The sequence below is a fragment of the Dermacentor albipictus genome, chromosome 2, assembly GCF_038994185.2.
Source record: "Dermacentor albipictus isolate Rhodes 1998 colony chromosome 2, USDA_Dalb.pri_finalv2, whole genome shotgun sequence".
NCBI classification, from domain to species: domain Eukaryota; kingdom Metazoa; phylum Arthropoda; class Arachnida; order Ixodida; family Ixodidae; genus Dermacentor; species Dermacentor albipictus.
In genome coordinates this window covers 153,141,865-153,286,043 of record NC_091822.1, presented here as the reverse complement: position 1 = coordinate 153,286,043, position 144,179 = coordinate 153,141,865, and the positions used below count along the sequence as shown (strand labels likewise).

At 47.1% G+C, this 144,179-nt stretch overlaps 3 protein-coding genes and 3 pseudogenes across 6 annotated transcripts; 5 read left to right on the top strand and 1 right to left on the bottom strand.

Annotated features, from left to right (window-relative positions):
* The first annotated feature begins 35,345 nt into the window (after nucleotides 1-35,345).
* On the top strand, nucleotides 35,346-103,649 carry l(2)gl (LLGL domain-containing protein l(2)gl). Of its 4 annotated transcripts, none has more exons than XM_065429265.1 (23): nucleotides 35,346-35,364; nucleotides 40,142-40,240; nucleotides 51,714-51,811; nucleotides 53,262-53,343; nucleotides 54,098-54,210; nucleotides 54,558-54,698; nucleotides 60,356-60,512; nucleotides 61,596-61,719; nucleotides 62,384-62,438; nucleotides 63,439-63,593; nucleotides 65,558-65,775; nucleotides 68,498-68,728; nucleotides 72,597-72,749; nucleotides 73,786-73,961; nucleotides 74,371-74,459; nucleotides 74,870-75,017; nucleotides 77,568-77,764; nucleotides 79,569-79,685; nucleotides 85,833-85,984; nucleotides 88,120-88,346; nucleotides 94,448-94,864; nucleotides 96,494-96,703; nucleotides 100,427-103,649. In XM_065429265.1, exons 2-23 carry the CDS (start codon nucleotides 40,157-40,159, stop codon nucleotides 100,443-100,445), a joined length of 3,363 nt encoding a protein of 1,120 aa, XP_065285337.1. In that variant the 5' UTR covers nucleotides 35,346-35,364; nucleotides 40,142-40,156; the 3' UTR covers nucleotides 100,446-103,649. The 4 variants fall into 4 exon arrangements, with proteins under 4 accessions (XP_065285337.1, XP_065285336.1, XP_070390211.1 ...); XM_065429264.1 differs by having other exon boundaries at nucleotides 35,354-35,481; XM_070534110.1 differs by lacking the exon at nucleotides 100,427-103,649 and having other exon boundaries at nucleotides 35,354-35,481; nucleotides 96,494-96,707.
* LOC135899872 (uncharacterized) lies at nucleotides 56,443-58,396 on the top strand. The gene has a single exon (XM_065429267.2). It carries the CDS (start codon nucleotides 56,443-56,445, stop codon nucleotides 58,303-58,305), a length of 1,863 nt encoding a protein of 620 aa, XP_065285339.2. The 3' UTR covers nucleotides 58,306-58,396.
* A 5,268-nt stretch (nucleotides 103,650-108,917) lies between the features above and the next one.
* Nucleotides 108,918-109,803, bottom strand: LOC135899869 (protein D1-like). Its single transcript, XM_065429263.1, has one exon. It carries the CDS (start codon nucleotides 109,733-109,735, stop codon nucleotides 109,082-109,084), a length of 654 nt encoding a protein of 217 aa, XP_065285335.1. The 5' UTR covers nucleotides 109,736-109,803; the 3' UTR covers nucleotides 108,918-109,081.
* A 13,269-nt stretch (nucleotides 109,804-123,072) lies between these two features.
* Nucleotides 123,073-124,533, top strand: LOC135899916 (probable ATP-dependent RNA helicase DDX5 pseudogene; annotated as a pseudogene).
* A 2,446-nt stretch (nucleotides 124,534-126,979) lies between these two features.
* LOC135899892 (probable ATP-dependent RNA helicase DDX5 pseudogene) lies at nucleotides 126,980-128,119 on the top strand (annotated as a pseudogene).
* A 7,502-nt stretch (nucleotides 128,120-135,621) lies between these two features.
* On the top strand, nucleotides 135,622-137,175 carry LOC135899890 (probable ATP-dependent RNA helicase DDX5 pseudogene; annotated as a pseudogene).
* Nucleotides 137,176-144,179: the final 7,004 nt, after the last annotated feature.

Here is a 144,179-nt window from a genome sequence, read left to right as displayed (position 1 = left end):
CCCTCTTAAGTGCGAACTCCTCTCAGGAGTTCAAAGAACAACTCTGAGAAAGACGCCACGCCACGCCTTCGTAGTTTCTCCGGACGAGTTCCCGCCGCTGAGGAGTAATGCGCGCATCGTTCCCGGTGTCCCTCTATACGTGACTATACACGGTAGTATCGGGCTACGTCGGGCCTCGTTACAGGTAACAGCGTAGCAGGCCACGGGACGATTGCCAAAACGTCGCAGTTGTCCTGCGACCACGTGATCAACCTCTCTGCGTCGTGACGTCGCGGCACGCGCAGCTCCCGGGAGACGAAACCAAAACTGGTTCGTGAAAAAGCTATTATAGTAAATTATTTAGGACCCTGGATCCTAAGGGAAGGGAAGCGTAGCAGGGGGCGGCAGAAAGTTAGGTGGGCGGATGAGATTAAGAAGTTTGCAGGGATGGCATGGCCACAATTAGTACATGACCGGGGTTGTTGGAAAAATATGGGAGAGGCCTTTGCCCTGCAGTGGGCGTAACCAGGCTGATGATGCTGCTGCTGCTGCTGCTGCTGCTGCTGCTGCTGCTGCTGCTGCTGCTGATGATGATGATGATTTAGGACCCTCCAAAGCAAGCCAATATAAATGGGGGAGGGGGGAGGAATTTCGAGGTCGATACAACCATCATTTACCCTATTGAAACCTAGCGTATGCTATTACAATTATTCCGTATATGTTTCCGTATAACGCTTTCTTTCTCTTTCTTTCTTTATTGCATTATTTAAGACAATACACAGACTGTCTTAGGGGACACGGCTGAAGGAGAACACTTGTCTGACTAGGCCGTGCCACCCGTACAGTGGCAGCAATATGGCAGTGGCAGGCTTTCAGCAGAGCACACATGAAATTAAAGTAGTATACACATTTTCCGCCACTTACGGAATTTATATGAATTCCGCATAAATTCCGTAAAACTTCCGTGAGAATCATACGGAAATGTAGGAATGCATACGAAACGTTTCAATAGGAAATTAATGCACAAAGAAAACCAAAAGAAAAGAACTAAACTTCGAAAACGTCGTATCAGCTGTCCTCTCGAAATCCAACGCCACAGCCAGCAGAATTAAGCAGGACAGGCCGCTTATTACCCGGCAAATGCGGTACACGGAGAGAGAGAGAGAGAGAGAGAGCGCATGCGCACCGCGTGCGGACTCGTACGTGTCGTCAGCTGGCGACGCCGGCGCATGTAGGGACGCGTCGCCGACTCGCCTGCGTGCGTGTGTGTACAGGGTCTGCGCTGGGCTGCGGGGAATCGGCGAGTACAGCGGCAACGCGCGGGCGTGCACGCGGACTTCCCGAAACCGCGGCGCCGTTCGCCGCGCAGCGGCTGCTCGCCACTTGCACGACACTTCGTTGGAAACGGGTTTCGCGTGCCGGCCGACTTGCTGCTAATACCGTGCAGCACCGTCCAAATCTGTACGGTGGGTTTCACAACCGATGAGGGGGTTGGGGATTGCGCGCGTTCAGCTTGGTCCCACATGCCTGTCCGTCTCCCATCATAGGGGCAATTCTCCAGTAAGTGAATAGCGGGAATGACAAAGGTAACACAGTTGTTCAAGTTTTGTATCAGTTTCAACATCGTCCAAATCCATACGGTATGTTTCACAGCCAATGATCGGGGTGGGGGTTTCGCGCATACATCTTGGTCCCACACGCCTGTCCGTCTCCCGTTAGGGGCAATTCTCCGGTCAGTGAACAGCGGGAGTGACAAAGCGACAAAGGTAACGAGTTGCTCAAGTTGTTGTGTCAGTTTCCCTGAAACATTCTTTGGAATTCTGCTATACATGAGCCACACGCTGTAACGAAAAATAACACAAGCCGTTATCATGCGTCACCTTGTATCTCATCTTGTCGCTAACCTATACCAGCCTCTATTACGCTACTAAGCAGCACTTCTAGCCGCGTTGTAGATTATACCAGCGCAACAAGCAGCTCCTGCGGGAATCCGCAACTTAGGTGGTGCTCAGAAGGTGACGCCCACGACATGCTTCTGGCTCTGCAATTGGTACTGTGCGCTTCGAGATTAGTTTCCGCTACTCGGAGGCAGCCGTCGCTGGGGCTGGAATTTAGCAACGTGGTACTTTCAAGTAGATGACAATTTATCGTCCTTAGTGCAACAGGGATAAACAGCAGGAGAACAAGGAACCCTGAGCCCGGAGAAAACGTTTATAGAAAAGCTGGAACGCGATCGACTGAACCTCCGGTTGAAGTCGATAAAGAAACAACGTCTTTATGAGCAGGTTGGGGGTTTGACATGCCAAAGCCACGATCGGGTTTTGAGGCACGACGTTGTGGGGAAAAATCGTCTGTTCGGCAGTCATTACAGTAACGGGCTTCCGTGCTAAGGTCCTCTTTCCGGATCCGGCCGCCGGATAATTGTATTGTCTTATTTAATCTAAAAAAACTGGCAGTATCGCCTAGGGCGAACCATTGACAGTGATAGCACGGTGCTTTCACTCCGCGTATATATATATATACAACAACCCGGTCATGTACCAACAACCCCGGTCATGTACTAATTATGGCCATGCCGTCCCTGCAAACTTCTCAATGTCATCCAGCCACCTAACTTTCTGCCGCCCCCTGCTACGCTCCCTTCCCTTGGGATCGAGTCCTATAACCTCCTACATATATATATATATATATATATATATATATATATATATATATATATATATATATATATATATATATATATACGCGATTTGCAACATGTTGCCGCGACGCAGCACGCAAGCCGACCATACCACTGCTGCGCAGAAGGAACAGCGCCCTGGTAGCTACCAGGTTTCTCACCACGCTGCCGGCGTCGTGAGGAGCGCGCCACCAGTGGCGTTGCAGGCATATCGCGCATCGATGGCGCACGATATGTGACAGACGGGAAACCGCGAGAGTTGGTCGGTAGCTAGTGAAACTATTGGGCAACGCTACCCTCGACGTTCGCTGCCAAAGCTTTCCCCTCAAACCAGTTACACAGCAGCCCGGCAGGAACGCTAACGTGCGTGCGCGGTGCGCATGCGCTCGTGCCGGCAGCGGAAGGCAAGACGCGACACTCGTTCCGTCACCCGAGGCGACTGAGCGTATATAGCGTCGTGTTTGCATACCCCTCCAGCGCGAACGCACGGCAACGGCGACGCCTGGAGCGTCTACGTTATTGCTGTCGCAGTATACTATAAGCATATGTTTAAGCGATAGCTTTAAGGGCCCCGTTGCACAGAAAATCCGGCGCTGACCGTGCGTTGACCATGCGTTGACCGTGCATTGACCGTGCATTGACCGTGCATTGACCGTGCATTGACCGTGAGCGAATGTGTTCTACAGATAACAGCAGGGGGCTCGCCGCGTTTCTGCCAACCACAAAGCGGCGCCCGCCGCTCGGTTCCTTGAAGCACCACCAGATGGTGCTCGCCTCGGCGAATTCGCGGCAGCGGTGGCGCCATCCGCGCGGGGGGAGAGTACAACAAAGAAAAAGACGCAGAAAGCTCGTTTTCGTGCACGGCGTTCGCCGCAAGCGTTCCCCGGTAAAGATTACGGTTGCATAAGCTGCAGTTGCCGGGACGCGTGAGAAGCAGTCAGAGGAACCCTTGAATGCTATCGCGTTCTACCATAGGTTCAACTGTTAAAGGCAAAGCTTAAGTGCCACTCAAGTTTATTACCTCACAAACTAAAGAGTTCCAGCATTTCTTTCTCTATGGTTCCAGCAAGGAAATGCCAGAGGAGGTCCCAGCGAAAGTGTATAACGATGGATGGTATAACGCTCGAACGTATGCATGCTATCTTGGGCCACCACAGTAGTTGCTCAAGTTGCATTGCAATGTTTGGTCAAATTATTTCTTCAGAGAAGGAAAGAAACACGAATCCTGCCAAAAATTCAAAGCTTGCACTCTCCTGGGCGTATAGACGTTAACATTTAATGATTGCAATGCAAACTAATGCAAAAAAACAAGGTGTTTTTCAGCTAAAATTGCATTTGAACTTGCGAAATCTGCTGGACAACATGACAGCTAATGCTGCGAACACAGGTCGGTGACAACATAAGAATTCAGCACAAGCTACATAAAAAAAAGAAAGCCTGCACACCTGCCTTTCACCTCCGAAACCGAGCCGAGCCAGCTGAAATCCGCTCACAGCTCAATGACCTTGATCTGCTAATATAAATACCAGGCTGATTGGAAAATAAAACCTCGTTGTTTCAAGCTAAAATGTTACCTATTTTCTGAGAGCTGACATCAAGACTGGCCATAAAATTTGCCCCGGCGTTCGTTTCACCCTAAAACTGGTGACACAATTAGGACATATCCGTGGGCGCGATACGGCTGTTTTTTAAAGCGGGAGAATCATTTGACGTCACGTAAATAAGCGAACCTAACTGGCTGTCGCAAGGACGTGTGCCTACTGGCAAATAACTTTTCTTGTCATATATGCAAATTTTGTTTGAGTTGAACAGCGTACGTTAAGGCCTTTTCTTTGTTAGCTTGTTAGCAGCTTATAGAAAATTTATATAACAGCTGTCATTGTGAAACATGTATTGGTGAAGGCTTAGCAGTGCAGGAAATGTTACCAAGATAACCATTCGTACTGTTCGTTCGCAAACGGTACGTTGGTAGAGCATACGTGTTATATATACGGGCGTATTCAGTTAAGCTTAACTTATAGGGCGACCTTTGTCCACCATGCTTAAGAAAACGTTACCTCGATCGGGAAGAGACGCATACGTGATAACGGGTTTGTGGATCGGCAAGTTCGAAATATGGGTTGTTTTGGCAAAGTAATAAATAAAAGTTACCTTGCGAATCTCGACTATAGGTTACCATGGCTAATATTATTCCCAAAACTTTAGCAAAGGTCACCTTGGTAAACGCGTAACATGAAATCTTGGTTTCTGGATTTGGATGACGAAATAACAAAGACTTGCCAAAGAGACGCAGAAATGTTATTTTGCCGACAGTGTCTAGATAGCATGCTAACGAGAAACACTTTCATCAAGCCTCTAGTACAAAGGATAGAGCTGCAAAGGAGCATCATGCTATACTATCCGGTGGTTGGATGGATGGATGGATGGATGGATGGATGGATGGATGGATGGATGGATGGATGGATGGATGGATGGATGGATGGATGGATGGATGGATGGATGGATGGATGGATGGATGGATGCAAAACTTTAATAAGGTCCTGAGGTACGCGACTCAGCGCGCTGCGGGCCGCTCCCACGTTGGGACAGTCAGATTATATATTTTTTTTCCTTCCGCAAAACTTGCGAATTTCCGCAGAATTCATTTGCCTTAGTGCGCTAGCTTTTGTTTACTTTCACATAAATATACGCGACTGCGAGTTTGTGCCCTTCGATGCTAATATAGTAAATGTGTAGCAAAGTACCGCATGAGGGTCAACTTTGTAACCATGACTAAGTAACTATTTATTTATTTATTTATCGCCACCTCAAGGGTCCTATCAAAGGGACGTTAGATGAGGGGTGGACATGAAAAAAAAACAAAAGAAAAGGGCCGGAGACGATGGCAGTGACGTCTTTGTCTATCGTAACCCTTACATACAGCGCCTTGCGGTAAAGGTTATCTCGGTAACAGTGTAACGCGCCGCTACAGACAGGCGAACACGGATCTCTTTAACTCGGCTCAGCTGCACGCTTTCGCAAAACTGCGCGCACATATATTCAAAGGGAGCGCGCGTTTGTAAAGCGCGAGCCTTTCGCGAGAAAGGTCGATCGAGGGTTACGCCGCAGCGGTGCCTTCGCCCGCGGCTTCGTGGAAATGCAGGTGCGCGCATCGCATGCTTTGAACGGGCCTGACTCGCCCAGGAGCGGACCGCCGTCGGCGTGCGTGCATCGCGCAATAACCTTATTGTGTGCCCATGTGGTTCTCTGTCGTAACTGTTTACTGTTGTTGTTTTCTTGATGGACCATTAATATGAAAAGCGTCATGTACCCACTCCTGCCCTGGCTACCAAAAGGCGGCCGGCAGTATTGAATAAAAAAAATGGCTGTGGCTTAGCTAAGGTTAAGCCCAGGATGAGAAGCATACTAGCCTTTATTTTAGTTGTTGAACCACTGTTTAGCCTGGTGAACTGCTGTTGCTCGGCTATATTTGGTTCGGCTAGACGAAGAAACGACACATGCAGGCGAGCGCACGAGCTGAGACCCGGCTATGTAGCTACGCGGCCGCAAGCGAGCGCACGAGTTGAGCCTCCGCTTTTGCAGCTGTTACGACGCCATACGGTAGCTACGCGGCCGCGCGCGTCGCAGCAAGGAAGAGCGTGGTTGTGCGGCTAGTATGCTTCGCATAAAAATAAAAATACAATGGGAGCCGGCTCGCGCTGGACTGGCAGCCGCCGCCTCCGCCGCGCGGGGTCGAGAAACTGGCTCCGTTATCGCCGCGCCGCTGACGCGTCCGAATGCGAGTTCGATCGCTCTGAAGCCGGACGGAACTTTTGTTGTTTCTTTCTCACGCGACGAGAAGCGCGTTGCACCGATCGGTGGCAACGCTATACGCGCGCGTGCGGGATGTGCATGTGTGCGCGCAGTTGGAATTTTAGTTCCGTTCTGGGAATTACTCATCAGCTGTGCGTTAGACAAAAGAAACGCGGATAGCGAAGAAACGCGCCGCGTCCACCGCTACGGAGGCGACGACGTCTGGAGCCACGGATTGCGTGTGTGGAAGCAAGCGGCGTGCAAACGCTCTCGTGCAAAAGGTGTCCGTGGAAGCGCGCCTCGGTATAGCGTTGAAGAGGTCGCAGCAGCTCAAGCTTATAGGGACACTAAAGGGAAACAATAAATCAGTTTACACGAACGCAGCATTGTTTGAGAACCCTGCAGGCACTCATTAAAAAAAAAATAGTTTGATTATTAGATGAGAAAATGAAGGTCCAAGTATCAGTATTTGAATTTCGCGCCGAAACCCCGGCGCCGGTACGTCAACGTCACGTCAGGGATTCCAAAGTATTTTTTCGCATTTGGGCCGCGTTGGCTGAATAAAGGTTCCCGAAACTTGCCATGCTTAATATTTGGTTCCTTTAGAACACAATGTAGTCAATCTGTACCGCTATGTATAATTAGTAGGCCCTAGAACATGCAATCAAAATCCAAGACGTCACAGCCTCCAGGTACGGGAACTTAAGTAGGCGTCGCCACCCGTATTTCGCTCTTGCGCGTTTTCTGGCTTACCAAACGTCTTATCGTTGTAAGAGTGGTGTTTTTGGTGTTATAGAACGGTAATTTACTGATGCAGAAGAAATCATTTTTCACTTTAGTGTCCCTTTAACATGAACTGCGGCTAACTAATAAGTCATTAATGTATACATCGCCATTGTACGCGTGGTGTAAGGCACGTTTACGCGGGAAGTAGAATAAATGCTGAAGTAAAGAAATTGTAATACCGTTTAGAACAACGAGATGACGACCGTGCACATGTTAATGCGCGTTGCACTCCATCTTGTTTTTTTTTTTAGCTAGAGCGCAGCTCTTAGGCGCCCATTCCTGCGACGAGCATCGGCGTTTCCCGTTGTGACCGAGCGAACGAACCCAGCGAAGGATGAAAGCGAACGCGGAACGCAGCGGGAGATGAAAGACGGCGACGAGGGAAGCGGAGGAAGAGGGCACGGCGAAAGCTTCAGAAGTAAAACCCCTTAAACTGCGTAAAGTAGCAACACTCTCTTCCTCCGCCTTCTCTCCTCTTCGTTTCTCCTCTCTTTCCCGCTCCCTCCTCGACCGTGGCGCCGCCTAAAGTGCTCGAGCGTAGCAACGGCGCCAACATGCGCTCCTCGCCACTCCGTAGACGCTTCTCGAGCAAAAATGGCGCTGATGCACGGCGCGAGGGACCACGTGATGCTATTAGACCAGTAGCGACGCGGCGTCGGCCAGAGCGCGCGAGAAGGAGGCGGCATTCTTCAAAGCGTGGCACTACTTTACGAAAGTTTAAGGGCCTTTATTGAGAAGAAAAGCGCAGTGCGGCGACGATGACTGGGAGGTGGCGCCAGAGTAGCGCGCGTCGTCTGTACGGAAACAAAGCGCTGCATGAGCGGAGATCTGTCTGCGGCGGCCACTGTGAATCGCGCCCGCGCGTCACCCACGCGCCGCCTCTCGACATCTCTCGATTAGCGAGGCAGTCGCGCCTCGCATCACTCCGTTTGCAACGTGCCGCACAAGCCACATTGTCCGCGCCAGCCAATATATCGCTAAGTGAAAACGCGTATATAGCTGTGCTTAAATTTCGCATTAGGGAACGTCGTAATCGTCGATAATTTTTTCCATTCTTTTTTTTTACAAGTTAACTCGTAAGAGATTACGCAAAGCATTTGCCCTTAATAGAAAGTCGGGACGAATAGGCCGAACTGGGTGTGAGGGCTGTAGTTTGCTTTCGCGAAAATAGACGTCAATTTGTTCTGTAGACTGTTGTGTCGTCACAGGCAACTATTAACGCCTGTTACGGGCGTTCCAGTTACTATACCGCAAGCAGAGAAGAAAATGCAGGCTGCAGCATCAACACGCCAAGCTATAGCACGCAATGTTATACCTCTGTGGCTACGCCAAGGAAAGTTGTTTTTTACAAGAAACAAAAATGCGTTGTTGTTGTTGTTGTCGTCGTCATCGTCGTCGTTGTTTATTTCTTTCACTTGTTTTCTCCGCGTGGATGGGAATGTTGTCTTCAATACACGACAGTGGCATTGAAACAAAACACGGATTTTCCACGTTAGCAGAGCGTATACCCGTCGGTAATGAGAACCGACTTGAAAAGCGATCTCTTTGAGCTTTGCCTTCGGGTTTAATGAGGACGTATGTGCGCGAGAGTGTCCGAGCAGTCGCGATGTCGAATGTCCCAAACTACGATAAATCATCCTGCCGCCGCAAGCCTGACTTCTCTTTGCAAGTACGTAGGTTAGGGCGTGTTGGCGTGTTGCGACAGCAACGCTTCTTCTACATGGTCGAGAATAACCGTAATGCCGCTCTTATCACGGCACCACTTGACGTCTGGAGACCGGAGTGATATCTGGAGCTGCACGCATGCCAACGAAAATAAAACGTCGCGCATCTGGCGATGTGCGCGGAGGGGTTGTCGAAAATGTATGCGTCAGCGAACGTCGCGAAACACGATAAGCGATTCTTTTTTTCGTCGTATTAGCCCGGGCGTCACGTCTAGATGAGCAAGTTTCCTTTGGCCATTGTATGGACGATTGGCCAGTAATCGAACGAATTATTCAAAGTGAGGAGCGCAAATAAACTCTTAGGACTGATACGACGGAAGCGATGCGGAAAGGCGAAATTCCGTGATAGTATAATGCCCCTGTCAGCAAGTGCAAGACAAGAACAATTAGAGACCTTGGTCCTGCAGTGGGCATAAAGAGATGATTATGATGACGACGACGACGATGACACCAGCAATAAGGAAATACATCGGCAATCATTAACTGAAAAACGCAGGAGAGAAAAGGAAATATGGGGATCCAAATGCATGCACCTGTTGGAATCTGATATGAAGAGAAGCTTTTGTAAAGCGAATAATTAAGTGTCATAAAACAAGATACGATGCGTACAATTGTCTTTATCATCATCCTGCGCAACGTGCAATCTGATGCAATGTTTATGCACCACACTTGTCGCAAGTTTAACGTCATTCAACGTTTATGTTTATCCACCTCACGGTTCGCAGGTCATTATAAAAGCAAGGAGCAGTTTCCATGCGAATCCACGTGGTCACAACGTACGACTCTCGTCGACGGAATCAGCCTCTCGTACAATTGAGCACTCTCGGAGGAAACGATCCTGGGATCACGGCCTACGCAGCCTTGCACGCGAAATGCCATAAAAGCCTTTCTGCGCTCCTTGAAGGCTATTGGAATGTACGAACGCCTGTCACAACGGACACTCGTCTGCGAATGTGTTCGCAATGGCCGACGCTTTCTTATTTTTCTTCCCTTTCCTTCTTTTATATTCTTTCGCGCTCCGCAAATGTAGGGTAGCCGACCGGGTACACCCTTGGTTAACTTGACCCCCCCCCCCCCCCCACATTTCCCTCGTCATTTCTCTATCTCTCTTTGTCGAGGGAAGAATTGTGGGGAGAGGGGTGCACTGAGACAGATGTACGGCGCTGAATACAGTAGGCACCGTTGACTGTCATTCGCCAGTCTTATTCCCATGTCTTTGGGTCTTAGCGGAAATCGACGCGACAGCACATTCTCTATGAATGATGTCCAAAACATGCAGGCGATGACGTGTTTACGGTTCCGAAATTGCTCCCGATGCAAACAGCCCGCAGAAGCATCGCCTTCAAGATCTGTTTCTGTTATTCCGAAGCAGCGATCTCTGGGCGCTTTGGTTTGGGCAGCTCCTATTCGACAGGGCAACAGCACACGCGGTCCGCAAAGTCTGGGAGGGTTCGCAAGGAGAACTGCGCTTGAAAAATTACCTAGTTAATCGCCGTGCCGTCATCTTCGTCATCGGGTCAGTTGTACGCGTACAGTTCGTTTCTTTTTATTTTTTTAAAGGGCAACGTACTCCGGCGATTTTTCGATAGCCACTGATATTAATAGAATTTTTAATATATATTCTCTTGGCTATGGTTTTGGGCTGCTGAGCACGAGGTCGCGGGATCGAATCCCGGCCACGGCGGCCGCATTTCGATGGGGGCGAAATGCGAAAACACCCGTGTGCTTAGATTTAGGTGCACGTTAAAGAACCCCAGGTAGTCAAAATTTCCGGAGTCCTCCACTACGGCGTGCCTCATAATCAGAAAGTGGTTTTGGCACGTAAAACCCCAAATATTATAATATATATTCTCTTTTGCATTCTGATTAACTGAGCCTAACTATATGGCTGTAAGTCATTCAGTTTTCCTGAAAATGAATTTTAAAGCTTGGTTACGTTCCCGACTCATGACTTTCTACTGGCCACTCTATGTGTGTGACGTCAGACTCTACACCACCGCTGTCGCTGAAATCGTCGCTTAAATCACTGCTGCCTAGTTTGGAAACCCTGTAAAAGCTCCCTGTGTCGTCGGGAGACGTCATCAGTTTCGCTTCTTTATAGTTAGCGCCCCGTGTACTGCGTGTTTAGCACGGTTTCCGCGCGTTTACATTGTGGTAGTGTAGGGTCTGACGTCACTGACTCTTCATGACGTCAGACGAAGCAGGTATCCGTTTCGGTTTCGGCATCTCGTTTATCGGTTATTTAAAATTATTGGTAAGTTTCTAAGCAGATTGAACCACCCTACCGGTGACAAGACTGTCAATGACATTTGAAAACGACAATATCCTAATATGGCTAAAGGAACGCCGGAGTTGCCCTTTAACGAGCAGGCCGCTTAGCTGGGAGCCGGCGGCGCTGGCTGTTCTTTGGGCAGGACCATTGTTCGCCGTCGAAGCTGAGCCCACGCGTCCTCTCTGTTGTGCTCGACGGGCAGAATGCCAGAAGCGTCGCAATTTACGGAGGGCGGGACCACAGGCATCCTCTGTACGGGCGGGGCCCCCCTCACGGCACGTGAAACGGGCTACGAAGAGTTGTGCAAGAACTGCGATCGGATCACTGACACCGCCTGGGCGCACATAGTTTCGCCGGCAAAGTGGTTGGGCACAGTGCACATAGCGCACACTGTAGTCGAGGTTACGACGAAGAACAGGAGCTTGGTGGGTCGTGCAGTGGCGCAGAACAGATATACGAGGTGGTTCGTTAGAGAGATAGAAGGAATGCCGAAGGAATGAGAGAGAATGCAGATCATTAGTTGGGGATATGACATCAGGAAATTTGCACTCATAGCATGAGGTCGACCGACGCGTGCAGAGCAGGGGCAACTGAAGATACCATTGAAAGACAACGTCGGAGCAACGCAAATTGTATGGGCGAAAGGAAGGAGTAATGCACACACAAAGGCTCCTCGCGCGCCTTCTTTTCACCCATGTATTCTGGGTGTAACGTTGAACCAACTATGTATGTCGGTTCTATGTTGAGGTGCTGTTTATGACGACTCTCTCAACTGGTGACACACACACAAAACACACACACACACACACACACACACACACACACACACACACACACACACACACACACACACACACACACACACACACACACACACACACACACACACACACACACACACACACACGCACACACACACACACGCACAGTATCTTCAACTATGCATTATCAAACCAGCAGTCGAGAGAGCAGTTCATTTACAAAGACACCAGTTATCTTGTAAAAAAAAACAAAAAAAACGGAGGCATCCAATTTTACCCCTTTACGACTTTCATGAGCTATATACGTGGATAATGCCACATAAGCTTGCTCGCAGCACTAATTTATGCACTAGTAATCCAGTCTTGAGAAAGCCACTATCAACCCTGGCATCGCTACGCAAGGATTAAGGCCTTCCGTATCTGCGACGGTTGGCCAAGCCGCTTAAAATTCTTCGCCAGCCTCTTGGCTGCGCAACCCTTCCTCAATAGTGGAGCCTTAGCGGAATAAACCTTCCTCACTGGCCGTTTGCGAAATATCAGCAGCTTGACATTGATGCAATAATTTCTTCACTTTAATCCATCAGAAACCGTGGTGCATATGTTTTAGGAGGAGGGGGGAGTGGGTGGGAAGGTCGATGTCCAGCTTACGGAGGCGAAAGGGCTCGTTACTTACCAATATGATTAGCTCGGCTTCACAAGAGACGCACTAGGTCGAGGAAGCGTACTAGGTCATATGCCTTCTCCTCCAAGACAACGTTGAATTTTTAAAATGTCTATTCTAATTTGTTCAAAACATCGTCTTGATCGACGAGCTCTAGCCTACATACACGAACGGCAGAACCTTTGTTTCACCTCTATATACATACCACAATCATATATCTTCTTGCCCTTCTTTTTTTTTCTGCCCTCCTCCTCCTATAAGGCGCTTCTGTCCCCGATCCCCTTCCGTATGCCGAGGCGCATGTAGGCGCCTACATACCACACGAGTATGTACGCCGGCATGGTAGGGTCCAATCTTTCGAGTCCTCTGCAGCGATTATCCGAATGGTCCCAGCGCTTTTCTGTCGATTTTCGGATGATCGACAATTGAGAGATGGCAGCGGGGCGCCCGCTCCTGAAAAACGAATTGCACGCAGTGGCCCTGGTTCTTTGGTAGGGTCCAAACGTTGGACCCTACCATGAAGTTTAGGCTACCACCAAAAAATTCAACGCAGCTGTGCCAGCCTCCTGCACAGACTCAGGCCGGGGGTGGCGTTTACGCGGGGGCAAGTGCAGCTCATGCGACGCACCGAGTGTTCGGACTGCGAGCTGTGCAATGCTAATGAGGTCATGCGCTGTGTGACTGCTCTCAGCACGTGGAAGAGCGACAAGAGTTGAAACATTACGCGTCTCGACAGCCCGCCGCTCTCCGATAGCGTTGTTTAGAGGAAGCTTTAGGCTCGGGTGCTCCTATATAAATACCTGTAAAAGGAGAATCCGTTTTTCTCGGCAACCACTGCGCCAAATTTGTTGAGGTTTGTTGCGTTTGAAGGAAAAACCTAAAGTCTAGTGACTCTTGGTTTCTAACTTTTTATTTAGGTCGTCAATCTTTTGTTAAGATTTGGTAAAAATCTAAAATTCACAGAGAACGAGACGATCAAGTTTACAACTCTGTAACTCGGCAACGAAAAATGATAACACAATCCTGTGAATTGCATCTGATAGTAAATCTAAAGCGGACAAAACTGATGTGTTACACATGAATCTAAAAAAAATTAAGTAATATGGAAATGCGGCTTTAGTAGAACCTTTGTAAGCAACGTAACAAATTTGCGTAACATATAAAATGACGTATCGAATTTGTCCGCTTTCAATGTTCTCGTGGATTCCGCTTACAGAATCGCGATATCAATTCTTGATGCAGAGCTATTAATTTGTAAACTTCGTGCTTCTATTTCTTTCTAATTTTCAAAATTTTGAAAATTCTTTTAACAAAATCCAGGCCCCAAATCGAAATTCTGCTTTCAACAGTGAGTAGAATTTAACTTTCTCCCTCAAATGCAACAAATTTCATTAAAATCGGTCCAAAGGTTATCTCAGAAAAACTGTTTTGCATTTTACATGTATTCGAATAGGCCGCGTCGGAGTTTGGCCGGAGCTAAAGCTTCCCTTGGCCAGGCGGTAAATTGAGTTTTAAGGCTATCCAGGCCTTACTTTAGTTTTTAAGCAGCACGGGCCTGGACTGTAGGCTCTGAGCAGACAAAATTGCTTGCTTTTATGTTTTACATCCTCCTTCTCTCGTCTTCGTCACCCATCATGCCCTTCGTACCTCCCTCTTTCTTTTCCCCTTCCCCTTCCCCGAGCACAGAGTAGTTGGCTAGAGGAATGCACCTCAGGCCGACCTCTCTGAATTTCGTTAAATATCTATCTTTTTCTCGCCATAGTGACGTAAAAAGGACTTCGCAACAACTACGCCATACTGCATAGTTAGGTTAGTCAAAGCTCGTCCCTTACGACCCATTCGACCTATTCGACTTATTCCAGCGGTTACATTTAAACGCTGCTGTCACCCATACTTTTCAATGGATACAACGTCCCCCAAATTGTCTCACCCGCCGTGGCTGTTCAGCAGCTATGGTGTTAGGCTGCTGAGCACGAGGTCGCGGGATCGTATCCCGGCCACGGTTGCCGCATTTCGGTGGGGGGCGAAAAGCGTAAACACCCGTACACTTAGATTTAGGTGCACGTTAAAGAACCCCAGGTGGTCGAAATTGCCGGAGTCCTCCACTACGGCTTGCCTCATAATCAGAAAGTGGTTTTGGCACGTAAAACCCCATAATTAAATTTTTTTTAATTGTCTCCTTCCAAGTGACGCAAGCAGATGTTTGCCGCCTAATGTGAACTTGTCCAGAAAGCGGAGAGCTGCCGTCTGTTTCCGCAAAGCCGGCCTCCGCTACAGTGCCACGTCTGGCCGTGATCGCTTGGTAAAGGACCTCGAATACCACAGAACATTGCTCGAATTCACACACGACACAAGCCTTCCCACACAACTACACAGAGCGCGTACAAAAATAAAGCGGCTTATTGCAAGCCTTCATCGAAGTAAAAAGAAAATTCATACTGTTTGATTAACCTTTTGAGCAGTCTCACGTACGGTTTAATTTAGCTCGCGGTTGGACCATGAATTTTCACCCCAGTATTTGAAATACATCTCGTACATAAACTATATAACATGCTACACTTATCGAACGGCCCCCTGCCACGGCGCCAGAGCAAATCTACATGGACCCGCAGACAGCTTCAAGAAACAAAATTAAACGAACATTCTTTAGTAAAGCCGAATAGATGCGTTGCTCTAGCATGATCGAACGAGACGGGGATCACCGTTTCAAAATATTTAAGACGCAACTAGAGCAACGAATACTTATTTGCGCAGTACAAGCTCCTTGTATCCCGAGCTAAAAAGTTTTCCATCAGCATGTACAGCGCGTGCTTTCTAATTCGGAGATGTTGAAATAATCAGTCTTCGAAGCCTGTGCGTGTAAACAACGAGACAAAGGAAAGAATGAATTCACTTTACTAAATGTAAACGTGTTCACGTATAATATTGTTTCTCACTTTTCCTCAAATTGGTTCACCTTGAAACAGTTACTCGTTTTGAGCGCAGGTGCATGTGAAAACAAAAGTGTTGGACGAGACCGGCGGGTATGGGCTGCAGCTGGTCTTTATCCGTGTTCTTCCACTCATTCCGCGAGGCTCGATTAATTAACACCTTCAACTAGCGGTCCCCTCCCTGTATACCTGCCCTCTGCGCCAAGTTATGATGGCTGCGTGACACACCTACCTCCTCCAAGCTGCCTATTATACCCACCGCTACATATGCATAAACCATTAACTATATACGCAAGCGATAAACCCATTTACTCATTAGGGAAAACATTAAAAAGAAAGTCTGTTCTATAGACCCTACGAGTCGCAACATAATGAGCATATATATATGCAGCGACGAAAGCGACCGAGAAAAGAAAACAAAGCGACTTATTATCGATCTAAGAAATCCAGGCGAGACTGGAGAGGCGACGAAAGGCGGGAAATAAACGCGCTATGTAACTGGACGGCCACCTCGAGGTCCTGGAGTGCCGCTAAATACGAGTATGAAAGGCTGCAGATTCGATCCCTCTTTTCTCGTCATCTTCTTGGAATTATTGCGTTTTTTTTCTTACGTTGTTGTTGCTTTTCAATAGATGTGTTACAAAGGAAGGCAGAGTTCTTAACGCAAAAATTTCGGGTAAGAATTATTATTATTATTATTATTATTATTATTATTATTATTATTATTATTATTTGTTGCTGTAGTTACTGTCACCGCATACGGCTAAGCAGTGATACCTCGTCCCTTGCCAATTTCGACGTCCATACACACACGACCGGGTCTTCAGTATCTTCGCGTCTCTCACGTCCTGATTCTTCAATTTCTTATATATCGAGTGGCGTCGCTGACCGACGTCGGGGACTGATCGGCGTCGGCGAGCCTCTTCCTTCTTTCCTTCCTTCCTCTCTCCTACCTTACCCCTTTCTTCCGGTTTATGGGCAAGCAAATCAGGTGCGTGTCTGCTTTAAGTCACTTGACTTTCTTTTTCCGGCGAAGTAACAACACTTGTCACAACACAAATCTATCTATCTATCTATCTATCTATCTATCTATCTATCTATCTATCTATCTATCTATCTATCTATCTATCTATCTATCTATCTATCTATCTATCTATCTATCTATCTATCTATCTATCTATCTATCTATCTATCTATCTATCTATCTATCTATCTAACCATGCCTAAGAACAGACCGCGTCCTTACAGCCTTATTTTCATAAGCCGCCCGCCTTCCTTTTGGAAGTTCTGCAACAGGCGCAATTAAACACCTCCGACGGGTGATCTATGCGCCGGGCGGCGGGGGAAAGGAGGATTTGGGCGCGGGCGCTTAATTAAGGGCGTCTTCGTATGCACACACACACGCGCAGGCGTCGCGTCGGGCCGCATTAAAGGCGCCCGTTATCAAGTCCCCGAAGTGGGGCGTGTGCTTGTGTGCGCACGGCGGTGTCAGTCGGGAGAGAACGGCGGGCCGAACTTCGGTGTGTACGTTGCGGAGGTTGGCACGCTTAATTAGAGCGAGCCTCGCCCTTACGCCCGTACGCATTATACTATACCCGCCGCCGACGCCACAAAGCCCGCGCTCTATGCCCGCTGCTCTGCGTTGTACGTGTACACACAGCAGTACTCCGACGGCAACCACTATGCGGTCTGCTCTGTCTGGCTGGCGTGCAGAAAAAAAAAGAAGAAAGAAGTCACGCTGGCGAAACGCGAGACAGGGAGCTGGAAACTCGCCTCGCGTCGTTTTACACGCGTTCCGGAGGCATGCATGGCTGTATAGCGCTGGGCGACAAAACGGACGTGATGTGCGTGCGTGCGTGCGCGTGCTTGCGCATAAACTTTACGCTACCTACGAGTGGTGCGAGCGGCCATTACTCACCGTGAATAGGCGTCTCGTCTGTCGCTATAGGTTCTGTCGATGTCACTGCGGCAGCGCGGTGACGGTGGCCTGGGGAAAAACAGAAAACGTCCAGTTCTCAACTGACGACTGCATGACGCAGCTCAAAGCACGACGGTCGGATATGACTCGGCAGCTACGTACTACAGTTGACTGACGAAGAAGAGAACGAGAAGGAGAATTACGGAAGAACCCGTCTCGCGTTGACTGTCGGCGGTAATGTGATCGGAATTCAAGCAATGTAGTGACACAGCGGTGGCTCAATTAAAATCTCTGGCGGACTTCCGTCGCTTTGGCTATGTACGCAATATACACGCCACTCGCTTGCCAAGGTTGCTCGGGAGCGACCTGACGACGAGCAACCTGACGTCATGAGCAACCGTGACGACGACTGCACGACGGCGACGCAGTGACGGTGATGGAATGACGAACAAGGAATGGCATCAATCGAAGAACAAAGGATATGTAAAGACGATGGCATGGTGACAATAAAGTGACGAATTTGAAGCGATGACGCTGGTAGAACAACGCTGGCGTGACGACGACGGAACGAGGACCGTGGGACGACGATGGCGTGACGGCGACGGTTATGACGACAACCGGATGACCAAGTTGGAGTGAAGACGATGGCTCGACGGTATGGCGACGGAAGTGTCGTATACTGGCGCCGCCGCTATCAGTGCGTGATCGACGAAAGACAGGAGACGACTGTAGTCCTAAACGCCAGCAAGGGGAAAGAGCCCCGTCTTTATTTCCGCAGCCGTTTAAGTAGAACCAGCGTGACGTCAGTGACACGTGGTTCCATACATGCGTCAGGCGCAATGACTCGGCGCGCCCTGCGGGAGCGTGCTTTCAGCCGCAGAGAAATACATTCTAGCACAGGATGCGTGACACCGACTGTGAGACAACGACGTAGTGACAATGAATGGATCACAACGGAGGCATGACGACAGGATGACGAAAAATGAATGACGTCAATAGAACGACGAAGGCGGTATGACGACAGTAGGATGACGTTAGTGAAGCGATGACGATAGCAAAATGACAGCGTTATGACCACCGCATGACGAGGGTCGGGTGACGAAGGAAGAATGACGACGGATGAACGGCCACGACAACATACCGAAGACGGTATGAACAGGCAAAAATGAACAAATCTCGCTCGATGATGCGAACATTCGTTGCCACAACCCTGGCGTTATGAACGCCGTCAGAGAGAACGCTTCGTGCCGCATCTCGCTGCAACATGTGTCCCAAACTTCAGATTACGCGACCTCCAACAGCGGCGCCAGGGAAGACAGCACGCACGAAGCCACCAGCCATCTCCTCTCGCCCAACCTTTGCACCCGCCGCAGATGACCTCCAAGATAGGGCGCGCGGGCCGCTTATATGCGCTCAGCCGTACAGACAGCCACACACAGCCACGACCGGCCTAGCGGAGACGACCGCGCTTGATCACGTGACCTCCAACGTTGCGGTGTGCTCCAGAAGACGGCGTGCATCGAGCTACCATCCTTCTCGGCTCGCCCTCGCACCCTTTCCCTCGCACCTACAGCGTGCCGGGCGCGGGACACTAGGGGTGCGATCTTGTACGCGTTCCAAAATAGAACGGAGGTGGTTCGTTCCACCAAGCCAAATACGATTTGTCAATTTGAACCGTGCCGAACGCCATGACGTCAATTGCGGCGTGATATCTGCTATCAATCGTTCCGTGTCGTCTGCTATCGGATGAACGGAACGGAACATACCGCCTATTTCGTGACGTAAAGAACGAACCGCCTCCGTTCTATTTTGGAACGCGTACAAGATCGCACCTCAGGGCGACGGCTACGGCGAAAATTCGCCTGTAGCACTCGCCGCGGCCTGGAGTGTCCATATAATTCAGTAACGCAGCGTTTTGGGCGTGTTGGTATGACATGATGAGGCTTACAGCGCACGAAAGGACGAGAGACGTGGTACACGCAGGCGCTGACTTACGCACTGACTTACAGCAGTGTTTATTTCGAGTAAGAGAACAACATATATAGGTAACATCAGGAACCAGCCTCGACCCATCACTGAAACTTAGATTACCAGCAATCCTTTCACAACGTGACGCAACACTGCTGTGTCGGCTGTGGGTAGGAGTTGCATTCACCAACTCCGACAGCTATCGTATTGGAATGGCGGACTCACCAATGTTCGCTAAGTGCAAGTGTGAAGAGACCATCAGTCATCTTCTGTGCCACTGTTCTCGCTTTGATAATCAACGTCAGACTCTCCAGTGTGCCTTGAATAGACTGGATGACAGGCCATTTACAGAAGCAAAGATCTTGGGAGCCTGGCCTCACAGTTCATTAGCCCAGAAAGCAGTTCGAGCGCTTTTTCACTACCTGAAGGCAACAGACTTGAGTGCCCGACTATAGACATCCTACACCTAACTTAGTGCATCTGAAAGTGCGATACAGGCTCATGTTTTCTCTCTCTCTCCCTCCCTTCCCCTCCCCACGTGTAGGGTAGCAAATTGGACTCAGTCTGGTTAACCTCCCTGCCTTTCCTTCTTCCCTTCTCTCTCTCTCCCTCGTCGCAAATGCGCAGTTTGCGAGACTCACCTATGTTTACGCAGATAGGATAACTCTTTAGACGAAAGAGCGATTGATGATTCTGAATTGCTATCGCAATAAAAGAAAATTACGACGAAACTCTATCTGCTTTCATCTTATTTTATTTTTTTGCGTTTGGTTTGCCACGCGGCACAACGTCACAATGGAACTAACGTAATGCATTTGTGTTCTGCTGGGAGAGCCTCCAGCCCACATCCTTAGGTAGGAATCCCGGTCCGCCGAGTCTGGCTAGGAATAACAAAATTATGCTGATCTCACGCACGGTGGGAATAGATCGGTGTATGCGAAGCTTTCATGAGTTACAGCATGGCAAAATGGCGCACAATGACAAGAGACGCGCTGCCAATTTCAGTACGAGCGCGGCCCTCAGTCACCTATGGTGGAACTAGCATGCCAATCAAGCGGAACAGTTATTCATCATAAAAGATATCGACACAACGTGCTCGACCTTGCAGAAACACGCCCCACGGCCACACGGTGAGAGACGCGCAGCGTGTTTGGGCAACGAACTCATCCCGTACCATCCGTCTTCATCGTCGGATAAAAAATGCCGCTCGCTCACTTTTATTGCGATAGCAATTATATGGACACTCCAGGCGCATTTCTGCCGTCGCCGTCGGCGTCGCCGTGATGTTCCGTATAAAGTCCAACGTCGATAAAACCGTTGCCGCCCGCCGTATGCTGTGTGTGCGAGTGAAAGTGTGTGAGGGTAGAGCCGGCGAACGCGGTTCAATCTCGCGTGCGCGAGCGAGGAACGCGGCCTGGATGCGTGCCCTGGGGACGTATTCTGAAACGTTCGCCGCGGCGAACTTTTCGCACTGGCCACGCCTCCGCCGTTGCGGCGCGCGCTGAATGGCTGCTTTGACAAAACCGGAAATTCACTTGCGCCACCTGAATTTCCGGTTTTGTCAAAGCAGCCATTCAGCGCGCGCCGCTACGGCGGAGGCGTGGCCAGTGCGAAAAGTTCGCCGCGGCGAACGTTTCAGAATACGTCCCCTGTCCTGTGGCGCGCGAGGCAGGGGGGGTCAGACGAGGAATCAAGCGTATTTCCTTTCTTTAGATCACTATCATCATCAGACGCGGGAGGAGGGGCGTGCTTCTCCGGTGGCTGCTAGGGTACCTCGATGTCCATACAGTTTCTCACTATAACACCTAGAGGGTAATCTGGCGCCACCGTCTATGGGAGTTTCTGAAGGGAGCACCGTGCCGTCATGGGAATGACGGTATATGTGTCTGCGAGGCTCGTGTTGGCTGGTGTTGTAAGAGGCTTCGTCTAAAACGTGGATATGGCTACGCAAATAACGCGTTCTCAAAGCGAAATCTTCATAAAATGTTTCCATTCACGCATATTACATCTTTACTCACCCACGATGCATGACCAAGCGAAGAAAAGCAAGAACAGACGACCAACTGTTTCAAAGCGAGCGCGAACCTTGTCGTCTGTCCTCCAACTTTAGCGGCCTGCTGATACTTTTTACGTAACATGTAGTCGTACACACAATAACAAGTTCTCATAGTTAGACAAAACATGTTTTCGCGTAATAATAAAGCTAAAACAGCTTTTCACGTGCTGTTCTGGTAGAAAATGAATCATTGTGACAGACGGAACGGTACTTGCCAAGCGCGTCTTCAAGGTGTCCTGTCTCTACGAGAACGATGCCAATCCGAATCCACAATATACCGGCATTCCCACGCATACCACAGCGTAGCAGCGCCGGATTTCCCTCTAGGTAATGTAGTGAGAAACTCTATGTCGATGTCCTCGTCGCCCGCCGCTCCGTAATGAGTGGACACAACCGCGGCGTCTACTGTGGCGTTGGCCAGCCGAATGGCAAACACCGTAGTAGGCGCCTTTGGCAGACGCCGTAGAGACGCGTTACCGCCGCTTATGTGTCTTGAAAGCGACGATCCGCGACGTGGCCAAATTACGCGCCCGCGGGGGCCTCATCTTCAAAGCGATCTGCGGTGCTTGCAGAGTGTGCGCAGTGCGGGTAGCTTCGTACGCGCTGTGCTGTCGACGTTTCGTTCGCATTGAAGCGAGAGATGCATGGAGGTCAGTTCGCCTTGCTGCTGCCGCGATTACTCACTCCAGAATTTTCACGACGAGTTCCCGCGCTCATCGAGCGAGATGCGTTCATGTTTATCTGTGCGCGCGTGACACCTTGCTGGTTGATTTAGTTAAAACACGTTGGCGGACTAGTTGGTTTGAATCTATAACAGAATGTGTAAGAGCGATTGAACAACGAACTAGAAAGAAGCAGATGCACGAATACAGCGCTTTTGTGTCTGTTTCCTTCTACGTTCTCGTTGAGTTACGCTTACATATTCTATCATTGTTAATTTAGTTAGTAGGCGAATGTTTACAGGCTTATACGGTCGATAAAGCTGCTATCCTTACTTAATTGGCACAGCTATCCACTAATCTGCTATCGCAATCGGTGCTTCGCCTTTCGGGTGGAACTGCGAATTTTTTCAATGATTCAATGATACGTAAAAACGCCTCAAAGCGCTGACATGAACGAGAGAAATGCTTAACGGTGTTTTATTCAGCTTTTCAGTCGTGCGCTACGTGGCCTAATGGCTACAGAGCATCGGGCTTCTGTGCTGTGGGTACCGAGCTTGAAATCCTCTGCCGGAAACGTAATATTTCACTGTACAAACTGAGGCAAGGTTTCCGTCAGTTGTGGAAGCGTGGCGCGTTGGGTTCAGCGAGCATCTTCGCAGTCGACAGCGGTTAGACTACATTTCTAACGTGCCGTGTGAGACCTTCGGCTTGTTGTTTCGGATCTCGCGAGCAGCGTTGTCTTGGACTGGTCGAAAGAGAGCGCGCCCCTTCATTGGGCTGGCTTTTAGAGCGCAGCTCTTTAGTGCCCGTTCCTGCGTTTCGTGTCGCCGGTGAGCCTCGCCGTCGGCCTCGCCGTAACCAAGGTCATCATCGGCGCGCTGCTCTAGGCGCGCGTGCTCCTGCTGCCATCTCTCGCACGCGGATTGATTAATGGTGGTTAAGATGATGTAAGCCTAATTTCTGTTGACATATATTAAATTAATTAAGTGTGATCAAGATAATATTCGTATACTCAAGATTATTTAATTTTACATTAATATTGCCCAATAAGATGAGTTCCGACTAATTATAGTACACCAATAAGGTCAGTGCAATATTTGCAGCAGATTGCGTCATCCTTGACACAGTGAGCCGCGGTGTGCATAACTCGGCTACTAATGATAATTTGCATGAGTGCAAGGTGAGCGACTGGAAATAACGTTTATGCGCTATCTGACAAGTCCCACTATGGAGTTTCCGAAGTAATATTCAATTTTCCTTCGCTGTATTATGTGAAATGTTCTTCATATTCGTGCCTGCATAGTGTCTGTTTAATAGTGTGTACATATACGTTATCTGTGTACCTATACCCCATAGTCTTGTCCCTGCGTATATGCTTTCGTAATTTCTTGTACACATAGTAAATACACGTTTTTTTATCATTATACTCGCGGATAACTTTCTGTGGAAGCGAAGAGGAAGCTGCGGATGCAAAGCGCGTGCACGGCCAAACTACATATGCGCATGCCGGCGCGTGAAAGGTCATGCGCATGCGCAGATAGTGCGGCATAGATTGTATGCGTCGAAGCGCGGCGCAAGCATGGGTTTTTTGGGCTTCTTGAGCTTCTTGAGACAAATATCTGTGCTCTGGCTGTCTCGCAAAAATCTGCCATGGTTGAACAAGGTTTAACTAAGTTTGTCGAGCGATATCACGGTTTTGCTTGCTTCGGGAAAGAACACGGACGCTGCTTCGCGCCGAAAGCAACTACCGCATCTGCAACTGCACCACTAGACAACACGCATACGCTGCTCGGCGCGGCAGCAGCAGTGAGCGAATTGACCTTCAAGCTACATCTCGTTTCAATGTGAACCAAGCGTCGAAAGCACAGCGCACACGAAGCTACCAGCGCTCGGCGCACTTTGTACACATCGCAGATCGCTTTGAAGATGTGGGCGCCCACGCGGCGTACGCAGCAGACGCCGGTATAGTGGCAGGCTAAGTCCCAGTTTGACTTTGGCTGAGCTTGAAGGCCATATTTACGGAAACAGGCGTGTTCTGGGTTGGTACCTGGAGTAGTCGAGCTATCGTTCTAAAATACGAAACGTTGTCTACCAATGAGCAAAAAATTGGAGGGCGTTTAAGCTTCGCCTTCAAGAGTGGAACGCGATCAAACCACTACACGTGAAAGCTGCGTCGATTCAGCGTCTGTTCCGAGCATAGAGGAAGGAAACAGTTAGGAGATAGCATTACGTCACGATAGCGTTATCGCACCCCGTTCGCACCACCCACTCAAAACTATCTACGCGAGCCAAACGTCGTGATCGGCACGGACAGCCAGGCCGCGACGCGCCATAAAGGCGGACGCGATCATGGGGCGAGTGGCGCGCCACGTGTCGGGGCAGCGCCGTACATTGCGAGGAAGGGGTCTTCTGTGTTTGCCACAAGATGGCTCTGCGCGTGCGCAGAGCGCCGAAGTAATGTAGCGGACACGTGCTTCGCTACTCGTGTAACTGCGACTTCTGTCATTTACATGCTCATAATTACCGATATACACCGCAGTATAACTTCCTACGGCACATTTATAAGGCAACACCGCATTCACTAGAGGCGCTTTTGTCCCGCTTTGAACTATCGAACTCGTGGCTGAGTGGTAGCGTCTCCGTCTCACACTCCGGAGACCTTGTTGCGTTTCCCACCCAGCCCATCTTGCAAGTTGTTTTTAATTTATGACTTGCCTTCCGGGACTTTTCGCTCACGGTCAACGTCGCCGACGCCGACGCCACCGGCTTTTCTTCGACACGAGCTCCTTATAACGCTGTCGCGTTAATAACGAGCCAAGAAAACGCGCGCTGGCGCGCGTCTTGTAGGTTCAAACCGTCCTTCCTCGCTAGGCGCGGCAAACGCAAGGCGCGCGGGCGCGACCTTACGCACGCCGCAAGCGTACGTGTAGTTTGGACTTAAAAGAGAGCTCGGGAAATAAGTACCGCATTTTCATCCGCACTAGCTTAAGCGAAGGAACTGAAAACATATAAGCACATCATTTACAACAGTTAATTAAGACAAAACACTATTGAGTGTTGAAGTTCAAATACCGCCCGCATGTGGATGGGGCCGAAATAATGCTCAATGAAAAAACGCCCGTGCCCTGTGCAATGGGGCCACATTAGTTAATCCGGTGTCCACCACTACGGCGTGCCTCATAACCAAATTGTCGTTTTGTCACGTAAAACCCCCGAATTCATTCATTCATTCATTCATTCATTCATTCATTCATTCAGTGTTGAAGTTTGCTTATTTGGCGGCGTTTCCCTTACGTGTCTGGGAAAGCGCGAAACCTTTGCACGTGAAAGCTGCGTCGATTCAGCGTCTGTTCCAAGCATAGAGGAAGGAAGAAGTTAGGAGATAGCATTACGTCACGCAGCCAACCTTGGCAAGCAAGCATAGAGTTTCTCACTATAACACCTAGATCTGGCGCCACTGTCTATGGGAGTTTCTTAAGGGGACACCGTGCCGTCATGGGAATGACGGTATATGTGTCTGCGAGGCTCGCGTTGTCTGGTGTTGTAAGAGGCTTCGTCTAAAACGTGGATATGGCTACGCAAATAACGCGTTCTCAAAGCGAAATCTTCATAAAATGTTTCCATTCACGCATATTACATCTTTACTCACCCACGATGCATGACCAAGCGAAGAAAAGCAAGAACAGACGACCAACTGTTTCAAAGCGAGCGCGAACCTTGTCGTCTGTCCTCCAACTTTAGCGGCCCGCTGATACTTTTTACGTGACATGTAGTCGTACACGCATTAACAAGCTCTTATAGTTAAACAAAACATGTTTTCGCGTTATAGTAAAGATAAAGCAGCTTTTTACGTGCTGTTCTAGTAGAAAATGAATCATTATGACAGACGGAACGGTACTTGCCAAGCGCGTCCTCAAGGTGTCCTGTCTCTACGAGAACGATGCCAATCCGAATCCACAATATACCGGCATTCCCATGCATACCACAGCGCAGCAGCGCCAGATTTCCCTCTAGGTAATGTAGTGAGAAACTCTATGTTGGCAAGCGAACGCTCCGGGAGTGCCAGACCCAACACGTCACCTCTTGCGTTGGGGATCGCGGAGCGAGAATCGAGCTTTGCCGGGTCGTATGGTACCCGGTGATTTTTAGTCAATGCGCGCTTGTTCGGGGGCCCTGGCGCAGTGCTGCATGCAGAGGGGAAGCGGGAGCCCTAAAATTTACCGCGCGTGCTGACGCTACTCATCACGTATTGGGCCGACACGCTTGGCTTCAATCGCGTTGCACGATGCTCCCTCCTAACTTTTTTTCCTTCCTCCATGGTTCCGAGAAACCAAATGCGCTGTAAAGTTCTGCCGGACCACTTGGCGCGGTAACGCATCTGCAGAAGCCACCTCCCCATACCCACACCCCGGAGCTTTCCCTTAATTTGGTACAGAAAGTTGTCCGCGAGTATATTGATTTGTTTCTTTCGCGTTGCAGTGCATGTTAAGGCCCAATTTAGCGAAGTACTTGGCAGGACCCGGCAATTATATATTGTTAAGTCGGGAACTTCGTCAAATAGAAACAGTTGTTAAAACACCAATGCGAATGAAGTACTATTAACCCAAAAGCAAGATAAAAGATAAAGGAAAGGAAAGAAAGGGACAAAATCATTTTTAGCCTGCGTACACGCATTTATTGCAGACGGTGCTCGTAGAGCGCGTCTTCTATTCAGGCTTTCGTCGCCTGAACTGAAACCCGACCGACATATCTATATTTCAAGCATATCCCTCCCCTCTACCTCCATCCCCTCTCTACACACACACCCACATACTACGGAAAACGGCCTCAATATTCGGCTTCTCTGAGGTCTACTGCGTTCAGCACATTGGAGGCTTCAACTTCCAATTTACCGTAAAAGGCACGGCTTTCACGACTGTATATTCGTCGATGCTGGCTGCCTTGTCTTCCGTGGTGAGCGTTGTCCGGTCGTTCCCGCCGGCCCACACGTGGCCAACGTAGCCTGCCTTTTCTTCCCGTCCTTTGATCCTAAAGCTGGAGTGTATTGCGATCGGGGGGTCGAGGATGGGGGACGGGCTCTTGGAGTCTATGAGGAGGAGACGAAAAGCTTATAGCAGATAAGTACCGAAGCCGAAGAGCGCACCAGACCGACGGAGCGGCTGGTGACAGCTCTCTCCCTAACAATGGGCCGGCTCTGCCTTAAATCCCTTTGGGTGTCCCCTCGTCGGCAGGTCGAGGCAGGACCGGTGCTGACGTCAACCGCGTCGCTTTTCTCTTTCGTCGCGGGAGAAGTTCCAAGCTGCTTACCACCGGTCTCCAGGGCAAAGGGGGCAGCAGTTCTGTGGAATTCTGAAAGCTGTCACTGAGTCCTTCGGTGTGCTCTGTGCCCCCGGACTCCTCAGTTCGACCCACGGGAAGGGTACGGCAGTTTCCTGGAACTTTACAGGTTGTCACAAGGGCAGCCACTTCAGAAGAACGAGGGGCGGGGAGGGAAGAGCACCCGTTGTCTCGATGATAGGCGCGCAGTGTCGCACAACAAGTGGCAGCTCGCGTGTTTTCTTACCAGCACAGGTGAAGCGAGTTTGCCTATAGTTCTACTTTGAAAGAGAGCCGCGACAATTGAAGCGTCTCACAGCTCAAGTCTTTTATGATCAGTTATTGCAAAAGCTAGGGCTATTTGAATATGAAAGCTCGAAGTTATTGCCTAAACTGTTACCTTTGGCTGCGTATTGATATCATAATATGCCATAAAATAAAAAAAGAAGGCGTTTAGGCTTCCTTCTGAAACTAGTGACAGAAAGGCATGCGTCCAACGATATCCGTACGGCTAAATTAAGCGCCCTAAATAGCACGGAGTGGGAAGAAAGCGATTCGTACATTCTCCGCTTTTCGTTAACGTTACTTCTTGCCTATGGTAAGATGGCGGCGGTTCGGCTTCACTTTTGAGACGGGATCTCCACCCCAGCGAATTTTTGTTAAAAAAACCTCCTTGCTCCGAACCAAGTCCTCGTCCAGGACATGTCACCATACGGCAAGGTTCTGTCGGTCAACGCAGGTTCTATCGCGGTTTAGAACTTGCGCCGTCGGTGCGGTTCCAGCGACCACTACCGTGCACAGCGTACCGCACCCTTCCGTGGCCGTTGTACCGCTATACCAACACCGCTATACCAACATAATCTTCATCAGAAAACAGCTTCAGCCTCGGAGTTGACAGTAGCGTTAGACTCTCGCCAAGCCTAGATGGATTCGACGTAGAAATGGCGGTCCCACGAGAAGTAGCGCGTGCCCACACGTCGGCCTCTGGCTCGGACGGCGTCTCGGATTGTCGCGCTGAGTTACAGTGACCGAAGAAGAAACCTCGACCTTCTTTGGGAGCGTCCAAGTGTGCCTTGTGACGTGTGTAGTACATGTCCCCTTGGTCCCGGTTTGCCGACTTGATCAGCACGACCAGGTCAGTTTGGTGACACTATTATGTCTTAATATGGCTGACACCCTGAATATTAGCTCTTTATAAACGCACAGGGGTCCCGAAGTCCCATAAAAACAAGCCAGAATTGTCAATGGGGCTCGCGCTAAAAATTCTGACATTCAGTGTTTGCAAGAGGCTATATCAGTGTGGCAGACTTTGCATATATTTGCCGGGTATGTACCGGAGTAGAGTCTGTGATAGAGTCTGTGCCGAATCCAGTTGGTTTCGCGGCCACGAGAGCACTTCCTCTTACTTCGCCACCTATAGTAACACTAGTGTTATTCTTCACTCCTTGTAACGCATTTTCAAAACGTGGTGCGTACGACCATGCAAATGAATCGTGGCACTCAAGGATCCCATAAAATGTTTAGTCGACTGCCTCAGGTTCCACCTGAGGTGGCTCACCCTCCTTGTGCACTGCCGTCAGCTGCATGATGAAGTGTAGCCGGTATTGCCTTACGTGAAGCGTGGCTCGGCCCCAGGGCCGGACTGATTACCCGATGGGCTTTATTTAACCTTTCTGGGGTGATATTGGTGCCACTTTCACGTCTTTTATTTGCCGCTGCTTTGAGAACTTTGATATCCCGGTCAGTTTTCGCGACGCTGGTTTTGTGCTAATACCCAAGCATGATCTATCATCAGTTCGTCCACAGGAAAGGAGACCAATCACGCTTCTCAACGTTGATTACAAAACCTTTACAGCTTTTCTTTCACCCGACGCTTGGGAAGCCTGACGCCTTCCTTAATGGGACACCATAAGGCATGCTCGGTCCTTGGCAGAGAGATACGTAATTTCTCGTTCGCTAAGCGTGACATAATGACGTGCACGCTGACCGGATCAGCAGGTGGTCTCTTGGTTTCCCTGTAAAAGAAAGGCATTCGATCGATTGCCTGCAACATAGCTACATATTTAGTGTACTGACGGCGTTTGGCTTTTCGTCAAATTTTGTTGAGCTTCTCAAGAATGCCTGCTCAAATATTCGAAGCACATTGTTTCTTGATGGATGTGAAAGTGCACCATTTCCCGTTACCCGTGGGGTTCGCCAAGGGTTAATTCCCTCTTTCTCCAGTACTCCTTGCGCTAGGGCTTGAGCCATTTCCGCGCTCAATACTGAAAGAGCCTCTCATGCGCGGTCTGCCACGTACTGCCTGGTAGCGGTATTGTGAAGCTGACAGGCTTCCCCAATGACATCACGTTGTATCTCGGGAACGAACACAGCGTATCCCATAGCCTTCGAATTACCACTGACTATACGGTTGGACTATTGCTGGTGACAAAGAATATATATGCAGGTCCAAAAGATTGGAATCCATGTGAAACGAAGTTTCAGTCAAGCGCTGTGTATATTAAATCCCGTACAACTTAAAATTTTAATCTGATGCAGCGTGCGAGCTGGTGCAATGACCGTGTTCATCCACCAGAAAGGTCACAACTTTACTCTAACGCCATCTTTTTTTTTAATGTTTGTGCCCTACGCCACTCGCAAGCTATGCTGAAATGAGAACACTAAAGCAGGCTGATGCTTATGTGAGAGCTAGACGTCTACGCAGAGACGTCATGCACAAGGACGAAAGCAACATGTATATAGGTTTGTCGAAGGGTGAATGGTGACGACATGTATATATGCGCAGAGAAGTATGATGCATATCTTGATAGATTTAAGGATTGCGGACCTCTTGTGCCACAGTAACACATACCAGTTCTGTAGGATTGGCCAATAATGGGCGCGCATCTGATGGTCCTAAGCATGTGGTAGGCCAAATGAAAAAAAAAAAAATAGCGAAGAAAAAGAATAAACGAAATTGTTTAATACCATGCGGTATTCCATTACAAGAGATAAGTGTGGTTTCGCGCTAGCGTAACTTCCACGTTTGTTTTGTTTTTTTCGTGCTGTTATCTTGAAACGCATGCTTAATTTACTATATTTAAAGAGAAAAATGATTTCTTCTGCATCCGTAAATTACCTCTCTAGGACACCAAAAACACCACTCTTACTACGATAAGACGCTTGGTAAGCCATAAAAATCGCAAGAACGAAAGACGGGTGGCGACGCCTCCGGGAAGTTCCCGCACCTGGTCACTGTGACGTCATGGATTTTGATGGCCTCTACTAGGGCCTACTCAATTCTATAGCGGTACAGAGTCAATACAGTGTGTTCTAAAGGAACCAAACATTAAACATGGCAAGTTTCGGGAACCTTTACTCAGCCAACGCGGCTCAAATGGGAAAACATAATTTGGAATCCCTGACGTCACACTGACGAACCGGCGTCGGGCTTTCGGCGCGAAATTCGAATACTGATACTTCGACCTTCAGTTTCTCATCTAATAATCATACTACTGTTTTGAAATGACTGCCTGCAGTGTTCTCAAACAATACTTTACTAGCCTCAACTGATTTGTTGCTCCGCTTTAGTGTCCCTTTAACCCTCGGGTCACTGCCCCACTGTGCCGGTGCTTCCGAGTCCCGCCTTCTGTGCTCGGCGTTCCAGTTTTCGCGCTGCCTGGGATTTCTGACGCGGCTCCCTTTTCTACGCACTTCGACGCGTACTCGAAGAAAAAAAAAGAGATGAAAGAAAGAACGAAAGAATGAAAACGGCGCTTGCAAGCGCACACTCATTCTTCTGTAAACCGCACAGGCGCGCGTATGTCGTCCGATTGACCGTGGTTTTAGCGACTGAGGCAAAACGAGCGCACCAAGACACGCAAACGAAGGAACTAAAGAACGAGTTAACGTGACCGTGCAACGGAGCGTGTAAAAATCGAGAAACAGCGCCGACGGGCCAATGGCAGTTCGCGGCAGGAAAAAGGCGGTTTCCGAGCCGACTGACTGGCTTCAAGACAGCGGCGATCCCATCCGCTGGCGCGGTTAAGAGAAGCAAAGGAGCCAATGTAGCGCGAAAAAGAAAAAAGAACGTAGGCGTGGGAGAGCAGGAGACGAGGTCTCCTTAACGGTAGCCTTCGTTTCCGACCGAGCAGCAGCAGTTTGCGTCAACTACGTCACACCGCAACGCGAAAAAGAAGTCGCCCGTTCCTGTCTGCGCGTTTGAAGCGGGTCACGTGAACAGCAGCCGGGGCGTCGGTTTCAGTTCATTGCCGATGATGGGGACCGGCGCCGGCGGAACCTGCTATTCTCCGCGACTCTCCGCTGTTCACCGCGGCGTGCGATGAGATAGCTCTGTGTACAGGGTGTGTATACGTATACAACAGCGGACGCATTCGTATCGCAACATGTGCGCCAACCGCTGCGTGGTGTACGCGGCGTTTTCATTTCCGATGCCCCCGCTGACGCGCTGAGGGCGTGGACGCTTTTACAGCGCCGGTTTGGCTGCGCGGGATTAGAAGCGACGGGTTTCCTGTTTGGGAGGCCGCGCAGTTGGATCAGCTGGCGGAAAGTGCCACGGAGGAGGATTTAATAGGTTGAGATGTGCCAGGCTGCCGGCGGATTCCGGAGTGAAGAATGGCTCTTTCTGAAATAAACTTGCATTCTGAAAGTGTTTGTACACCCGTTGATGTTTATTTTGTCCCGAAACGATAACTGCGTGATCCTTGCTTCCGTTTCCTTTCTTTAACACCCTGATTTTGTTACTTTCCTGTCAGGAACGCTGTGTTACGCTGATACGCTTACTCCGTTCGTGACCTGAAAGTATCCCGAAGCGCGACGTTAAAAAAAAAAAAAAAAGCAATGCTGCCGAGATAGACGACGGTTATCGTTACGGGACAAGCTAAGCACCAAAGCGCGCAATTTGTTTTCTTGTAGTACAAGGGCACACATCACACGCTGAAGGGAGTGAAGTTACTAAGGCGCCATTGCATTTATACGTGCTCAAGTGCCATACAGCGTATACAGGGTAAGGATACAGGGTATACAGGGGCCTTAAGGTACCATTTGAACACATCGACACCACGTCGCGTTCGAGGGCGGCGAGGCACGTACTGTATACAATTATATTATCCTCCACCAAGAAGACAATCAGAGCGCAAATCATAGCGCTCGTTATGAGCCAATCGCACATGAAAAACGTTTCGCTAAGCATGATCCACCAGTGACCAGGATGCATCAGTATATATATGGCGCACTGGCTAGCACTTTCGAAAGATGCCGCGTTAGCTATCGCATTGACATTTTAGCCAAAGTCGACTGGCGAGAATATACACCGAAAGCCAAGGTAAATGTTTGAACGGGTAGTTATAGTTTTCAAAAGTTAGTTCGTCGAAGGCCCATCGCCGTGTACGTCAGCGTCGAAGTTCAACGCAGGTTCTCTTAAGCCGCGATATTGGTCAGTCCTTGGTGCAGGGAGACCAGAGCGGGTGTGCTTGCAACGCTGATGGCCCCTAGCTTCTCCCGGGCTGGCGTCGACCAGGAAGTACGTGGACCGTTATGATGATGAGCGCGACAGTTACGACGTTCTCCTCAGCAGGCGATTTCTTGCCGCCCAGACCGATGAACTATTGTTTCAGAACTCGATTTCCGGGGACTTTAGTGTAATAGGTTTATTGTTGGAAGAGAAAGATGATGAAAGTAAAAGTTCAATTTATTTTAACTTCGCGCCGAAACCTATATACAAGCGCCGGTACGCTGACGTCGCGAATTTCAAAGTATTTTTATTTTTTTAGTATTTGCGTGGTGGTTGCTTATTTAATGTCCTGGAAGCTTACTAAGTTAAAGTAGCTGTCTCCTTTAGAATATATTCCATATTTACCGATAAACAGTTAGCTAAAGGCCGGAGCTAGCGTGCGCCGTGAAAACCCATGACATTCCGACGAGCTGTCGTGAGAACTTTGAGGAGAGGTCGCCACTCGTTTTTCGTTCTTGCGCCCTTTTCGGCTTACCATGTGAGCCTCTTCACATCGATGGGAGTGCCTCATTATTTCGCATTGCGGAAAACGAAAATAATTTGTCATTACGGTTAAAAATTACTTTTCGCTCTGGAGAACCCTTTCACCTTTCCAACCATCTTTCACCCTTGAGTCCTGAATACCTTTGTTCAAAGCGGTGAAGACTGAAGAGCGAGCGCAGCGTCAATGTGATACGGTCGCCTTCGTGTTAGCCACACGTGACTGTATGCGCACCCTCGCTCCTTTCTTTACAAACACGCAGGAGAATGCATGCACCTGTGTACACGTCACGGTCATGTGACCTGCCCTTCGTTCCTGCACACGTTTGAACCTTATTTCATTGGGCTTTCTTTATTTTAACCTTCATCATAGAACATTATCATCATGTCGGTTAGAAACTTAATTGAAAGCCGGGTCGACAAAGGCCCCTACGCATGTCTTCATTTACTCCTTTCCTGTACTGCGTCAGCACAACCTATCTTGTGTCTGCAGAATTCATAATGTCATCACCCTGTCTAAACTATTTTGCCACTCCTGACCACGTTTTCCTTCTCTGGTGCCTATAATTATGCCTTTAATCCCTCTATGCACAACATATTTACCCCTTCGGCTTTCCCCCGCAGCTCTTCGAATGCATCGTGAAGAATACCTCTGTGATTTATTTAAAATTATATAACAATAAACAATCTAATGCGTAATAAGAAAAAAGAAATGATGGGAATCGGAGAAAAGAAAGCATCGCTGTGACGGCTGTTGCTCTCTACGCGCGCTCCTTGAATTGTGCGCCGCGCATTGTGTGGAAATTAACGCGCGATTAATTATGGCGAGTCTTGCATCTGCATAAGCATGCCGGAAACAAGCGCAGACGGGCCAAGGCCCTTGACCTCTCCAGGCCGGCGCGCCGAGAGAAGCTGAGTTGATGTGGAGCAAGTTCACGTCAAGACGCACCCCGCCACCGAGTAGCAGCCCGATAAAACCGCAAGATATACAAATCGCTCTTTCTCCAAACAAGCAAAAAGTGTGGGCAGACAGCCTGAAGCGCACAGATAAAATAAACACGCGAGATATGCCAAGTTTATGAGCGCTCGAACGGCAAGTCAGCGGGCGCGAGCTTGCTCGAAATCTCCGCATCAACTTTACGTCGGCACGCAGACAAGTTTATACCGAGTTTCTCTTCGTGAGTCTGCCTTTTCTACGTTTTCTCATTTTGCCTGTTAGCGCGCCCGGTAGCTGTCCTAAGCACGGGACGAGTTTCCCGTTATGGGCTCTGCGGTTTGCCAGCGACACCGCAAATATTTATGGAGCCAGACCCGGCACGGGCAAAACGGAACGGGCCGCATCCGCGTCGCCTTTGCCACGCCCGCGTTCACCTCTTTTTTTCGTTATTCCTTTCTTTTCTTTTTATGCGCCGCGCATTTCGCTCCGCCGAGCGCCGCGCCGGTTATTACGAACAGGGCTTGCAAAACGCTCCGTGCCCCTCAATGCACTCGCTTCGAGACGACGGCGCGAGGTTGCACAGGCTGAAAATCGGACGGTCTCGAAGCGCGAATCCTCACATTTTGTGCCCGAAGGCTGGTAACAATAAACACTCAGAAAAAACTGAAAGCTTGGGTGCGCGCACGAGTCAATGGCCTATTCAAGCGATGCGCCCCTGGGCGGTGACGTCATGCAGCCGAGATAGAAAGTAGTCCGCCCTGCTCCGCGTTCTGCTTTTGTCCGCATTTAAGGCAGATTAGGCGTACACACGGCTGTACGAGTGTGTGTCGTAAGGTAAACGGCCAGCGTTGACTAATTTTCCTTGCCTCCGAGTTCCGAAGGACCGAAATTCTTCAGGCGCGTATGAATACAGCGTTCCGTCTCGCGCAGGTACGCGCTGTGTGGACACATGCGTTGAGTGTCTTGCCGTTTGTGTGTGTGTTGCCGGTTTGCTTGAAGTGTAGGAGAGTCCGTCATAGGATGTTTACACTTTGAAGAGCATTCACTGTGAGTACGCTACCGTTTTGCTCTTGCGAGCTCCCGTTGCTGCGGCCAGTTGATCAAACTTTGCCTCGGCCGGCGCTACTCCGCGCGGAGTTGTCACGTAAACACAAATGTCGCTCGGTGCAACGTTAGGCCTAACCTATAAAACCGGCCTTCAGGTGCAGCCGCTCTCTCCGTTGCACTGCCCGCTGACCGCTCCTTCGGGAACTTGACTGCGGTGGCTCGCGATTTTTTTTCTTTGGCTCGTCAACCGCTTCGGATGACTTTGCCTGAACAATGCGCGTTTTTCTGATCATAAAACACAGTGTTTTTGTCAGTCTTTTTATTCAGCGTGCCGTCACTTGTCAGTGCCTGAGCGCCCAGGCGAAGTATCAACAAAGCAAGAAAAAGAGCCTACGACGGAGGCTGGTTTGTCATAAGCGATGTCAACGCCCAACTCGGGAGAGATCGCGCAAGCTAGAAAAAAGGCGTGACAAGCTTGGAACCTTTCGCAGGAACTTTGATGTGCTTACAAATGTTGCGAAAATAACAGATAAAACACCGTGCAACGTCTTCGTGGGCGTTTTCGACTTTTTTTTTTCGTTCTATGGGCGGTTGCTTTGCTATGAAATCGGACATCGGCCGTCTCGCTAGGCGCTGGCTGAGCTGTCACGATTTCCACTTTTTCTTCTTTCGTTCTTTTGTTCAGACACGTTCAGCGGCAGAAAATACGTAGTTCATCTGTCTCGCAAATGCGCGATCGCGCTCCTGTAGGCGCCGCCGATTGTGCTGTTTTTGTCCGACAAACTTCTCAATAACGACTAGGACTTTCTGCTAGCCGCCTCAGCCTGCATACCGCGTGGTTCTATTTTCTTTTTTTTTTCTTTAATCTCCTGTTCTACCGCATGTACTACGCGCTCTGTAGGAGGGGGGGGGGGTGAGCCTGGCGTGTCATTTGACAACAGCGTTTTAGGAATTGCAGGACGCCGTGCAGGCTTTTTCGTTTTGTTTCGTCGGTCCGCCGTGCCTGTGTGAAGGCCGTGCGGTTTCGCGCGACGCAGGGAGGGGACGCGCTTGGCATTGTTTGGCGTGGTGTGCAGATCGCGCACGCCGCTGCGCCTTGACATTGACGCTTTCCGATTCGGTGTCGACTTGCAGCTGAGTTCGCACGGTCTCCCATTCAAGGACGGTCGTTGCGGCTGGTGGCCGACATTATGTTAACCTGAGAACGTTGTCTGGTTCACCGCACTGTCGTCTGCTGTTCGTCGTCTGTCGCTTGCAGTGAAATGAGAACGTTCGTTCTTGGGACTCTTTCTTTCTTTCTTTCAAATATGGCCTCTCAATGTCTCTCTCTCTCTCTGACACCCACGCGCAATCTTTCTTACTTTTGCTTTGTACTGAGAGCACACACCTCTATGTACTCTTTTCTTTTTTTTTTTCGTTGCGTTAGCGACGTTGCCCTTTGACTGTGCTTTACGAGAAAGCTCACGCCTGGCTCTCCAGCAATGCGAAATTTTGCAGGCAGACGAGACAAAAGCGGCGTCAGCGAAAGCTGGCGTAGAATCCGGCTCGTATTCATGTCTAGAGCATACCTGACACCGCGTGAAATATATATAAAAAGTCTCATCAAGCGTCGCCTTTGAATTTGCTGACTTGGTACAACGAGTAGAATTTTAAGCATGGCTATGTACACTCGTGAGCAAAAGTATACGGACCACAGGGTCGCCAATAAAACTAAATTTCTTTGTAATTGACATACATAAACTGAAATTGACGAGTACGCTGGAAAGTTCACAATGTCAAGTTTGGACTGCACTCCTCAATTTCAAGATGTATTCACAGGCAGAGGAAAAAATCGGTTTTATCGCGCAATCCCTGGTCCGTATACTTTTGCTCACGGGTGTACGTTGTAGTGCATAGTCCAAAATGCCTCACAGGTAATCGCCAAACAGTTTCAGAAAACAGCTTGATTTCTTTCCTTGTCGATGTGTTTATGAGTATGTTATCAGAGGGGGAGGTTTAAAAAAGATATTTAAAATATCACTCGGTAGTTTAAACATTACATAACACTGCATTCTTGGGGCAGATTGTGTGATTACCAATATTTGCCTTTGGACCGGCTTTTTGCATTGGGTTGAAGAAGCTCTCGTTAAAAAGGGGCATTGCCGAATAAAACAAATTACTGTTTGATGAGCTGCAGAAAGAGACCACCAGCTCAAACGTAGGAATTGTGCCATTCCATACAGTACCAAGGCTTTTATAACAAAAGCGAATGTGAATTGAACCTCTTAACATTTCTGCACCATAAATGAAAGTTATTCATTTTAAATGTGTAACACTGCAAACGAACAAGGACACTAGGCAGATAAAGCGAAATGGAGTGCCTATCCAGAGTATCAAAAGTTGGGCTGGGTAGCGGGACCATGATGTTTTAATTTGCATTGCTTTTTGTCCAAATATGTCCTGATAGCAATTCTGACGGGTCATGCTGAATGCGCATTGCTGTATAAAGTATGCAAGTGCCTAGCACAGTCAGTAGTTAAAAAGTATTTTATTTTGATACAGGCGTGTTCTAACTTCAAAGACCAAACACCATTCCAAATCGAGGAAAATGAAATAAAACATCTTTTCCATATTCATTTCTAGTTACAGATTTAACTACATTCGTATAAAAGAAGTGTTAATTAGGTAAAAATTAATGACTGCAGTAATTACTAAGTAATTTGTTTGCTTCACTATATGCAACTGATAACTGGTTCCAGAACATTGACAATGCTTCTATAAGCTTTGTACTAAAAGCCTTGCATAAAGTTTCCGGCACTTAAATAAGAATCTTTGAGGCATCAAACTCGGCACAACAAAAATGTTGCAATGGGCTTTGTGAGGTTAACTGTGAAATTAGCACCTGAATTGCAAGCTAATGTTAACAGTGCCGGAGGTACAAGCACAGGGTTGCAAATAATTGGTCTCTCTTCCTATAGGCATATTAACATTTGTGGTGTCATTCCACTTTAGAAAACTTCACTGGACGTATTTTGTTCTCCGAATGAAAATGTCAGTGTTGCCGAGGTAACTGAGTTAACCGGGTTGTGGATAGATTTCTCTTTGAACTGGAACATAAAAAGTAATGGTCACTTTTTATTGACAACCCGAGTTGGAAATATGAAAAATATAAAGTGTACAAGCTATTTCGGGAAGGGTAGGGTTGCTGCTGTGGTGGCCCTGTCCGAGCTTCTCATACATTTAGTGTCGGAATAAGCAAATCCACTGGGAGCATGAACTTTGCCCATTTCTGAAGGAGTATTTTTTGACAATTCTTGAATGTTCCAGTTTTTCTTTTTCTCCGTGTCATAGTCTCACAAAAACCTGCATTTATGGTATCACCATCATTTGGCCGCTCAGGGTATGATAAGAAATAGAATAATTGGGGGCAAAGAATATCTACAAATTGTGTCATGCCGATGAGACTCCTAGATACTAGAAAACTGTGGAGGGTGTTGACAGCTTGCCTTCCTCTCTAGAGCTTGGGAGGGCTGTACAAAACAGGAAACTGGTGAGACATCCCTGATGCTGCTGCTGTTAAATTTCTAGTGCTGAAACACAGAATTGTGAAAAATTCATACTCCTTTACCTTTATTTCTCACCACCGAGAATGCATTTAAACAAGATAAAATGTTGTCTGAGCTACACCCTGACTAGTAAAATAATGATTAATTAGTAATTATTTTTTTAGCTATCCACAACTGTAAACTTGCTTTAGTGTAACAAAAGCACCGCTGTTGGCTATGCATTATGTGTCCCGTGGTTTAATCGGAATTCTGAGCTATCGAACTCGATGTAGCATATTTCATATGTTGGGCATTGCAGGGTTGTACCCGTCATGGCTATGCTTCCGTTGACGCGAGGTGCACTCATGGGCAGCGTCGCCTTGTTGCATGCTAGTTGGCATGATGTGGAAGAAGGCAGCAAAGAACATATTCAAGGTGTATTCATGCCGTTTGTGAAAGATGTTAAATGTGTTCATGCCAAATCGCAAAGTATTTCATACATGCACTTTTCTTTGCGAGATGCATTTTTGAGTTGTTTTTCTTCCCCTCTTCTTTAGCAATGAAGTTTGCTTCAAATATAGCTGGTCCCTAGTATAATAATTTATACCTGCTGTTACATGGTTAACCCTTTACTTTCCTGTGCCCGTTTTTCTTGTCTGGCGTCACAATTCTTAATGCCTTTAGCTACAGGCATAGGTTCCCTTTACTTTCCTGAGAACATTTTCTTGTCTGCGATCACGGTTCCTAATGCCTTTAGCAACAGGCAGTAGGTACATGTGAGAAATGGTTCGGCATGCCCTCGCCTCACTGTCGCACGCCTGTGAAGAGTTGAGCGGTCTAGCCATGCCAGAATTAGCACCTGGAGTGCTGCAGATAAGGGACACCTTGTTGTGGCTATCTGTGGCATGCCTGTGCAGAGTTGGAGTGCTCTCAAAAGGTTGGGTTACCATGGCTTCAGCTCTCCACTTTTTATTTTTCATGTATAGTCGTCAAATGCTCCAACGTCGGTTTTTGAGTTTGTCTTTGAGTTTTACTTTTTATGTGTCGCCAGAAGCTTTTATGCATGGTTTTTGCAGGTTTTATGCATGCATGGTTTTTAGTGGTCAGCTCAAAAAGTGTTTGCCCTCAACACGCAGGCCTGAATAGTGAAGATGCTCAAGTTCATCACAAAGAAGTCCCAGCACGTCAGTGCGGAGCGGCTCAAGGTGCAGCGGGAGCTGTTTGCCTTCAACAAGGTAAGAATGCAAAATTTAATCTTGTAGCTGCTGTTAAGTATACAGGCACAAGGAGTCATCAAACCCATGAAGAGACACTAAGGAGGCTTAGTAAGTTAACATCTATTAATAAATTAGGCTTCTGCAATAGCAAAATGGCCGTTTGCTGTGACATAGTTACTAGCGCGAACAAGATTATGGAAAAAAAGTGGGACAGGACAGAGCGCTCTGTCCTGCCCCACTTTTTTTCCATAATTTTGTTCGTGCTAGTAACTGTGCCACAGCAACTGCATTGATGCCATCTAGCCCAAGTGTCTGGATCAAAATGGCCACTCGTACCATGAGCGAAGGCTTGGTTAGCTAAAATACATCAAAGTTCAAAAGACAGGTGGGGATACTATCCTGAAGTTCCTACAACAGTTTGCGATGGCATTGTAGATATTGACAATGTTTATTCTGGCTCAGTTATTATTATTATTATTTTTTGGCAATAACGTGTTGAAAAGGAACTGCAGATTTAACCTAGCATGTTTTCTGCAATTTTCCTGTGCCGAAACAGCCTAAATGTGGAAACTGCTCTGAAATTTGTGACGTCACGCTGACATACTGACGTTGATGTCTCGTTGCAAAAATTTGGAAAGGGAACATTAACCTTCATATTTTTCTGCAATAATCAACGTTTTCTCCACCAAATGAGGGAGAATGAGGTTTTAAAATGATTGATACCACCCTAACTGATATAGTGCCACTCTTTGGCGCCCCTCTAATTCTGGTGCTCTGTGCCAAGAAAGCCCATTTACCGGGAGAAAGGCATTTGAAGGGAGCCCATCTCTTGGAAGACAGTTATTTGCCCGAAAGAATGGGTGAAGATATGTCATCCATGTTTCGAAAAACAGCACATGAATTCCCAAAACAATGTGTTGTTTTGGGGCTGTATACTCAGTTAAATCATTTTGGGGCTTATTGTCACCTTAGGGTGACGTGACGTTTCAGTGTGATGCCTCACTAGAGTGACCAGCATTCTCAGTGTGCACTAATAGAGGTAACCCCGAAAGGGATCTACTAGAAATGCGGCATCTGAGGGCTGCTCACTAAGTGGCCACCTAGTGGATACGTCCATTTTAAAGTGCTGATTGGCTGGAGGTGCCCGTCTCCTTCTGACATGTACCTCAGCCCAGCCAATTGAAACTTTAGCTGCAGATGAAATGAGCATTGTCTACTTGGTGGAGACTTACAGAATAGTGCTGCTGGATGATGTTTTTCTGGGCGGTGCACCCTCATTTAGTTCAGGGTTCGTACAGGGAGGGTGCCACACGCGACAGAAATTGTAGTTCCATTTGCCTTCATGTTCAGTTTCAAGGCAATTATATTTCTGTTACTAGTGGTTTACTGTTATTCACCAATTGTAATTAGAAAATTGGGCATCGCCAAGAGTTGGTGACAGTCCAGTCCATTGTTCACACCATCTCGCTCGCTCGCATGAAAAGCCAGGTTATCAGTCAAAGTGCTGCTTCAGGAATTTTGGAGATCATATATGTATCACTTTGGCTTGGCCTGATATTTGGCTTTCGCATGCGTTTTAGGTTTGGGGCTATCTCCTTTCCTGGAATCAAAGGTGTGCTGCAAACTTTCAACGAGACAGAGCTAGGTTAAGTCTGTGACCTGCACATCGTAAACTACTGGTTAGCTTTTATGCAACATTTTATTGCAATTTGCTTGGTGGCTGCATAAATGAAGTTAATAGTATTCTTTTAAACATCATTCAAGGAGTAGTAACTTTGTAGTCACTCATTTACTCATGGAATGCATGCACTTGCCACCACTGCCAAGTGCATGTCTAGGCAAAACACCCATGTTTTTTTTTGGCTGTTACTTACTCAAATGGTTTGCAGTCAAAAGTCTTTCTTTCTGCGCTCCTACTCACTTCGCTGTTACTTAACCGCTAATAACTACTTTTTGGTCCGAAACGGCTGGAGAGGTGAAGTTCTGCTGGTGGTAAAAGGGCAGTCGTAGCAATCTCGCGGACAGTCGTTCGGCAGCAGACGGGATCGTGACGTGATGCTGCCTCATATACACATGGTTACGACGTTCCTAGTGGTCAGAAGCAGCAGGAGCAGAAAAAAAAAAAAAAAAGAACGGAAGGCAGTTGCGCGAGCGATGAGACAGCCTCCCTGCTGCTTTCTTGGCATTGGCAGGCTGCCCAGTCAGCTTCTTGCCTCCACGAAGGCCGCAAGCAAGAATGCCTAATTGCTGTGTCACAGAGAAGTAACCCGATTTTCCAGTGCCCTAGTGCTGCACATGTCGGGCCAGGAATCAAAGGTCACATGGCTGCGGGAGGTCTTGGTGAGGGCATCACTGGTGTTCTTTATGCACCCTCTCTCTCCCTCTCTCCCTCCCTCCCCTCTGTCTTCCTATCAATGTTTCTTCTTTTTCTGCAATCGCTGGGATCAGCTTGTGAGGAGATGTTTGAGCTAGCTAGCTAGCTTTGGCATATCTTTATGACCACCCTGGAATTTTTTTGTTATCCTGTACCACTTCTGATAACGTATCTCTCAGTATTGTTTTTTTCCTTCTGATCCTTGAGCAAACATAACAGAACACAAACAAGACAAAAGGGGGAAAAAGATGTGTTCAGGGTCAAAGGGCGTAGCCACATTATTCAAGTTGTTTTTCTGTTGTTTCCTCTGCGACTGCTTTTCACTGGATTTCGATAACGTGTGGGTGGCTGCGCTGTGGGCGACGGTGCCAAGGAAAAGGATGTTTGAACTAGCTAGTTGCAGTCAAGAGGGGTGGAGAATTATGTGAAGCAATGACATTATGAGACTTAGATGAAACATTGGGTTTCTGAATACTGCAAGTTTATAGTAGATTTAATTTACACAGGACAGGGAGCAAATGAAGGTCCCTAGAAGCGACTTGTTATCCTGCAACAAGCTCAAAATGTAGAGGTGATGACTTTTGAGTAGTAGTATTTGTTACTTCTCTGTTTTTGTACAGCATGAACTTTCTTGCTTGTTCATTCAGAAATCGGTATGAACAAAAAAAAAATATTACTGCTCAATAATATCAGCACTCTAGCCACCTTACAGAATTATAATACAGGACCTGGAATTAGAAAAATGGGAAGACGCTTAAGCTTCGCCTTTCAGAGTGGAATGCTCTTGCATTCGCATTTGCATTTGCATGCATTGCATTTGCATACCTTATGAATATGCACGATGGCAAGCTTTTTGGTAGAAACGTGGCCTCTTGCGTGGGTTGCAATGTGGTGGAGTCGAGCGCCATCTGGAGGTGTTTCAAGGAACTGGGTGCATTGCTTTATGACGTTTGAGATTTGCGCATGCCGCATGCTCAAAATCTCGAAGGCCATGGCCGCTCTATGTATAGTAGAAATGTTGGAAAAGGGGTTTGTGTTTTGAGTTCCTGCATAGCAGAATTATGTTTTCTCATATGTTCAAATTACAATCTGACACTATCATGTCTGTAGGTAGTGTGTAAGTTGTACTTTATGATTTTTCTGACGTCTTTTATCTTGAGAAATTCAATTAGTTCAGTAACTTCCTTGTTCTTGATGGAATACCTGCGTGGTGGTTGGGTATGCATGGTTCGAAATGATTTTTGCTGAAATGATGGTCAACGCTGGATGTGGGACGTTGATGCTGGATTTTCTACGACATGGGGCCCTTAACGCTGTGTTGTTGAAAGCCGTGACGTGGTCACCTGCTATAGCACACAGCGTAGCAACCGATATGCCTAGGGGTAGAACTTGGTTTGTCAGGCAAAAATTGACGACGGGGAGGCATGTTCAGTTATCGGCAACGGTTACAATGGAGTGGGGCACAGTGATATCGCGCATCAAAAGGACATCAGGAACAGGTGGGACGATGTAATCACCATCAGGCACAGGGAAAGATGACCCTAGATCGATGAACATCAGGGCTTTAGGTGGCAGGCAGACGAAGGCGGTTGCTTTAAAGTTGTTCGGGAATTGGCACGGATAGGCGCGAGAAGAGGAAGTTCGAGGCAAAGGGTACCGGCGGAACAGTCGACCAGAGTGAAATGTGCCGTAAGAAATCCTAGTCCGAGGATAAGGTCATCAGGAAAGTTGGTCAGCACTGTGGAAAGAACAGGAAGGTGTCGGCCGGCAGTGTTTATAGGGGCATTACACATTCCAGTGATGACAACAATGCTGCCAACGGCGAAGCGTGAGGCTGGCGTAATAGCAAGCGTGAAACAGAAAAATAACCACTATTAACAAAAGAAATTTGGAGGACGCTTAAGGTTCGCCTTTAAGAGTGGAATGCGATAGCATTCAAAGATCCCTGAGTGCTTCTCATGCTTCCTGGCAATTGCAGCTTATGTAACTGTAAGGTTCTCCGGGAAATGCTGGTGTCAAATGCTATGCACGAAGGCGAGCTTTATGTTTCTTTTTTTGATTGTGTCCAAAAAATCGAAGGTGCCGCATTGCTCCTACTAAGACAGACCTCAAACGGCAGCTGGAAAACGCTAATGCGTTAAAAGGCATTTGTGTTTGAGTTTCCACGTAACAGAATTATGTTTTCTCGTATATTCAAGTTACAATCCGACACTATCATGTCTTCAGGTTGTGTGTAAGTCATACTTTACGATTTTTCTAGGTCTTTTACCTTGAGAAATTCAATTATTTCAGTAATTTTCTTGCGCCACATGAAGAGCCTGCGTGGTTGGGTATGCATGGTTCAAAATTCTTTTTGCTGAAACGACGGTAGATGCTGGATGCGGGGCGGGGTGTTGATGCCGGATTTTCTGCGACATGAGGTTTATGTGCTTGCAACTCAAGTTTGAAATGCCAACGTCGCTGATACTTTGTGCTGTGGTTAGCGCCTGCATTTCGTGAGTTGCTAGTTACACAAAGTTATGTTACTGGCACCATTTAAGGACCTAGGTTTTTTGAAGAATGACACATAAAAGATGCTAATTGATGTTTTCTTTATGCTACCAGCACTGCAGCGTCTTAGGCTTCTTATGGGCCTCCTACTCACCAGGTTTGGTCTTTGCAAATAGCCAACCATGGTGGTCCCATAATTCCATAATCATTCCATGGTGGTCCCATGGTCCCATAATTCACTGACAATCGTGACTGCCAGGTACTACATTAATGTACACTGTGAAAACAGCTTCAAATTAAAATGGCAGCCCGTGCACCCTTTTGAAGGAGCTTTGCTTCCCAGCAGAGACATGTCGCATAGAAGATGCCCTTGCATCACACTGGTTGTCAGCAACATCATCAATAACAAGTGACTTCTGTACATCATCCAATACAAGATACACAGAACTGCCAATAGAAGTGCACCCTGCAGCAAGAAAAGAAAGAAAAAGAAAATACAGGCAAGGCTCGTGATGTAGATGTGATCCAGTTCCACGACCACGGTATGGGAGAAAGTAAGAAAGAATGTCGCTTACAGACGCCAGTAGAAGCAGGTGGAGGTTGTGTCTAACTTGGCAGTGAGGCTCACCTCCTGAATGCATGGTGACACGACAATTCAGTCTCTCCCATCTCTTGTAATAATGTACCAACTTAAAAAAAATGGTGTGGTAGAACACGCCCCAGCAGGTGTCTTACTACTTCCATTGAAGTATCACAAAAATTGCTCATAGGGCCAGATAAGGGGCCCTTATGTAACAACCATGATGTTGGCCACCTACTTTTTTTTTTCTGTTTGGTGTTCCACAACACTCCAGAGGTTGTCACAAATTGTGCTTTTTGGTAAAAAAAAGTTTCCCTGTTAAAGTTCTGATTAACTGTGGAATTACTGGAGTTTGCAAGCGAAAAATGTGATATTCTCTGGTATTGCATAGCCAGCTAAAGCAAATCAGGGCTCAAGAATAATTATTGATTATTTTGGCTTCATTACATACGAGCATCACTAAAGCCTGTGTTTGGTTATGGTGTTAGGCTGCTGAGCACGAGGTCGCGGGATCGAATCCCGGCCATGGCGGCCGCATTTTGATGGGGGTGAAATGCGAAAACACCCGTGTGCTTAGATTTAGGTGCACGTTAAAAAACCCCAGGTGGTCGAAATATCCGGAGTCCTCCACTACGGCTTGCCTCATAATCAGAAAGTAGTTTTGGCACGTAAAATCCCATAATTTAATTTTTTTTTTAAGCCTGTGTTGACAGATACTTGACAAGTGAGTGCAAGACGCCAAAATGTAGCCTTTAGTCGAGTCACTTTTGTTTGCAAGCTCATTTGTGTATATATTGTTCCTACTGCTCAGAACCACTGCTATTGAATTTTCTTTCTTTTGACTTTTTTCTTGCATGCTAAGCTGACAGCGGAAAATTTTCTGTAACACTGGCTCACAGGGGCCCAAGTAAATGGTTTTAAACAAGATTAAGCTACATTCAGCTGACACAGAAAGTGATAAAACCACTGGCATAATCGTCGCAAAGCATTGAAGTTGCTACAATGCTGCTGTAAATACACTTGGGAAATTTCAAGCTCCAGGGAGTAAATTAACTATGATGTGACAGCTGCCGACATAATTCCATGGCTCAATTTCATATCGGCGTAGCAGTCGGTCCTAAGCAGCATGAGTCACCTCAGGCAGCGAGCGGCAAGGAGCATGTAGGCTTTCTTTGTTTTGCTTTCGTCTTGGATGCGTGTTGCATCCTCGCACAGGTGTTGCAGCTGCGGCCTCGGCCTCTCGCTGCGGCAGGTGTTCGCTGGGTCACATGTGGCTGAGCTGCCTCATGCGCCACTGTTATAGAGGGATCCTCTTATGGCTAGGGAACTTGTTTCTTGCTGTGACAGATTTACGCAAGCAGCACTTTGCTCAATAACAGTGATGTTTAAGGCCAGCAGGAACAAATATCCAATAACCGTGAATGAAAGAAAGCCTGCAAGCCAAGCGAGAAGGGCAGCTGAGGACGCTGGACTCCTAGGCTGAAGGGACCACCCACTGTAGAGCGGAGTAGCTACCTATGCTTGCATGCTCTTGTGCATAAAGTTTATTCTCTTTCTCTCTTTGCTCGGTGTCTATTTCGTGTTTGCTCGCCACCGTCATCACATGCCGTACTAGAGGAGAGTAGTAAATTATGCAGTGAACAGTTAGGCCTTCATAGCATTTCGCATGATGAACATATCATCAGTGCTAATGCTTTGGTGCCATCTGGTAACTGGTAATGAAACCACATTTACGGCTCGGCACCACCTCTACAGCCCTAGCAGCATCAAAACAAACAGCTGGTCTCGGTAATGGCGACAAAACATCCACGATCTTTTGCCCTCAGTGTGAGATGAGACTAAGCAATGACAGATTTTACTATTTCATTGTTGCTTTCAACACATAGAGCCAGTAACAAGTGCAAATTTGGATTGAAGCTGGCTGTCTGGGTGGTGCCATGTTGCTATGCCGTCGTCGTTAGGGTGGCTATTACGGTTGCCGGCTCTAATCACCACGGTGATCCTGATACGCAGCGTACAAGTGCGAAAGGCCTAACATGTCACATATCGCTGTACCATATCGTGTTCTAAGCAAAAATAAAACTTTTCAATTCCATCACTAATCGGACTGTTACACCTGGAACTATATTTCTCTGTCCAAGGATATTACCTGTGTACACTTTGTATCTTCGGCATTGCTTCAAGTTAGTCGTGAGATAGAGTACAAAGATAGAGTACAATGTGTTTTTGAAAGAACTGAGTCAGTGCAAGCGCAGTCTTTCTCTTCTTTTGATTCCACTCGCGTTCTAGAAGTCTTCGTCGTCGTCATCTTGGTTCAGCACAAATAGGGATGCAATAATGCTTGGCATGGCAAATGCAGCGCATTGCATTTCACTTATTTCCTGTGTTTTCCTTATTCGCATGCACGCTCTCATAATGGAAACTGTATGCTATGTTTACTGAAAAAATACCTTAAAAAATGCTTTTCTCGTGAAAAGTGCCTGTTTCAATCCTGGTCGGTTTCCTCGACCGCACACTCCTATACGAGTGTTTCATGTAAACAAACCTTTGCAACATGTTTAGTCACGTTTACTTTCTGAACAGAGCTATGATTTAGTAAACTTCAATGTATAAGGAGCGGTATCTGAAATGTGTGTTAAAGCAAGAAAGACGCAGTTTCCTGGCTTTGCAGGGTCGCTTGCTGAAGCTCTATTCAAGCACGTCGCCACCTCTCCTTTTCTTCTCCTTTTCTTCTCCTTTATGTTCTCACTATCTGAGCCACAGTGAGAACTCTGGAAGCAGGTTTAAGGTTATAAATGATGCCGTGCTACAGTGTTTCAACGCATTGATTCCACCTAGTAAAAAACTAAAGTTCTCAATCCCTGTATATACCAGTCCTTATTTCCGCATTGTACACATGTGTGCACAAAGTATGTGGCATATTCTTTGAAATTATAGCAGCACGATTTCAAGCACTACATCAATGTCAAGTGCACAAAATAAACCTGCTTCGACCAGGTTTGTATTGCCATTTTCCATGTGTTCAGAAGAAGTATAAATTATCCTTTCTTTTTTCTGTGAACAATGGCAATAATTGTCCAGCTGTTAACTGTGTTCTGCATGTTTTTCTGTTCCCTTTTTCTATTTTTTTTTCATTTCAATCCTCTGCTTCCTTGTTGACTTTTTTTAATATACTTTGCCAAACTTGGTCATAAATGTTGTCAGCATTCTTGCTTTCTTCAGGGTGTCTACCAACCGGGAAAACCGGGAATTCTCAGGGATTTTGAGTAGTCTGGAAAAACTCAGGGAAAACTCAGGGAATTTGTGCTTCTATCAGGGAAAATTAGCTGTAATTTTTTTAGAGGGTCAGAAGTCGCAGTAATGCTGGCTCGAGAAACAGACAGGACTCGTAACGAATCGTCGTCGGCCGGAGGAGTTGCCAGTGTACAGTCAACGATTGACTTTCCGGATTCCCGAGAACTCGGACGGCTTCGCGGCACCACCACGTACCCCAAAGAGTCAATGTATCATAACGTCTGAAATTTCAGACGCAAGAACTCTTCGTCGTCCGATTTTCTAAACGTTTTGCGTGATCGCAGGTCCGAGACGCCATTAATGAAAACCACCACCGCTGCTGTTTTGATTATCTCGCCGCCTCGAACCGGTGCTCTCGCACGCAGATCCGCTGGCAGCCGTAGCCACCACTGCGGCAACGCTAGGCCTAGCTGCTTCGACGTTCGCTGTTAATCTTCGTGTCGTTCGGTGCCGTGTTTCTTCATTTCTCCGCTGACAGCAATACTTTTGTCTTCGAAGCTCGGAAAGCACGGCGCATTGCATAATGCTCTTTCCCGAAAGTCTGCTTTGCCTCAATACAGTCGTGTAACGCGGTGAAGCGTAACAAGCTTAGGAAGGGGCAATTGTCGTGGGACACTATGTATTCCTTAATTTTACACGTGTGCACCCGCCCTCACCTGTCACAGTAGGAGCACCGATATGCCTAATAAGTGCACTGACAGGCATTCAGAGCTTTTTCACACGTACAGGTGTCGATTTTAGCCCTTAAGGGCAGTAAAAGACATGAATTTATTTTTTCGGACTGCCTGATTTTTCGGAAGTTTTTGCGGCCCCTAGGGGGTCCGAAAAATTGGACGTTGACTGTAAATTGACCAAGAGTATTCTTCAAATGGTCCGTGGGGCGAACGCGCGGCGAAAGGAGGACGAGAACAGAAAGGATCGACACACTGAGGAATGAACGGGGAATTAAGTATGCGACCGCTTCTTTGAAGGAGCCTGCGCTCAAAAAGCAAATTGTTGGCTGATGCTGAGATGCAGGTGTCCCTCATCCAAACCAACATAAACTCTTTAAAGCAGTGAAACACAACACTGAGGCGTTTTGCGCGAGCGGAGAGTATGTCAGGACAGTTGCATGACACTGAGCATGCTATCAGTTGATAGAAATAGCTCATATTCGAAAATATTTGCTTCTGTATGCATCTCCTTTCTATTTGTACTAGAGAATGTACAACGCGATTTGAAAATTTTTCCGAAGACATTTTATTTGCTGTGCATTTTAATAACCCCTCCCTTATATTCTTTTTTTTTGAATAACATAAACACTACTCTTTAGTATTCAAATTGGATTACGTCGGTTTTCTTTAAAATTTGTTTCATATGCTTACTAGAGAGTGACAGCATAGGGCGATATGGTTTCAGCGCGACTTGGCATAAAACATAGTTCTGCATCACTCAGAGAATTTTGCAAAAGTACTCGGGGAAAACCTGGAAAACTCAGGGAATTTGGAAATGTCAACTTGGTAGACACCCTGTTTCTTATTTTCCAAATATATTTTATTTGCGTTTTATGAACATGACCTATAAAAAAATGGCTGTGGCTTAGGTAAGGTTAAGCCCAGGATGCGAAGCATACTAGCCTTTATTTTAGTTGTTGAACCACTGTTTAGCCTGGTGAACTGCTGTTGCTTGGCTATATTTGGTTCGGCTAGACGAAGACACAACTCATGCATTACTGCTTCGCCTTCAAGAGTGGAACGCGACAGCGTTCCCGTCGACCCGCCAAGGGGTGTAAGACAATGGGCTACAGGGCAGCGACTACGCGCCCCGCATTGGACGCGGTGAGCGTCGAGCAAAGCAGCGTTCGGCGCGGCAACGAAATGTGCGCCTGAACAAGAGACGCACGCCTTAGAAACAGCTCGTTTCTAAGGCAACACCGCATTCACTAGAGGCGCTTTTGTACCGCTTTGAAGCATCGTACTCGTGGCTCAGTGGTAGCGTCTCCGTCCCACACTCCGGAGACCCTGGTTCGATTCCCACCCAGCCCGTCTTGCAAGAGTTGAGCCAAAGCCACTTCTCCTCTGTCGTGACGTCACGGTGTCACGTGGTTTCAAGGCGACACCGCCGCGCCTGAGGAGCTGGGTTGAGCTCTCGTAATATGCTTCGCATAAAACCTGCTATTTCTAGTTCTGCACTATGCCATCCATTTTTGTGGCCACTATAACCAGTGACACGTTAAGGACATGGCAAGTATTCCTCAGAGGAAGCATGTACATATGCGGTATCGAATGGTGGATTACCTTGGTCCTAAGGCTCCTATCTCTGCTTTGTTGTTCATTGTATTCATGTCCCCACCAAGTCAACATGCCACCACCAAATGTTTCCGTGTCTCGAGGCTGTGTTTTCCCAAGCAAGTCATGTACGCAATTTTTTGTCTGACTGGAAGATCTTAGGGGCTGTATTTTGCATGAAGGGAACTCTGAAAACACCACCAGCTTACAAAAATTTTTTATGAGCTCTGTGTTCCTGGGCCCTAGACATGAACAAAAAAACTGTACAAACAGCTCCTTAAAGCATTTTTACTCTCACTTGAACGTTTACTGTAGTCTATTAATGAATATAAAACAGCACACTCAAAACCAAACAAAGCTTTATGTGCGTGGCATTTGGTGTCATTAGCAAAAGCATCGAAACCTGCCTTCTTGTTCCTTCCTCTCTTCCTTTTTTATAACCTATTAAATAATTGTTTTCAAATTTTTTCTACAACTACTCAACAGACTGCCTGCCATGGATTTCCTCACTGCCCTACATCGCTGGCCTGGGACCCATTCCTGGAGCTTTTTGCCATCGGGACCAAGACAGGGTCACTCAGAGTGTATCCTTAAAGAAAGTGTTGATGATGCCTCCTTGAAGTCCGTGCACTAGCTCGCTGTGACGTTATGGGTTTTGACAGTGCCTGCTAGAACCTAGTTAATAGCTCATCAGTAAAGATGGACTGCATTGTGTTCTAAAGAAGCTGAAGATTGAACGGGGCAAGTTTTCATAACGTTTACTCAGCTAATTCAGCCCAAATACCCAAAAGTATGTTGAAATTCATGATGTCACGCTGATGTACCGGCACTGGGGCTCCTTACATGAAATTCAAGAAGTGGGACTTTGACCTTCATTTTCTCTTTCTAATAATCGGCATATTGCAAAATTAATGAAAATAGGGCTTTCAAAGAATACTTTATCAGCCTAAGCTGATTTAATGTTGCTATTTTTAGTTTCCCTTTAAACAACCACAGGTGGTCAAATTTAATCTGCAGCCTTCCACTGTGGCATCCCTAATAAACCACTCTGCAACTTCAGGACGTTAAACCTGACAAGAGATCTGACAGAACTTCAGGCACATAAAAAAAATAAGAAATTGTCTAAAGTTAGCTTTTTGGTTCTGTAAGGGCTTTTAAGAGTTTGTTACTATAGTGTACTCTCTTTACAACAGGCTATGATAATCCGACAAAAAACGTCTGTTTTATCTGAAGTCCATAATATGCGAAACGCCTCAATTCCGAAACTTCGCTTGCGATGTTTTAACTTTATTGCAAAGAGTGAGTGGCAAACGTCCAAAGTAAAGAAACAAACGAAAGAAGTTGCAGTTTCGCCCAAAAGGTGAAGCATCATTTGCGATAGCAAATTAAGCAGGATAAGCGTGGTAGCAGCAGTGGGTAGATTGACCTTCGTGCTGTCTTTTGCTTCAACGGGAGCTAAACATCGAAAGCACAGCGCATACGAAGCTACCGGCACTGGGCGCACTTTGTCCACATTGCAGGTCGCTTTCCAGATACTGTGCGGGCGCGCACTTTGTCTACATTACAGGTCGCTTTCAAGATACGGTGTGGGCATAAGCAGCAGCCGCCAGAGCAGAACACCCCTCTCTCCCTTGCCTCCTCCTCCCCTCTGTGCCTCGCACGTGAAAGAAGATGGCGCGTTCCCGCCCTGCCTTGCTCCCTCCCGCGCGATATTGAGCCGCGATTATCAGCTAACCCTTGCAAGTCAGTTGTTCACCCGTGTAGATGTGGCAAAAGTACATTTTGTACGGCCAATTTTGAAAAAAAAAAAAACAATCCTGCTAATTTCATCTGGTGTAGCCAATAGTCCATCGCAGCGTGGTCTGTTAAAAGTGAACTTCATTGCTTTTATAAAATAGGCAGAACAAACTAAGGCTGAAATGTGGTCCATTATATCCGAAAGTTTTACGCGGGTCTGTGGTAACGTGCGTAGACTGTACTACTAGTTGAGCTTCCCGATTTGATGTGATGGTGTGCCCTTGACACTGCCACCAGATATGGTGCCCCCGGTGTCGAGTATGTGGTCGAACATGATGCCAGCAGCCCCGTGGTAGAGATGCACTTTGTGCCTAAGCAGGTGAGCTCATTGCATACATGGTTTTTCTTTTTTTTTTTTCATATAAATTTTGGGGTTTATTGTCCAAAGCTGCTAGTGGAAAGAATGCCAACGCAAGGTAAACAGCGCCTGGGCTAGATTAGTTGCACTCGAAATGAGAAATACATCACTTTTAGTAAAACAAGAGGTTTGCTTTGCCAAAGAAGCTAATTGTTTATAAATTTTTAGGTATTAGTTCAGCAATATAGAACAACATTACTTGAAAGCTTGTGTTGTTTTTGCGCAGAATGAGGATAGATTGACAAAAATGCCTTAAAAGTCAGTCACATCACATAACAATGTCCTTTTGATCATGGATAAAGTTGAGAAGCCATTGGTCTTCAATAATGGCTCTCCCCACCAATGGGTTACTTTTCTCTGTCAGTCGAGCACTGAGGACATTGTAGCAAACAACCCAGCATAGGTTAATGCTGATAGTGCTCTATTAGCACTCGGTGCTACCCGGTACCTGCTTGATTCTAGTCAAGCATACTCGAAAAGCATTGTCTTGTCTCAATCCACTTACATATTTGCAACAGCCTTCACTACAGAGGCATTTCTTGAGTTCCTTTAGGCTTTGTCCACATTACACTGCTTCCTGTAAAATGATGTTTAATAATCTTGTCTGACAGAAGAAACAGTTTCATGCTCTAAGTTAACTGGAAGGCACCAGTACATTGGAGAAGCAGTCCAGGGATGTCCTTTCTTGTTTGGTTCATGTCAACTTTGGTTGTAGGGACGGCTGATCACCCTTCTGGAGAACAACACACTCCACCTGTGGGAGATCAACATGAAGGGTAGTGAAGACTCTGTGCTTGAGCATGTCGAGTCCTGCACCGTAGACTCCAAGTGAGTACTTCCTCTACAATGCTATCCTTCTAAGGGCGTGTAGTGACAGCAGCACTGCGTGAAGTACTTTTTGGATCAAGAACATTTAAAGTGTTCACATACAGAACATAAAGATATGGAATTGTTGTAAGGCTTCTGAAACACTTTTCTAGGTAATGGAAGAATGGCCATGCCATTAAAGGACGTTGTGTCAGAAATCACCTGCCGCAAAATTTTTTTCCAATGCTTCAAGTATAGGCACTGATGCGCCGCTTTGTCTCTCTTTTGGAGAGAGAAAGCTTTGGATCCAAGATAGCCTAATTGCAAGTTTGCGCAAGCTAAGCGTCCTTACTCGTTGCTCTGCGCAGGCTTCGCATCTTCACCTGTTCCGTCCAGTCCTCCGGAGATCACCTGTACCTGGGTACTGAAGGAGGCGACATCCACTTGCTGGACATCAAGTCATTCCAGATGACTGACACCATCATCTACCAAGATCTCGTCACTCAGAAGTGAGTGTCTGTCCATTTGGTGCCTTGATAGGAATGGCACATAATCCGTGCTGTATAGACCGTTTCATCGGGCGAGGAGGATAGGGCGCGCGGGAGAGCCTTTCCTCCTCTCTGGCTTGGGCGAACCGGCGCGGCGCAGCTTGAAAGTATTGCTGTCGCGTGCTGCGGAACGATTTCGAGATGTTTTAGATCTTACTTTGTGAAATTTACGCCATGTTCGTTCATATAAGGTCGTCAGGGAAGCCTTTCGGTGCATCGGTAACTGCTGTAGGCAGAAATATGACTTGGGGGCGCAAGAATGTGACGCGCATAATCAGCCGCAGTGTACGCGCATTATCAGTCGCGGTGCGTGTATGTGTTGTTTACTGTTTTGCTTATATCGATTTTAATTCAACAAAGAAAACCGGCGTCTCTGTATTACCAGCATTAAATGGTAAATCAGCTCACTGTCTCAGCTCACGAGCGCATGCTCGTGCACGGCCAACCTAAGGCAACCATGAAACATCTTGAGCGGCAGGCGCTATCAAGTATTTGTGATATACTGGCATCGTTCTCACGCATTTCAAGTCTAGTATGCTTGAAATTATCATATGTCTACGCTAGCCTTGCTGCATGAGGCCCACGTCGCTGCTCAACACAGCGATCGCTGTGGTTGGTGAGCCAGCGCGATACATATATAAGCTGTGTGCTTCGGTATTGCCTTTTTGGCCTGTATATAGCCATAATGTATGAGAGAGTTCGCATATAAAGAATGCGATGGCTACTTTTGAGCCCAAATTTCCGTAATACCTCTGAATGCGTCGTAAAGAACTGAATGACCACAACCGAAAAGAGAATTCCGTTATCATCCTCTTTCTCTAAAAAGCAAGAGAAAACGGGCTACCGCCGCACAAATGTTTCTAAATATATAAGCGCTGATGCCGTATGGTTGGTCCATGCGCTATATAGAACAAAGATATCTATAATCCAGCACCTACTACTGCTTATAGGACGCTCGCGCAATTCGTAAACGGTCGCTTTGCTGGACAAGCTTAATTCAGACTGTGAGGTATGCTTTTATTACTAACCAAAACTATTTTATTCTTGGGTGGAAACGTCATCCATCCAACCAAGTAGTCACACAATGTAACCTGCAGCTAACAGTTTGAACGCTTGTCAAAGTATAACAGCACAGCTCCTATCGTAGCAGAACGGTACCCACGCTGCTACAATCCGATCGTCGCGTATGTTTCATGGTTCCTAAACCGCAGCTTAAGGGGAGACGCGGGTCGAAAAATCGCGGTTTTAAAAAAAAAATCACTTTTTTGTTTTAAGCTGCATTGTCATCTTTGATGTATAAACTTTTATTTCTGTAAATATCAAGCCGAAATTCGCACGAGAAGTCACCAAAAAATGCGCCTAAGTGAGCGGCGGTGACTATAGTCCACCGAAAGTTTAGAAAATCCGCGCCGTTTGCATCGTTCGCACGCAATCGAACTTCACCGGCGGCCATTTGCAATCATTGGGGCGTGGAGCGTCAACCCTTTCCTCCAAAGTTCAATGGCTGTCAGTCTCGTATGTTCATGGAGAATAAAAGAAAAACGAGAAAGAAGACGAGACTGTCGCGCATTTTGAATTGCGCGCCATGCAGCGCGGCCCCGCCATTGGACGGCGGTGCTCCTTTTGTGCAGCAAAGCCGAACCACCGCCACAGCGCGTTCTCGCTAGCCGCACAGTTTCCCGTGTCCTCTCCGAGTTTTCTTGAGATGACAAGCCCGAAAAAGTGCAGTTACGACGTCCGCAAGTATGGAACTCGGCACAAGTACCGAGGGAAACGGCGTAAGACTGTTAAAAAAACGACAGCCGGAAGCGACGCCCGCAACGCTCCGACGTCGGTTAGGCCTACCGCCGACACCGGTCACCGCGACAGTGGTGAAATCGACGCTGCTGTGGATTTCGTGAGTGCATTGCAGAAAAAGATGGAATTCTTCAAAAGCGAATCAAGGTCGGTCGGCGCCCCTGCTGCTAGCACGGTGTTGTGCGAGATCGGCGCATTGACGGCACTGGTGACAGGTTCGGTATGCCCGACTTGCTGTGAACGGAAACTCGCCGTCCGAGAAGCAGCTGAGAAGCGCAAAGGACTTTCGTCGCACCTGGAGCTACGCTGCGAAAATACCGACTGCCCTGAATCTGTGCTTTCATTCACGCACACGTCGAAGCGGATCGTCTCGGCCGGCGCGTGCGGTGACCCCGGGGTGAACACTCGCTACGACAGCGGGAGCTCGCGCGACAGCTTTGCCGTAAACGTGAAGGCTGTTTTGGCAGCGCGTGCTATAGGAGTTGGATATGACCAGCTTTCGCGATTTTGTGCGATCATCGGCCTTCCAAAATTGCTGCATCACAAGACATTCCATGCTATTTCTAAGAAGCTCCATGGTGCTGCAATGGAAGCTGTTAGCCAAAACTTGGAACTGGCGCGAAAAGTCACGAAAGACACCGTTGGCGGCGGCGATGTGCCAGTCATGTTTGACGGCACTTGGCAAAAAAGGGGCCATAAAAGCCACAACGGAGTGGGCACAGCTGTTTCCCTGGACACAGGTCTTTGCTTGGACTTTGAAGTCCTTTCAAATTACTGTCTTGCTTGCAGTATCCACAAGGACATGGGTGATGATGATGAGTTATGGCAAGCCTTTCATCGTCCTGTATGTGAAAAAAACACCGAATGTTCATCCCATGCAATGGAACCTGAAGCAGCAGTGCGCATATGGCAGAGGACTTTGTCATATGAGACCCCACTGCGCTTCACAAGCTTCTTGAGTAATGGGGACAGCAAAGCCTTTACTGCCGTCTGTGGGGCTGAGGTGTACGGTGACACTGTCATCGAAAAAGAAGAGTGCACCAACCACGTTGCAAAACGCCTAGGCACTGCTCTGCGAAAAATGACAACGCCACTGCCACGAGGTGAAAAGCTAACGGTCGCAGCCATCCAGAAACTGCAGACATACTACCAAATAGCCATAACAAATAACAAGGGCAGTGTGCGCAGCATGTACACTGCTATATGGGCCTCATATTTTCATTGTTGCTCCAGTGATGGGGCCAGCAGCCACAAATTTTGCCCTGCTGAACCAGATTCCTGGTGCAAACATAGGCGTGCTGAAGCACTGGGGGAGCCTACACCACGCCACACCCCCTTGTTGACAAAAGCTCAGGGCTTGGCAATTATGCCTATATATAAGCGCCTTACTGATGAGAAGCTCCTGGCTCGGTGCCTTCATGGCAAGACGCAAAACGCAGCAGAGTCACTCAACAGCAAGATATGGCTGCTGTGTCCAAAAACAAAATTTGCTTCCCGGACATCTGTGGAGACAGCCACGGCTATTGCCGTGCTGTGGTACAATAAAGGCCATGCGGGCTTTGAAGAAGTCCTACAAGAGATTGGAGTACTTCCCCCAGAAGAGTTGGTCACACATAGCGACCATTCTGATGACATGCGCGTAAAGAAAATGAACTTGAAGCAAACCGCAGAAGCAAGGGCGCACCGTCGTAGCGCAGTGAAAAGGGCTCGCACCGAGGAGACCAACCGTAGGAGCCGGGAAGGGCCAAGCTACAGTGCAGGAGCATTCTAGAAACTTTTGTGTGCTTTCTGTGAAGCTGCTCTTGAGTGTGACAAAGATTAATGCAAAAACAACTGGATTTTGAAGAATAAAAGGTTTTGAAACTTTCAAACCTGTTCTTCTCATTTTCAAATTTTTTGATATTTTCGTGTCTTCCGGGAAGCCTTTTGTACACTTAGAATTGGTGTATACTAATGAAATTTGGCACACATACTCTTGAAGGTATGTAGAATACCGATATCTACTTGAAATTTCAATATCAGTCGTCAGTAATTACAATAGTACGAAGTTATGTCTCGGGGAACTAAAAGAAACAATGGTCGAAGTGTAAAAATTTTTTTCTCCCACTTCCTATAACTGAACACGCTTTTTGACTAGATATCGGTACTCTGTGATCTAGGAAGAGCTAAATAAGCTATAGCACGATACCTTTTGTGAAAGTTTAGTTCATAAAAAAGTGCCCGTAAAGACCCCTATAATTTGCACTTCAGTATATTATAACTCGAGAACTATAGCAGCTACACAAAAACTAATTGCATATTTGAAATCTGCATAAAAAACTCTTCAGTTGGCTGAATTTTGAAGTCTCTGGTACAAATAATAAAAAAAAAGTTGTTTCGAGGAGCCTCTCCCCTTAAAGATAGAGGATAATACTGCAATACGGTCACATTAGCGATTGGAACATTCGGAATTACACAACTGATCTCCGAGGCTGATTGTAGGCTCAAATATGCGCGCACACATCGCGCTGCGTGTTCCGTCCACCTCAACGCTGAGCACAAATTCCGGCCATGACGCCTTAAACCACACGCATCTACGGGAACACGCATGCATTCAACTGGTCGGCGCTTCCTCGTGCCATTCGATTGTGGAACGCTCTTCCTGATTTCATCGTCTCCGAACCTAATCCCGATAAATTCCGCCAGCTCATCATTTCATATTCCACCGCGCAACATCAATAAAGTGCACGATGCTTTTTTCCTTTTTTATTCCAGTTATGTGCTCTCTTGTTTATCAGCTCATTTCGCTTATTATTCTTGTATTCTTTAGTATTGTTATTATTTGTACTAGAGTGGCAACATTATTTTTCATTGTTTATTAAAGAAACTGTATCGTTTGTTTTTTTCTAATATGTACACTCCAGACCTTGTTATGTTGTACAATGCTTTTAATACTTGTATAAGATAGGCTTATAGTTTTTCACTGTCAATTAATAATGTATGTCTATTATGCTTTTATATGTTCTATATACTCTGTTAATCTTATTGTAACGCCCCCCTTACCCAATGCCTCATACGAGGCCTGTAAGGACAATGTTAAATAAAAATAAATAAATAAGCACGTCTCACAGAACTGTTTACCACGTAGAAGACGCACGTCATACTAAACAGACCGCATGACCGCGAAAACAAACGCCAGAACCCACCGTCGAGCGTATACCTGCCATGCAAAAGACCGCTTTCACCCAAGCCAGTATGGCGCTGCTCATAGGCGGCGCCACTGCGTTCACAATATGGCGGCGCCTACGAAAAAACGGTCTATATGTACAGGGGTGCCGTTGGCTTAGTTAATACCTCGTAGGACTTATAGTGGCCGAAACCTGGTGGGATGTATGGAAATCTGGCAGCATTAATTTGCCGCAAGATGTTGCTTCATGCACATTTTCGATTGTAAGGCATAGACACTTCCCCTGACTTTGAATAATCCTGCATCATGAAAGCATCATGTTGTAGCAAAACTCGTTCTTGACTTGCCTTCAGCTTAAGGGAGGCAAATGGAAGGGTGGTTGCAATGGTGAACAGGCATTAGCATGCCCTTTCTCTCCATTTTTTTCCTTCTGTGTCTAGTGTTCTCTACCGTGGCAGTGTTCATTGTAACATGAAGCCATCCGCCTTTTTTTGGCTGTTCTGTGTTTGTTTTCTGCCATAGCTTCAGGAGGCATTAGAGGTTATTGTCGGCTATAAGAGAAAGCCTCTGGTGCATTGACTGTCTTGTTCACATTCTGGCAAAACAAAGCGAGAGGTGACACGATCTGGAGCCTCATTGTGCGGTTGTGTTGCAGTGTTCCTGAAGACTACAAGATCAACCCTGGTGGTGTGGAGGCGATCGCAGAGCACCCTTCGGACCCAAACAAGATGGTCATCGGCTATTCGAGAGGCCTTATGGTGCTGTGGGATAACGAGTCGCTCAACGCCGACCAGACTTACATCTGCAACAAGGTGAAGTGTTGGCAGCTGTTGTGGCAATTGAACAGTATACAGTACAAAGCAATAAAAGCCAAGAGACTAGCCCTGACATCTGAATACTGGGTAGAAATGCAATAAACAATTCTTAACATTAATTCTCAATCATGCTGAACTGGTAAATAATTTGCATCGCATTTGAGCTAGCCAGTGCTCCTGTATGCATATGCCTGATTTATTTTGGGGGAGCTGCACGAGGTCATACTGGTGTATGCTGAAGTAAGACAGCACTGTGAAGTATACACGGAAATATTTTTAGAAAAGGAATTGTTAATGAAGTAGCAGAGTGGTGAGCTGCAAGAAGAGCAGAGATTGACTTTTAAAAAAGCAAAGCACGTTGTTAATATCTTAAGTTTTGCGGCCATGCTTATATGTATGATAAATGCAGCACACTGTGTCTCCTTTGACCGCGTTCTCAGTTTGCTGTTTCACTGTGACATTAAGTGTCTCGATATTAATACAGAAAATGCTAATTTGACGTCTGGAACGCCTCTGAATGTGGTTTTTCGTATTAATGCGCTAGTTAGTCCAGCGAAGGAAGAGCTTGTTAGTCCAGCACATGATGTGCACTTCATATCTTTCTCACATAAAAATGTCAGAAAATCTGTCTGTTACAGTTGTACATCGCCAGCACATTGCATCCAAGCATATTTTTTGCTTTTTTTTGGTATACAGGACAATGTAGTACACAGTAGCCATCTGAACTGTGATTTTGAACACCTTTGGTGGTCCACCGTAGCACTCCTCATAGCTCAAACCTCAGCTCTGAGATTTTAAACCTCTTGAGTTGTCACGAAATGTACAATAGCCATCATTACAGACAGTAATAATTTTAAATGGACCACCCTGCATGTCTCTCCATGGTCTGTTTACGAGATGGCAAGTAATATGTTAACCTGGCTTGTTTCTTTAGGAACATTTATTTCTGAAAAAAAAAAAGAAATGGGGTAGAGAGAGAGGCAAAAAAACTGCAAACTGCAGCTTCATGAGATACCGGCTCACTGGAGAGTGCGTTTCAGAATGTTGTGCTGACTTTTCTTGTTGGGTTGTTGGGTCCAGGATCTCCACTCAGTGGCGTGGCACGGAAGTGGCACCAAATTCATGAGCGCCCACAATGACTGCAGCTATTTCGTTTGGAGTGTCAACAGCGCTAAGGCCATTGAATCTGTGGAACAATGTTATGGTGAGTTTCCACAAAGACCTCTTGCAATCCTGTAAGGGCGTTGGCCGCAGGGCATCATTCTTGTCCTCGACAAACTGGAAGCTAGCCATTCGTAATGCTGGGCCGCGTATATTGAGGCGTTGTGTCCGACGAGACCAACCTGCATGATCCACATTAGTCCACAAATGAAATCGAAAACGGGGTTAATGACGTGCAAAGTTTTTGGCATCTTCCATTTCTCCCATGCACCATTACTTTTCTAATTTACCATGAACTATGGATAAAGTTTCAAGGCACCGAAATTTTGATCACGACAGGTTCTTATGGATTGTTGTTTACATGTCGCTCTCACTTGACAATAGTTTTTAAATGAATATTCTTACTTGAAAAAGGAAGGACATACTGATGGCCCTCCCTGAATGATACCTAAGTGAGTCAAGAGCTCCGTGGCAGCCATGAGCATGAGTACCACTTTGCTTAAACATACATTGTGGCTGCTTCATGTAATGCATGTTTGATAATGTGTTCTTGCTGCAGAATGGGCTGGTCGTACATTTGTGCAGTGACAGATGTAGCAGTTATGCTGTGCTATGTGTAGAAATGTGCAAAAGGTTTTGAGGCTTAATGACAAATCAAGAGTGACTGTGCTGCCAGGCAGTGTCCTTGAATGTGCACCTGTTCACAGGTCCCTACCCTTGCAAAGCCATCAACAAGATCCTGTGGAAGCGAACCACTGGGAAGTGAGTGTTTACGAACATTTCAAAACACATTTCATTTGCAAAAACAAGGGCTGGTCTGGCAGAAACAAGTACCATATTTACTTGCATAATGAAAGCACCCTTCTTTTTTTTTCCCACAGTTTGCACAAAGATGGGGGGGTGCGCTCATTATACGGGGGAAAAAATTTCAAGCAATTTTTTTTTTCTGTGGCCATCTTTACTAAGAAGGACGCACACTATGATATGGCATCCGACACGCTGAAACGGCAGTTTGATCCGCGCTGTTTTTCTGTGACGTAGCACTGGATTGGATTGGACGCACGGTGTGATTCAGCTGCCAGTATGACACGCCGAAAATGGCAGTCTAATTGTGCTGTGTGTCTCCTACTTTTGTTTCATGCCAAACTTCCAATCCACTGCTATGGCAAGGCAGAACACCTTGAATTTGGCACTACAGCAAGGCAAAACACCTTGAATTCAGCTGCCATTCTGGCATGTTGGATGCCATATCAGACGCTGTAACAGATGCGGAATCGTAGTATGTCTCCTACTTCAGAATCTTTATACAAGAAAAAGAAACTCACTTTTTGATTAGAAAAGTGGGGGATACATTGACTGCGCAAGTGCATTCATTATTTGAGCAAATATGGCATGCCAGTACTTCACGTACAAATTCCAGAGGCCTTCAAACTGATGGTCTATGAATGAGCGAGCGTTGCTGCACAGGCAACTTTCATTCCCATCAACATGACCGTCTACATTATGGCCATCATGTTCGTTGAGTTGAGGGCATAGTACAGGTTCATTAGCCTAACTTTATGAAGGGCTTCAAATGGTGGAAGAGTGGGTTGTACAATGCCTGAAGCTGTCATGCGCCACCTTCGACTTATTTCTCTTCTGTGAACTGTAGCCCTTGCAGTATTCTTGAAAAGAACACGTAACTTATAAAAGGAGCAGCTTAGGGATGTGTTCGGTTCTGTTGTCGTCCTCCTAAAATACACATCCCTGCTTTCTCCTAAAGGGACGACTTCATCATCTTCTCGGGTGGCATGCCACGAGCCAACTATGGTGATCGGCACACAGTCTCGGTGAAGCACGGGGAGACTTCCAAAGTGCTGGATCTCACTTCCAAAGTGGTCGATTTCTTCATCGTGGATAAGGAGGCAGACGACCCTGGTGAGTAAAAAGAAAAATGTGCAGCAACCATTGATAATGATGGTCAACGTAAGCGAATAGCTCAACACTTCGATCAAGCTATTCACTTTAATAAGGGAATGATGTGCTTAAAGGCATGGCAGTGAAGTTATCTAGGCAGTGTTCTTTGTTACGGTGTATCCGTTAGCCGGCACATCTACAGCAGATGTATAGGTTAACAGCAAGTGCATCTCAAAAAGCTATAACAATTGGCGTGCACAACAACCGTGCACTCCTACAAAAACTGACCCTGGGCTGCCCTGCAACACTCGCTCAGTTTCTTGTCTTTACTGCATTTGTGAGGCTTGTGGAGATTCGTGCCACATTTCATTGTCATTATTTCATGTGTTCGAGTTTCTTGCGCGATGCTAGCGTGAAGCGTCAGAATCTGGTGTTCACCACGAAGTTGGAAATTATTGAGTTGAGCACTAAAAGAAGCAAACTCTGATGTTGCCAACATTATGCATTCGTGCTGAAGCTGCAGCTTCTTTGTGCAGGCGTTGCCTTTATTCATGCTTTCTTCTTTGTCAGACAGAAAAAGCTCTTGCCAAATTGTCATGCAGCCATGTCTTGGTATTGGAAGATCAGCCTTGGCTGTCATGATCAACATGGAGAACAAAAATTTTGCAACTTTCTAATCCAAATAAGGCAGCATAACATTGTCTTAACTCCAGGATGGATGATTTTGGAAACTGCTACAGCTTTTGTGTTGCCAGCAGTGTAGGATGTAGCATAAGATCTGACTGACTGTACATTTCGGTGGTTTTTCAGTAACAGGTGACGGTTTTCCAAAATGTGAGGTAACACCACTTAAAAAATATATATACAGTGGAACCCCGTTCATACGTTTTTCACCGGACCGGGGAAAAAAAACGTAACAGCCGGGAAAACGCAACAATGAGGAAAGCTCCGAAAATGAATGAAAAAAAGGGCAGTTTCAACTATAGACAATTTATTTCCACAGAGTGCGCTTAGGACTTAAAAAAGTTTAGAATGGTGGCTTGCCGTTTCTTTCGCTCGCTAGAAATCGCCACACGTTTCTCAATATTCTGGGAGGCCGCATTGATGTCAGCGTCGTGGTGAGGTGCGACATACCTGCGGAGGAAGTCCAGAGCCGCGATGGCTTCTCCAAAGCTACGATTTAGCCACACCCCGGCATCACGCGGCTCGTGCTCTTCGTCGTCACCGCACCACGGCTATGGCAACGGACGAAGGAATATCCGCGGGAAATTTTGCCCTCTTTGGCGTAATCATGCTAACCTGCTAACGATTGTTTAGTATTGCTGCAGAGCGCGCGCGTCCGAGCAGCCCGATTGCGCGCGGCGCGGCGTGGGAGAAATGTAAACAAGAGAGGAGAGCTGGCCCGATAGCCGGAGCAACGCCACGAGCAACGCCAACTTCAGGTTTCACTTTTGCTTCACAAAGTGTGACGTGAGGGCCTCTCCAGAGTTTCCTTCCTCCGTGAGTCGACCCGTCCAACAACCATGCGGTGACCGTAATCACAGTGATGATAGTGAGAGCATTTTTTCACGAATGGCCACTTAGTGGCGGCCTCTCGAACTGGCATGTGGCTTCTTGCAGCCAGTTCCATAGCCAAGCCCAGCCAAGCCCAGCCAAAACTCGTCAAAAGCCAAAATGGCGGTTGGAGCACGTTGCCTACTTTAGCCCAGGCGGGTTCGGGGTGCTAAGTTGCGACGTATCATGCGGGAACGTTTTCACAGCTACTACGTAACAGCGGGGTTCCTTATACATTGGATCCTATGGTAGCTATGCCGGGACCGGATGAAAACAACGTAGCAGCCGGGAAAACGAAGCAGTGAGGAACGTAACAGCGGGGTTCTACTGTATATATATATACCTTAGGCTTGTTTTGGTCAGAGCTCTTAGGCAGTGAGAGATGCCTGTCATGTGCTGACATTGTGATTGGTTTCGGGTTGACCTTGCAGAGACTGCAGAACCTGTGGCCCTGGTGATTTTGGCTGAGGAAGAGTTAGTGGTGGTGGACTTGTCTTCGGATGACTGGCCCAGCTTTGCGCTGCCCTGCCTGTCGAGCCTGCACTCCTCGGCCATCACATGCACAAACCACTTCTGCAACGTGCCCCAGGACGTCTGGGACAAGCTGCTTGACATGGGCCGCAAGCAGACGCTCCAGTGCTCAACAAAGGTGAGTAGGCCATTGTTGTACAGCGATGACTGTTCAGAGTACAGTGAAATCTCGATACAACGAACTTCAGGGGACCATGGGAAATTGTTCGTTATTCTGAAAGGTTATAGCGAAAACCCAAAAATTAACCATTCTGCCCATCAACTAATCAATTGTCATCGTATTGCTATCCCTGAAAACATCGCTGTTGCCATTTTCCATAGATTCTGCTGCCACGCACCACTGAAGCGCTGTATAGTAAGAGTGGTGCGTGCAAAAGAGAGGCTGATGCTGAGAAAACCACCAACAAAGAGAAAGCTCCATGTCACCTCCAAAGTGTAATGCTTCTTTTTGTTTGTTTGTTTTTCAAATTCATTGTGGTGGACACCTGAACTATTCCAAAGTGCAAGCGCGTGTAAACAACACTGGCCAGAACGTGCAATGGCATTCCCGTGTGTGTAGCTATGCTGTGGAAAGAAGAGCGAAGGAAAGAAAAATGAAAAAAAAGGAAGAGAGGCGCCTCTGTTGCTAGGCGACACTTGTCTGGGTGGAGCATGCACTTGCAAAACCTGATGCGATGTTGCCTTTAGAATAATAATAATAATAATAATAATAAAATGTTCCCTCTCATCTTTCCACGTTTCTCTCCTGCGGGTGCCGTCTCGGGTTCTGAACCCAGGCGCCAGCACAGGTCCACTTTCTGCGCCTTGTTTCCTGTTAGCCTACTATTCTGGCTGCCATGAAGAATACGCGGAAATCTTAAGAATCCCCATATTTTGGAATATTAATTTGTTGTACTGAGGCATTGTAAACTGAATAACCATCGTTATTCTGGAAACTTCAGTATTCTGAAGTTCGTAGTACTGAAATATTCTTATATTGGGGGGTGGGGCAACTATATCTACTTGGCTGGGGATGTCTGAAAAGTTGGTTAATCTGAAAGTTTGTTAATGTGGTGTTCGTAGTAGCAAGGTCTCACTGTAGGTCCTCTAGCCTTTGTGCAGTCTGTTGTGGGCATATCAATGTTTTCTTGACTAAGAAGTCGCCATGAAATACAAATATTTGTGCCCACCTGGGATTTGATTCTTGATTCAGTGTGGAGCCGTTGTGCTGCAATCATCATCGTAACCGTCATGTTGTCATTGTTAGGCCAGCTATGGCTGTTTTGAGTCGCACTTAAGGATTTTCTTTAAGTGACTGTCTTCAATTGCTTACATTCAATAGCAAGTTTTACCTAATGCTTCTAGTGTTTCATGAAACTTCTTGTGTGTCATATGTGCCTCCAAGATGTGTAATCGTGTAAAATTTAACTTGTAATGGGAAGTTATACCCGTGCTCTGTCATCTTATCTGAAGCCTTTTGAATGTCATATGTCTTATCAAGCAAGATACAATTACAACAACATAAAAAAGGTGTAAATAGATGCAAAGATGTGCACTAGAATCTTGGGGCCAACTGCTGTCATTTGCCAAGTTTGTGCTAGATGACAGCACGATACTATTCTACAGCAAATACAGAGTAGTGCGTAGCACAGTTTACGCTTGTTAGAATGAACCTGTGTGCAACAGAATTTCAGATATAATGGACCATATTTCAGCCTTAGTTTGTTCTACCTATTTTATTAATGAGACGAAGTTTGCTATTAATGGACTATGCTACAACGGACTATTGGCTACAGTGGACAAAGTTAACAGCAATCTGTGTCAAAATCGGGTGTATAAAACAGATTTTGCCATGTCGACATAAGCTGACAGCTGACTTGCAAGGGTCAGCCGATGATCATGGCTCAATATCTTCTGTGTGAGGGAGGAAGGGAGGGTTCTACTCCGGTGGCTTCTGTTAACGGCACAGCCACGCAGGCATTGTTTCTTGAAAGTGATCTGCAATGTGGACAAATTGCCCCCAGTGCCGATAGCTTCATGTGCACTGTGCTTTCGACGTTTAGTTCGCGTTGAAGCGAGATACAGCACGGAGGTCAATTCGCTCGCTGTTGATGCCGCGCTTACCTTGCTTAATTTGCTATTGCACTCGATGCTTCGCCTTCCGGCCAAAACTGCTGCTTTTGTTTGTTTTTTACTTTGGACGTTTGTCACTCACTCTTTGCAATAAAGCTGTTAGACAATGCGACCGAAGTTTCGGAAGTGAGGTGTCTCGGATATTACGAACTTTGGATAAAATAGACGTTTTTTGTCGGATTATCAGGGTCTGTTGTAACGAGAGTCGACTGTATCTGTGCTTTGCTAGTAGGAGTTTGTCATTCGGCATCTAGAAGGGTGATTGGGGAGCAAGAAAAGCACGCTTGGCTGCAGCGCTGCAAGCAAGAGAGACCTCAACTTTTAAATCGCAGTTTTACGTTAAGAGTCCTTAGTTTCAGGTTACTTTAATAACGTTTCTAGCAAAAGTCACTTGACATTGGCCTATTTTGTTAGCAGTCAAGTGCTAACTTATATATGCATCGCATAGGCGTTTAGAATTCCACAGGGCAAGGTGACTGACTGATAGAACAAGGAATGTTGCTGAAGCCGATGTTGTCTTCAGCGACATTTCATGTTCTACCACTGTCGATCACTTCAAGCCTCCACCTTCCTGTGAACTCCTCTCTGGTTTTGGAAACAAGGTAAGAGGCCCACAAATTAGGCAGAGGCATTAAGCAATCAACAGTGGCCGAACATGGGTCGCCCGAGCACTCGCTGTGTCGACACATCTTCACTGCATCTGAGGGACTTCCTGCATCCCCTTGCAGCCCTGGCCACTGGTGGGTGGCCGTGTGACGGCTGAGAAGCCAAGTCAGCATGACCTGCTGGTGACCGGCCACGAAGACGGCTCCGTACGCTTCTGGGATGCCTCTGGGTCATGCTTGCGGCAGCTGCTGACTCTCAGAACAGCACGCCTCTTTGGGGCAGGAGATGGCCCCTCGAGCTTCCATGCTGCACAGGACGAGGAGGAGGAAGAGGAGTGGCTGCATTTCCACAAAGTGAGTGTGCTCCGCGTAAAACAAGCCTATCCTTTAAGGGAAACTGTAAATCAGTTTAAAGTGTTCTTTCCAAGCTCTATTTCTGTTAATATTGCAGCTTTAAGGGGTGACTTGGGTTTTCTGGAAGCGAAAATCAGCCCAAAATTCGAATTCTTAATTTTGATTTTCCGCATTCGTGATGCATTTCCACACCTACCCCAAAATTTGCTTACAAAATACTGTTTAGTTCTTTAACGGGGGGGGGCACAGCTTTCGCATCGAAAAAAATTGCCGAAAAAATCGATTTTTTGAAAATCACATTTTCAGCTTCTGTAACCCTTTTTCTATCCGATACCCAAATATCATCACTGTACACCACTTAGAAGTTCTCTAAAAAATTCATTTTATCAGCAAAGGTGGCAAAAAATCTCGCGGAAGTCAAGAAAGAACAGTGTTTTTCAAGCCACAGTATCTCCAGAACGGCGTGACCGAGTGCAGCCATCTTGGTCTCTTGGGAAAGCACTTTTCTCAGTCTTCAAATTTGCCACCTCAGCGATCTCCTCCATACAGAAACAAGCGCACAAAAAAGCAAATGATTGAAGGTCGTGCCAGAGTCTGCGATTGGCTGCGCCCGCCACGTGACTCCAGCGCGGTTTGCCATTGGTCCGGCGCTCGCGTTGTCTGCTCGGCTCTTTGCACCTCGTGAGTCTGGACGTCTCCACTCGCCGCTATCTCGACATGTCAGAACGGGCGATACGCGGACATCGCAGTAGCATGGCTGATCCCTACGCTTGTGGACGTTTCAGACTTGCGGCTAAGCATTTCGAGCACTTCGCAACCAAGATTCACGCGCGGAATCCTCGGACATGCGGCGAAGCATTTCAGCACTCGGTGTTTCGGAATTCGTGGTGACGCATATCACGCATGCAATCATTGGACATGCGGCTAAACATTTCGCGCATAGGGAGTCTCTGACTCGGCGATCACGCACATTGCCTGCAGACTTCTCGGACCCTCACCGAAGCATTTTGTGCGTCAGCACCTGAATGCGCATATAAGCGCATCGAGTATTGACTCCTCAAGCCTGCGACTAGGCATTTCGCGCGTCGGCACCTTGGACTGCGCAGCTAGGTACTTTGCGCGTCAGCACCTCAAACTGCGTGACTAAGCACATCGCGCGTCGGCTTCTTGTATCTGCGGCTAGGCATTTTGCACATCGGCACTTCGGACCCGCAACCAAGCATATTGTGCGTTCAGTTTATTATCATATTGTCACGATAGCTCGATCGTAACAATATCTATCATACCACCCCTTCATAAAGAGAACCTCATCATGAGCTCTGTTCACTAGGCCCCTTGGGCTGGCACAGACATCTGGCTGCAGCAGTGATCGAGGCATCATTCAAAAGTAAGATTCTGGAAAGCACCTAGCAGCTGCATATCTATCACTGGCTCTCTGATCCTAAGTTCTACAGCCATTGTCAAGTAAAGATGACTCAGGAGGTTGCTGACACTCAGAGCCTTCATTCAGCAGCATGGTCAATTCTACCAAAAAAAAAAAGAAAAAGCCTCACTGATTGTACTGTAGATTGCTATCAATCTACAGTACATCAATCTACACTTGGTTTCAAACCTAGGCACCATACTCTTTGTAGAGCAGCAGCAGCCAAGAATGCCCTATAAAAAGAAAAGGAGGGGGGGGGAAGCACACAAGACTAGAGGCCACATGTACAACAAGCCCCACATCACAAAACACCTTAAAGACTACAAATTTGGTGCCTTTTAGAGAACTGAAGCAAAGGTGAAACTTTGAGAGCCGTTTTCTCAAAACTGTTTTTCTGCCCTTCTGCTCAGTTTGTGGAGCTGATTTCTTTGTTACCATTTAACATATTTTGACTCAGTTCTTTTTTTTTTTTTTCACGTTACTTGGGCTGCAGTGCAGGTCGTGACATTCTTGCTTTCTTATCTTGACCCTTTGTAAGTTTACGATATGGCTATTCGTCTACTCTGAAAGTGGGCTTGATGTGAAGGTAACATAAAATGTGGCACTCCAAAAAATGTGTGTTGCGAGAAAAAAAAAAGGAAGCAAGAATGTCATGACCTTCAGCATGCATTTAGCTATGCAGTCAATACTTGACAAGCCTTCTATCACGTTTATGTTCCACAGGCTCTCCAGAAAGTAAGAGGGAGAAAAATTCTGCGCAATAAAATTGAATAAAATGTTCTCAAGATATCGCTCTGAAACTTTTATGGAAGCATCAGGGAGACATTCTAAACATTTGTGCCAATTTTCATCAAAATCCATGAAGAAATAAGGAAGTTGATTTTCAAAGCCACATCCCCCCTTAAAGGGCCCCTGAAACGGTTCGGACAAATTTTGTAGGCGCGTAGGGTACAGCTTAAGTAGAACATTCGCACCACAATTTAAGTGAAGCGTTACGTATTAATGGAGCTGCAAGCGATTAGAAGTTACCCTCCTCCCTAGCTATGCTTTTCCTCCTCAACTCGCTCGCCGAGCGAGCGGCGCTAAGCTCCGCCTTCACTGGTTCAGCGTCACGATGCAACGTCACATCGTTAACTTCCGGTTGTTTAGGAGCACGCCCCCTCCCGCGCGAGACCTCTCCGCTAGCCGCTTGGCCGTCGACCGAGAGCTATCGAAGCAGCGTGCGTTGCGAGCATTCTGTCGTAGCGCCGAACGTGTCCGGTACTCCGCTAAAAACAGGCAAGCTGGTCATTTCGGCAAATGACTGGAGGCATAAACTCAAGCTGATGAAGGAACTTTAGCGTAGACGTACGTGAACAGCCTGATCGGTCTGCACGGTCTAGACACTTGCTGGCGCAGCGCTTAACCAGTCAAACAAAGCGCTAATATTGCTCTAACCAAGTGTAAAGCATTTTAAACATTTATAATTCAACGTGTTGATGATTACACTCCTGCGAAAAATACACACCAGCAGCAAAGAATACACTTCGTTGCTGCTACTGAGTATGGTTGATCTCTGTGCCACCAGGTGGCTGCACTGTGCAGACCGTTCACATTTGCCCTTCTGCTCATCACGTGGCTCATCCCGGCACAGTAAAGCGGCCAGACCCTGTCCCCTTGCGCTTGCGTTTGCCCTAATACTGGACTCGCGGTTTGCAGGTCGCTAGGTTTGCAGTCCACAAGGCAACAAAGTCGAATCATAGCGCTCGCGAAAAGACTGAGACCGACTCTGACCGCGGAGCTCTCGTCAAAATGGAGTACGTTGTAACACAAGCAGACGACACTTGCTGTGTGCCGGAAGTGCTGAAGTGTACTAAAAAACTATTCTTGTGTATTCTCTTTAAGTTATTTTCTTTTTACAAAAACAAAGTAACTAACATTCCAACTATTACGAGCATCATTTGTTCCCCATAAAGTTGGAAAAATTATCGACCACGCGCCCTGGTCGGCCAATCAGATAGCTCGCCCATGTGACGTAATATGGGTTATTTGCATCATATGGGTAGGGGCGGCTTAAAATTCCGCCGAGCAGTGCGCTGCGATCGGCAGCGATGTGTATTTTTAAAACCTTATAATAAATTACACGCTTTACGCAGAGCACTTAGATGCATCAATTAATGATCAGAAGAACCTACTCTAACGACTCAGTACGTTTGTAGAAAATCGCCAAAATCGTTTCAGGGTCCCTTTAATTGATAGGATGTGCATGTAAGCTGTGTGAGGCTGTTCTCAAATGGGCCAGAAGCACTGGAATTGGTGGCATGACCACACAAGTTTTGTAGCATGTCTTTGGATGCATTTTCATATCAACTGAGAATGAGAAGCATTTCTGGAGGTGATTCGCGGTTTCACAGGTGCACCAACAGCAGCTTTCTCGCATGCCAGTAATGCAACACATTTGTGCAGGTGGGCACATTTGACCCGTACAGTGACGACCCCCGCCTGGCGGTGAAGAAGGTCCTCTTCTGCCTGCAAACAGGGCGCCTTGTGGTGGCCGGCACCGCAGGTCAAGTGGTCTGCTTCAGCTTCGATCCGGAAGAGTCTGAAGCCACTCCTGAGGTCAGTGGGCATTGCTGCGAGCCAGTGTGATGCCGGCACTACTCCCAACGCTGTTTGTTACTCCCTGTTGTGTGTTGGCGTTGCTTTCTTGAAGCAGTGCAATCAGATGCACTCGGGTTATCTGGTGAAAATTCACAGAAGCTCCGTTATTCGGATGCTGTAGGACACGCCATTCGATTTCTACTCTTACTGTAGGCGACTAAATAGGCAGCAAAGTGTATGTCGGCTATCTTAAGTGCAGTTCCAGTTCTGACGAAACTGGTAAAAAAGACAGCTTTGCGAAGACAGCATCAGAAAATGATGCAGGGCTACTTCGTTGTCCAGACAAGACATTGACTGAGCAGAGAACTTGTAAACTTGACGGGAGGGCCGTCTTACTGGCAAACAGAGTAAAGCTTTATGCATCTAATGTAAGCTACTTTGTGTTTCTGCATAGATTCACAAACACAAAATGTTAGAGTACAGCTATAATAGCTGCTTTCTTTGTCTTGTCAATGCTATATGGTGTCATGTTCCAGAGATGTCTTCGAAATGCATTTCGTTGCCTGGGCTCAAAGCTGTATTCCTAGCATTTAAAATAGGCTGTCTTAGATGCTGGTCAGAATTGGAACACATCCTCACTCTGCTTTCTCAATGGTAGGCACTGACTTGGCTGTTGCACTGAGCAAGAGATGTGTATGTGGTGAGATTGTTTGGCAACATCTCCTCAACATTTAAGTAGTGAAAGGTCATCATGGCTATAGTTTGATTGTATGATCTGTGCAATAATGCAAGAGGCGTAAATTTAACATGTTAAAACGTGAGCAAAACCCTCGTGTTCTGCGTGGGTTATTGTGGTATGCGACATTGTAGTGCTCGTACTCGTGTGTGCAATGCAATGTGCTGTGCCTTCCTCTTCTCTTGTTCTTTTTTTCGTGCGGTTGGGAGCGGTGTCTTATTCAGGACACAACGACTAGCCCGTTTCTCCTTCTGTCCACATCGTGTTTACATGTGTTGACATGGTTAATAATGACAACAACAACAATCCCTCCTGCAGGCTGTGCAGCTGAATTTTGTGGGCGACCGTGACAGCTTTGTGTGGAAGGGCCATGATGCTCTGCAAGTGAAGAACTGCGCCGCCAAGTCCGAGGCTGGCTTCCACCCGGACCTTGTGCTGCAGCTAGCGCCACCTGCTGGAGTTACTGCCCTGGCACTGCACTCCAAGTGGGGCCTGTAAGTGCAAAAGGAGTGCACTTCTCTTTGCCAAATATGACAGCCGCATGTGGATAGGGCTGTACTGTAAAGATGTCCATATGCTATACCCCCCCCGCTACGACATAGTTCTCAAAAATTTTTATCTCAGATATGAGCTTGCAATAAGTAGTTGCTCATAGCTAATATCGGATGTAATGAAGGTATTTTCATATAAGGTGCGACTTCATTGTTGCGAGACTCCAATGTATGTCACACTTTGGGACATGGCCACTGCTGCTAGAAAATAGTGTTCACTTTGTTTGGCTGTATTGAGCGCAGTCCTGTGAATACTTGCGAACGTTTTACGGAAAACAGCACATGCTTTTGTCAAGTTGTGTCTGCCAAATTATGGCTAAATGACATGTTGGGTGCCTTCTTTCTTTTGCAGTATTGCCGCTGGAACAGCCCATGGGTTTGGTGTCCTGGACTTTGTACAGAAGAAAGTGGTTGTCTCGAAGTGCACGCTGAACCCGCACGGTAGGTGTCGTTTTGCTTTGAGAGGAGCTGTTCCTGTATGGAACACTGTATGGTCTTTGCATATTCTGGCATTTAATTTATTTTTAAAAAGCTTCATTTCTCTTATGAATGCGAAGCAGAGCCATGATTGAGAAGAAGAGCCAAATAGGGGCTCATTTTTTGCTAGCCACAAACCATATGAAGCCAAGGAAAGCATAGGAGGAAGCAATCTTTAAAAAAAAATTGAGTTATAGAAATGATAAGGTATAAGAAAATAAGGTATAATACCTTAGAAGGTTATAATATCTTAATAAGGTTATACCTTAGAAGACACAGCCTCTAGCTCTATCCAGTAATCATAAGAAATATAATTTGAAATGTATTCTGTATTCACACCTTTCTTGTTATGATTTATTTTTGTGTTTATGCAGACCTGGCTGCATCAGGCGATATGATGTCCCGCCGGAAGTCCTTCAAGAAGTCCTTGCGCGAGTCATTCCGTCGTCTGCGCAAGGGTCGTTCCCAGAGAGGCCGGAAGGACAAGTCCATGACTAAATCGCCAGAGAGCCGGAGGCCCAGGTGCGTCATTAAGCAGCGTGCAATGTGCACAAGGATTTTGGCTGTCTAATTGCATGACATGTTCCTGCATTAGGTGTAAGCACTAAAATAGGGAGTCCTGAATTTAATTTGCTTTGATTTGGGAGTCTGACTCATTGCAAAAACCGAAATAAGGTTAATTGGCTTCTGAGTATTCTATATTTGTGTGTTGTACCTGGAAGCTGAAGGCCAGGCCCAGATAGTTCACTTAAAGGCCAACTGCAACGAAATTTTGGTTCGCCTAAAAAGTGTGTGCTTCACAGAATGCTTAACCAAAACTGAAATGTTCATACCAAAACTGAAATGCCGCCATTATCACTTGCCAGAAGTGACACTATTTAAACTGGAGAACCAGTGCCCGGGTCGTCTGCTTCCCTTGCTTGTATATGGTTCCCGTGTGTCAGCGAACAGGTCGCACACGTCTGCTAGCCTCAGAGTTAGTTCATTCGGCTTGCTGCCTCATGCGCTGTGCCCATGCCGTTTCGCGCCTGCAATGTTCTTTCAATGCAAAATGTTCTCCATGTCAGGCCGGTTTTCTATATCCGGTTGTCTATAGAGCCTCGATGCATACCGGCTCCGCCCAGAGATGAAGAGCGCATTGGGGTGGCCAAGCTTAAAGCAAGGATATAGCCCGGTGTAATGCGGACGCAATCTGTGCCTGGTGCAGTTACGTACGTCAGCAAAAATTGGGCACTCCGCGGTCTAGCGTGGCTGGCGCTGGAATAGAACGTCTTCTATCTCATGCTGGAACCACCCGAGCAGAGTGTAACGCGCGCTAGCTTGTCTGACCTTGGAACTGTAGTCCGACTGGACTACAGTTTGGTTTCGCTGAGCGAGCATACCGACTCTGCGCCTTTGACAAACCAAGCACTAAATGATCAGCAGTCATGCATGGTTATGGGACTTTCGCCATATCCGCGTCACTACCGCTCACCGCCCGGCGCATGCATTGTCTGCTTAGGTGCTATTTAAAGGCTGCCAATAAGAAAATTGGGCAATTGCCAGCCCTGCGACTTTGCCAAGATTCCATTGCTAGTATATGCTAAGCATATGCCGTATTTAGTCAAATCTAGGCCAGCCCTAATTCTAAGCAGACCCTGAATGTCCGAAGCAAAAACAAAAAAACAAAAAAAAGTTACTTGAGTGTAGGCCAAACAAGAAAGTGAGGACAGCGTTCACAAGATGAAAGCAGCATTTATTTAACATGACCATGCCGAGCTCACTCTACGCCATCATTGCTGCTAGCCTCGTACGCTTGTGGACATGCGCAAGTTCACGTCGGAGCGCCCACGCATGCGCAGACAGTGCGGCAATGTTCGTACTCGTAGAAACGCAACGCGATCTCGGTGAACAGCTTCTCTCTGTTATCGCGCACTTATCTTGCACTTATCGCTGTCATCTCCTCGTTGCGGCACACGCAAAAAGCATCTGCCGTTGCCTCCTCCTCCAACGGATGTTTTTCTCATCAATGCTGCAGTCCCGCTCGGCTTGAACATTTGTCGATGCCTGTGCGGTTAGCACAACTTTTCATTTGAAAGCGGCACTATAGTGGTTACAACCACACCACTCCGCACGCTGATGCACTACAGGTCAGAATGACATCATCGCCTGTGCACTTCAGTTGGCTACGGCTAGTAGCGGCTGCGATACTGACTTTTCTATTGTCACCAACTGTGCACCATATTTATTATCATTTTCAATTACAAACAGGGATGTTATTTAAAATCCTCGATTCTAAGCCGACCCTAGAGTTTGGTATAAGATTATCTGAAAAAAAGAAAACTATCGGCCTAGATTTGAATAAGTACGGTACATTGCAACCCGGATACATCGAACCCACATATAACAAATTATTGTATATATCATACAGCCCTAAAACTCCTTTGGAAATTTTGTACAAAATTTAATTTTATAGATCAAATTACCTATATATCAAACTTTTTCTGTAATCCCTTTCAGATTCATTATATCTGGGTTCGACTGCATAGGCAATTTAGCTCAAGTGAAATTATGTTGCAGTTGGCCTTTGGAGGGGGGGGGGGAGGATATGTGGGGCTGAAAAGTAAACTTTTGAACTGACATGCCAATTTCAACAAAATTGGGCATGATGCCTTATCTCCTTGTCATTAGAACACGTAGTAAAGTTGATTACCCTAGCACAAAAAGAAAAGTTATACATGTACCATTGAGCAAACGAGTGAGTCGCCTTAGGAAAACATTCATTTTTAAAATGATAAAGGTAGATAAACATTTTCTGAATAAATACCTTGAATAAATAAATGTCTATCAGCTTACACCGGCTGGGCCATCCCAATAGAATATACACTGGGCGTCAGCGACCCGGCATTGTCACTGACGTATTCAGCTCCTGGATTCAGCTCAACAAAAGACTTAAGCTTCATCTGTGTTGCCTTTGCAGCCTTGGAAATTTAGTTGAAATAGGTGTTAGATGAGACCTCAGAAAGCAGGGCAATTCGGAGAGTGCAGCTTACCCTACGTTTTGGTAAAGCGCACAAGGTATTGATTGCGCAGGAGAGGGGAGGAAGAAGGCAGCATGTCTTCTGCCATGGCCAGCCCTGCTTCTCGGCACAACGAGTCTGCCATCGACCCCGGCTCACCCCTGTCGGAGGCCAAGCCTGTCGAGCGCCAGGTGGAAGCGCGTTCCACAGATGACGCCCTTTCGTCCATGGTCCGATGTCTCTGCTTCTCCAGCAGCTTCATCCTTCACAGTGAGTCCCGGTGGCTATGTCCTGTTGTTTCTAGTTTTTCTTGTTGTTCTTGGAGGTGGTGTGGGAGAGCTGCAACAGACCCTCTTAGAAATAAGCTTTTTAAGCAGCTTTATCCGACGCAAGTGAATTGCTGTCTAGGTTGCCATAGACGCATTGCTAGAAATTACTAGAAAAAGAAGTTGCCCTCGTCATCCCTACTTTCTCTTGTCTGTGTCCTATTTCATACTGTGTATAGCTAATATTTACAGTCACTAACCGATTTTCCAGACCTCGGGGGGACCGAAAAGTAGCGTATTTACTCGATTCTAATGCGCCCTTGATTGTAACCAACACCTATTTATCATGACCGAAAGAAAGTAAAAAAAAAAAAGCGCCCTCGATTGTAACTCGCAGCCTTTTACCATGACTTAATGAAAAACGAGTCTTTTACATTACCGCACAACTCATTCTTTCATACAGAAATACACTTTGTCATTTGGAAAAACAAATATTTACTTTGAATGCACTAAAATTGCAATAAATAAAAAAGTTGCAGTTTTGCTCAAAAGACGAAGCATTGATTTCGATGACAAATTAGTAGATAGCTATACGAAAAGTAAGGTTAGTAGTTTTATTGGCCGTATAAACATTTGAACATTCGCTTACTAACTAAATTAACAGGTATGGTGTCACGTACACACAAGGTGACGTGAACACGTCTCACTCGATGACCACGGAAACTTTTTATCAAAACGCTGGAGTAAGGAAGTGCGGCGGCAGGAGCGAGCTTTGTGTGGCCTCTCGCTTCAACGTGAAACTAAGCAGCGAAAACACAGCACGGTGCGCCTAGATGCGTAGACTCTGTCTCCATCGCAGATAGCTTTCAATATAGGGGCGGTGCAGTTGCTGAAGTAGAAAGCTTTTCCTGTTTGCGCCAGTCCCGCATGCAAGTTTCAAGAACTCCCAACGCCCATGATGCAGCCTGATTACCATCCATCTCCGCACACGGGATCACTTTCCTTTCAATTGTGACATCGTGATGAACTCGGCGTCTCTTTGCAGTCGGCACTTTCGTGCTGTTAGAGCAAACGCAGAAAACGGGAAGACTGACGGTGGACTAACCTGAGCACACGCACTACAGCACATAGAGGGAACTACAGCAGCTGGGCTCGCACGAGGCGGCCATTTTGAAATGCCGATGGCGATATGGTAACGCAATTCTAATGCGCGCGCAATTTTCGCACCCGTTTTATCTGGAAAAACAGTGTGCGTTAGATTCGAGTAAAAACGGTAGTCGGAAAAATCAGTCCGAAAAGCTCGTTCAACAAAAAAAGATTTATTAGGCTTAAAGTGGCTTAAAAAAATATCTATTAATGCTCTGCCTCACACTACGTTTGGAGGTGATAAGACTTGCTTGAATTTGCCAAGGGTGACGTCTCCATATACCGTTGACAAGAGCATCACCGCATTGGCAATTTCCACCAACGGAGTTTGCCACGTAGATTGAAGAAAATTGAAGAAATGAGCAACATTCATGTGTAAATGTGCTGTACCTGGTCACAGTACAAGCACCGAAACATCAAATAACTGCACTAGCAGCCACTCAGACTGTGCCTAACATTGTGTTGTGGCGATTTGCGCTCTTCCTCATGGTTATGTTTTCCAGGCTATCCCTTTAAAAAAACGTACAACAGGGTGCTGTAGAAAAAAAATTAAATAATTCTCAGATTGAATTGGTTGAACATTCACTATTCAATTCATGTTTGTAATTAAAGTACTTGCAAATTCCTGGCTCTTATCACTGTCTTTCTTTCTTTCGTTTCAGATGCAGCAACAACACCAACTCTCTGGGCTGGCACCAATGCTGGTGCCATCTTTGTTTACACCCTTGCTTTTCCCCCGAGCGACAAGCGGGACTCCGATCCAGTTCAGTGCACCCTTGGTAAGCCGTTAAAAAAGGTTACTTTGGCACACGAAAGCAAGCTATGCTTTGTGTTTGAAGTAGTTGTGAAGTGCCTTGTCTGAAGCTATTGTGCATCTTGTGTGCCTCCAAGATCTCCGATCGCACAACAGTTAAGTAAACTGTGAACACCTTGCTTGGCGTTTGCACCGTTCAGTGTCATCTTGTCTGGGGCATCTTGCGTGCAATATGTCTTATCACTCATAAAAAAAGACTGAAGCGTGTGAAGAAAAATCTTGGACGCAACAGGCTGTCATTTGTCAAGTGCATGCCAGGTGGTTCCACAATCCCGCACTGCAGGAAGCACAAGGTGCTTTGTATCTGTGGCTTCCCTGGTACAAGCGCATGAATCTGCATCTGAAGCGCTGAGTGATGTGCAAAAGTGCATGCTTCAGTGGCAATATGTACACCTGCACTTGTAAGTCCTTTCTATTCGAGATTTATTCAAGGAGCCGTTAGTCTTTTTAGTCACCACATTTTCCCAGAGAATTTTGTGGGGTCCCATGTGCGTAGCATCATTACTTGTGCCGTATCTTCTGGTGGTTGCTGTTTGCGTTTTAACGTGAGAGAATTGAGGGTCCCATGTCGCAGAAAATCCGGTGTTGGGGTTGGCATTGGCGGCATTGTCCGTTAGAGAAAAATCATCCCGAACCATGTGTGCCGAACAACGCAGGCCCTCCGCGTGGCACATAGGTGTTACTGAACTAATTTAATTTCTCAAAGTAAAATGCATCAGAAAATTCATCAAGTACTACCTACATACAACCCACCATAAAATTCCGAGCAAGAATTTCCACCTTTAAAAATATCTAAATACGCAGAGGGCATGAATTTAAACTTTTATTTAACATGAACTTTATGAACCCAAAGAATTGTTAGTGCTGTTCATCAGTCTCAAAACCATCGGAAGACTCCTCCGAGTCGGTCGCAAAGAAAAAGATTGCAGCATTCCACTTTGAAATTCACAGTGAAATGTTTTAAGGGGAGATGCGGGTCGAAAATCGCGGTTTTTTTCGAAAATTATTCATTTTTTGTTTTTACTTGTTTCGTCAAGTTTAGTACCTCTACTTTTATGAAAATAAATATCAAAGCTGAATTTAAATGGGAAATAGATTAAAAATGCATTTAAAGAGCACAAGGTGGCTATTAAAAAACCGAAAGTACGCTGTCTTCGAGCGTCTCGCTGCCGCCATGGCGCGGTTCCTCGCTGTTGCGGATCGCGTGAGGAGATCAGCCAAGCCTCATTCTCTGAATCGCCACGGTTGCCTGGGCGTCTACAGCGCCAGAAATAATAAAAAAAAGCATGTTATTGCCGCGTTTTCCGAGCGCTGCGACTGGTTTTTAAATCACGTGGTACGAATCGGGAAACGCCATTGGCCATCATGCGCGTACATGTGGCGAAGCCTACTTGCTGGATCCATGTTTCGGCGAGGTGCGCTTCACGGTGACGATCGTTCGGCAACTATATCTTCGTCATGGACGAAGCGAGACCAAGCAAGCGCAGTCATCATGGAGTGAAACACCGTGCGGTGCACAAATATTGAGGTCGCCTGCGGAAATCTAAGGCAAAGGCTCGTCCAGCGACAACTCGATCCACGGCCGCTACGACGGTTAGGCCTAGCGCAAGCGGCGCCGATCCCGCCCGTGTTACGTATGCCTCCGGCGAGTTTGAAGCGGCCTTAGAATACGTGAGTGCGTCGGAAAAGAAGATTGGACATTTCCAAGATGAGCAAAGAGCGCGTGATGGGGTGTCATCATTCATTACTGATTTGACAGCGCTCAACATTCTTGTGAGCGGCGCGATTTGCCCAACATGCCAGCGCTCAGAACTTCGTGTCCGGGAACCGGCCACGAAGCGCAAAGGACTCGCTTCGTTCCTGGAGCTACACTGCGAGAACTGTGCGTGCCCAAAAAGTGTTCTTTCCGCAAGTTATTCATCGCGGCGAGTTGCGGCGTGCAGGGACACCAGCAAAGGTGCGCGCCGAGACTGACAGCAGGAGCTCGCGTGATAGCTTCGCCGTCAAAGCTGCTGTGGCGGCCCGTTCGATAGGAATTGGGTATGAGCAGCTAGTGCGGCTTTCATCAGTGATTGGACTCGACATACGCTGCAGGAAGTTTCTAGTGGCAGTCGCTGTTTTATGAACAATTTTCTTCTTTTATATCAAAATTTGATTGGAATTCAAGCCCTCTTTTGTAAATAAACATGCAATTATAACTTCAAATGCGTTTTTCTCAAAATGAAATTTTGGGCAATTTTTTGGGTTTGCCCCTCATGTTTCTGGCACTTCTGATGCTTGGATTTGAATGAAATTTTGCACACATTTTCTCTGAAGTGTGAGGAGTGCCATTATCTCTCCCAAACATAAATATTGTTCAAATATTTACAAAAAAATTAAAATTTCCACATGGTGGTGTCATGAAAATGTAGACTTGCCAGGTTCAAATTTTTCATGTCAATAGCATATTTTGTATGCACTTTATAATTCGTTTTTGGCACTCTACAGCTTATATGGATCAAAATGAGCCATCAATGATCTGTGATTATGGAAGTTAAGTGTGACAAAAAGGGGGGCTAAAAAGGTGCAATTTTGCGCATTGGCATCGAATAGAACAAAAACTATGCAACTTACAGAGAAACTAATTGCAGGTTTGAAATCAGCATAAAAAACTAAATTAATAGGTGGAGTTTCATAGCTCTAAGTCAAAAATTAAAGAAAAAGTGTCTTCGAGTAGCATCTCCCCTTAAAAGACGGTGAAAAGACGAAGCTTAAGCGCCCTCCAATATTTTTTCATCTGTTACTGATTTTGAAAAGGAACTTGCTTGAAAGCTCTCATTTTGTGGCTGCTCGAATCATTCAGACAGACAATAACACTGTAACTGAAGGCGTGGCGTAAAAGTGGGTAACAGATGTGGCGAATGAGTGTGGGGTATAGGGCGCACCGCTACTGCTGTCTAGGCCGAGTGTCACAGCTTAGCACACTGTAATGAGAGCCCTCAAATTGAAGCAAGAGCTCACAGTTCTCTGCATGCAGTGGTTCTTGTCCCACTTGTCATCACTTCTTGAAGTCACTACCATTGCCATGATGCAGACAAGTATGCTCTGCAAGTATGCACCTGGAAAGCTAGCGATACCAGCAGAAAGATATTATACAGAACTTTTGCAGCTCTTAGTGTTGTACACAGAGGGAACGTGTTGTGGCAGGAGATATCAACAAGGGCCCCTGCACCTCTCAGTATGCGAGCGCTCCGAAAAAGAGAGAGAGAGAGAGAGAAAAGAGAAAAGAGAAAAAAAGGATTGCTTTCACGTTAGTGTTAAAGGAGTTCTGACAAAAAAAATTGTTGGATCTTTTCTATGGTGACCAGTAACTAATGACCGAGTAATTAAGACACAAAACCTTGTTCGTTTCAGTGCATGGCGGTTACAGTTAATGCCCAATTCGTTGGACATGCCCAATAATTGGGATGCCTTTGCAGCACCCTATAGAGCCAGTGCATAGGGACGTTGGAATTTTTGAAGCTGAAACCTTTGGCATATAATTTTCGGACTTCTTCCGTGGCTTCGGGTCCAAAATGTCACTAATCAAAGCCACTGCTGCCTCCATCTTGATTACCTCACAGCTTTGAAGCAGCGCTTTCGCACACCAATCCGCTGGCAGCCGTAGCCACCACAGCAACACTAAGGCCTAGTTGCTTTTATGTTTGTGACCAAGCTTCCTGCTTTTCGGTGCTGTGCTTTTCAATGAAAGAATTTGCTGTTGTCAGCAATGGTGGTGACTCTGGCTTTGTCATCCTTCCGAATTGCTTCGAAGCGCAACAAATATGGTAAGAATCAAGTGTTGTTATGCATTCAAGCATACTCAGTGTGTTGCGATGAAGCATACCAAGAGCAGAAAGGGGTTACTGTCATGGGACACTGTATGTATATTTTAATTATACACGCATTTCTGTCACAGTATGAGCACAGATACACCTAATAGGTGCACTGGCGTGCCTTCAGAGCTGTTTTGCACGTGCCTGTGGTGATCTGAGCCCTTGGGGACAGCAAAGGGCATGCATTCATTAGAGAGTTTCAGTGTGTCCTGTGATTTGATAAACACAAATGGACTGGGCATTTTACCATATGCGCGGAGGTGCAAACGTGAACAGCCTGCACAATGCAGCCACATGGTGGTGCGGAGCTCTACCAGACAAACACGGAGCTAGTAGAGTGTTTTAGTTGAGCGTCCTTACGGTGCGCTCCGCTCCGAGCTGTCCCGCTGAGCCACAGCGGAGCGGCGGACCTTTCGTTTCACGTTTTTCGCGTTTTAGTTATACGGTTAGCGTAGCGGAGCGGACCTTTCGTAGTTGCAGGGCCCCCTGCCTAAATTCAGGGTAATGAGAGAAATTAAAAACACTTTATGATCACCCTTATACAGTAAAATGTATATATTATGTATATATATATAACTTATTTCTCCATGAAGTATCTAAATGTGCGCTTGTAATGCGTTACCGGTCCATTTTATCCAATGGAAAATAAAGCGCCGTCTTGGGGAACGCCACGTGTTAGGCAGCGCGCTTGCTTTCTGCATCCAATGCAATCCGTTCTGACGCCAACGCTAGCCAAAGTGCTGCACGGCACACTCTGCTCAGGCAGCTTCTAAGCACACCGCGTTCCTCGCTCCGCTAGCCCGCTTACGGCTAAGCGGACGGCGCATGCGCATTCGCGCTTCCGCTCCGCTTAACTGCTTAGCGGAGCGTAACTCAACTAAAACACTCTAGTGTTGCAGTAATCAAGTTTATGTTACTTTGCTGCTTGCGGAAATCTTCAGCAGGAACATGATTACCGCTGCCTAAAATTTACGCCAGTAGTGAAGTAAAATACACTTGTTTACTGCAGTATTATGTCTGTGTCTGGTTGAGCTCTTCACCATTTGGTGGACTGCCCCACGTAGTTTAACCCTTTCGCTGTCGGACCTTTCTGGCCGTGACGCACCCCCAGTGTCGGCTTGGTTTCAGGGAACAAGCATAACAGGGAATGAACATAGCCATTTATTTTTTATTATGATTGGTGTACAAATAACATAGTCAATGCAATATACACATTTCAGTGTTCTGCAGCTGTTGTTAGTAAATATCATCATCATCATCATCAGCCTCACTATAAAATCTTCAACATCCGAATCTGACGATGCGGAACCCTCTTCCTCGCATGCGACTCTGTCCGAGCCCGAATCCGAGCTCGGCTCGTATTCTGAATCGAAATTGAGCCACCGCTCCAGTGAGCAGACGAAGGTCCCGCGCGCTGAGCCATCCGAAAGTAACCGCGCGCAGGGAGGATGCGCTTTCAGTCGCCCGCACAACGGAGATAAATGGGACGTTGCGTGATCAAGATGGCAGAGGGAGATGGAAAAAGGCTAAACAAAGTTCGAAGGGCTTTGCGTTTACTGCTGCAAGTCGGAAGCGAGGGTGCGGCGAGAGAGCGAAAGCAGCAACGAGTCACTCTTTTCGGAGAGGCAACGGCACGGCACGTGCGCCTGAACTTGACGCACAGTAGCAGGCACACCAGCAGAAGAAAAATAAAAACCTTCGAACCAGCGGAGATGGCAGAACAACCCTTGAACCCATAACCACACGCGCACGACGCATGATACAGCGAACACAGAGCCACCGCACCACTCAGCAGAGAGAAAGTGGGGAGTAGCAGTCGCGCCGTACTTTTCAATACATGGAGTAACGCAGGTCGGGGCGAATATACGAACCTGTAGAAAGAGTCAACAGATAGCGTGGCCAATCCAGGAGCGCCAGCTTTGTGCTCTGGCGCGAAATTTTGAACGCACGATAGAGAACGTACCGGTACGTCAGTGACACTGTGGGGGGGAAGCGTGATGACGTACCGGTACGTCCGTGACAGCGAAAGGGTTAAAATTTAATACAAATATGTATCAATCTGCAATTTGCTATTGATATTTTGTAGAGGTGAGTGCGTCCACAGAAGTAGATCTCCCAAGTTATTTTGACTTTAAAGCTTTGTGCCACTACTCCTTTAAATTAAACTGAATGGGTTGAGAAGGGTGGCCAAGTTTGCCTTATTCGGAGGTAAATCACAGTCCTGTGCTTGTTGGAAACATCCCTTATGCTCCCTGCAGGCAAGGAGATCCACCTGAAGCACAAGGCTCCAGTGATATCCATCCACATCATTGATGCCCGTGGCTACCCCATATCGGACCCGTTTGAAGAGGAGCCCAAGGGCCTGGTGCCGCCTCAGAGGGTGCTCATCTGCTCTGAGGAGCAGCTGAAGGTAAGCTTCTGGTGCAGATATTGACAGTGCCACCTTGCAGCTCGGAAGGTTTTATGCAGTGTAACCCCCATTCCGGATCGCTGCACTTGACCGGCTGCTGCATTTTGTGCTGTTTTGCACAATGTTGGTAGACTCCCACCTGATGTACTTCCACTGAATGCATCATAGTTCTGGCTTGTTACTACATCTTACGTTGCATCTTGGAGCGGGCAGTGTCATAAGTTTTGCTGTCTGGAGATGAAATACCATCTTCTTGCAAACCTAGTAGTGTATCCAATGGGTGAAAAGGGGAGCGTAATTATGTTGTGGCTTCCACTAGCATGCAAACCATAACATAGTGTTATCCGTATAGTTGTTCTTGGCTGGTACATATTGTGCCCAATAAATGGCTGGAAGTTTCCGGTTCGCAAATAATGCTGGTGATACAATCTGTTGTTTCTAAACACTGAATTTAGGTTTTGTTACCATTGCGCATCTAGCGTCTCTAACGCCAGCTAAGTTTCTTTAAAGCTTTGATTCTGCCTGAAGTTCACTCTGATAGATTTCATTGTTGACACATGAATGCACAGTGAAGATTGCTGGTGTTCATAACAAACTTGTGAGCCTCGCCTGCTTAGTACATCTTTTTCGTTGAAATCATAAGTATAGATTTGGGATTGACATTTCTACTTGTTTGTGTGGTGTTACAGTGCAATCCACTTAAAACGATATCAAAACGAAAGAAAATGTCGATCTTTTGATCATCTCTATATGTGGGCTTCCATAAAGAAAAAGCTGCCGAACATACCTTTGTAGCTCCGAAACCAAATTTGCCACTTGCACTAAAATATGGATTTTGTAAAAATCAGGCTGTGAAAAATAAAACTTTATTTATACTTCTAAACAGCACGTCAAGCTATACGCGTGCTGAAACATTAAGAAATCTTCACTTACTTTCGTGGAAGTTTCAAGTTCAAAACCACGGTGTGCGTCGTGTCCAGCTGCTGTGCGAACACTGGCGGCAATAATTTAGCCTGCGTGAAATCAATGAGCAAATTGTTCGATGACAGTGAACTTTGGGTGAACATCGGCGTCACCATCTGAGATATGCCATTGTCACTCTCGTCGCCTCTGCTGCACAATGCCGCCGTGTGTTGCGATAACAATAGGCCTGTCGGATATCTCTTCGCAGAACGAGCCAGTGCTATCTGTACTCATAATTTCCTCCACCAAGTACCACCTGTTTTATCGTCAGTAGCAATGTGGTTCCAGAGTTCGGTAATTTCAGTGGCTTCCACCGTGCTAGTTTCACCTATAGAGGCTTTAGCCCTGATGCAAAAAGCCCGCCTTTCCTGTCGATCGGCATGGCCACTGGTTCCTCCAGCCTTCGTGATCGCGGCACTCCCAGTATACAAAATCATCTATATAATCAACTGCGTGAGCTTCGTACTTGTTTGAGTCTTGCAGTATCTGCAGTTTCGTCTCAATTGACATAGCTTTGCCCTTTGTTGGCGCACCTACTGCTGCTCTTGGGCTGCTTCCAAGGTGCATATCTGCTTTCTCTGAGAGAGAGAGAGAGAGAGAGGGAGGGAGGTTATAGAACAGACGTGCAAGCTCCATTTGCTTTCACTTTTTCTTTTCTCTTCTCTGGAAGCTTGCACGATCGTGGCCGATGCAGACGCCAAGCAGCTTGCGCTAGCTTGTAGCACACTGCGCTACCTTGCGAGGCTCTCCATAGCTTTTGCAAACTGTGCATGGGTGGAACGTGCTGTGCAGTAATGGCAGCAGATACTAACTCGTGCAGGCAAACGTTTCGCCTCGTCTCAGCATCGTTTGTTTAAAGAGAACTTAGCAATGCAAATTTCATGATTATTCTGCAAAAAAAAAAAAAAAAACGCTTTCCAGAAAACAAAATTTCGACCATTATGTCCGATATGCAGTGAATAATGTTTTTCTTTTTTTCTCATAGCCCCAATGCATAAGTTGATACTCTTAAGGCGACTCATCGTCATGGCTAATATATTGTTATACATGGTATCATTATAAGCAGACTGCACCGTATAATTTTGAATGACGGAATTCGGCGCTATATATTGGGAGTGCTGTTTTCATTGTTCATAAGTTTTCTCTACATGTGCGTGTTCTCTGTGTTGCAGGTATTCACACTGCCAAGCTTGAAGCCATTTGGAAAGCTAAAACTGACGGCGCACGAGGGAGCTCGGCTGCGCAAGTCTGCCATAGCACGCTTCCCGAGCCGTAGCGACCCTGCTCGCGTGGAGTACTGCCTGGCGGTGCTCTCAAACTTGGGTGAGGTGGCGCTTCACTCACTCCCCGACCTGCGCCGCCAGATGATCGAGGGATGCCTGCGCCGTGAGGACATCAAGTGAGTTGAGAGTGTGCCATGTGTGTGACAATTTTCGCAGCAGTAGCTGTTCTCGGCTCTCAGTCAGCCACAAAACTAGCGACTTGACGAAATCTTCTCTAGTTTCCCCAGGTGCCTGCATGCTAAGTGTCCTGCCATCGCGTGTGTGTCATGTGGTAGTCCAGTGGCCATGGTGTGTCCCTGCTGATCTTTACGTTGCTGGTTCAGTCCCGGCCGTGCTATTTGCATTCTGATGGCAACGGAATGCAAAAACGCTTGTGTACCATGAAACTTAGGTGGTCAGAATTAAACCGGAGCCCCCCACTACGGCGTGCCTTATAATCGGATCGTGGTTTTGGCACATAAGACCCCCGAAATTAAAGTAGAAAAAAATTTCATTTGAGGAAGCTGAACACTGGACACTGAAAAGTCATACGGGCTATGGGGAAGATGAATGCAAGGGGACACATCAGGAGTTGATCGCCTCTGCATGGTTGCTTAACCCTTCGATGGTCTATTTTTTTCACCATATGCTACCTCCCCGTGTCAATTTCTTTTTATTGCAGATTCCAATTCTTCTTGGGGAGTTATTTCTAAAAAAAATATACCGTAATCTTTCTAGGGTGACTGTAATGTGAGAAAAAAATATTTTGCGTTGGTGTATATGTATTCTTCATTGATGAATAACCACAGTGAAAAAGGAAATAAGCTTATAAGACTAGAAAATTTGATGCATTGTTATAGTTCAAGGATTTGAAAATGCGCACACAAGAATATTTCGCAAGACTCAAATGTTCCTGCTCTTGCACTAATATGTACATTGATAGCGTAATCGAACTGCATAGGTGTGCACGCTCAACAAAACTGTGTGGTTGTGTGCCCATCAAAAAAAGCAACACGTGTGACAAACTTCCGCTAATCTTCATCTTATCACCAACCAGAGGCAATTAATTTTCGCAAGTCTAAAAAAAAAAAACAAAAAAAAAACACGGAAACGTATGTACGGCGACAGCGTTCCTATGCACACCCCTGTGAGCACTAAACGAGCGAGAAACAAGAGGTCGCCCTTTGAGCGATTAGTAACGAGATAGCCATCAGTTTTGCAAGCAGAAGAAGCTGAAACCGCCCTCGGAACAAAGCCCAAACCGCCTCCCAAGCGCCAATGCGCGAGCGGTAGTATATAGACGCGCAGGAGCGAACTAGCGCTAAAACCATGCAACGAAAACCAAGAGAGGGAGGCATGCGAAAAGAATGCACTGTACTCCCACATAATGGCAACACATGACAGAAAAGAAAAGGTTAGGAAATTGGCGCACTTTTTAAATGTACAGACGGCGCCGTAAATATATGACATCGACCATTTTGGGCTTCGTTCGCGGCGCCGTATATTTACATCATTGACCCTCAAAGGTTTAAATATTTCTCTAACACGTTTCACTATAAAAAAAGAAGAAAAGAAAAAAATAGAAAAGAAGAGAAAAAGAACTGTAGTTCAAGAGCATTTCAAATGTTGCCTTTGACACTAAGCTAGATTTCATGCGGTATGTTGTAAGCAGTGTCATTACTGTAAACATAGTCTTGTAAGGGCACCTGCTGAAAACATTTGTAATGAGACACTAGAGTTGTTTAGTAGAAGCAAACATAATCATCTTGTAAAGAATTCATCTGACCTACAGTGAGTAAGAAAAATGCATTTATCACCACACATAAATGAAATTGAACCTCGTTATAGCTAAGTCACATTTGACATGGAAATGGCTTCATTATGTGCTATATTTGTCAGAAGCGTGTACCGTAGAACCTCGTTGATATGTTCCCGTTGAGTACGTTTTCCCGGCGCCAACATTCGAAATCGAGAACACAAAAAGTAACCCAATAGAGTTATGCTCATTTTTACCAGTTTATATGTTCCCGGAAAACAAAATTTTTCGACACAAACGTTTAGTGTGTCACCAAACTGTGATCGTATGATACGTTTTCCGGCCACTGGATCCCATGTAAACAAGAAAATGCACGAGATGCGTGCGATTGAGAACAGCATATAGCCACCCGTCTCACGTGAAAATGACAGCGAGCGTTTTCTTATTACGGCACCAGCAAATCTCTGGCTTGGGTCATCGCATGCCGCATTCACAGCTGTCACCGCCAAACCTGTTGGATAAGTAAGCATCTTCACTAGGGATGGGCGAATAGTGAATTTGAGGCTCAAAGTGCATTCAAAGCAAAAAAATGGCTGTGGCTTAGGTAAGGTTAAGCCCAGGATGCGAAGCATACTAGCCTTTATTTTAGTTGTTGAACCACTGTTTAGCCTGGTGAACTGCTGTTGCTTGGCTATATTTGGTTCGGCTAGACGAAGAAACAACTCATGCATTACTTCTTCGCCTTCAAGAGTGGAACGCGACAGCGTTCCCGTCGACCCGCCAAGGGGTGTAAGACAATGGGCTACAGGGCAGCGACTACGCGCCCCGCATTGGACGCGGTGAGCGTCGAGCAAAGCAGCGTTCGGCGCGGCAACGAAATGTGCGCCTGAGCAAGAGACGCACGCCTTAGAAACAGCGCGTTTCTAAGGCAACACCGCATTCACTAGAGGCGCTTTTGTACCGCTTTGAAGCGTTGTACTCGTGGCTCAGTGGTAGCGTCTCCGTCCCACACTCCGGAGACCCTGGTTCGATTCCCACCCAGCCCGTCTTGCAAGAGTTGAGCCAAAGCCACTTCTCCTCTGTCGTGACGTCACGGTGTCACGTGATTTCATGGTCACCGCCGCGCCTGAGGAGCTGGGTTGAGCCCTCGTAATATGCTTCGCATAATAGTGATTTGGTCAAATAATCTCAAGTCAAATAGTTCCAATAGTATACAGTCGAACCTCGATATATCGAACAGCGCGGTGATCGCAAAATAGTTCGATATAGCCAGAATTCGATATATAAAATCACGTAGAAAACGCGTCAAAAACTAGCGCGAATCAATCAATGAACCAATCGTGGCGCAATAGATACATGAAGCTTCAAACAAAGTATTTATTTAGTTCGCTGAAAGTACTGAAGCAGCGTAGCCTGCTTCATATTGGCAACCGCGTGCTTGACCACGGCGTCCTCAACATAGTCCAAACGGTCCACAAGAGACAGTCCAGTGCCTTCTATTGCGCCGCAGTAGCGGCATACAACGGCCAAAGCAGCTACAGCCTCAGTTGCAGTCAGGAACGGGGCAACATCAGCGCTTGCTAAATCAGCCTCGGCAGCGTCTTCGTTTGGCCGCTCAGCAGTCACTTCTGCCGCGATCTCCACGCCTGTTAACTCCGCCACTGTTCCGGTGCTGTCGTCACCGCCAACGAAGTCCGCAATGCACATGATGTGTGGCTCAGCACCGACAAAGCGCTCCAACTGGCTCCACGGCCGCCTCGATCACGCGCGCACGGCAGGGCTTGCCCCCGCCGTGCGCGCGTGGTCGAAGCGGCTTGCCCCGCCGTGCGCGCATAGGTGCGCGCGTGATCGAGGCGGCCGTGCTGGCTCCAAGCCGCCGCGTGTGTACGCCGCTACGTTCAAATAGCGCCCTCGGCGCAACCGACGTGGGCAGCTGTCGTACGCAGCAGTCTGGAACGCCGATCGCGCCGCTGCTATCTGCGGGAGTGTTGCGGGAAAGCTCGCCTCCTGTCAACAGAGCACTCTTGGTCTGGGGCGGCGGAGTTCGATATATCCATTTTACATCCGGCCCTGTTCGAAATAAAAAATTAAAAATGCATGCGATTTTCCATGTGATATAGAAATTGTTCGATATTCGCAATAATTCGATATATCCGTGTTCGATATATCGAGGTTTGACTGTATATCACATATTGCAGCAAAACCTTATTAATTCAGATTTTACGGGATCAAAAAATAAAAAAAAAAATGTCAGAGTCCAAATGAACAGAATGTCGCATTTTCGAGACTATCCAGAAAAAAATAAGCAGGTGCTTACTGTGTCAACACGCTTTTATTAGTAAATTCATGAGAAAATCCTTCTGCTATTTTGCACAAAATCGGTGCTGAACCTGCAATTCTCTTCATATCGTGACTGATTGGCTCTCACAGCGGCGATCGAGGGCTTACAATTTCCTTTGCAGCACAGCCGCGGCGCGCACCTTCGTTTGTGACACACTTTGCACTAGTGTGCATTCATCACAATTATTTTTTCGCCAGTGAGCTGATTGCCAACAGGTCACACGTCCGTCGCTATGTAGCCTGTGCTCTTCATCCTCGATAGCTTTGCACTGAGTCAAAAAAAAAACGTTTGCCGCAATCGCTACAGAGGAAACCGCAGCCGCTATTGACGCGATTATGAACGGCGACTTTGTGGTTGCTAAGGCACCGAGACAGACCGAAACTAACGTTCATTGCATCAACTGCAGACAAAACTGCAGTTGCTCTCTATGTGATCGCAGATGGCGACTACGCAGTTTTTTTAAGCGTGCGGCCGAAGCATGTATTGAGTTTGAAGCTACTTTCTGATGCAACTGCTGCGGAAGAAACCGTGGCCGCTGTCGACGCGATCATGGATGGCGACTATGCATATGAAAGCCTGCAGCCAATATGGTGTTAAGCGTGGTGGTAAACGCAAGAATAAAGGCTTTAAAGGCACAAATAGGCACATAGCGTTCCAGGGTTGTCACTCGTGTACTATTTCCGCTGATGGGTATGGAGATGCGGATTATGCCACTTCGTTTCTGTTAGACGCTAGCACCGCTTTTGCTCTTTTGCGTCGCACATTTCTGGCTCTTTAATGCAAAAGCATATAGCCTTCGAGATTGACAGTTGTTGTATGGCAGCCATAACGTTTAAGCATAGCCTCCGAAATGTGTATTTGTACTGGCCTGCAGTGGCATCTGGCTGCCTATTCGGGAGCGCCAAGTAATTCAAAGCTATTGAATACTTGAATTCAAATTGAAGCAAATAATGAATAGAGAATAATTCAATCGAATATTTGACAACCCTGAACGCCCACCCCTAATCTTCACATATCTGTTTTACAGTGTGTGGTGCATAGTACCATTGTTAGCATACCGTGCACTTTTAATAGGTGATAATCCAAATGCGCCGCCACTCCTTGCTGCAAGCGGTGCAATGTGGGCGTCACATTTCGCTTTGGTGCCATCCGGCATCGCCCACCAGCTCGATTTCGTTGCGGTTTTGCGTCACCGTCTTAAAACACCACACAATCGGAAAACAGTAAAATGCATCTCGGGCCGGAACGATCTGCGTGATGGTTCACATTACGTAGATGTCAACAATAGTTGACATTACAATTGTTGACATCAGGTCTTACATTTTCCTGGTTAGTACGTTCTTTCTCACGTTTTTTTTTTTTTTTCCAAAAACGTATGAATGAGGTTCTACTGCACTTGTCACGTGCTCACATCAGCCAAAGACATTGTAGATTTATTTTGCTATATGCAATAATTTGTTATATCCATGTTTGTTATTGAAGTTTGACTATACATTGTTTTAAAGAACACTATAGCTGAAGCTCAGTGTCACTGCCAAGAGTGGAAGCTGCCTCATGTCCATGTTTCAAGCTCTTTGCAAGGTTACCATGCCAACAAGTCGGCAAGCCACGCAGGCAAATCGTTCTGAATTAAACAAAACAAGCATGAAAAAGCAAACATGTGCCCCAGGACATGCTTCAAATAAAAGACATGTTTCTTTGTATTTCTTTAGTTGTACTGGTCCAACTTAAAGGGGAATGAACTAGCCGTCACCAAAATAGACCATCTTGCTACTTCCCTTGTTTTTTGACAGGAGTTGCACCATGCGTTTGAGTTTGTCATAATTTTGGTGATAGGTGCCATGCAAACTGCACAAAACAATAGTGTACCGCAACATTGTACTTCATGCACACATCATCTCTGCTTTCGTCCTGTCCTTTGTGCTGTTTTTACCTCCTTTATCATGAACCAACCAGCCAGATTCAACACACTCCTGCAACGTTTGTTTTTTAACACCAAAACAGCTTAGTAGCCGCCCTAAAGCGTGGTTCAACTCCTTGATTCAGCACTAAATGTGTGCATATTCATTATGCCTTTTTTCTTTCTCTTTTGCTTTGCTATACGTAACTAAGACTTCTTTTTTAACCTCACCGTGACCCAGTGGCATCTGCAGCCTTGTGTTTACCAAGGACGGCGAAGGCTTCTACCTGAGCTCGCCGTGCGAGTTTGAGCGCTTCTCCCTGTCGGCCAAGCGGCTTGTGGCCCCCCACTGCCAGGTGGACCTGCCCGAAGGGGTGCGGCCTCAACCCCCACAGCCCCAGGAACCCCAGGTGGGCAAGGAGGAAGAGGCAGCAACAGCAAAAGCTCCCGCAGCATCAGCCGCCGAGGGAGGGGAACAGAAGGAAGCCAATGACGAGGCTGCAACAACCAGTGAAGCCAAGTCGGAGGAAGCAATAGAGCCGGCAGAAAAGAAGCCCGAGTTGTCCTCCTCTGCTGCCACATCTCCGACATCACCAAAGGAGGAGTTGTCGGAAGGCGGTGACGACGACAAAGGTGGTCTGGACTCCCCGCCGGACAGGTTTGTGCACGCTCTTATAGTGGTAGCGCCTTGCAGGCGCTTTCTAGGCTACAAATGGGGCAGCAGGTGCTATGTTGGACCAAAATCAGCCGACACGCTGCGGTATTGCAAGGTTCACAAAGATTGATTATGTAGTCAGTGCAGAATCATCGGGGCTTAGTGCTTTTGGCCGAGTCTGCCACCTGCCAGTTGTAATCGAGTTGACATCAGCCTAGCACGAATCATTGCAGCACAGGTTGCCAACTTGTGCAGAGCTGGTGGGGCCCAAGGCAGCCTGTGATGCACGTTGTAGATTTTGTGGCTTTGGCGAGCCTACGTTTGCACTCCTGGAATTCAGCCAGGGTCGGGAGCTTCTTTGGGCGGTGCTTTGTGGCGAGAAGTCGTGGTTTGGCGGGATTTGTGGAAGTAGGGGGGGAGGGGGAGAGTTGCTGATGCGTGTTGAGCTGATGGAGGCTGGATGCCACAAACTATGCTTTGTCATCTTGCTGTTGTGTAGCGTTTTAAGATGGCAACAGGAAACTGAAAGGAAATAGAGCCGGTGGGTGACGTCATAATACGGTGCTGCCAGAGTAAAACATGACTCTCACCTTGCAACTGCCTGCAGCAGGGAACGACAGCGCGTTTGTAGTTATGACCCATTGAAAGTGTGCAGTATGCTTCCAATGACAACTTTGCCACACATGATGTGAATCAGATTGATCAAGATGCTTATCACAGCAGGGTTTGGGTGATAGCTGTGAATGCAATATGCAACGGCCTGCGAATTGATTTGCTAGTACCAGAAGAGGAAACTCAAGTGTGTTCTAGCATCTTATAATTTGTCATGAGTAGGCAAGTACTGCAGGGAAGCTGCTGTGGCAGGTGCCTTCTGCTCTAAATCTCGTGTGCTCGCATCTTTTCTTCACATGGGATCTAGCAGGCGAAAAATTTATCATAAGATTGCAGTTCGGTGATGTACAGAACGTTGGTGCCAAAAGATTGTGTTTTTCAGGAACGTATTAGCCAGTAAAAAATAATCGTAACTGTAATGGGTCAGTTTTTGTTTTCTCAATCTAAACGTTGGCACCAGGAAATTGTACAATACACGATCATATCAGCGCGGACTAATTTTATCACTGAAGCAAGGCATATATTTTGTGCGTGTAAACGAAAAAGAACAAGCAAAAATAAAGAAAAAATTATCAGTGCAGTCTCTGACTGCATATGAAAGAAAGGCTTTTTTCATGAATTGCCAACAAATCAAGGAGTTGGAGGCAGCATATGGTTCTTAGAACTGAAGTCACAGTCGTAACGGTGTGAATTATAGTCAAAATATTTTCAAGACTTTCTTTGTGCCATCCAAGGCAAGTGATCTGCATTAGGCAGGATGCTCCAAAGGCGTGGCACAAGGGCCTAACCTCTGCTTGATACGACTCATGGACATTTGCAAAATACCTATTAGAAAGAACCATGTTTAGCTGCGGTGCCAAATTGACAAGTCATACAGTTAGAGTTGCTGACACTCAAATTTATAAGCTAAGTTTTAGTGTTGGTTCCTCTCCATTTCGGGCATGTATTGCAAAGCATCATGATTCCTACACGAGTCGTCGGACCCATCTCTCTCTCTCTTTGGGATGTTTTCCAACCCAGTGGCATCAGTAGCCTGGTGATCACCAAGAACGAGTCCAACTTCACCACCACCACAAGCACAGTTGGTGACCTGAAATCTCTCGAGCTGGAAGACCTGCTGCCTGCTGACCACGAGGAACTGACTGAAAAGCTCCGCTCCGAGTGCAAGATTGAGGTGGTTCGCGAGAAGCGCACGCTCGTCGTCGTTCGGGAGGAGACCCTCGTCAATGGGTAAGCCTTGCTAATGGAGCCTGCCGCCCATTTGGAAATTTTCCTGCTCTTTCAGCCTCTAACTGCATACTCACCATATGTGTAGCCATATATGTGTACTCAAACCTGCACATAACGCACGGAATTGTACGTTAAAGAAAAGTTGGTTACCCTATTTACCCGTATGTAACGCGACCACGGTTGCAATGCAAGGGTCGACTTTCCAGTCACGTGAAATTAAAGAATAAATGAATGAATAAATAAAACTGCGATTGTAACAGAAGATGAACGGAAGAAGAAATGGTATCTTTCTTCAAGAGTCCACAATTTGGAAATAAGTTCTCTTGACTTGTCGTTGTCTAGGGTGGAGACAGCTTTCCTTGGGCGGTATTCTTGGGCGATCCCATTAGGTCATAGGTGATGCAACACTGAAAGCGTGCCCAATAAGCTTTTGGCACTGTCCTAAGCTCACTATCAGTGTGAAGAGCACTGTCACACATATCTTTTGTGGGGTTTGGTGCCAGGACAAGCCGAGTATTGCAAAAGCGAAACTATTCCCATAAGCGATTGCCCGAGAATCACATAATCTTTGAGCTTGTTTGAGATTAACTGCTTCTTTAGAGGTGGCCGCACAGTCCTTCAATTCGGGGACAGTACCACGTCACCACAAGGTCCACAGAGCGCTTCCGACCGGCCTTGCATTTAAGGGGGGACATGGTGATTAAAAGTTATCATTATTTATTTATAACCCAAACTTGATAAAAATTGGCGTGCTTATTTAGTTTCTTCTCCTGATTCTAAAAATGCAATTATTTTTTCTGTAGGTTCATTATTTCATTACTTAATTAAGAAAACAATGGATTTTACGGTGTCTTTTTTCTTACTAGAATAGACAAATAACCGCTGCACAAAAATAGACAAATGACATATGGTCCAATAGAAGAAAGCACAAGCTTCACAACATAGGAAGAACTTTTATGGTTGGATCAATATTTCCTACTTTATAGTGCACTGAACTCCATTGTTCTGAATATGGCCATGCATTAGTCAGACAAAAGACAAATTTTAAAAACTTTAAACAAAGAAAATTGAAAAACTGTTTCCTATGTTTGGTGCTCCAAACATCTAGCTTCATGCTGCAAAAAAAATTAGTACTATATCTATGATAGCTACTGATATATCACAGTAAATGTCTTGCTGGGTGGGTAAAATTAGCATTTCGAGAAAATCAAGAAAACAAATAAATGTCACATTTAATTGTGAAGATTCACAAATGTGTGCACATACACATTCCCAAAACATTAGTAGGCTCCTGGGGCATAGTCAGTTTGGGCATTTGTGCCTCGGTGGCGCTTTTTGAACAAGCACTGCACATTTTCTGCCGATGCACGCTTGTGTTCAGATGCGGCTGATCGGCGCCGGTCTTTTTCCTCCATGCGCTGCATACACTTTTCACCAGCGCCGACACCGATGTGCGAACTGTGCCCGCGAGTCATCCAAGACCCGTCGTACGATACAGCGACGTTGCCCGGGTTGCCGAAGTTTAATTGGCTGTAAAGCTGCCGGACCGACTTCGCGCATTCTGTTGTAAGCGTCTCAGCTGCGCGGGTCGCGGCGGGCGTCAACTTCGTTTTGACGTACCCCTGCCACGTTTTCGTATGGAGCCCGCGGTGCGATATATTCATTGTTGCGAAAATATCATTGAACGCAGTTTGCCGATTGCCGTTGCTTTGCCTTGCGCGCGCAGCCAGAATATTGACGGTAACGGATTCACTTTCTGAGTCCCATTCACACGCGGCGAGCTCCACGCTGACGCTTTGTCGCCGCATTTCGAGCATATGAGCACCAGACTTACTGCAAGGCCATATTCGCGCTCCTTCCGGCTGATTTTCGCGCTACCGCCGCATGTATTACAATTCATATGCTCCAGCAGTGCGTTCACCGATTCCAGGCACACCACGGTGAAAACTGTGTCGTCAAGCGGGCCGGCCGCGACATCGCCAGCGGACAAGATCTCCGACTTACGGCTCACTGCTGCGGTTGACGCGAGCTCTTGTAGTTTCTCGTCGGATCTCATGTCGATTACCTCCAAATCTGAAGGCGTCAGCATAACGGTGTCACGACGGACGCGGCTGGCATTTTCGTCGCACCTACTCGTTGTCGCACCACCTAGGCCTAGCACTCGGTCGGCTCCATCAGTTCCGTCGCTTGACGCCGTTGGTGGCTCGTCCTCAACCACTTGCGACGCGGTGGGGCGTTTTTTGAAGTTGTTGAGCATGGACTTCTTCCTTTTCTTTCCATACTTGTGCTTAGAGTCAAACTTTCGGAGCGGAGGAGGCATCGTCGCGCGTACTCACACAACGATCGCATCGAACATGGCGTCTCGCGTGCGCCTCTGCTGCGGCTAGCAGACAGCTCGGGAGTGCGCCCAGCCAATCACGTGGCGTTATCTCGTCACGTGCATGCGACAGCGAATGAGAACGCGCGTTTCATCTATTTTTGCCGCCGGTTTTTGTATTGAACCAGCAAGCCTAACGAAGCGGCAGCGCGCGATATTTGAAGCTGAAACCGCGTTCTTTCAAACGAGACCAAGATGGCCGCCCTCAAGGCACTAGTACGCGAGCGCGGCGTCATTGCATGTGTGTCGTTTTCGCGTCGACACATGCGAAAAATCAGGTGCCCCATCTGTTTTTAAATTGTTCGTACGGCTGAAATATGACCTTACGAGATTTGAAACTTGGCAGATAGGGAGAATAGTAGATGTAGATTAGAGAAATGCTATTTTCCAAAATTCGTTTTTTTTACGATATTTTGGGTCTAAAGACCCGTGTCCCCCCTTAAAGAGGGCCTCCCGCTGGTCGTGCCATTTATGAATTGTTGACGTTGAGCCAACCAACCACGGCGGTGTTTCCCACCTTCTCAACCATCACAATTGCTCGCCTCGTAAAGCGAGCATTATGTCAAATACACTAAGTCGCCATACGTAACCATTGCGCCGTAAACAAGCACAGTAAAAGCACAGTTAAAGTGGCATTAATATTAAGAAAGAAACAAGTTTGGTTGGGCAACTTGTCTAGGATTGCATTGAGACTTGGAGGTACAAGTTGCTAACATGGCACTGAAAACCGCGGTATTTAGCGTACAGTCCAACCCAGTTATAACGATATTCAAGTGCCACGAAAATTCCATTGTTATAACCAATAACTGTTATAACAGAGTTGCATGAAAACAAAAAACAAAACGGGAGATGGCGTAGCTGTTCCAAGAAAAATTTAATCGCGGGGAGGCCAGTTCTCCTCCCCAACACCTTCCTCCATCCGCCTTCTGATTGTGTTGACTTGTTTAACTCTGCCTCCTGCGTGCTCTGATCACGGGTTGTTCACAAGCCGCGGCTGTCGGCATTCAAGAATGGCACTCCTATATCAACTGTTAAGAGTGGTCACAAGCGGCAAGTGACATACGAGCTCCGTTGAGGCATCACTTTGGTGGCCCCAAAAGGAGCCTCTTATACGATGCGGGATGGTTGCTGCGGCAACATCTCAACTTGAGAAATGCAAAAGAAACGCTGGGACGTGATCGCCACAAGCATCTCGCCACATACTTCCCACTGGCTTGCATGAGAAAACCGTTGAAAGTGCCAACATTGCTTACTCTTGCCTGTTATTAAAACTCAATTTGTTGTAATCTGTGCCCATCTCTAATTTTCTGCTCTCCTGCTCTCTCTTTCTCTTTTTCTCAAAACAGGAGCTCTCCTACAAATTGAACCAGCCTTCATCAGCTAGCACCCGCCGCTTGGAACCTTATCGTATTTCACACCATGTGCATTTGTTTTCATTTATTTTGTTTTTATTCCTCTCCGCATAATTGTTTTCACATTGCAGCTAGTTCCTCTTAGCAACAGGCATTTCTTTTTATTTAATTTCCCTGTTACTTGTTGGTCTCCTCATTTTTTTGGCCATTTCTTGCGCACCTTTTTTTTTTTCTTGGTTTAAGGAACAAAGCACAGTCCCACCACCCAACCACACCCACACACACATTAATGCGTGTTAACTTGTGGCTGTGCATCCCTAGCATGTGGGCGCGCATGTCCAACAGTGTAGAAGAGGAATAAGTTGCGAGAGAGTGGGATTGAGGGGCAGCTGCGTTGTACAGTTGGCTACAAAAGTTCGGGAAACATGGGACTCGCGACAAGAAGCCATGTCATCGCGAAACCTGGGCAGTGTAGCCTCATGTCTAACTGCCGCATAAATCCGGGTTGGCTGCGGAAACTCATGACCCGTAAACTTTCTTGGCCAACTGCGCATCTTTGCATTTTCTTCCTCCTCGCAAGGGAAGGATCAGCAGGAATGTTTCTATTTTTACGTGTTTACTTTGCCGATGATTGTACCTCCTTCCCCCACACTTTCCTAGGCATGTGCTTTGCTGCTACATGACCGAGGGAGTCTCAAGAAAGCACAGAGGCAAGGGGAGAAGAGCTTTTTCCTTGTTTTTACAGTCTGTGAAGCGCACGATGTACTGCTTTTTGTCACCAAAGAGTACACTGGTGACATCGCTGGTTGGCTAAACTTGTGCAGTGGTGCTTGGATTGGGTGTTGCGTATCCGGAGGCTCAGAAGAAAAAGCACACTTAGGAGCGCTGGCAGAACCACCATTCGGACTAGCGACAGCCCTTGTCTTTGCACGTAGTGACGTGTACTTTTTGACTGTGAATAAGACGAGGCAATCCGTTCATAACCTCTGCCTTCTTCCTAGGGTAGACTGCCAGGGCTGTGTTTGACCCTTGTTGATGCTGAGCTGGCGAAACCAATATGGGTATCTGGGAAAAGGGTATATGCAGTATATGCGGGAAAAGGAGCATGCAACAGCTCTGCTGAGATTGCCAGGATACTCGAACCGTGTCACCTTGATTTGATTGAGTACTGTCAGTGTTTCATCATTCCAAGTTTGGTGGTCGATACTGCAAGCACCGTAAGTGCCTTTACCTTGGCACAAATGCAGCAGCTCTCTGTGTTGTCATGCTTTAGCATGACAGGCACGAGTCTCATTGATGCAAAAAAGATTCTTGCTTCATGTTTCTCGAGGCCACCTTTGTTGAGGCATCTACGCGGGAATAGATCTCGGAGTAGTTTTTCCCACCTTGTATAACTTGGTTACTGTGTGCACAGCTCACTACCTTGCTTGTAACTTCTTTCGGGGATAAAAGAAACATAAGCCAGACATTTGAAATTGCAGGTAGCGAAATGAGGTAGCAGCTGAGGTAGGTCAGATAATAAGTGCTGGTCAATTTTGACCTCCAAAACAGCACTCTTATTCCTCTAACAGAAGTTTTAATGGCCTACGCTCTTATCCAGCCTGCCTTGACTACAGTCTCCCATCATTCGTTATTTCGAACTGTGTTTTTCACTTTTCATTTGCCTGCAGTAGTGTCTCAAACTGTTGTTCTATTTGATTGACATGACGAAGTGAGTGCTGTAATGTTATGTTTAATCACGCATCGTCGAGAGGCCACAGAGCGAGGCTGTGCAGGCTGTTGCACATTTTTGTACTGCAGTTATTGCTTCTTTACTTTTATTTATTTGTGGGCCTCGTTTTTCTTGTTTCTGTGATGGAAGAAATGCCTTTGCGTCGTCGGCATGCGCAAAAAGAGATGAGAGATTTCCGTGCGAGCTTCGGTATGTTGCAGCTTGCTGGAATGCCGTCTGCTTGTGTTCCGAGTGTCTTTTTCTTTGCATTTGCACAGACGCAGTTAACGCTGCAGCATCCACGCTACGCTGCTAGTAGGACAAGCAGCCCAGATTTTTAATTTTTTCGTTATGGCCACGCCTAGTGCGACCATACTTGTGTCAACTTATACTATATTATATACTAGAAGGACCACATATTGCACTTTTATTAGGTGCGTCGCCCCATAGGGGCTGCTCATGGCACGTGTCTTTCTCTGACCTTGTTTGCACTCACCCGTGTGCATTCCTCAATTTCTACTCAAAGTGACGGCGAAAAGATTTCATGCAGTTGTATCTCACCGCGAGCACAGGGGGCAACTGTACTTTGTCTCGTCAATTCTGTGCAGCATACAGCCCAAGGCTTTATGGCTCGTGTCAGCCAGTTGGTATAGTGAAAGCCGAATTCTGCGTTTCAGTAAAGGGAGAATAAGGAAGGCTTGCCCATTGCGCAATACCATGGCACTTCCATAAAGCTCCCGTTGAACCTTGGTTGTGCGAAGGGTGAGAGTGTAGGAGCCCTTCATCTGGTTCTCTTTTCTGGTTGGTTGACACATTCCGTAACGTTTGCTTACACTGCGCGAACTTAGCGAGACTGGGAGCACAGGAGGTGCACTTCTTCACTTCGTTTTCCGCCCCGTCTCTCTTGAATCATCGGAAACACTTCTTGTTTTTACTCTTTTTTATTTTGTATAGGGGGTAAGGGGACAACAGACAAATCATCACATAATCAAAAAGTGCCATTTTTCAGCCTTCCAAATAAAAAAAAAATGGTAAAGTGGGGAGAGGAAAAAGGAGCACTTCTTGGCAGTTTTTTTTTTTACCTGGCTTTTCTTTTATGAGCAAGTGGCGGTGTTTGCATTTTTTTAAAAGAAAAGGTCTATACATACTATATATATATATATATATATATTAACGTATTTAAGGCTTTTTTTTTATTTCCTTGTCCTATGTTTGTTGTGCTCATCACCACAGGTCTTTTTCGCATGTTTATACAGGGCAGCTCTTTTGCTGCACGAGTGTGTGTTATGAGGGCAGCAGCAGTTTATATGAGAATTCTTCCACAGTACGCCTCGAATTATGCCACGGAAATGCCCATATTGGTGATGGTGGTACCTACAACTGCTATACTGCAACATGGTGTTTCTTTTTTTGTGTGTGATGCTGTAAGACTTTTTCAAGCTGTCTTCTCTTTTTTTTTAAAATTTTACCGGGCCATTTTCGAAATAAAATGTTTGAAAATTGTAATAGTTGTCATTTATTCACAGGCCTGACTTGATGAGTACCACGCAGACGTAAAATTGTGAAGTCAGCACTAGCCAGATTTTTTCAACGAAAACTTCTTATTGCAATAGCAATTATATGGACACTCCAGACGCATTTTTTGCCGTTGGCGTCGCCGTGACGTTAGTGTAATGTTCAAGGGCGATAACGCCGTATGCTGCTTGTGCGAGTGAAAGCGCGCGAAGAGAGCATGCCAAGTATGCATAAACTCGCGGCCAGACGGGCCGGTCTGCGGCCGCGATAAATATTCGCCCAGTTCGCTGTGGCGGCATTGCATTCCCGCATTCCTTGCCGCTGCATGTGCACCATGGCGGTCGCGTTGCGTTCTCCTTCGCGACAAATGCAGCACACGGTTCCTGCTCGGTTCTGGTGCTGTCTGGGAAAGGTTCAGGAAGGTCTTCGACGCGTCCGACGTACAGACGCGTGAAACGTCTTGAAGATGATGCACTACCGGAATTGATCGCTCGAGAATATTGTTCTTGAATACAACTTGCCCATACATCGCTCAACTTTGAACGTTGCATTTGGTTTTCTTGCGCCATCGCGGCATATAGTACATTTAGTCAACTTGAGAAAGCGTTTGCCGAGCACATCTTCGTGGGTGAGTGACTGTGCTGTTGAAGTACATGCAGCGTCGTATACTGAAGTTTACATGCTTTGTACGCGTTAGCTGGTCCGCATCGCACTTGCGTGTCGCGCCGCGGTGCACACTTGGCTCTCGGAAAGCTGGGGCAAGAAAGATACGTTCGGCCTTCCTCTGCTCGGCGTCGTGTGCTGCACAGCCATTGCTCGCGCTCGAGTACGTGTTCGAGCATCGACCTTCTTGCAACGGCTCCGATCACGAGCGCAGCAGGGGCAACGCATGCCGATAGTGACGCCCGTCGACTCGCAAATGACGAGCGAGCAATGCGCCTGCTAGGCGCAACATGGCGCATCTGAGAGATCAGCGGTTGTGTACGGTTCTTCACTACGTGCCACATCCGCATCGCTACCGCTTTGCCGCCAGGTGCACACGTCTGCATAGGCGCTATTTAATAGCTGCTAATAACAAAATTAGGTGATTACTATCCCTGCAGCTTGTTCAAAATTACTTAAGAGAATGTGCGCTAGGCATTTGTAGTCGATTTAGCCCAAGTGAAATTCCGTAGCAGTTGGCCTTTAAGCTCCCGTAGTTTGCGACCTTCGAGTGACCATAGCCAAAAGCCAAAGCCGTTATCCGGGCACTCAAATGAAAACATGCGAGCAAGTTGCAAGAACAAAACGTGATCATCCGGGTAACCAGTCAAGACCTCATTACATGCGCTAATTGCTTCCCAGGCAAGTTGCAAAAAAATTGTGCTTCCGAGTTTTCCTAATGCTTGTTCACAGTATCACTCGAGCTGTAACCTCAAGTTAGAGCTCGAGTCGATACAGGGCCCTATGCACTTGTTTGTCATCTTTTGGCACTAAGACAGTCTTGCGTGTACTCTTTTCAATGCCAGCGGTCCACGAGTTCCGCGGGCAGCCTCCAAGTAGCGTCTGTCGTACCGCGGATGGCTGTTTTTACAATGGCAGCGGCGGTGCAGCGCAGCCAGCTGGTGTTACGGCGTTCGTCGCTGGCAACCGATTGCTTGAACGGCACGAAACTTCGATGACAGCTTCAGAAGACGTGAAAATGTCGCAGATCCACCATTCCGAACTCGTTGCGTCTTGTCCAAATGGTGCGAGCACTGCAGTTCAGTGCGCATACCAGAAGGCAGTGCTATAGAGATGGTATTCCACGACACGGTGGCACGTGTACTTTCACCTGCTGTACTGCTGCTGTGAGGGACATTAACAAAAAAAAAATCGATTTTGCGTGTGTGTTAGTAAAAAAAAATTACTCTTCTATAATACCAAAAACGTCACTTTCACCACGAGACGCGGCTTGGTAAGCCATAAGAAGGAACGACCGGTGGCAACGCCGCCTTCAAGATCCTACACTAAGGGGGCCCTGTTCTGGACATTGCCAAATTCTGTAATGGCGGCATTTTGAGCTAATCAGGGAGGCCGTAGCCAGCCCTGTGGGCCAATCCGAGCGGAACACATTGGAAATTTGACTTTCTGGCGGAACACCGGAATAGCACCCCTGGACGTTGCCAAATTCCACGGTATTGTCGTACGCTATAATGGCGGCATTTTGAACCAATCGGCTGCAACCCGGGGGTATGCTACGGCCTCTCCGATTGGCTCGACATGCCACCATTGCCAAATTCGGCGATGTGGCGGAATTTGGCAAACGTACGTCCAGGATAGCACCCCAGCTCGCCGTGGTGTCGTGGATTTTGACGGGTGTCTTCTAGGGCCTAGTCAATTGTTTATCAGTAAGCTCATTCTTTTCTGAAGCGGCCAGAGATCGAACATGGTAAGTTTCAGGAACATTTACAGGGCTAACGTAAAGCCCAAATAAAAAAAAAGAATGGTTTGAAACTCCTGACTGCATGAAATTAAAAAAAAAAATTAGCTTGAACTTCATTTTTTATTTTAATCAGCTTCTTCCAAAATTAATGAAAATATAGTTTCCAAAGAATACTTTATTTGTCCGAACTGATTTAGGTGCTTCTCTTAGGTGTCGCTTAGTTTGGATCGGGATTGTTGGCACTTTGCTTGTCATTTTTTTTTTTCGACAATGTACATCTGTACTTCACATTGTCGCGTCACACACTGCCACGCCGAGCGCCATGCAATGTTGTGCACACCTTAGTTGGTGCTCCATATCAAGTATGTGACTCCCACCCACTAAAGGGGATTGGCCAAGAAATTGATTTTTTTTCAATTTATTACGAATAAATTGCAGAATATCAATACGGACTTACAGCTGTAGAAGGTGAAAATTGGCAGTTCCCGTTCAGAGAGCTTCCGTTCAAGTTTTTTTTTTATGACAGTTTAGGTTCAATATACCGTTACTCATGCACATAAGGATAACAAGTCGAACCTCAATATAGCGAACACTGTTATAACGAACTAAATTTAATGTTTAAGCTTAAACATTCAATTTACATGTCTCGCCCATTGCGTATATGTTTACTGTCACTTGCTGAAGTAGTGTTTACAATACTTAAAGCATCCTTGAATCTGAGTTGGCACGCTTACCTGTAGTGGGATGGTATGTGCTTGCGAGAACGAACCCAGGAAAACCAGCGTTGCTGCTAGTACATTACTCATAGATTGACAGGCAGATAGCTTCCCCTTGCTGGCCATAGGCGTTAAATCTAAATTCTAGAATTTAACGGGCCGAAACCACGATATGATTATAAGGCACGCTGTAGGGGGGACTCCGGATTAATTTTTACTACCTGGGGTCCTTAAACGTGCACCCAATGCATAGTATGCGGGCGTTCTTCAATTTAGTCCCCATTGAAACGCCGCCGCCGCCGGGATTCGATTCCGCGACCTCGTTCTTAGCAGCGCAACGCGAAGCCACTACGCCAGCACGGCTAGTGGCACAGGCGTTAAATTACAGTAAAGGGAAATGCAGTTGAGGTGCATTTCCTCCTTGCCCTCGTACATCAATCGTTTTTCTAATGCACTAGCTGTTTATTTTGTTTGTTAATCTTGGCTGCTTTGTAATCTTGGTTGCTTCCTGGATCTCCATGCGTGTCTCTTCTGTTGGGACTGGGGGTGTTGATAAATTTTGACTATTAGCATTGCCCCCTTGCTGCCATTGAGAATAAAAGTGAGTGGATCATAAAATGGAAGTAAGCTAAACCTCGATTTAACGAAGTCGCTGGAACTCAGTTTCGTTAAATCGAGAACACTCAATCAAATAACGTATAATAAGCAGATATGCAGAATTGGCCTTCATGAGCTTTGCAGGACTATGCAATTGCGCACTAAGGCTTCACAGAGAAGGCAATACCTGTTTCAACTCTGCCGAGACAGAGCAGCTGTAGCCATCTGGTAGAGCTTTCATGAAAGGAAATTGGCCCGCCTTTCACCGGCATGGCAATGTGCGTACTGATATAATTCTGAGGCATTTTGAACGCGGCATTTTCCTGTTGGACGCATCTTTTCCCATACTTTGAAAGTTTGAAAGTTGATTTCACATAAATAAGTTTCCCACAAGACTTCTTTAAATCGGATGAGATGTCGAGTTTACTTCGTTCCTTCAAGCTTCTCAGTGCATTACTAGGCTCTGTGGACCTTTGCCGGGAAATGGGAAGCACTTCGTTAAATCGAGGTTTGACTTTAGATGTGTTGGCGTATTCTGTGGCGCTACGTATACCTGCCTCAAAGTGCAAAAAGTGACAGTAGCGTTCTAAATGGTGCTCATCTTATTCTGAATTTTGCACTAAGCGCTACACATTGAAATGAGCTTTTGACAACGCGTACCCTCCATGACCCAACCTCTGCGGAAGTGTATGCGCTTGGTCGCATTGCTGGCGGCACCATTTCGAGGATGCGTTTATCGATAGAAAAGGCACTTCTTCGCGGCCGTTTCTGGGATGTGTGCTGCAGTCTGCTGTGATGCATGATGGCGAAGCTCTACTGTATTGCTTTAATGAGCAATGAAGCACCAATTCAGTCCAACCACGGCGCTTGTGTTCGCTATTTCTATACTGTCCTTACTTTAAAATTAAATTATGGGGTTTTTACGTGCCAAAACCACTTTGTGATTATGAGGCAGCCGTAGTGGAGGACTCCGGAAATTTCGACCACCTGGGGTTCTTCAACGTGCGCCTAAATCTAAGTACACGGGTGTTTTCGCATTTCGCCCCATCGAAATGCGGCCGCCGTGGCCGGGATTCGATCCCGCGACCTCGTGCTCAGCAGCCTAACACCATAGCCACTGAGCAACCACGGCGGGTTGTCCTTACTTTCTGTGGCGCCATTACGCCAGCAACGAACCTGTACGAGCTACCCCAACATTCAATACTTTTGAAAGCTCTAATGATGCGTCGCTTGCAAAAATTCTGGCAGTGGCGCGTGACTCTACAAATACATTGTGCTGCGCCCTCAGTCTCCTGCGATTCGTGGTCGCAGCCAGTCGGGGTCAATCGAGGCCGTGATCTGATTTAAGCGTGCAATGGCGTCTTCGCGAAAAATAACGAGACTAGCATGAGTATATACTGAAAGAAAACATTTCGCAGCATAAGGCCGATTCATTTCAACGGGTTTCCTTCGACAGCCAGGTCTACGAAGATGTACACCGCTATTGCCACATACTCAGGAAAGACGTACAGACGAAAGAAAAACAGGCGACGCGGGCACTGCTTCTTGTTTGAAAATTTTATCGTACGAACTCGCCCTATACAAACGGTATTTCGGGTGTATTACACAGTTCAGCGACGGCCATGCTGGCACAACGTACGCGTCTCGCGGTGCCGCAGCATATACTCGCCGCGCGCTTGAAGGTGTCTTGCGACGCCGACTTCCACTCAGGCGTTCTCGACGTAATAGAAGCATCCCGCTACGGGCATCTTCGTGGTCAGTTTCTCGGCGAAGTCGGCGACCCTGTAGCTGGGCCTCTCCTTGGGCGCCACCTCCTCCTTGCTCAGGTGCGCCCCGTCCTGGCAGTACACCAGAAGCACGTACCGGTGGGGTCCCGACCCCTGGGGAGGGTTCGGACCCTCGTACGGCATGGCCACGTCTCCGTCGTGGAAGCGCTCGGTGCTCGCCGCGTTGAGCACCATCCAGTGGAGCCAGCTCCGCTTATCCGGCTGCTTGCGGCTGGGCGCGTCCGGATCCACCATGAGCAGCGAGTACGGAGAGCCGCACCTGAGGTAGCCCCGCAGCCAAACCTCCGGGGCGTCCTTCGTCTGTTCGACCGTGTACGTCTTGTTGAGTTCGGACACGACCACGCCGGCGTAGTTCACGTCGAGGAGCGCGTGCGGCGCGTCGGGCAGGGACAGGTCGCCTTTGAGGCCGGAGTCAGTCCACAGGTAGAGGTCGGGCAAAGCGATGCCTCCCGACAAGGGCTCGGCCTTCTTGGCCCCGCTGCCGGAGCCTTCCCTGGCCACCTCTTGGAAACTGGGCCGCCACAGAGTGGCTACCAGGAGCAGCAGGGTCGAGAGCTTGATCTGCGGCGTCATTGTCGACCGCGTGCGCGTCCTCCCGCCAGACGAGAAAGACGTGGACTGCCGTTGCTGCTGTACACGGCGTACGTACCGCGGAAGTCATGTGGCGTAGGTATACGAGCTGCAAGGAAACGGGAGACCACGGCGGACCAGCCACGTCCTGTACCTTCGCTTCCTGTCTTGTTGCGGTCGAGTAACGGGACACTGCGGAGCCTGATAGGCGATTCTTTTGTCCGGTGTCAGTGTTGAGTTCGACATTCTTTATTCTTTGTCCTCCTCGCACGTCCGCACTCCGAGCGCTGGTTTTTTCCTATAAGCATTGCTGTATAGTGATGGCACGGCTCCTTGCTTCTAGTGCCAGTGATGTCCGGACAGGCGGCGCAAATGACGGCAGGAACCTCTGTCAGGTTAGAACTGCCTTAATCTTGAACACTGTAACATCACCGCAAAGCAGAATAATAGATGAATGTAAATAAGTTCGTTAACATCTTCGACCGTGTCGCATGTATTTTCAGACGAATAAAAGAGTTCTATGCCGTTTAACCGAAAGCAACCTGTTCCGTCGGCTAAGCGGTTGCGACGCTTGGCTCTACTGCTGCTAAATCGGTCTTCATAAAATCACTGGAACATCCACCGATTGTGAACCTGCAGCCACTGAACTTCGAAGTTCGAATGGTTTTAGACGGGACTAGCTAGCGCCTTGCCCAGCGTCATAGCTGAGCAGATTTCAGACCGGCAAAAATGGACTCGCGGTTATGGCGATAAACGAATTAAGCCGCTGCGATCCCTCTATAGCTTTAGATGGTCCCACCGGCACAATGAGCAGCTTATATGTCCCGACTGTGCACCTGTTGAGCAAGTAGGACTTGGGGCACAGCTAAATCATTAACCTACCCAGTACAGCACACGGCACCATTTCCGAAGCTATGCTGAAGTTACGGCTCGCCCTTCTGAGCACGGCATCTGAATCGCAGTGGTGTTGCTAAAATCTCCAAAGCATGCCGGTTATAATTTGCCAGTGTCAGTGCATATTTTTTTACCTGTTGGTGCTGTTTTATCTTTTATATCACATTACGTTATCGTTTACGCTGTCCTTTAATGGGTTTAATGGATCAATTACAGGCTTAATTACTCTCTCGCAAAAAAGGCTTTTCTGCATAAAACACCCGAACAGTGAGTGCATTAATGTGCATTGCACCCTTCATGTGGAAAGGTGTTAACACCGTTTAAGGGGATTCGTATTTTAATCAAGCTTCAAAGAAGGGTGAATTTCGCACGATTTCATTTTTCGAACTTTCTTTTCATGCTTACATCTCTCGATTACGGGACAGCCAACATGTTTTATTTAAAGATAACCTCCTTGGTGTAGGCTGGTGGCATCGTGCGAGCAGTCTTAATTGCCGCGCCCCCTGGTGGACGTCACGTGATCTGCCGAGTTTTCCACGCGCGGCACATGCTGAAACGGCGAAGGGAGCGGCAGCGCGGAACGTTCGCTTTGGGACGGGCACGTGCGCTCCCTGCTGCCGGCGCCGCACATTGCAGCCGTTGTCAATGCTTTAACTTACGGGGCGACACTGCTATATTTCATTCTTTCTGCGAACTTCTTGCAGCTCGTTACGTAATCCGTGTAAAATAAAGCACACACATACATATCTAGAGAGAGCAGAGCGTTTTAAGCGCGCACCCTGCAATAGAGCACTTAGCGTTGAGAAAGATAGGACCCGCCTTTGCTTACTTAAAAGCATTCTTCGTCTTCGCTCGCTGCGTATATACTGTTTTCCAAGCCAGGTTGTTTACTCATTCGTTTGCATATTTTTGTCTGTTTTTGTTAGAAGGCGCCGAAATCCAAGGTTGAGGCACGTGGAAGAGCGCCTTCCACGGGCGGCGCCAACCCTTTTCTGGGCCGAACCGAGCCGTAGGCGCTGTTTTAGATGTTTCGGTATACACTGTAAAGAACGGCGGGTTGCACAACAAGATTGTCACCTTGCCACCCGATTACGACAAGGGGTGCAAGACGCGCACCTCCCGCTCTCCACCTCTCCGTGCTGCAGCTGCGAGGCGTTCAAAGAAGCGACCTTTGCGCTGGAACCCGCCGCCTTCCTCCAGCCCCTTCGACATGGTGACGGGACGAATTCGGTGTGTGGACAATGATTCTAGAGTTCCCCAATGCGGAGCTGATTTGACACGCCTGAAGAAGCTACCGCGGGAACGTCTTGTTTTTGTGCTTCTCCCGGTTTGGAGTGGCTCGGAACAATGAGCGACGCGCGATCGACAACGTCGATTTTCCGGAACGGCACCACCTTCAACGCCGTCGCTTGGGCTTCGGAATGTGTGTGCCTTTGTGTCTGTAAACTGGTCTTCAGAGCAGCTGCGAGTTGGTGGTGTGTAAACGAACAGCCGCCGCGTCGTAGGACCAGCGGATCGAGTGTATAAAAACTGTGGTTGTGCGATTGTTGGACGCACTTCTCCTGAGCAGTCATGTTAGACTGGTTCACTTCTCTCATGCAGTCCTGTTGGACTAATACTCTTTTTCTCAAGCAGTCATGTTAGACTGAGTTAATTTCTGTAAATAAACCCCTTTTTCCTCGTTCTCGATGAGAAGCAGTTCTTCACTTCATCAACGATCTCAGCGTAAATAAGTTGGACGACGGCATGGGCCAGCTACCTTCGAATTCATGCCGTACTCCAATCTTGGCAAAGGACCACGGACGAAGGGATTGAGCCCCCAATCCTGACAACTGGCTGACAGCGGTAGGATGGACTTTGCGACATGGTGCTGTATCTGCGGTGAGTGCTTGGTTTTTGCTTTGACTTTCTAGGCTTCATTTTGTGGTTGTTCTGTTTAGAACAGTAGGGAAGCTAGATTGTTGTGTGTTAGCTAGGTTGTGTTTTACTAGCTAGATTTAGAGAGCAGAATCAAGGCAGTAAAGCAGCAGTCATGGAATTAAGGACACTGCTGAGAGACGAGTTGTTGATTGTTGGTGAGGAACTGGGCCTAGATGTACGTAAGGAAATGCTAAAATCAGAATTATTGCATATCATTTCCGAACAGGCCAGTGAGGAAGAAGTTCAACTGGGGTTTGAACTTCTGAAAAAGAGAGAAGAACGAGAGAGAAAAGAAAGGGAGGAACGCGATAAAGATCGCGAGTTAAGAAAAATGCAACTTGAACTTGAAAGCAAACGTTTGGAGTTGTCTCAAGGAAGTGAAGGCGCTCTAGGACGATCAAGTGAGGCAGAATCATACCGCATGGACAGGCTATTAAAGCCATTTGAGGTCGGGACCGACATAGGCTTGTTCCTATGCAATTTTGAAAGGACTTGCGAAAAGATGAACTTCGGCCCGAGTACATGGCCACAGCGGTTGCTGTCTATGTTGCCGTGTGAGGCGGCGGAAGTAATCGCCAGACTGAGTGTGCAGGATGCATATGATTATGCAAAAGTTAAGGCTAGTCTCCTGAAGAAATACCGCCTTTCAGCCGAAGCTTTTCGGCAAAGGTTTAGGAGCACAGGCAAGAAAGATAGCGAGGGCTATCCGGAGTTTGCATATAGCTTAAAGGCCAACCTAGTCGAGTGGCTTAAAAGCGCGGAAGCGTACGACAGCAGAGACATGATCATTGAATGCATGTGTCTAGAGCAGTTTTACAAAACCATCCCCCAAGCTGTGAAACTGTGGGTGCAAGACAGAGGTAATGTAAACACTGTGGAAAGGGCGGCTGAATTAGCCGAAGAGTACGCAACCCGTAGAAAGTTGAACGCCGAGGAGGGAAACTGGGACGGTCGAAATGGACCGCGGAAACCATTTCCGTTCAAAAAGGGTGCGCAAACTAGACGATCAGAGCCTGTAGACCTGGCGGAAAAGCCCACAGAAAAGAGCGAGGAGAAACTTAACGGAGAAACCGCACAAAAAGAACAGAAAAGAAAATTCGAATCTGTTAGACCAATTCGCTGTTACAAATGCCACAAACTGGGACATATAGCTGTAAACTGCGAGAAGCCTAGCGTAGTTTTTTCCTACGTGGAGGAAAAGGATGAGAATATGGAACTTTTAAGTCCATATCTCCACAACCTGCAAGTTAATGGAAAACCATGCCGAGTGCTAAGAGACAGTGCCGCCACGCTGGACATTGTCCATCCGTCTTACGTGATGGTAGAGGACTTCACCGGAGAAGTAGCATGGATAAAACAGGTTGTAGAAGAACACAGCGTGTGTCTGCCCATGGCCAAAGTCAAAATCAGTGGACCATTCGGGGAGCTAGAGACTGAGGCTGCAGTTTCCAAATTTTTGTCACTGCAGTATCCCTACATCTTTTCGAATCGTTCGAATCAGTTACTGCGTGACAGAGGGCTCAAACTGGGAGAGGGCATAGTACAGGCATTGACCAGAGGCCAAGCTCGTAAGATCGCGGCGCTTTCGGCTGAAAATGCTCAAGCTCCTCCAGCTGAAGCAGAAAAGGGGATAGCTTCAATACCCGAATCCGAGTTAGGCCCGACGGACAAAAGAACAGTTGAGGAGAGCCTGCCAGTTGACCAGCTCAATGAGAGCGTAGCACTAGAGTGTCAGAGTTCTAGCCTGCAGGAAGAGCAAGCAGACGCGCTCACAAGCGAGACAGGGTCGTTGTTATCACCGGCCTCAAAGAACTTTGATCAACTCTTACGCGTGGATAGAGAGTCACTGGCAGCCGAGCAAAAGAATGATGAGAGCTTAGCTAAATTACGTGACACAGCTAAAGAAGGCATTGCTAGGCGCAACGTAACGATACATGAGAGAGGAGGATTGTTGTATCGGCATTACAGAGATCGAAAGGGTAAGATTTTAGATCAGTTAGTCATACCTACTAAGTATAGGGAGGACCTTTTGAGTCTTTGTCATGGAAATGGGTGGTCCGGCCACCTAGGCATAAACAAATCAAAGGAAAGATTGCTTATGGAATACTACTGGCCTGGCTGTTTCAAAGATGTAGAAAACTTTGTAAGATCATGCGACGCCTGCCAGCGTTCTGGTAAACCAGGAGAGACTTGGAAAGCTCCACTGAAGGTAGTGCCCTTAATAACAGAGCCTTTCAGACGGCTTGTAATAGACACGGTAGGGCCTCTTCCAAAAACAAAATCAGGCTACAGGTACTTGTTTACCATGCTGTGTCCGGCTACCAAGTTTCCAGAAGCAATCCCTTTGAAAGAGCTCAGCTCCACTGAAGTAGTAGACGCGCTTTTGACAGTGTTTGCACGAGTTGGGTTTCCAGCCGAAATTCAGGCAGATCAAGGGTCAGTATTCACGAGCGCACTGACTTCCACATTCTTGCAAAAGTGCGGGGTAAAGTTAATACACAGTTCTGTCTATCACCCTCAGTCAAACAGTGTAGAGAGGTGGCATTCGGTGCTTAAGCGAGTTTTGCGTGCGCTCTGTTACGAGCACAAGGAGGACTGGGAGAACTGTCTGCCGGCAACTTTGTTTGCTTTGCGAACGGTTCCACATGAAGCGACAGGGTTCTCACCAGCAGAACTAGTGTATGGGAGGACACTCCGTTCTCCACTGAGAATGTTAAGAGAGATGTGGGAGGAAAGAGGGGAGAGTCCAACCGTGGTTGAATACGTGCTAAATTTACTGGAACGGCTAAGCGCAACCCAAGAACTAGTCGGAAAGAACATGGCACTAGCTCAAAAGAACGCCAAATTCTATTACGACAGGAATGCGAGGCTTCGTACGTTTAACGCCGGAGACCAGGTAATGATCCTCAAACCTTCAAGAAAGAACAAGCTTGAAGTTCACTGGGACGGGCCCGTTAAAGTGTTGCACAAACTTTCAGAAACTAACTATGCTTTGAGAATGCCCGGTCGCAGGAAGGAAGTGAGGATATATCACTGTAATTTGATGAAGCCGTATGTAGAGCGGAGCGGAGTCGTTAACTATACTGTCAAAGAGCCGGATGGCATCGGTACCAAGTTTAAGGAGGATAGGGCAACCTCCAACTCTGAAATCGGCCTAGAAGAAGTAGTGGAACACTCGGTAAGCTCTCATGCTCTAAGACCCGAGCAGCTAGATGAGCTAAAAGGGGTGTTAGGGGAATATCTCGACAGATTCAGCGATCGGCCGGGTAGAACCGAACTGATAACGCATGAAATTGAGCTGACCTCTACCGAACCAGTAAGATCAAAACCTTACAGGGTGTCTCCAAGACAGAGAGAGATTATGGAGGCAGAGATACAGCGCATGCTAGAGTTGGGAGTTATTGAGCCCGCTGAGAGTGACTACACGTCACCGCTAATACTCGTAGAAACCCCTAACAAGGACCCTCGTCCGTGTGTTGACTACAGGAAGTTAAATGCGATCACTAGGGATCAGCTGTACCCGATACCCAACATTGAGGAACGAATTGAAAGAGTTAGCGCTGCTAAATACATTTCAACTATAGATCTCGTGCGGGGGTACTGGCAAGTTCCCCTTTCAGAAAGTGCCAGCCGCTATGCCGCATTCATCTCGCCTGTAGGCACTTTTCGCCCTCTCGCACTCAGCTTCGGGCTGAAGAACGCGCCGTTTAGCTTCTCTAAGTTAATGGATATTGTCCTAAAAGACTTGCAGGAGTTCGCCTTACCTTATCTTGATGATGTAGCCATTTTTTCGGACAGCTGGGAACAACACGTATCGCACCTCAAACAGGTGTTCTCACGGTTGAGGGAAGCCGGCTTAACGATGAAAGCGGAAAAGTGTAGGTTTGGATGTTCGCAGGTTACTTATCTGGGCCATGTTGTTGGTCAGGGCATGAGACGGCCGGCTGAGCTGAAAATAGCTACGATTGGAGATTTTTCTCAGCCGCGCACGAAAACGGACGTTCGTTCATTTTTGGGACTTGTGGGGTACTATCAACGGTACATTCCGAATTACTCGCAATTGGCAAGTCCATTAACAGACGCCCTCCGAAAGGGAGCACCGAGTAACGTACACTGGGATAAGGACAAAGAGAACGCTTTCCAAAGTTTGAAGACGCTATTGGTTTCTCGCCCTGTGCTTCGCGCGCCAGACTACACAAAGGAATTCATAGTTCAATGCGACGCAAGCGACAGAGGTATGGGCGTGGTACTTAGTCAGGTCGGCGACGATAACGAGGAGCATCCTATCCTCTACGTCAGCCGTAAACTAAATGTAAGAGAGGAAGCCTACAGCGCTTCAGAGAAGGAATGCGCTTGTTTGGTTTGGGCCGCCCAGAAGTTGTCGTGTTACTTGTACGGAGCGAAGTTCATCTTCGAGACCGACCACTGTCCTCTGACGTGGCTCAATCAAATGTCACACAAAAACGGCCGCTTGCTCCGATGGAGCCTCACTCTCCAAGAGTACAACTTCTCCGTTAGATATAAGAAGGGAAAGTTGCATAGCAATGCGGATGGTTTGAGCAGGCTAATTTGAATTCTGCGTTTGAGGGTCCCGCCTAAATTTTAGGGTTACTAGTGTTAATTTTATTAAGCGAAGAAGATCCCCTCTCATTTAGCAGGATTCCCTCCATGATTGCTGAATTTGTCAGCAGGAATTTGCTTCAGAAATTGGCATAGTGAAATGCAGCATTTTTTTTTGTTTCTGCACTTATGTTGTTGTTGTTTTTTTTGAAGCCTAGCGAGTCTAAAGTGAGAGCCAATGCACGTCATCTCGGCGCAGAGCCGTGTTGTGGGGTTCATTTTGCAGTTGCCTGTCCTTGTTGGATGTTTTGGGGCGGTGACATCAATGCACAAGTGGTCGCTGCGAGCCAAGACATCAATCCCCCCCTGACCAGCAGCCGTTCTCTTCCTGCCTAGCGGTTGTCAGCGCTAGACAGTCGAGACTTTTGGGGCCATGGAGGCGCTGTAAAGAACGGCGGGTTGCACAACAAGATTGTCACCTTGCCACCCGATTACGACAAGGGGTGCAAGACGCGCACCTCCCGCTCTCCACCTCTCCGTGCTGCAGCTGCGAGGCGTTCAAAGAAGCGACCTTTGCGCTGGAACCCGCCGCCTTCCTCCAGCCCCTTCGACATGGTGACGGGACGAATTCGGTGTGTGGACAATGATTCTAGAGTTCCCCAATGCGGAGCTGATTTGACACGCCTGAAGAAGCTACCGCGGGAACGTCTTGTTTTTGTGCTTCTCCCGGTTTGGAGTGGCTCGGAACAATGAGCGACGCGCGATCGACAACGTCGATTTTCCGGAACGGCACCACCTTCAACGCCGTCGCTTGGGCTTCGGAATGTGTGTGCCTTTGTGTCTGTAAACTGGTCTTCAGAGCAGCTGCGAGTTGGTGGTGTGTAAACGAACAGCCGCCGCGTCGTAGGACCAGCGGATCGAGTGTATAAAAACTGTGGTTGTGCGATTGTTGGACGCACTTCTCCTGAGCAGTCATGTTAGACTGGTTCACTTCTCTCATGCAGTCCTGTTGGACTAATACTCTTTTTCTCAAGCAGTCATGTTAGACTGAGTTAATTTCTGTAAATAAACCCCTTTTTCCTCGTTCTCGATGAGAAGCAGTTCTTCACTTCATCAACGATCTCAGCGTAAATAAGTTGGACGACGGCATGGGCCAGCTACCTTCGAATTCATGCCGTACTCCAATCTTGGCAAAGGACCACGGACGAAGGGATTGAGCCCCCAATCCTGACAACACGCAGTTTCCGGCCCGTATGGAGGCCATCGATTGCACGGGCTGGTCGACCGCGACACGGAAGACGCGGTAACTTCCACGGAGCGATCGTTATCCTCTTGGAAAGCGGCGCGGGTCACACGTCTTTGCGTGCACAAAGAAAGTGCAGGTCGGGGCGCGTATACAACAAACAGGGCGCACACATGAGATCGGTCCGGCTGGTACGATTCCACGCGATGCCATCGGCACTTGGGTGTGGCGCGCTTGCGAAATGTCTCTCGTTGTTGCGACTTTTTGTTCCGATGTTCGCGCGGCTGTATCTGCGAAGTCGCAGGTTAAGGCCGCCCTTGCGATTCGTCTGCGGCGCAGGCGTTAAGTGTGCACACCTCGGTGCGGGAAAACAATTCCGCTCGCTAATTTTTTCGATGTGTCACTGCACGGGTGTCCGATTAGCTGTGTAGTGAGTGGTTCACAGGGATGCAAACGGAGGCAAAGTGATCACAGACCTGCTTCGCTGATCTACGTTCCATCACTTAAACCCGATTGAGTGATACTCGGCGAAGCGAGTACGCGCCCACAAAGTTTCCACAGGATTTTGCATGACGCGGCCGGCTTCTTCTGGCGAAGAAAGCCCAGTGTTGGAACTGGGGACGCTTGCGTACCAGGTCTTACCTCTGGATCGAGCAAGATTATTTGCTGGGCTAGCTAGTTGCACGGTGCCTAGACATGACGTAAAGTAGCGCAAGACATGAGGAAGAAAAGTAGAGTATAGAGTAGCCACTACGATCCTGTCACTCTCAATTTTTCCCCTCATTTTTATTTGAGCTGTTTTGCATCATGTTTTATCTCTGGGTTAGCGGCAGTGGCACGTTTTGAAACCACGGCATCCTACAGCGGAAGCTCAACCACGAGGCTATACCGCATCGTCTGCGGAAAAAAGGGGGCGGCCTCTTGATGTGTCGCCTGCCAAGCAAGTCTACTGCATACAGTTGCGGTGGGAGCCAGTCACGTGGTCTCAGAACGGGAACCGCGCGACGCGTTGCTCAAAGGCGTGCTAGTGCGATGACGCACACGTTCTCAAATGAGCCAGCGTGCGTTACCCCGACTTCATCGACGTGGTTTTTGTGGCGAGCGGCCTTCTACCTTTAACATCTCAGCTTCATACTAATGATCGGACAATGTAGCAAATATCCAGCAGAGGCATCTAACATTTCTTCAACGTAAAAAAGAGTACTTTTGACAGTACCATGAACGTTAATGTCACGTAATTATAGCCAAAGTCTCTTGATAACTTGAAACTCTGCCGCCGCCGCGCGACCTCCTCGCCCCTTGCGCGTCCCCTCCGTGGGAACCAGTATCGTGTCCGTATTTCTTCACGACGATTGGTCTCCCTGCCGTTACCCCCTTGGAAGCACGTGGATCTTGCGTTCTGCTTGTGTTATTCGTTGTCGCCATTTTTCTCCTTTGCTCGTCGCAGCAAAGGTCGCACGATGTGTTTCCTGCGGTGTTGTGCTAGCGCTGTGCCGTGCTGCAGCTCATGCAACTGCAGCAAGATGCCTGAAAATGGCTGTGCAGTGTTTATGACACCAACTGCGCTACGTTAGCCGAAAGAACTTTGTTTATTGCTCCTAGGAAATCATCTCCAAATGCTGTATTTAAAAAAAATATTATGGCTTCATTGTCTGTCTGTTACGGCCTGCTCATCAGCATCCTTGCTGCGCCGATTTGTACACGTTGCAAAAAAATTGGGTCGTCCTCAGTATGCTGAACATTCTGCTGGGACTCTATCGCCTTACACGTCGTCAACTGTTATTCAGTCGGAAATGCAGCACTATATGTTCTGCTCTCCGCTGGGAACAAATTATGTGCGAAGATACACCCTCGCGATCACGCTTTTCGTGACTGTTATAGGATCCGTTGCATGTTTTACTGAAAACCCAAATAGTTGCTTGTAGAGGAGCTTTCTTTACAGCTTACTTCAATACGTGCGTCGGTCACTTAGGTACAATGATTGCGGGACCTGAAAGAAATTAATGGCAAGTATACCCGTGGTATTGCGGGTGATGAGCGGTATAGCTAGTCCACACTATACGTTTTTTCAGTTCTTGAATTTGCTTTGAATTGCGCTATACAACGCATGCATGAGTGGGTGACGGTTAATGTTTGGTTTTTCTCACGGATACTGGCAATGTGCAAGGGGTGTCCACATGATCTCAACCTCTATATGATGTGTTGACTGTCCAACTGAAACAACTCGTGGACATCCAGAGAATGTTGGTGGTTTATACGGTCTTGATTTAGTATAGTACTGAATGCTCGATTAGGATATTGAAAGACGTGAGCGCGTTACGGGTAACAGTCTACATAAAAGACGGGCGAAGAGAAATACGGCAGAACCCATCTGACAATTTATGTCGATGGTAATACGATTATCATTCAAGCGATGTAGTGACGTGCACACTATTGCTGAAGCAGCGTCTATGCGAGACCTGTAGCGGTCATTCTGAGACTTCCGTCGCTTCGGCTACACGCGACATATAGAAACAAAACACCGACAGCGCTTGCCCTCCTTCTCAGACTGAAATATTAAATGTGCGAAACAATAACGAAAGATCGGCCTACGCAAGAGGCCGCGTTTCTACCAGAAAGCTCGCCTTCGTGCAAAGGGATTGGCGCCAGCGTTTCCTCGTAGACATTACGGTTAGAAAAGCTGCAGTTGCCGCAAAGCGTGAGAAGCAGTTATGGATCTTTGACTGCTATCGCTTTTCACTTTTAAAGGCGAAGCTTAAGCGTCCTAATCTTGCCTCTATATGTAACTTCAGGGCAGCGGTACAGACGCGGTCAACTTACGCGCAAGCGTAAGTGTCCAGTTCATGAAATCGGCGGTGTCTGTTGAAGCCGCGAAACAAGCAACGGTGGAAAGGCGCCTGGAGGTGCATAGAGTCACGCGACGTGGAATGTACGAAGGAGCGCATTGAGCTCCCGGCAAAGTAACGCCACCTAGAGGAACGTATAGGTAACGTTGAGCGAAACGGGGATGGAGAAACGAGGCGAAGCGTCGCGGAGGGGGAAGGTAGGTGGAGGAGCGCTGGGTTGACCTTCTCTGGCAGCTGCTGCAGGTTTTCTTTCCGATGCATACGTACCGGGTTCGTCTCGCGATAACATCGCCCTCGCGCGCCGTACCATATGTGTGCGAGTGAAGCCTGTGACGGTGAGCCGACGATGGCGGCTCAATCTTGCATGCGCAAGCGGGGCAAGCGCGCCGTGTTCCGTCGCACGCATGGTACCGGGGGAGGGGAGTGCGGGGCGGTGTTGTACTTCGGCCGCGCACGGTCTCTCGGGCTTTACCTTGAAAGCGATCTGCTTTGGTGGCACAGCTTAGGTGGGCCGACGGCTCGTAGCTTTACGTGCGCTGTGTCGTCACCATTCAGTTTGCGTTTCAATCTTTGATTTGGACAATCCTTAGACGTTGCCTCATGCGGCGCATCGCAGTTAGGGCACTTCAAGTGAGACCCATCATATGTAGACTCACAATAATCACCACCACAGCGGGGACATGTCACATTGTTCGCACACACAGCAATACGTGCCCGATTTCGACATTTACGGCACTGTAATGGCCTAAGGAAGTATGGACGGGCAGGATGTCTCGCATATCCCACTTTCGCATGTGTTGGTAAGTTCTCTACCTCGAGAATGACCTTTATGCAGATCGACCGTCCAAAACGATGTATGTCTGTAAGATGGACAGTTGAGGAGATCAACGATGGCAGATTGACATTATCAATATCTTCATCCACATCGACGATCTCACCGGCGGTGGTGCTGGCTCCATGTACGATGAATGAGCGGAAAAGTATATTTCCCAGCTGAGTAACAGTTTTCGAAGTGTCGAGGATGGTTCGTGCAGACACAGCAACAGTAACTGTGTTTCCTCAGGGAATAATAAGGATCTCTCTGATTTGCCCTGGAGCCAGCCTCCCGAGACAGGCAGTTAGAGTTTGCCTACTGAGGGAATTGAGGTTGCCTGAGGCAGCGGCGGGGATTTAGGTTATTGTATACATTTGCTATACGAAGTCGTACGAAGGTTCCTCATCAACTGGCGGTTTGTGGCCTCGGTATACCCACCGTCGGATTTCATGTCGTGCTCGTCAGAGCAGCTTGGTGACCTTGGCAGTGCCACATTCAGATAGTCGGGCGCAGCAGACCGACTTGCATCTTGGAGGCCAGCACTCAACCATGGCGGCAGAAGGGGTGGAACGTCCGTCATTGCTTTTGACACTACCCGCCCCGGAGGCGTCTGTACGCACAAATTTAAATGAAAAACCAAAGCGAAGCAGGAATAGCAGCTGATCAAAAACTCGTCTTATTCTTCTTCACCCTTCTTGGTAGAGCTTCCCATTAAACTTAAAGGCGAGACACAGGTCCCTTTAACGCCGACGTTTATCGTGAAATGGGCTCTGCCGTAATATTTCTTTATTTTCTCGAGCATTTAAAGTCTGTTCCAATGAAGTATTTTACTTTTGCGATCTTTGCTTTTTACGTTTCAACAATTAGATGCACACGCAAATTTTTGGCTGATCGTTGACCACTTAGTGGTAGTGGGCATGCGCCACCGTCTATTACGTCATCATCATCAACAACAACACTCCGACAACGACCACCTGGCCCTTACGCCGCCGACGCCAGGAGCGACACCGTCTGGTGGGACCAAAGCGCGTGAAACATCCCGTTGAAGGCGAGGAACGAAATGATGTGGTTCTGGGATCCACCACTGCGCGTAAGAAGAGCCGTTGGAGACTTCCGCGACAATAAGATTCGTGAAGCGCGGTATGAAGGCTATGCTTACCGGAACAGCCAGGTTGGACGGTTCCTTCGTAAACCTGACTGGAAAAAGATCCAGCTGCAGCCGCTCGAGAAGAACCTGTACGAGGAGCATCCGGCTACGACAAGCCGGTCGATGGCCAAAGTTAACGCCTACAGAAATGTCAACGGTATATCGGTGAAAGGTAACAACGTCCCGAAGCCCATCCTTGCTCTGGAAGAGTCCAACTTCCCGGACTTCATCGTCAAGAGCATCGAGGCCTCACGCGACCACGCTTCGCCCACGTGCATCGAGGCACACTGCTGGCCCATCGCTCTGAGGTGCAGGAACTTTCTGGGCATCGCGGAGACGGGATCACACAAGACGCTCGCCTACCTCGTGCCGGCAGTCATGCACGTCAGCCGGCAGCCGCCCCTGCAACAGGGAGACGGACCCATCGCCGTCGTGCTGGCTCCGACACGAGAGCTGGCCAAGCAGATTCACAACGTAGCCTTAGAATTGTGTGAGTTCGCCGCATTGCGAAGCGTGTGCGCCTCGAGCGGGGAGCCCAAGGAAGGTCAGTACGAGGAGCTGAAGAAGGGCTGCCACATCTGCGTGGCCAGGCCTAGGCGCCTCATCGACTTCCTCGAAGAAGGCAAGCTGAATCTGCACCGCTGCACGTACCTCGTGCTGGACGAGGTAGACCGCACGCTGGCAATTGGTTTCAAATCTCATGTCCTCAAGGTTGCCGAGCTCTGCCGTCCGGATTACCAGACGTTAATGTGGGTCACATCCTGGCACAAGGAGCTCAAGCCCTTTGTCGAGGGCCTGCTCTACGACCGCATCGAAATCGAGTTCGGGACGGCGCAGCTACCCGCTGAAGGTAGCGTGGAGATGACAGCCGACGTTTGCCAGGAAGAAGAGAAGGAAGCGAAGCTAGCCCAGCTCTTGGACGACGTGCTCAAGGAAAAGTCGAAGAAAGCCGTTGTCTTCACCGACACGAAGAGGAAAGTCGACGAGATTGCATGGAAGCAGCGACTCCGGGGCTGGTCTGCCATCGGCCTTCACGGCAATAAGACGAAAGAGGAGCGCGACTGGATCGTTTCCATGTTCCGGACTGGTGCGTCAAGCGTGCTCGTGACGACAGACAAGGTCGCGCATGACTTGCTCCTCGAGAACGTGCGTCTGGTGGTGAACTACGACTGCCCGCACTGCTCGGAGGTCTACACGCGCAGGTCGAGCCATGTCGCGCGTTCAGGTGAACCAGGCCTGGTTCACACGTTCGTCATTCCGACCCAGCAGCTGTATGCCGAAAAACTGATAGCAATTCTGGAGGATGCCAAGCAGCCCGTTAAAGCACAGCTGTACAATATGGCAAAGAAAGCTCGTTCTAAACGACGACGCGTTTGACACCGGCGCTGGGGGAGGTGCCCGGGCCGACGGCGGCCCAAGGAAGGAACTCGGTGTCATGAGGAAAGCTTATAAAATTGCCTGCCTTTGCTTAAGTGGTACAAGAGGCAGCAGCCTGTTTACTAGACTATGCGAAGTGAAAATTATATAACTGTATATAAACTTCAGTCTATTGATTTTAATTGTAATCTTTATAATCTGTATTAACATTGACCCCATATGTAGTAGACATTTAAACAAGTATCATTATTTATTACAAGATCGGAATTACTTTCACAGCAAACCTCTGTAGCGACTATTTTGCATCCACGAAATCCTAAAGACTGACTATTTTCTCCCGTCTGCTATACAAATTGTTGTCAATTATGAGACGCAGGAAAACAACCAAAAGTTTTCGAAGCAATGCCGAAACAAAATGGGTAATGTACACATTGTTTCCCGTGCAGCGACGGAGACCTGCAACCGCCGCGGTTGCTTAGTGGCTATGGTGTTGGGCTCCAAAGCACGAGTCGCGGGATCGAATCCCCGGCACGGCGGCCGCATTACGAGAGGAGGGGGGAGGGGAGGTATTTACACCGCCTTCGTTGTAAATACCGTGTAAATGGTTTCTGTTGTTTGTGTCTTTCCACACGTAACAATATCTTTACCAAGTCAAGTCTCTCGTCAGACAGACCGAAACGTCTACGGGATTCATTCACCGGAGGAATTCTATCACGTGGTATCATATTTCCCCTGGTTGTACTCCCTCACTGCTTCTTTCGCTCGGTGATTTTCTGAAAGCAATGAGAAGAACTTCAAACTTCTGTAGCTGCCTCCAGCAAAAATGATGTACTTGAGCCGTTTTAAGTTTGCTGCCCTTGCTAAAGAGGTCCAAGGCTTTTACTGCATCGAAAATTTGAAGGAAGCGGGCATCTCTCGGTACGAGATGTGGTCCAACGAAACTGGGGACACCCGCCGTGGTTGCTCAGTGGCTGTGGTGTTGGGATGCTGAGTGCGAGGTCGCGGGATCGAATCCCGGCCACGTAGGCCGCATTTCGATGGGGGCGAAATTCCAAAGCACCCGCGTGCTTAGATTTAGGTGCACGTTAAAGAACCCCAGGTGGTCGAAATTTCGCGAGTCCTCCACTATGGCGTGTCTCATAATCAGAAAGTGGTTTTGGCACGTAAAACCCCGTAATTTATTTTTTAAGTTTGTTTTCCTTTTTCTTTTCCTAAGGGGTTTGCTAATGCAGGCGTTTCTATGTTTTATTGATATACGATGTATATAATGTTTTCACACTATTTCATTCATTAGTTACTCAGAGGACGCAAAAACTCGTTATAATAGATAGCAGTACAGAAAAGCCATGATAACGGACGGAAATAAGGACGTTCTTTGTCACGCTTTCTCCGACACGCATCACATTGGACAAAACAAAAACATGAAGGGGACACTATGTATAATAGTTCTGTATTTCGGATCCCGTCATTATTTACATGATTTGGGAGGAAGGTGTGAGTTGTGCAACTACAATATAGTGTGAAAAAACACAGCATAGACGGGACATTCGGAATAATGGTGGCCGCGAGGCTCTCGTTTCATCTTTATATAAGGATAAGGAAACCAGTTGGAAATTAATTACAACGACATTACTTAAGCCTAACGAATATTAACCTAATTAGGCTCTCAAGAGTAATTTAAGGTAAAAATAGTCTCATCAATAATTATTTAGGGCACTCGTGATTTAACAAGCCTAATTAGGAAGCTCGCGCTTCCTATTGCCACGCACGCTCCGTTGGCCACAGATCTTCCAGCTTTGTTGCCCCCCTGCGTATTTTGCATATCACGTAGGACGTTTGTTCTCATTCTCAAGAAATGAAGTGTTTGCTGCGACGCTTTAGCTGATACACTGATTCTTACTTACTCGCGAAAATCATGCTCGATTTTATTCATATCAATTACGATGTTTTCATTTCAGCCAGTTTTCCACGGCATAAGAAGGGCGGTTATCGGCACCTTTAACAGAAACATTCAGCGTGAAATGGGCTCTGGTGTGAATTTTCTTCCTTTATTTCTTTTATGGAGCAATTAAAGTCTGTTGCGATAACGTATTTTGCTTTTCCGGCCTCATTATTTTTGTTTTTCAAGATTTAGATGCAGATGTAAATTCTTGGTCTATTGTTACCACTCAGTGGGTATGCGCCGCAGTCTATGCCGTCATCATCATCAACACCAACGCTCCAACAACGACCGCCGGGCCCGTACGCCGCCGACGCCGAAATCATAGAAGACATCCTGTTGAAGGCGGGGAACGAAATCATGTGGTTCTGGTGGCCACCACCACCGCGTTTAGCGAGACCCCAAGGAGACTTTCTTAACAATAGGCTTTATCGACCGCTTAATTCAGCCAATAACTACCGGAACAGCCAGGTTGGGTGGTTTTTACGCAAGCCTGACTGGACAAAGATGAGGCTGCAGCCGTTGGAGAAGAACCTGTACGAGGAACACCCGGCCACGACAAGCCGGTCGATGGCCAAAGTGAACGCCTACAGAAATGTCAACGGTATATCGGTGAAAGGTAACAACGTCCCGAAGCCCATCCTTGCTCTGGAAGAGTCCAACTTCCCCGACTTCATCGTCAAGAGCATCGAGGCCTCACGCGACCACGCTTCGCCCACGTGCATCGAGGCACACTGCTGGCCCATCGCTCTGACGTGCAGGAACTTTCTGGGCATCGCGGAGACGGGATCACACAAGACGCTCGCCTACCTCGTGCCGGCAGTCATGCACGTCAGCCGGCAGCCGCCCCTGCAACAGGGAGACGGACCTATCGCCGTCGTGCTGGCTCCGACACGAGTGCTGGCCAAGCAGATTCACAACGTATCCTTAGAATTGGGTGAGCACGCTGGATTGCGCAGCGTCTGCGCCTCGAGCGGGGAGCCCAAGGAAGGTCAGTACGAGGAGCTGAAGAAGGGCTGCCACATCTGCGTGGCCACGCCTAGGCGCCTCATCGACTTACTTGAAGAAGGCAAGCTGAATCTGCACCGCTGCTCGTACCTTGTGTTGGACGAGGTAGACCGCATGCTGGCAATTGGTTTCAATCGCCATGTCCTCAAGATTGCCGAGCTCTGCCGGCCGGACCACCAGACGATAATGTGGGTCACATCCTGGCACAACGAGCTTAGGCCCTTTGTCGACGACCTGCTCCAAGACTACATCGAAATCGAGTTCGGGAGCGCGCAGCTACCCGCTGAAGACAGCGTGGTGATGACTGCCGACGTTTGCCAGGAAGAAGAGAAGGAAGCGAAGCTAGCCCAGCTCTTGGACGACGTGCTCAAGGAGAAGTCTAAGAAAGCCGTTGTCTTCACCGACACGAAGAGGAAGGCAGACGAGCTTGCGTGGAAACTGCGACTCCGTGGCTGGTCCGCCATTGGCCTTCACGGCATAAAGACGAAAAAGGAGCGCGACTGGATCTTTTCCATGTTCCGGACTGGTGCGTCAAGCGTGCTCGTGACTACAGACAAGGTCGTACAGGACATGCTCCTCGAGAACGCGTCTGGTGGTGAACTACGACTGCCCGGGCTGCTCGGAGCTCTACGCGCATAGGTCGAGCCACGTCGCGCGCTCCGGTGAACCAGGCGTGGTTCACACGTTCGTAATGCCGACCCAGCAGCTGTATGCCGCAAAACTGATAGCGATTCTGGAGGAGGCCAAGCAGCCCGTTAAACCGGAGCTGTACAGTATGGCGAAGAAAGCTCCTGCTAAACAATGACGCGTTTAACACCGGCGGTCGACGAGGTGCCCGGGGTAACGGCGACCCAAGGGATTAACTCGGTGTCTTGAAGAAAGCTTTCAAAATTGCCAGCCTTTGCTTAACTGGTGCTAGAGGCAGCAGTCATTTTGCTTAGTCTCTGCGAAGTGAAAATTATATAACTGCATATAAGCTTCAGTCTTTTGGTTTTAAGTATAATCTTTATTATCTTAATTATAGAAAGATTGTGCGCTAAAATGAATAACAAAATATAAATTAAAAATTTGTGCTGAAGTCGGCTGTAGTTTTCTGACAAAATCATTTATCGGGCCAGGGGAGTTTTAGCACGCTTGTTAAACGTGCTAAAGATAAAAACTTCGCGACACATGCCAGTGCTGCCACGAAAAATGAAGTTAAATATTTCTGTAATCGTTGCAGTGATACTACACTTTTGGTAAAAAAAGGGTGTCTGCTCCATCCTTTGATTCCACAAAATCCCCACAACGAGAAAGAGCGAAACATTGCAACTAAGATGTCATAAGCACGCGTCTGTTCATTCACCCAATCTGCTCTTTTCTTATCGCTTAACGTTACACCCATCATTCTTTCCATAGAGCGTTGCGTGGTTTTCAATTTACAACCCTGTTCGTAAGCCACCAGGTTTCTGCACCGTACGTGAGTACTGGTAAGACACAGCTGTTATACATTTTTCTTTTGAGGGATAATGGCAACCTGCTGTTCATGACCTGAGAATGCCTGGCAAACGCACCCCAGCCCATTCTTATTCTGATTATTTCAGTCTCATGATCCGGATCTGCGGTCACTACCTGCCCGAAGTAAGGAACTGTAGTATGGATAGAATCGAAGATGCTCTCAGGAACGGAGGAAGCATAAAAGCAGTGATAAAGAAACTAGGAATAGGCAAGAATTAGATGTATGCGTTAAGAGACAAAGCCGGCAATATCATCACTAATATGGATGAGATAGTTCAAGTGGCTGAGGAGTTCCATAGAGATTTATACAGTACCAGTGACGCCCACGACGCTAAGGGAAGAGAGAATAGTCTAGAGGAATTTGAAATCCCCAGAAGTAACGTCGGAAGAAGTAAAGAAAGGCTTGGGAGCTATGCAAAGGGGAAATGCAGCTGGGTAGGATCAGGTAACAGCAGATTTTACGAAGGATGGTGGGCAGATTGTTCTAGAGAAACTGGCCACCCTTTATATACGCAATGCCTCATGACCTCGAGCGTGCCGGAACCTTGGAAAAACGCCAACATAAGCTTAATCCATAAGAAATGGGGCGCCAAAGACATGAAAAATTAGAGACCGATCAGCTTATTGTCTGTTGCCAACAAAATATTTACTAGGGTAATTGCAAATAGAATGAGGAACTCCTTAGACTTCTGTCAACCAAAGCACCAGGCAGGATTTCGTAAACGCTACTCAACAATAGACCATATTCACACTTTCAATCAGGTGATAGAGAAATGTGCGGAATATAACCAACCCTTATATATAGCTTTCATTGATTACGAGAAAGCGTTTGATTCAGTCGAAACCTCAGCAGTCATACAGGCATTACGGAATCAGGGTGTAGACGAGCCGTATGTAACAATTCTTAAATATATCTATTTCAATAAAGAAGGGCCTCAGGCAGGGAGATAAGATCTCTCCAATGCTATTCAGAGCGTCTTTACAGGCGGTAATCAGAGACCTGGATTGGGACGAATTGGGGATAAGAGGTAATGGAGAATATCTTAGTAACTTCCTATTCGCTGATGATATGGCCTTGTTTAGTAAGTCAGGGGACCAATTGCAATGCATGCTCTCTGACCTGGAGAGGCACATCAGAAGGGTGCGTCTAAAAATTAATCTGCAGAAACCTAAAGTAATGTGTACCAGTCTCGGAAGAGAACAGCAGTTTACCATAGGTAGCGAGGCAGTGGAAGTGGAGAGTGCATAGCTGCCACATAAGCGGCTGCAGACGGATGAACAGGGACTCCTTGTTACAGCGAATTTGTTTTATTGTCAAATATTGATTCATGATTTTGTTCTTTAGCGAAATGGTGGAAACCACTATGGGTGAGTGGTCACCAGTCTGGCGGTGAAAAGACTTATTATCGTTATTTATTCTTGAGGAAAAAAGCGACACCTATCTTCAGTATGTCAAGTGAAATGTGTACTGCTACAGACATCAAGGCTCAAACATTTATATGAAGGCTCCAGTGCGACTGGGTTCAGGACTGCCATCGAACGCATTTTCCTTTGACGCAGCCCAGCCCTCATGTAAAACCCCTCTCCAGGGGCAATTGAGGAATAAATAAATAAATAAATAAATAAATATTGCAGTACACGTTATGTGAGCATAAAAAGTAAAAATAACAGTGTTGGCAAGGTTATTTTTTTGTCTCTCGCAGAAGATCGCAGAGTGCTTACGGACTTTAACGTTCCTGTGGCTATAAACTAGCACGGTAACTCCAAGGGAAGGAATTGCCGGTGGAGTTGAATTTTATATTGATATTGTTTATATTACATGTTCTGCAGCGTTCAGTTTTATGAGTAATATGAAAGGTGCTGCAGAACCAGTGAAACCTACCGAGTGACCAAAGTTGGCATCAAAAGGGTAATTGAAGAGCAGCAAAACACCCAGTGGCAAATACTCAGTAATCTTAATTGCCGTGGATATGGTTATAAGGATCTGGGGAATTCGACGAGCCATTGCGCGGGCACATTGAAGAACAGAACATACCCAGTGTCACACACCCAGAGACCCTCCCTCGTTCTTTAGATAGTGGATTTTCAGTCCTGATCCGTCAGCCCAGCAGCCCGTTGCCGACTTTGCAACAAATTCCAGTAATTGATTTAAACATTTAGCAGCGTGTCAATAGTAACCTAGCTGCGAGTAGTTTGTCAACAGACATCAGAAACCGTAGAGACTTAGGGCCAACACGCACTTACGAATGTCGAGTTTAGTTGATGCAAAATTACTTGCGCATGTCACTCAATTACGTCTACAGATATGTTCACGGAAAGTAACCAAATCGTCCAGGAATACACTGCCACACGTGCATCCAGCCACTGCAGTAAGGCTCAGTGCAGCTCTGGTATTTAATAACGTGAGAGCGTTAAGGGCCCCATATCGCAGAAAAACCGGTGTCGGCGTCGGCGGAGTTGTCCGTGAGCAAACATTTCCGTACATAGTTAGCTATACGTACATACTATGCCTTGATATATTGCATGCGGTATATCCAGGTTATATTGCCACGCCAGTCTATCACTGAAGTTGCTCATATCCTGTTTTTAGATTATTGCCAGTGTTGTTCGTAGGAATTTTGAGAATGACAGCCCAGAAACAAATGTCATGAAGAAAACACCGACAGCGCATGCTTGTTATGTTAAGTCTTCTGAGACTTAAATATTAAAAGTGCGAAACATTAACGTAAACCTGGAAATGATGTAATTTTTTGGAGGGGCTGTGCGCTACGTCCGGGATCGTCCCACGCAAGAGGCCGCGTTTCTACCAGAAAGCTCGCCATCGTTGATGGCTTTGGCCGCCAGCGTTTTCCGGTAAACATTGCAGTCACTTAAGCAGCAGTTGCTAGGAAGCATGAGACGCAGTTGGGAATCCTTGATATCTTTAGCCTTCCACTCTTAAAGACGAAGCTTAAAAAGAAGCTTTAGCTCGGGCGCACCTGTCTAAATACATGTACAAGGAGAATTCGTTTTTCGTGGCAACCACAGCACCAAATTTGACTAGGTTTTAGCAAATAAAGTAATAACTTAAAGCACAGCGACTGTTTTCTTCGAATTTTTGATTTGTTTCGTATTTTTGATTTGAATATTTTATGAAAAATTGGCAAAATCCGAAAATTTTCAAAAAACGAAACTATCAAGTTCCGTAACTATCAAACTCCGTAACTCAGCAACGAAAAACGATTATACAATTCTGTCAATTGAATCTGATAGTACATCTAAAGGCGAACAAAATTGATATGTTAAACATGAATCTCAAAAAATTTAGAAACATGGAAATACAGCTTTTGCTGAAGCATTGTAAACAACGTAACGGATTCACGTAAAATGTAAGATTACATGATCTAATGTATGCCGTTCACAGAACCGTGATATCCGTTCTTGATGCATGAATTTGCAAACTTCGTGCTTCTATTTTTTTTCAAACTTTGGAATATCTGAAAATTTTTGTAACAAATTTCATACCTAAATCGAAATACCCCTTCCAAAGTGACTAGAATTGAAAATTCTCTCTCAAATGCTTCAAATTTAATTATAATCCGTCCAGGGGGAATGTGCAAAACGTTTTTGCGTTTTACATGCATTTGAGAGAGAGAGAGAGAAGGGAAGACGGAAAGGCAGGGAGGTTAACCAGAATGAGCCGGTTTGCTACCCTACACGTGGGGAGGGGAATGTGGAGTGAAAGAGGGAGAGAGAGAACCTAGGTGTAGGATGTCTATAGTCGGGCACTCAAGTCTGTTGCCCTCAGGTAGCGAAAAAGCGCTCGAACTGCTTTCTCGGCCAATGAACTGTGAGGCCAGGAATAAGCCGCGTCAGAGTTGGGCCTGAGCTAAAGCTTCCTCTTAGGACGCGTCCAATTTTTCAAGTGCTTAATTACTTTATCACGTATTCTTCATTATTCTCACAAGTACATACACAAAGCCTCATCAAATCCTGCACGTTCACTTGCGCAATTCCTCTTCTCAGCCGTGTCGCTTCTTTCGTGACGCCGGTGCGGAAAGGCGTAGCTACAACAGAGAAACATGATGCACGCACATTCGTCAGGTAGAATCTCTTCCCGCTTCGCAAACGCGTTCATCTTCTACGGAACCTTGTCACACAACATCCGCCCACTTGTAGCAACCATAGCGGACAACGCAATACATGACACGTGCGATCGGCTAACAGAGCCGAGTGGTTTCATACATGTATTAAATATTGAGCAAAGTTGATGCAGGGACAGAGGTCACCTTATTTCAATTCGGTGAACACCGCGCACTGGAGGCCGATGTCGTGGGTTCGGCTCCCGCCGGTGGCAAACTTGCCTTTTTCTATCACTTTCATTCCCTCTTACTTCTAAGAAAGGGAAGCCTTTGGCATAGTTTCAACACACTTATTAGTTGCTATATAGTCACAAAACAGGGAAAGATTTTCCCTCAGATTCGCTTGGTTTCCTTTCCTATAAAAAAATCTCATTTGACACGTATGCCATATATCCAACAATCTTGTATGATCATATGACATAAGATGTTTGGTATGTGTTCGCGTATGGTCATACGAGATTACTGGATATGTGGTGTACGTGTCATATCATATATCTTGATAGGGAAATGACACTTGAATTGGTTTAGTCCATCTTAAAGAATGCCTTCTTCCTCTGTTTTCGCCCTTCGCCAAAGTGCCGAGCGATTGAATACGGTCTCCCGATTTGGCACCACTGATACGGGACGTATATCATCCGCGTGGATCTTTCCGGGCAGCGACGGTCCATGAAGCCACGGACATCACCATAGCGCACTGCCGCACTGCTCACTCCTAAAAGGTGTAAGCAGGACTTCAGGACATGGACCTATGTGAGTGCGACTTCAAGCAGCGACCGCAACTGTCCCCGCGGGTCCTGAAACGCTGTGGGCGACGTGTGACAGAAAGTTGTGGCGACGCGGAGCCTCCACGTGTGGCCCTCGGCATCACAACCGAGAGATCATGAGCTCGAAACATCTGGTGACCATGTGATGCATTGCGAAGCGTAAAATAAAGAGCTGCGATCTTTGTGAAATTATTTTTTGCCCAAGCTGAGAAGCCATGTGTAAATTTCTCATTCTTTCTTTTTCCGATAAAACTAAGTGCATGATAGTTGACTGGCGAAAAGTCTGTAGACGCTTCTTCTGTTGAAATAAAACCTCACGCCAACATGTTCGATAGCAGTGGTTCCTTCACTTGGTGTGGTAGTAGGCTATCATCTACACTTTAATGACAGCATTTACGCCATATGTAGTAGACATTTAAACAGGTATCATTATTTATTACAAGATCAGAATTACTTTCACAACAAACCGCTGTAGCGACTATATTGCAACGACTAAATCCTAAGGTCTGACTATTTTCTCCCGTCTGGTAAACAAATTGTTGCCAATTATGAGACGCAGGAGAACAAAGTTTTCGAAGCAATGCCGAAACAAAAGGGGTAATGTAAACATTGGTTCCCGTGCAGCCACGGAGACCTGCACCCGCCGTGGTTGCTTAGTGGCTACGGTGTTGGGCTCCAAAGCGCGAGGTCGCGGGATCAAATCCCGGGCACGGTGGCCGCATTACGAAAGGAAAGGGGGGGGGGGTAGAAGTATTTACACTGCCTCCAGTTTAAACGCCGGGTAAATAGTTTCTGTTGTTTGTGTCTTTCCACACGTAACAATATCTTTACCAAGTGAAGTCTCTCGTCAGACCGACCGAAACATCTACGGGATTCATTCACCGGAGGAATTCTACCACGTGGTATTATATGTGCCCCACTTGTACTCCCTCACTGCTTCTTTGGCTCGGCGATTTTTTGAAGGCAATGAGAAGAGCTTCAAACTTCTGTAGCTGCCTCCGGCAAAATGAAGTATTTGAGCCATTTTGAGTTTGCTGCTCTTGCTGAAGAACTCCAAGGCTTTTACTGCATCGCAAATTTAAAGCAAGCGGGCATTTCTTGGTACGAGATGTGGTGCAACGAAACTGGGGACGCCCGCCGTGGTAGCTCAGTGGCTATGGTGTTGGGCTGCTGAGTACGAGGTCGCGGGATGGAATAGCAGTGCGTATACGTGCACGGCGTGGGTATCTTGTCATAGGAATTCGGTGGTGGTAGCGCACTCACAGTAACCTTTAGACGCCCCTTTTTGACGATGAAATGTTGCTTTTAGCTTTCGGATACCATGTCTGTGCACGCTCCGTTGGCCACAGATCTTTCAGCTTTGTTGCCCCCCTGCGTATTAAGCATATCACGTAGGACGTTTCAGTTCATTCTCAAGAAATGAAGTGTTTGCTGCGACGGTTTAGCTCATCCACTGATTCTTACTTACTAGCGAACATCATGCTAGATTTTATTCATGTAGATCACGACGTTTTTATTTCAACCAGCATCCCACGGCATGAGAAGGGCGGGCGGTTCTCGGTCCCTTTAACAGAAACATTCAGCGTGAAATGGGCTCTACTGTGAATTTTCTTCCTTAATTTTTTTTATCGAGCAATTAAAGTCTGTTCCGATGACGTCTTTTGCTTTTCCGACCTCATTATATTTGTTTTTCAAGATTTAGATGCAGATGTAAATTCTTGGTCTATTGTTACCACTCAGTGGGTATGCGCCGCAGTCTATGACGTCATCATCATCAACACCAACGCTCCAACAACGACCGCCGGGCCCGTACGCCGCCGACGCCGAAATCATAGAAGACATCCTGTTGAAGGCGGGGAAGGAAATGATGTGGTTCTGGCCACCACCACCGCATCTAGCGAGACCCCAAGGAGACTTTTTCGACAATAGGTTTTATGATTTGCGTAATTCAGCCAATAACTACCGGAACAGCCAGGTTGGGTGGTTTTTACGCAAGCCTGACTGGACAAAGATCAGCCTGCAGCCGCTGGAGAAGAACCTGTACGAGGAACACCCGGCCACGACAAGCCGGTCGATGGCCGAAGTGAACGCCTACAGAAATGTCAACGGTATATCGGTGAAAGGTAACAACGTCCCGAAGCCCATCCTTGCTCTGGAAGAGTCCAACTTCCCGGACTTCATCGTCAAGAGCATCGAGGCCTCACGCGACCACGCTTCGCCCACGTGCATCGAGGCACACTGCTGGCCCATCGCTCTGACGTGCAGGAACTTTCTGGGCATCGCGGAGACGGGATCACACAAGACGCTCGCCTACCTCCTGCCGGCAGTCATCCACGTCAGCCTGCAGCCGCCCCTGCAACAGGGAGACGGACCCATCGCCGTCGTCCTGGCTCCGACACGAGTGCTGGCCAAGCAGATTCACAACGTAGCCTTAGAAATGTGTGAGTTCGCCGCATTGCGAAGCGTGTGCGCATCGAGCGGGGAGCCCAAGGAAGGTCAGTACGAGGAGCTGAAGAAGGGCTGCCACATCTGCGTCGCCACGCCTAGGCGCCTCATCGACTTGCTCGAGGAAGGCAAGCTGAATCTGCACCGCTGCACGTACCTCGTGTTGGACGAGGTAGACCGCATGCTGGCAATTGGTTTCAATCGACATGTCCTCAAGATTGCCGAGCTCTGCCGGCCGGACCACCAGACGATAATGTGGGTCACATCCTGGCACAACGAGCTTAGGCCCTTTGTCGACGACGTGCTCCAAGACTACATCGAAATCGAGTTCGGGAGGGCACAGCTACCCGCTGAAGATAGCGTGGTGATGACAGCCGACGTTTGCCAGGAAGAAGAGAAGGAAGCGAAGCTAGCCCAGCTCTTGGACGACGTGCTCAAGGACAAGTCGAAGAAAGCCGTTGTCTTCACCGACACGAAGAGGAAGGCAGACGAGCTTGCGTGGAAACTGCGACTCCGTGGCTGGTCCGCCATTGGCCTTCACGGCATGAAGACGAAAAAGGAGCGCGACTGGATCGTTTCCATGTTCCGGACTGGTGCGTCAAGCGTGCTCGTGACTACAGACAAGGTCGTCCAGGACATGCTCCTCGAGAACGTGCGTCTGGTGGTGAACTACGACTGCCCGGACTGCTCGGAGCTCTACGCGCGAAGGTCGAGCCACGTCGCGCGCTCAGGTGAACCAGGCGTGGTTCACACGTTCATAATTCCCACCCAGCAGCTGTATGCCACAAAACTGATAGCAATTCTGGAGGAGGCCAAGCAGCCCGTTAAACCGGAGCTGTACAGTGTGGCAAAGAAAGCTCATGCTTAATAATGACGCGTTTAACACCGGCGGTCGATGAGGTGCCCGGGGTGACGGCAGCCCAAGGAATGAACTCGGTGTTCTGAGGAAATCTTTTCAAATTGCCTGCCTTTGCTTGACTGGTGCAAGAGGCAGCAGTCCCTTTGCTTTATCTATGCGAAGTGAAGCTATACGAACTTCAGTCTATTGGTTTTATTGTAATATTTGTTATCTGTAATAATTGAAAGATTATGCACCTAACTAAATAACAAAATTTCAATTAAGCATTTGTGCCGAAGTGGGTTGGATTTTTTTCACAAAATTTATTGATTCCTGGGAGTATTCTTTTTAAACGTGGTGAAAGAACTGCTCAACTTATGCCATGCGTTCACGAATACCGAAGTTAAATATTTCTGGAGTCGTTGCAGTGATACTACACTTTTGTTTTAAAAGATATTGTTTGCTCCGTCCTTTGATTCCACAAAATCCCGTCTTGACGAAAAAGTGCGTTAAGTTGGAAGCAAACCAACTAGCCCAGCTCTCAGTGTTGATGAAAAATACCCTTGACTGTTCAAGTACATAGCTGCCACTTATGCGGCTGCTGACGAATGAACAGCGACCCTTCTTACTGCGAATTCGCTTTATTGTCAAATATTTATTTTTGATTTTGTTCCTTAGTGAAATAGTGGAAACCATTTTGGGGGACCGGCCACCAATCTGGCGGTGAAAATACGGTTATTATCGTTAATTTTTCTTGAGGAAAAAATGTGAAGCCTATCTTAAATATGTAAATAAGATGTCTACTGCTACAGATATCAAACCTCAATTATGTAATTCTTGCTATCAACGTTATGTAAGCATGAAAAGTAAAAAGAATAATTTTAGCAAAGAATTATTTTTTTTTGTCTCTCGCAAAAGGTTTCAGAGGGTTCACAGGCGTTAACGTTCCTGTGGTTTTAACGTAGCACGGTAACTGGGATATATCCACGCCGGACCTGTGAAGGCAAAAGTTCAATGGGGGCACTCGGCATCATAGTCTCGTAAAACAAAAGCGGGGAACCGTTGAACACGCGATCGTCAATAATAACTCCAGAAATATGAAAAAAATTATTTCAGAGAAATTGTGTAGTAATTGACAAAAATGATGGACATACGATATTTTTGTAACAGCGTTTGTGCCTGATGACTACCCTTCAGTGCAAATTAACATTGACGATGCATCTATCCTTTACAGAAGACTGGTGACCTTATTGCTATTAGCAATGTATCTTATGACTCTACGGTAATTCTTGATTACATGTTTTATACTGTTCAGTATTATGAGTAAAAGCTGGTGCAGAACCAGCGACAAATATCGAGTGACCAAAGTTGGCATTAAATGGTTATTGAAGAGCAGAAAACACGTACACATTGTCAGATACCCATGCAGTTATCCTAATTGGCGTGGATATGATTCATTATAAGGCAGAACATGCAAAGTGGCACATACCCAGAGACCTATGTTTGTCCGAAAGTGGGTTTAGGCCCCTTCCCCTAATGCGGAGCCGTGCTCCCTCACGGGTAGCAGAAAATAGGATCTTTCTCCTTCCTCTGAATCACAGGTCAGCTGTGATTATCCCTGACTCCTATCAAGAAGCATTGCGGAAACGGCAAAGAGGACGTAGATAGAGTTGTAGAGAGGAGGGGGATAAGAGGCAGACAATGGTTAGAACCGGCGTAGTCGCGAAACGAGTGAGTAACAGCCTTTGCACTCTCGCAGTTCCCATACAGGGGGAGAGAGCGGAAGAGGAAAAACATAACGTAAGATTGGAAGGAAAGAGCGGTTGCGGGCAAACTGGAGTTACGGTACGGTAATCATCTGCTATTTCTGAAAAGTAAACACCCTGCATATTTGTGAAGCGGACAACTGACGCAGGCCGTGAAGACACAAAGCCGTATTAAAAGGCCGTAGGGTCTAGGAAACACTACGGACGCAGTCGCATGTCAAATCTACACTTCTGTTACCCCCGCTTTACCTTTACGGCTATGGTATTGCTCAAGGTCGCGTTTAATCACAAACGTGGCAGCCACATTTCGACGAGTGCGAAATACAAAAACGCTAGTGCACCCACATTACGTTAAAGAACACGAACGTGTCACACCCGCCGTGGTTGCTCAGTGGCTATGGTGTTGGGCTGCTGAGCACGAGGTCGCGGGATCGAATCCCGGCCACGGCGGCCGCATTTCGATGGGGGCGAAATGCGAAAACACCCGTGTGCTTAGATTTAGGTGCACGTTAAAGAACCCCAGGTGGTCAAAATTTCCGGAGTCCTCCACTACGGCGTGCCTCATAATCAGAAAGTGGTTTTGGCACGTAAAACCCCAAATATTATTATTATTATTACGAACGTGTCAAAACTAATCCGGAGTCCGTCACTCTGGCGTGCCTCTTGATCCCATTGCAGGTGGCACGACAGCCCCGTAATTCAGTTAAAGTTTAACGTTTCTGCCACAACGTGACATGCCATATAAGGCAATGTAATGCCTCACATGATGTCTCGCGAAGCCTCTCATAGATTATGAACAATGGCGCACAATAACACCTCAAGCAAACACGTCTCCCTCTGTGTTATGTGTATTACGCAGACAAACAGCAGTTGTGCACGCGAGGTAACGGTTAACATCAACTCACGTATAGGACTAATTGCATGTTCACTGTCAATTTCACCGCGAATTATCGTCCAATAAAGCAAACCGCATCGAAAGATTTGCTTACATCGATTTCCACGGTGTGTAGGGTCCGCATATCGTTTGAAGTCATAGATATGCATGCAGGGTTATCGCTAGAACTTCAGTTTTCGCCTGAATTGCAGGATTCGTCTAGGGAAAAATCTTGACAGTTACACTTAGTCGGTGGAGTGCAACACCCTTCTGGGGCGTCACATCTCCTCGATAACCCACTTTGCATTTGCTGTTTCTGCGTCACTTTTCATCCGAATGTTGACGGCGGTACCGAAGGCAGTTTATCGTGTGCGTTCTCAGCAACTACAATAAAATTCACGAGGTGTGCAGGGATCACATAAAATCCCAATGCCACCAGAAGGCAATGGCAGACTCACAAAACATTATGGATGTGTTTAGAGGCAAGCAGCTACCCCTTGTACAGAATCTGAACAGAGCACTGCGAGTGCAAGTTGAAAGGTACCTCGAGAAACTGTTACCTATATTTACCACCATTACCTTTTCCCCAACGCATGACTTGCGAATTCGCGGAAAGCAGTGTGATAGTGGAGTCTTCAATAATCCGGGCTTTCGGGCAGTACTTGGGATACTCGATTTCCGGAATACTTCGCTTCTTCCGGTGGCAATACAAAGCATCTTTCCGTGCGAGTAGAGAACGATATCATCACAATCTGTCGCGACATTCTGAGAGAGCAAATAGTAGTCGAAGCTATAGCACAGCGTTTGGTCTTTCCATCTTTGCGAACGAAACTGCAGATATTGCAGGAACAGATCAGATAGCTATAGGCATTCGCTTCACCGACAAGGTGGGAACCGATGCCACTGTTCGAGAGCAGCTTATGCGATTTGTAGAGATGCATGAGTAACTGAACTCTGCTTGCATCGACGGTGTGATCCTAAAGTTCTTGACGGTCTGGGCTGATTCTTTCGAACCTCCTTGGAGAGAGGTACGATGGACGCTGTACAATGGCGGAAAAAGAAGCTGGAATGAACAGAATAATGCAGAAACACCTTCTAGTGGCAGTATTTTTCCACTACGCAAATCACAAACTGAATCTCGTGGTCAAGGATATGAACGAGGTCTCTGAAACTCTAAACACAGTAGGGATCATCAAACAAACCATAAACTTCTGCCGTGAGAGCGTGCTCCGAATGAAATTGGCGTCCAACATTCTGATGCTTTGTGAGAGAAGAGGGTCTGCAAAATAGGAGTCATTTAGGACCTTCTCTGAGCATTACGTGATCATAAATTAAGCGTTCGCATCAATGGTATCAGTCTTGAACGCCGCATCCAGGCAACAAGCTCACATTCTCTACTGTGAAACAAGTTCATCTTTCATCGTCTGATCGAAAGGACATTGTGGTGAGCTATAGCGCACGGCCGGAACCAGCTACGAACGCCCGGTAAAGTGTATCCATGTGCTTCCGTTCTGTAAACGACCACATCTGTGAATTGCAGAATATTATTTCGCGGCCACCGGACTAACGCTGAGGAGCTGTTCTTTGACATCATGAAAACATCAAGTGAGGCAGCCTATCGGTCAAACGTGTTGGTCTTTGTGGAAAGCTATTCTACTGTTACATAGGCCCACAATTCATGCTCCGCCAAGTGACCGATGTCACCATTGAAACCGTACTAGCCACGCGCACTATGTCCCCTGCTGTTACAATAAGTGAAATTGTCCACGTCGCCAGACTCAAGCCTTACTACTCTTACGCGTCTTAGATAGTTAACAGCCCCGGGACGGCGCTTTTGCCGCCGGGGGGTGGGGTGGGGGGGGGGGTTGTATTACGATACCATCGACAGATACTCAAGAGAAGAGCCGCCGCGAGAAAGATGATGAAGTGTCTGGGCTTCTGGCGCGGAGAGTGCCGGCCTGGAGCGGTCCTCCTCCAGTGTATATACCCTGTGAATAGTCTCTCTTGTCTGTCTATTTCCACACGTAACAATATATTTACCAAGACAAGTCACTCGTGAGGCCCACCGAAACATCTTTGGGATTCAGTCGCTGGAGGAATACTAACTACGATGTGGTAATATGTGTACCCTAATTGGATCTCTCACGGCTTCTTTCACTCGTCAATTTTCTGAAAGCAATGCGAAGAGCTTCAAACTTCTGTAGCTGTATCCAGCAAAAATGAAGAATTTGAGCCGTTTTGAGTTTGGTGTCCTCGTTGAAGAACTCCAGGGCGTTTACTGCATCAAAATTTATAGAAAGAGGGCATCTGTTGAAACGAGATGTGGTGCAAGGAAACTGGGGACTCTTCAGAAATAAGAAACTCTGAACTTCTATTTCCGGTCAAGACATTCTTCCCCGCTGTCGCAAAACCTGTGGTCTTGCCAATCACCACCTGGACAGTCGACCACTACTTCAGTACATTGAGGATAGTGAAAACATGGTTACGCTTAACAATGACAAAGAGCAGGCTGGACGGCCTTTGCATGATGAATGTGCATAGTGAGCATGTAATGAAACACAGGAATGCCCTTAAAACCCGTGTCATCACGGAATTTGCCGAGAAAAATTCGAGGTGTCTGCAGCTGCTATTCAAGGAAGACTGACTGACTGCAGTTGTATATGTTTGTCAACATATTGTGCCGTGTGCTGGTGATCAGTTCGCATGAGTCGAGAGCCCGTACGCAGTGAGATTGATCACTATTTTCACCTAGTGATAGTAACTTTTCGCATCTTGCTCAAGTTTAATTCGTTGTTCAATAACAAAAATCAATGTAACTTTTGCAAGCACGGCATTAATTTGCTGTTTCTAATTTTCGTTTCATGTGTGCAGTTGAGACCGCAAGCAGTGCCTCTTTGGTGCTAACCTACCTAGCCTCACCACCCAGCCAACGGATGCACGCCCCTTCCTCCTGCAAAGACTTCTGCAAACCCCTTTGGTTTGCGGTAGCAACTCGGCGCACTGTCGCATTGCGTGGCCAGAGCAGTCATGCCCCGCGCGACATCCAGTTTCTTCGGGCATGCAGGCCGCGGACACAAGACCCCCCGTGCGTTTTTGTCTGCTGTTCATTAGCGGACGCTATTCTCGTACATGTTGAAGATTGGAAGTTATCTCGTGAAATGTCGCATTCTTGCAGAGGAAATTACGCTATTTCCACTTAATTCATGCTTCTTTTTGAGGGGTTTGATAACGCAGGCGCTTCTCTTCTTTATTGATATACGATGTATATAATGTTTTCACACTATTTCATATCATTCCTCGGTTACCTAAATGTCGTAAGAGCTGGCTGTAATAAATAGCAGTACAGAAAAGCGATGACAACGGAAGCGAATAGGCACGTTCTTCGGCACAGTTTCTCCGACAGGCATTGCAGTCGGCAAAAGAAACACATGAAGGGGAGACTATGTCCAACAGTTCTGTTTTGCGGATCCCGTCATTATTTACGTGATTTGGGTGGAAGGTGTTAGTTGTGCAACTACTAAACAGAGCGAAAAAACACTAAATAGACGGGACACTCGCAATAATACTGGCCGCGAGGCTCCTGTGTCATTTTTATATAAGGATAAGCAAACCAATTGGAGATTAATTACAACGAAATAATTTAAGCCTAACGAATATTAACCTAATTAGGCTCTCAAGAGCAACTTGAGGTAAAATATTGTCTCATCAATAATTATTAAGGGCACTCGTGCATAAATAAGCCTTATTAATAACCAATAATGCAGAAAACATCGTACTAACATCACTAATTAAGCCTGCATATTAAATTAAATATCTTTAAAAAATAAACAATCATGCAAACGTCGTGCGACCAGGCGGGTTCGCAAATGTCAGAAACGTATACGTGTGCGAAATCAACAAATGGGAAGTATGTTTTCGCACTATATGACATGTCCCACTAACGATTTTCCGGCATCATATATTTTTTGAAGTATTGGGATGGATGTTTCCAGAAAAGAACGCTGCTAAATCAAGCGGCGCCACCATCCGTATTATAGGCTTAGTGTGAATTGGGCTTGTGGTCGTCTGCTGGGTAGAAGTGTGTATACGTGTACGGCGTGGGAATATTGAAATTCCAGTTCAGTGGCGATAGCGCACTCATAGTAACCTTTCGACGCCCCTTTTTGACGATGAACTGTAGCTTTTAGCTTTCGGATACCATGTGTGTGCGCTGTAATACATTTCTTGTCTGTATCTGTAGCTCGCGCTTCCTATTGCCACGCACGCTCCGTTGCCAACAGATCTTTCAGCTTTGTTGCCCCCCTGCGTATTAAGCACATCACGTAGGACGTTTGATCTCATTCTCAAGAAATGAAGTGTTTGCTGCGACGGTTTAGTTCATCCACTGATTCTTA

Coding starts and splice junctions, on each gene's coding strand:
- LOC135899872 (XM_065429267.2), top strand. CDS start 56,443: ATGACAAGCCCGAAAAAGTGCAGTTACGACGTCCGCAAGTATGGAACT.
- LOC135899869 (XM_065429263.1), bottom strand. CDS start 109,735: ATGACGCCGCAGATCAAGCTCTCGACCCTGCTGCTCCTGGTAGCCACT.